Genomic DNA, 123,055 nt, shown 5'->3' on the forward strand with positions numbered 1-123,055 from the left:
CATATTGAAACTGGTCTATAAGAGTCAATATTGCCAAACTAGACAGACTGATGTGACTGAAAAGACCCTCAGTAAATAAAACTGTCAGTCAGCAGCACAAGGAAGTATCTATGAGTGAAATTTTGAAATTGTACTCATTTGGATAACTGTCATTTGCTCTTAGAAATTACATTTTAAATTAATGTTTGCTGTAGAACTTATAAATATTTGTTCAGGCTAGCACGAAATATCCCCAGGATAATTTTAGCATGTACGCATCGGATTTTCATTTCACAGCAGAGAAGACTGAGAGTAAGTCTGTTCGTCTCACAGACAATGTAGTCTTCATCCCTGTGAGACAGGTCGTACCCCTCCGTGAGACACGCCTGCCATTTGAAGGCTTCGGGGGTCTAGGCTGATACAACCGAAGACACAACTGAAACCTGCCATTGCTTTTCTACTCATTTTTCTACTCATTTCAGTGGGAGAAATGTAGAGCCAAGAGTCACTATGAGCCAGGTGTGGACAGGGTTAGAGACAGTAAGGACCTTCCACTCGCAGGATCTCCCAGGCTCTCCAAGCCAAAGCAACTGCAGACATGCCTGAGACACAGCCTCTTCCCAAATGGTGGGACAGCCTGAACTGCTTATGATGCTGTGGCAAGCGGTCCATGAGGTTCAGAGCAAAGAGAGCAAGGGATGGTTGAGAGACAAAGAGAGCAATGGTGGGAGGGCAAGCAACTCGATGATCTTCATCAGATGCCTGTCAGATTCTATAGAGAGCTTTCCCTTGACTTCAGCATGCTTGGGATCAAATATTTACCAATATCCTGCTCATCTTTCAAAACCTGTCTGTGACCACATCAACATGACGTTGGGCAGTTACTGGGGTGTGGGCGGGTGCTTTAGCATCTCTGCTGCTTTTGCAGTGCAGCCCTTCCTGAGGCAACACCGAGACCTCTGCCCCCTGCACATAAATTCTCTGGGGTTTGGGTCTTAGGTCACTTTCCCCCACTTGGTTGTCTGCAGACAAAGCACTCTGTAACTTATTACGGGCTTGATTTATAAATCCTACCATCAAGGAATGGATAAAGAACGCTTTGTATTGTTCCCCAGTGTCTGATGGACAGGAACATCCAAGCCACCAAGACCTTGATGACAGCCCCCAACTAATGATTCAGTTCAGATTTCAAAAGCCTTCCCCAGTCGTCCTTCTGCAGTGTTGGGGATTTTTTGTCCTCTTCCATGGGATGTCAGTCACCTGTAGTATCATCTGAGATACCTCACTTCAGTCTCTCCTGCTGCCCCTTTAACAGTTTGACATTGTAATGGCAGAGATTCTCTAGCTCAGTGCATTTAAGCCTTATTCTGTTTCTGTGCAGCTCCAAAACACCTACCAGTAGAGGCACAGCCCTACATAGCAGTTTAAGGCCTTGCTTTGCTAGATAGACTTATAGGCTCTTTAGTAGCAATTCACATACTCCATGACTTACTTGAACCAGTACATTAAAAGTGCCTGTGACCACTCCCTGGCACTGGAACCAGAGAGACAGGGGCACAGGACCACCTTCACCCACCCTGCTAAACCCACATAACCTCCAGAAGAGGTGGGTCACATCTTAAGGGTCTATTTGGAATAGTTCCTGTTCCATACTAACGCCAAACTGTGACTAAAATTTCTTCAGGGCTGTGCAAATTGGCCAGGTCAGGCTAATGTTTCGTACCTAAACACATGGGCAACAGAGCTCAAGATCTGGGGAAGATGCCCACAGAGTGCTTAATTTAGGGGAGCAGATTAAATCCAGGTGTCTCCCAAACGCTTGTTTGAAAATCATTGCTTTCCTAACCCTGAGTGATGGCATTCAATGAAACAGAGCTGGGGGCCAGGTCAGAGATTTGCCAGGACGGACTACACCCAATCTGAAATCACACAAAAGGAACAAGCCATGTTTAACATCTCTGATGGGTCATTGACAGCTGGAAAACCCGTTGGACTAAGCCTGGAGAAGCTTGGCCTCTGAGTCCTCGCAGCAGCTGCAGGGACTGATGAAGAGGTGAGGTGCAGAGCAAAGAGCTGGCGGGTGTCCTCTCTTGGGTGCATGATGGCCAGGAAACCAGTTACCACTTTACAAGAACAGCTCTGCACTAACTCATTGTCCAAATACAATAAAATCTGTAAGAACTGAGAATCAAGAAAGACAGAGACACAAGGCAGGTGCATCCCCACGATTAAACAGCAAGAAGGAATGCATTTGCACCCAGAGCTTTAATTTCAGGAGAAGGTCTGTAACCTTCAAAACCATGAGATGCATTGGGCTGCCCAAGATACCACCTTGGACCTCTGTTACAGCCGTTGCTCTGCAATAAATTGCTTTCTTGGCTACTCCTAAAGCACCTCATCTCCAGGTGGTTAGAAACTGGGCAGAGCCAACGCAGGCAACAGAGCTGTGCTTGCTGAGGATGCTTTATGAACAAAAGCAACTTTTTTAACTTCCTCATTCTTTGTCCCATTCTGTTGAGTCATTCCCTAGATCTGCTACTCTGACACAACAGCTCCTGTAAAAACAGTGAGTGGGTGGGTTTTCTATCCTATTTTCACCTTTCTGCATCCAGAGAGGCACCTCACAAGAAATTCATTAATGGGACATCTTCCTGTCTGCCTGCTCCACTCTCACCATGACCCAGCATTTTTTTCTCAATAGAAATGAGGCTGCCACTGCCTCCCCTCTCCACCCATCCCACCCACACACTTTGAAAAAACTGGGCAGTGCAGTTCTCATTTAAAGTTTATAACCGCTTTTGCCCGTGGGGCTCACATCCACGCTTTCAGAGGGTTATTCTGCCTCTTTGGTGCTCCCATCAGCTCTGCCTCCTGCAAGGGTTAATGCTCACCTCCCTCTCCATCTAAAGAATAAGTTGTCTATCTCACCCCCACCGTGAGATTAAGCTCGGTCACAGTCACCCTTCATCCTTACCTTGCAAAGCCTTGCCGTGCCCAGCCAGAAGCAGGGTCCGTGCCTCCTGGGTTTCTAAGTGAAATTAACAACAAAAATTTAAAAAAAAAAAAAAAAAAAATTAATAAAAAAAAAAAAATTGGAAGGGGAAAACCCCCACCCACAGACACCCAAAATCTCAGCGCCCCAGTGAAGTCCCTTGCAAAGAGGTTCGTCTCCGGAGGCGAGGAGCGAAGTTGCGGGCGGGGGTGATTGACAGCGCGCGCGGGGGCTCATCCCGCACCTGGGCCCTGATTGGCCGCCGCGGCCACCGCGGCCCCGCGCGCGCCTCGCCTGGGCTGTGCGGCCACGGGGGAGCGGGGCGAGGTGCGCTCCTGCCCGCCGCAAAGTCACCCGCACCGCACGGACTTGCCTTAACTCCTCTTTTTTTTTTTTTTTTTTTTTTTCTCCCCCCCTTTTTTTTTTTTCTTTTTTTTTCCTTTTTTTTTATTTTTTTTTTTTTTTTTCTGGAAGGAGGGGGGATTCTTCATTTTCGCACTTGATGTTTTTCTGAAAACTTCGTTAGGATTTTCCCCTTGCACCAGCCTGGACTAATGGATTACCACCTGCTCGGACTAATTTTATCTTTCCTCTTCAATGGCACAAAGGTCTTAGCTGGTTACCCAATTTGGTGGTAAGATTTCTTCCCCCCTTCCCCTCTTTTGATGGTTGATTAATTAATTAATTAATTATTAGCTATGGGATCTGTGTGTATGTGTGCCCCTTCCTTTTCACCCTTTGCCCTGCTGAGCTGGCCATGACTGCGTGTTTGATTCTAAGCATAATTTCTTCAGATTTGATGGGTAATTAATGAAAAGTTTGGGGGGTATTTTTAAAGGGCAATGTCTAGGTTTCCCTTTCCGCAAATGGAGTCTTCCCCACCACTCTTAATTTCTCCATTTTTGTCACTGTAGCAATAGGCATTTGTTTTGGATGTAAAAGGATGCATTTTTATTTTCTTGTGCAATAGCAATTTTATCTGTCGCATGACTGTGTAGCAGGTATTTTTTTCTTTTCCATCAAACTGTGATCAGTCCTTTAAAAAATATTTAATTCTATTTTCTTTCTGGCTGCTGCAGTTTTTGGACTTCTTTCTCTTCTTTTGTTGTATTCTGTCATGTGAATTTAGTCCAGCAAATAAGCTAAGAACGCAAATGGCACCTGAGAAAATATTCATTAGTAAAATTCCTCAAAGATGGATTTTGTTCTGGAAATGTCATTTATTTCCTTTCACCAACAATATAAATAATTTTTTAAAGAACTGGTTATATCTTATTGTGGCTGATAAGTAACCCAAGTTACTTATTTTAAAAATAAATACAGCAGTATAGAAATAAATGTATTAACAAAATGTAATTGGAAGCACTTTAGAACAAAAAATACAGAATAAAACATTTCAGGTCATCTGAACACAGCACACAGCGAGTTGCATAACATAATATTTCAGTTAATTTCCCTCTTTATCGTGTAGGATTTCTCATTGGAATATATCTCGTTAAGTTTCTGTATGTGCCAGGTAGGGGCTGTAAGCCTAATCATCCGTAGGGTAAAGAGGGAGATGTTGGAATTTGGTGCTACGGAGATTCTTGGGTTATTTTCACCTTTCCAGAGAAGTCTTTTTTTTTGATTATTGAATTAGATCCTTTCAGTGCCAACATGGAGATGGCAAGAAGTAGGTGGGAGTGAACTTGGAGGTGGACTGCCATGTCTGGGAATGTTTAGAAATCAGAAGGGAAAAGCCGAATTGTTTTTTTAAAATAATCCATTTATCACCGTGGACTTTGAGAATGAAAATGTGCAGTTCCAGTAGAGAAAGACTGAGCATACAATGAGAAGTCCATGCTCAGGAAGCATTTAAAAGCTACACAGGTTCATGAAATGGCTAAATCACAGCATGTTTTACTGAAGAATTAAATTATTTCCTCGCCCCGAGCACGGCTGCTCAACTTCAGGACCGAAGCCTGGGGCAGGGGAGCCTCCTGAAATATAGACAGCATCACTTTGATTCCTTATATCCCTTTTCTCCTTCAGCTGGGGAACGGTGTGTCTGAATGGGGTTGCGCGGTGGGTTGTAGAACAGGTCAAAATTACATGGCTGGATCTAAAGGCACGAATCTGCATGGGGCAGCGATACCTCGCTGTGCCATCAGCTCTCCCAGGGTCTTGCCAGCTCCTGACCTGCCTCACGCTTTGATATAAATTGGGATTTAACAGCAGAATCAAGGAGGGTTTTGACGTTCAGAGTGATGAACCAAGATGTTCTTGACAAAAAGGTCTGGTTTTTTTCCCCTGTGAGGCAAAAAAATGTCCCCGCGAGCAAAATGCCTCTCCCTGTTTTCAGGAGAAGACGCTGCAGACAGGTGTCTGCCCCATGTTCTTGCCTTCCCCAAAATCCCTACAAGTTCACCCAAAATGAACAATGCAGAGGACATGTAAGAAACACCAGGGGTATGGCAAGCAGCATCCATGGGAAAGGAGGCAGCTGAACAAGCCATACGCAGAATTTTATGCCATAGATTCACATCTTGCAGATTTGTCTGAGATTCTGGGAACACCAAAGTGCCCGAGAGCCTCTGCTGCACCACAGGGATGGGAGGAGGTACCCCACGTAGGGTCGAGGGCTATCAAAAATGGCATCAGTTTTTTCAGGGTTCTTGAAGGCTGAGTGAGCAGAAGGGCAGAAAAATCTGGGCCAGGGCTCCCTGACTGCTCAGGCAGAGACAATGCTTCCCGCAGCACACAAAATTAAATGTCTCCTTCAGTCCCCACTGAGGGCTTTGAATATCTGCTCTCTGGAGCTGAGGTCTCACGTACAGTGTGTAGCGTGATGTGATACAGACTCTTAAAGAAAAGGATGTTTTTCCAGTTGTCTTCCTGATCCTCTGACCTTTAGGCAGGCACAGGGCAGACTCTGGGGGAATGAGTCCCATTTGCAGGATCCAATGCACCCCAAAACAGAGGAAGGGAAGCAAAGATGGGCACAGCATCAGCCCAGTCCCCTGCACCCATCCAGGGCAGGCTGGACCAGAGATCATCAGTGGTTCCTCATCCTCAGGTAAACCCATCTCTCCTAGATACGAGACCTTCAGGAAGACTGGTCATCTTGCAGGACCCTGGGACTGCTGACAGAGTGCCCCATCCTCTGGTGCAACTTTTCTGGGTATTTTTCCACTGAATAGGGAATATTTTGGCAGCAAAATCAGAACAGATCATTCCTGCTTTGGGACATAAATGGGAAAAACATTTATTCCTGTGGCAGAGAGGAAGCGTCTAAATGTGCACAAGGAAAAGAACTGCAATAAGAACGGGGTCTCAGCACCTGGTAAATGGGTTTAGGGGTGACTGGAATAATCCAGCTACTCCACAGTGCAGTCAGACAATGCCGGCAAGCACTACATTGATGACAGTGCAGTGGAAGGGATAAAAGCAAAAAGATGAAGCTGCTGAGGGTTTGCACTGCATTATATTTTTTACTGAGGGGCCAGGGAAGGATGCTGCCATCTGGTTATAGTATCTAGAGAGAGCATAACTCAACAGCAGCCCTCCAGCTCACACACCATCATGTTGGGGGGGGGGGGCGGGGGGAGCGTCCTGCCCTGGGCCTCAGTGGTGAGACATTATGTGCGAGGCTGAAGCCATCGGCTCTTGGCACAGGGAGCAGCCTGGGCAGACACCACGCAAAGGGAAGGACCTTGTGGGGCAAATACAGACCTGCAGCATCCAGGCTCACAGGTGGCAGTGGAAAGGTGGAGCACTGGGCTGCAAAGCCAGGAGCGGGGTTTGCAGTCCAGCCTGGTTGATTTTTAGAAACTCCCTGATGTCACCCTGTCCCTGACCAACTAGTGTGCTCCCAGGCAATACCTGACCAAGGTCCAGGGGTAGCACGGACCATAGACATAAGCTTCAGTGAGCAGGGCTGGTATTTTGCCGTAGGTCCAACCCTTCTTCACGTGCTTCCATCCTGGTACAGCAGATGGGAAAAGGAACAAGTGAGGCACAGATGGGAAAAGGTCATCTAAATGCTGCCTGCCAGAGTGCCGACGCCAACATAAGCTTCCTCAGATAAGTGTCCAATACATGCTGTCTGGGTTACTGCTGCTAAAAGAGAGGCAAGGAAGGATGAGATGGAGAGGTGGAGTGAGGCCATGAAGACCAAGACTGCTGCTCTTCCTGACCCTTCAGGAATGGCATGGGTGGAAGCAAAGTGGGCAACAGGGTCACAGCTACCATCCCAGCCCTGCAGGCAGCAGTTGTGGGTCACACCAATAGCCTTTTTAGGTGCCATCAGAAGGGATAGTGGTGACACCGACTAAAAAAAAAAAATGACTGCAGGTGTAATCCCAAATACCCTAATGACAGCATACATAACAGAACACATCTGAATCATTGGGGTTTGGGGGCATCAAGGCATGAAAGACTGGTCAGTGCAGCATTATAGATAGTGATGGATGGCCCCAGAGCTTTCTGGTGATGTCCTGAGAGAATTTAGATGAAAATCTAGCCCGAGGCCAGAGCTGTGGCAGTGCAGGCCTACAGAGATATTGTGACCCAGGAAACAACTAAAACCATTCCCAATATACTGATACATGTGCAGAGGCTGAAGACGACAGTCAGGGAGACAACTCTACCTATGAACTGAGAAGAAACACCAAGCGCTGTCCTCTTCCATGAGCACCATTCACCAAGAAGTCTTGAAAAACTTTGGCGTGTCACTAGCCTGAAGGAAGAAGCCAGATTTGGAGTCATTGGTGTAAACAGAGTAAAATATCCAGCCCCGCTCCTCTCATCATTCCTCAAGACATAGCACTAATAGGTCCCTGCCCATAACTGTGACTCCTGTAAAGTGAGTCTTACCAGTCAGCATTCATTGGCCTCTAAGCCAAGGGCTTGGCAACTAGAAGAATGGCTTTTGTCTGTCAAAAGTTATTAAATTTTATTTCTATCCCTCAGAAATGTTTTCAGGGGAAGCTGGAGGTTTGGCAGCTGGCTGAGGATCCCAGTGGCCTTGGGCCCCCAGGGAAAGGGAGACAAACTCAAAAACATGTTCTTACTGCTCCCACAGTAGCTTCCTCATTAGAAAAAAAGACTGTATGTGAAAAACATTTACATTTAGATGCAGTCTGAAGTGACATGTGACTCGTCTCCTTTAGCTTTCAGTGTCTCCCCTTGCTGAAACAAGTGGGAGACTTCATTCTCTTGACAGTCTTGGTTTTTTTCATTCTCTGAAGGTTCAAAATATTTATATCCCACAGCCCATGTTTTGTTATAGGCTTAAAGCTTTCTTCAAAAAGAAGAAAATTGCAGAGCAGCATCACACCATGGGAGTGGATTTCCTGATGCAAATCCAGCTGCTGTAGCACCACAAAGGAAGAAAAAGACCCCACGTATAATTTTCCTACAGCTTAAAATGCAGCTGGTTCTAGGGCAAATGACTAAGATAATGATGGAGTTTGTCAGGAACGGAGCTGACTGCACTTACCGTGCAAGCCCGGAGGTGCTGCTCCAACTCCTGCTCTGGCACATGAAGCCAAGGCGCCCCACCAGCAGCCTGCGCTGGCACATGAACCTCTGAACTGGAAGAGCTGACGCCCAAACCAGAGGTCACCTTCTGCTGAGGCGGCTGGAGGGGTGCGAACACCTCAGGGTGCAAACAGGGTCGTGCCACCGGCTGCTGCCCCTAGATCCGCCACGCGGCAGGTGAGGCTCCTTGGGGACCACAGCGAGGCCAGAGGTAACGCCAAGAGGTGCTGGGGTGACACGTGCCCGCTCGTGAAAACAGCTGTCAACTGAATGGCCGCAAGCATCTTGTGGTTTTAAAGGTTTTCTTCAGCGTTCTCTGCAGCCAGGCATGGCCAGTGGGAATCCACGTCACCACCCGGCCAAACAGGATGGTTGGTCCTTGCCATGCAAGCAAGAGCTTTTCAGGCTGGAATTCAGCTTTATCAGCTGTCCCATAGAGCAAACAGCCATGGGCAGCCCTGACCATTGCCAGAGGGGAGCTTCGAGGACGAGCAGCCTTGTGGACCTCAGCATACCCCAGGCTTGGCGGTGTGCTGGCATGGCCAGGCAGCTTCTCGCGAGGGGTTTTCTTTCTCCCCTACACGGCAGAGCACAGCACAGCCCTGAGGGCAGCAACAGCTTCAAAATGCTACTAGAACAACAACAACACAGAGCAATAAGAAATGTACGCATTTCCCTAAGTATCAGGGAGCCTCATTCCCCCAAAAACTAACAACTCGCGTCTCCCGGGATGTCCCAGCCCCAGGGATCCACTCTGTCCTCCAGGGCCAGCAGCAGCCTGGGGCCAGGTGCACGCAGGGAGGAGGGCTTCAACTCACACAAAGACTTAAAAGTGTTTCTGTCCTTAAGCCAGAAATCTGTTACCATTCCCGTAACCAAATTCAGAAGTAAATGTAAGTGGTCACAAAGAGCTTTTAAGAGGCAGTTTAATTGCAAACTGATTGCTTTTCATTTGAGTCCTTCATTAAAAGCAGCAGTCGGCAAAGTGAAGCACCTGCCTAAGGGACCCCATGCAAGAGCACTGGAAATTTAGGGGGTGCTTCTGGCCACCCGGTAGTCTTAGCTGAGGGCTGGTGGTGGGGTGTTGGGGATGCAGGAGGCCACCAGCCAGTGAATCCACATGCCAGCTGTTCTGCACGCTGACTTGCTTCCCTAGCTATACGTCACCACTCACCTCCGTGTGGTCAGGTGGAAACTTCACAGCCCACCCACAGAGCTGTGGGTTTGCAGGCAGGAACCGATGGCTGCAGTTAGCAGCAGGAATATGAACTCACAGTTGTCCTCGTCTCCGACAAAATGAGCCGGGTGCTGGGCTACACTGGGAGGACTGGGGGCAGCAGATCGAGGGGGGCTGTCATCCTCTGCTTGGCATTTGCAGCACCTGTAATACCGTGTTGGGAAGTGCCCCCGGCAGCTCAAGAAGGAGCTAGACAAGCTAGATGGTGGCCAGTGGGTGCTTCCAAGGTGGCGGCAAAGATGTGGGGCACAGCTCACCAGGAAGGGTCTGGCCATGAGGCGGTGGAGGGCGGTTCAGTAGCAGCCTATGTCTTCTTGAAGGGCTCTTACAAATATGGTAGAGCCAGTCTCTTCACTGCAGTGCCAAGCTATATAACCAAGGGCAATTGTCACAGGCTGGGACTTCAAAGGTTCATGCTTGCATGAGGAGACCCACCTTGCTCCAGGGTGGTGTGGCTCCGAGCCAGGTGCTCAAGGAGGTGAGGAGGTGCTGTCCTGGGACATTTGCAGGACTCAACTGCCTGAAGCCCTGGCCACCCTGGGCCGGTGCCGGGGAGTATCCTACTCCGAGCAGGTGCTTGGCCTAGAGACCTCCCAGGATCCTCTCAGCCATCGCTTCACTGGCTGTGACACACAGCTGAGGCCAACAGTGGTGCTGCAAAAGAGGCAAGGTGTTAGACCTTTTTTAGGTCCTGGATTACTCAGTTCCCAGCATATGCCTAACATGGGGCGGGGACCTTCATTAGGACCCTGAGCACAACTGAGCACCCCTTATCCATGGGACAGCCCAAGGCTTACAATGACAACACACGGCCCAGCACACACGTGCCAAGGAGAGACCTGATGGTCACTCAGGTCACCCCTGCTATATGCTACATCTTCTGTGCCCGGGTATGACTCACTGCCGTGCCGACTAGGTCATGACAGGTCTTTAGCTAGTGCTTTCTCACCGCCTCTGTCTTGGCTGTGCTGCTCTCCAGCTCCTGTAGCACCGTCACTGCTCAACTGGGTGTGCAAGCCAAGGAGAGATGCAAGGATGCCTTCAGCCCTTCCTCCCTCTCTGCAGGCACAGCGCAGACCTGGGCAGTCCAAGCCTCCAGAGGGCACGACTCCAAGGTCACTAAATCACTTCTGACTTTTAAACTTTCATAATTTAACTGATGCTCTGAAGGCACTTTATTTCCACTGCTGTCCTGGAGGCCAAATCAACACCGCCCACATACTCACCAGGGCTGGTAACCAGGAGGTAGAACATTATCTTCCACCTGACAATGGTGATAGGGTCTCAGTGATGCTCCTCAGGCCCTTCCACTGCCAAGTCAAACAGTTCAGCCTGCACTATTGGCTGGATTTTGTAAGGAAAGGCAGGAAAACGTAGCCAGTTTTAAAGAACAAGCTTTAAATATGAAATAATAAAGATTGAAGAATTGTGCTGGGTATTGAAAAGATGCAGATATAATGCACAGCACTCTCGGTTATCTCTGTCACAGATTCAACTGAAAAATGTCTTCATCTGATGTATGCTACAGACCTCTGTTTCTAAGGCTTACCAGCAGATGGGCCAGCCATCTAGAAATACACCTTGTCTCCTGCTGAGACGTGGAAGCTTTTGGTCAATCTGCCAACAGGAATTGCAATAATATCCCTCTTGCCTTACAAGAGCCAAGCTGCTTTAATCAATGTGTGCTTAACATACAAAAATCATTAGCCAGGGTAACGATGGTATTTGTTTAGATGTGTCTTGCTGCTAACACTCTCTTAGCATGGCAGATCCGATTTGCATGACTTGTGTTGAGCTGCAGTACCACCTATGGCAAGTTGGCTCAAATTGAGCCTGTTTTAAAGTTTTTGCCAGGCCTGAGTGACACAACCTAGGCACGTCTAGTAGGAGTCTTTACAGTTGCTAGTTACCATCTTCCCACCGATTAGCGTTTGACTCATTTTAATATGTGATGGCATGTCAAATACAGAACATTTTTGAGCATTAAGACAGAATTCTGGATTCAGAGTCCAGCCATTCAGCAATGTGAACATACCTGAAGTCCCTGGTGAAAGTCAAGGCCTTTGTCCATCCAAGAAATACTTCCAAGTAACTATTACCATTTTTTCAACATTACAAAAACGAAAGACTTTTTGAAGATGAATTCATGTATCTTATTTGTGTCCTTATGGATATGATCACCTCCCAGGAAATATGGACAAACAGGGAAATAAAAATCCAGTAGGGTGGCATTCCTAATCTGCTTCTTCAGCTCCCAAAACCACCCAGTGGATCTACCAGTGATTTTCCTAAAGGTTCTGAAATGAGAAGGATTTGTTAGCAATTTGGCTGTATAATTTACATATCACATATATAGACAGTTATAGCTCATGTTCTTTAAATTACTCAAAGTTTAATTTTAGCCTGCTCTTGGCAGGTGCAATCTTACAAAATGAACCTCAGATTAAGTCAGCAAAAGTATGTACAAATGCAAGTGGTTTAATATTGCCTACAAACTTGAGTAATATTACAGTGATGCTGGATGTAATTAAGAGCTTCTGATATCAGGTGTATTATTTAAGACTGTTTAGTTGAAGTTTCCAGGATGAAGGTCATATCTGAATGGGGTTATTGGCTGAGAACCATTGTGTCACGATTGACACTTAGTGCCTTTTTAACACTATCTGGGCATTGGCTGTGGGTGATTTACAGCTCTTCCTGTGATAGGATAGGAAAAGCAAGCTTAGGACTAGGCATTCCTTGAGAGTCCCCACTTCAAGTCCAGGAGCCCTCCTTTTCCTACCATATACACTGACCAGGAGTGTAGCCAGGACTCCTTAAGCATTCCAAAATAACCCCAAAACAGAAGATATTTGCAAACCACTGGACAAGACAGCGGTGCTTTACAAAGATCTCTCTTCTCCTTTGTCTAACACGTTACCCCAGCTAGGGGGTGCCTGTTTCCACATCATACATCCAGCGTGTTTAGCTGACAGACAGACCAGTGTTGACGCAGGGTGCTCAAGAAAACTTCTACTGTCACCTAAGAGAGAAACTGCGAGTCATCCTTGGCTGGAAGGGCTTCTACTGCAGAGGCTTGAAAAAAAGGAATATTTACCCTGTAACAACAAAAATGTTGACCACCAGGACTGTTGGCGTAGTTGCTTTGCCATCTCTGAAAACACGGAAGAGCTACACTTTGATAAGCAAATTTGCTACGATAAATGAGCCAAACTTTCTAATTCCTTTTCTAAAGATAGGTTTTCTGATTTGGTAACTTGCTAATTTGTCTTTTTCACAATTCTCTGAACCTGTCTGGTTTTAATTAATCTTACACATCTAATCAAGTCTAACTGGCAACTTTCCCAGTATTTGCACCTTTCATTTCTGAATGAGAAACACTCTCCCTGAGCCCCTCTAGTATTGCATTGGCTCAGGCACCAGACGTGCTCCTCTACCTTTTCAACAAACAGACTCCCCAAGTTTAAAACAGAAGGGGTTAGCATTAGGTGATAAAATCTTGACTTTTTTATTCTGATCCCATTTCTGTGTCTCATAACGATCCAGTTTCCCTGCAGCAACTTTCTAGAAATTGTGACAAATTATAATTAAGAAATTTGCAGTGATGCTTGAGAACTGTCACAGGGGCTTTTCACAACTCCAGCAGAGCCCTGAGAAGTGCCTTCAACTCCTTACTGCTCTCCTCTCACTGGTGATACTCACCGTGCAGGTAGCCTTGTGTTCATGGGTCACCTTACTGACACCAGCATGTTGGCAGCATGACTTTTACTTGCACAGGTCTAAAAATGAGACGAGTGTTGCAGCACTATCAAAACTAGGTGGCCACAACAAGGATTTTACCATCCCACACCAGGTTAACTTCAAGAAGTAGCTCCCACACCTTGTCCCCGCACAGCCACCAATCCCCCACAAGGTTTTAAAAGTCCATCTACTGTCTGCGCTGTTTCTCCATCCTCTTCAGGCCAGTCCATCCTGCTTCTTACCTCTGCTGCATCCTGATTCTTCCTTCTCCAGGCTCCTCTTCCAGCCAGCCTCTCCTCATCCAGGCCCCCCTGCTTCCCCAAGGGCCTCCCCTACATCTGAGGCACTCTCTGTCCTCCCTCTACTTCTTCCAAGTCTCTCTTCACCCAGAGCTCCTCTTCCATACCCCTCAGAGCTGTTTAACTGCTTAGCAGGGACCAGCCACAGCTGCACGTTATCCATATCAGCCAGCCCACCGCCCCTGAAGCCAGCCCACAGCTGTACATTATCAATGTTAATTAACCTGCCTCCATTCCTCTAGAATTCCTCTACAGATGAGTGTCTATTTTGCTCCTTGGATTATGGTGGCAGACCAGGCCAACGGTCTCAGCTGACACGTCTGCAGTCCATCAGATGACTCCCATCATCTGCGTGTACAATACAGCTGGGTCCAGGCTTATCCGCAAACCAAAAAATGACTTAATTTTCTTGTAGGAGTTACTGTTTCAGCCTCCAGCCCACATTTCAGCCAATAGCACAGGAACCCCATGCCTCAGCTGTGCAATGCTCTCATTGCCGATCTATTTTTCACCTGATTTCCTAATATGTTCTTCCCATGACTGCGATATTTTCAATACTTATGGGTGCTTTTTGGTTTTTTGTTGTTGTTTCATTGTTGCAAAAGCTATTCAGTTGTCTTTTTTAATTCTGATTATTGTGTCATGTGTCCTTTGGCCTTATTATCTCTGGTAAAAACCAAATCATCTTTAATAAGTTTTTAATTAAATTAATCTGATTTCTGTTTGACAGGTAGTTTATGCAGTACACTGAGTTATGGTTATGTGTATATTTTCACTTTTCATTTCACTTTGATCATTTTTTCCTGTAAATCTCCTAAAAATAAGACCTCCTTTGTGGCTTTTGTGGGACATAGCCTGTTGCTTCTGTTGGGTTAAGTGAGAAAGCTGAAAGAGTCTGGGAGCTGATACAAGCCCTTACAAAAAGGGGACCTTTGCCTCAAACTAAGGCAACAGCAGTGCAATGTTCAGCTTCATCGTTTTGGAGACTTAAGTTCTACCAAAAGCCCCGTCTGCTGGGGCCATGTCTGCAGGCTGCCCAGTCTTACCATAGGCAGTGGTCTCACACCCTGGGGGCAACCCTTAACCCTTATCCTAAAAGATAAATGACAGGTCTGTTTGCAATCTGACCGTCACATTTCCCAAAACTGTTCTGTAAAATGAGGAAAGCACACAAACAAGGCAACAGCCACAAGGACCAGAAGGGTTGAATGCCTTCAGTTGAGGGGACAATATTTAGATTTGCAGCTTAGAGAACAATGACACAATACAGACCTTACAGATCATGAATGATGACAAGAGTGTGCGTAGGAAAAGACATTTATTTCTCGGGATTTAAGAACCTGTGTTGGGTTAGCCCAGGCTGGCAGCTAAGCACCACACAGCTGCTCACTCCCTGCCAGCAGGATGGGGAGACATGGGTTGAGGTAAAGACAATTTAATAGATAAAGCAAAACCTGCACGGACAAGCAAAGCAAAAAAAGGAATTAATTCAATACTTCCCCATCAGCAGGCAGATTTTAGCCACCTCCAGGAAAGCAGGGCTCCATCTCACATCATGGTTACTTGGAAAGACAAATGCCGTAACTCCAAACATCATCTTCCTCCTTCTTCCCCCGGCTTTTTGGTTAGTCAGTAGTTTATCACACAGTGGGGGCTCTTCAGCATGAGGCACCTCACCTGGTGATGCTCCAAAACTTCTGCCTTCTTGTCAGTCCATGATCACTTCCACGATTCCTGGGTCATCAGGGTTTCCCATTTAAGCCTGTGATCAGTGTGATCCACTTACTCCATGCAGTGTCAGTGCATGGTGTGCAGAGGAAACGTCCAGCCCAGCATGGGCAGATGAGGTTCCAGGAGGAGCTGTGCTTCAGTACCAGCTGCTTCTGAAGTGGCTCAAACGCCTACATATGCTGCTAATACCTCTTTTTTTGTTTGGAGGGTGTAAAGCATGTTTCTCACATCTTGTCCTGCCTGGACTGGCCCAAGAGCTACTGCATGAGCCGTCTCCTGTTTGATTTGTCCAGAGGTTTGTTGCTGCTCCACAGTGACATGATTGGCCCTTGGGTTTAAAATTGAGAGAAGCGTGTCATTAGATTGTGGAACTTGTTTCCAGAAAGCACTGTGGAGGCTACCTACACCATGGGGTGAGAAGTGGCTTGGAGAAAATCACTGAGAATCACCCCGCTGGTAGCCCTTCGGCATGACAATCCAGCGCTAAACTTCAGCTTGGGAAACCCACATCCCATCACTGCTGGAACCTGCGTACCCTGGGCAAAGCCATGTTCTACCCTTGCCTCGTTTCTCATGGTGTTTCCCTACATCGCTGAGATTGTTTGTGAAGGAGGCAGAACACTGGCTACCTTGACCTTTGGAGCAGACCTAGAGTCAGCCAGTTCAGTTTTTTCTGCAATATTCATGGCAGTTTGTGTCTCACATCGTTCTGGAGCCCAGCACCCCTCCACTCAGGGCTGCTTTGCTCTCCATGGAAGGAGGATAGCAGAGATGTAATTTTTCACCACAATAAACCAACAGGACTAATTCCAAATCCAGTTTCCAGAAGGTTCAATGCAGCTTCTCCATACTGTATTTGACATAAAGCACTTCAAGATCCAGTTCATCCAGCTGAGACAGAACTGTGTGCCTTAGCCTCAGCTATAGTGGCCAGGATGGGCAGGGGTGGCACCCGCCATCCCCTCCTGGGCCAGGGCACGTCACTGCTGGGGCAGCCTCAGGCTGTTTGTAGGAGCGGAATCAGCCCTGTTATCTTCAGTCCTGCCCTCAGGGCGCAGTGAAGAATACTCCAAAGAGAGGCAGCCCCAGGCACCCACCGTAGATCAGCCCCAGGTTACGGGCCGAGTGGATGGGCGTAGTAATTCTCATCCACAGCGTTCCGCGGGGTGTTCCCGTAGTACCTGAGCATTGGGCAGATGCTTTTTGGTGCCAAACATGGTGGCGCCCAATGGGTGGTTTCCAGACAGTTGGCACTAAGGATGTATTGAGGTTGGCCACCACCAAGGTCTCTCCAAAGCACCCCAGACTGGAGGCATGTGGAGAGGGCTTGGCTGCCCAGCGGGGGATGACCAGCAGCCCCCCTGGCCTGGGTGGGGAAGGGTTTTTCCTTCCCTTGATTTCTGCAATGCCCCATTCTGTGTTGAGTGTCCCGTCACCTCCTTCTCCCTGGTAGGACATTTCCCTCCATCAGCACCAGCTCTGAGGAAGGAGGCAGGAAAGGAAGGAGAATCCGAGTGGTGGGCTGTGGCCTTGCTGGGGGCACCTGGCAGGCAGGACTGGTGGTGGGAGGGGTGGCAAGGGGGCAGCAGCACTGGCAGGCGCGGGGGCCTCAATGGCAGGCGGTGTGTACAGAAACCCACAGCCCTGCCAGGGCTCGCCAATTTGGAGTGAGCAAGCCTCCAAACACATTTCAGCGTCTCTCTTTGGAGGAAAGGTTTTGCAGCGCTGACAATCTTGCTGTGTTTATTGCAGTCACAGCCTGGAAGCCTCCATTTGCATATGCAAATCATATGCATTTATGTAAATTCATGGGTGAATAATATTATCACAGTCTCTGCAGAATAGATTCTCTCCCATGGCAAATCACTCAATTGTGTTTTCTAAACTGAGAGTGACATTGCTTTGACCAGGCATTACTGAACATAACATTTATATCTGATACACGAAACAATAAAGGAGCCGGGCTCCTGGACACACACCCTTGTCAGCAACTTTATTCAGGCTGCATTCGTTAGGAAGAGAAGCAGACTCCGGCTCCCAAGCCCTGCCCCCCCACCGCCCCCCTCCCAAATCCTTCCAGCATTCGCTGGCAAATAAGTCAGGGCTGAACCGTATGGGATGCCGAGACAAAGGGGTGGAAGCAGATGCCAAATCACTTTCAAGCCCATGACAGAGCCCTGAGTCACCCAAACTGGAGCAGCTCTCCCAGAATGGGCTCATCGTACAAAAGTGCTGTTGCTGCAGCAACACTAATCCACACGCCAGTGGGCAGAGAGATAATGTAAGGGATGCAACAGCAGATTCGTTTGCTCAACGCCATGCTCAGACAAGGGGAAATGACAGTAATACAGAGGGATCTGCTTGCTCTGTTGGGAAGCCCTGTGCTGTGGGGACTCCTCAGGTTTCCGACATTAAAGGGACCCAGTCTCCGTGCAGGCGAATGGTTGGGGTCTGACCCCGCTCTCTGCTCTCTGGCTGGTTGACCCCACAAACGGAGCGAGGGGGGGATCTGACAAAGCTCCCTTCGCTGCCTGGCCGGGCAGAGGGACTCCTCTATAAGGCCGCGTCAGGCCCTGAGGGCTCAGCGGGACCGTGCATCGCACCCAGTCTGATCTGAGGAGCATTCAGTCCCCGGTCCCTCCCTAGCAGCCACCCACGTCAGCAGCAGGCTGCAAGGCCATCGGTGCTATGGCAGTGACCCCTCTGCACACCCCTGCTGTTCTGCTCCACTCCAGGGACCCTCTCCCTCCCACACGCAGTAAGGAAGGTGCTTCTAGGGCCAGCCAGGCAGTGCAGTCGCCATCACCAAAGCCTGGTGAGTGGTGTAATATGAAAACCATCTCCAAATGTGAACATCGGCTGATCGGGTCAGTTGAGGAAATACCTCAGGAAGTTACACAAGGTTTGGTATGGTCTAAGCGTGCCTCTTGCTGCCTGTTCGCTCAGCCCATGGTCAAGCTGTGGGGGGAAGCCAGCTGGGTGGCTTCTGGCTTTCACAGGGCATTGCTGTGGGTAAGGTTCCTGTGCTAGTGTGTGAGAAACATCTCTATGGCTTTTCTAATAGCATCTTGGCTTTTCCTGCTCACCTTTTCAAAAGATAACGCACCCTTCGTGGTTTGTGCTCGCAGCCTGAGGCAGCTCTGGTGGGGCTGAAAAGTCAGTTATGGCCACCTGAGACAGAGGTGTAGGCACGATGTCAAACCAAGGTCCAGGCTGCAGTCCACAGAACCTCACCCAGAGGCAAACAGGTAAAACAGGCCAGTGGATCGTGTTCTAAAAGTGCATCATTTTCTCCATTTGTTACAAAGGGAGCTTGAGTGACTAGCTTAGGTGGAGCTGGCCATAATGGGGACACCTAAAGGTTAGTTCCCTAAGCCACCCACCTTTTCAAGGTAATGTCTGTTAACTTAGAAAAAAAATCTGTAACAATGCCTATTCAAAATCCTTAGAAATGCAAGAGGTCCATGGAAGGACAGCTAAGATGTCCCTGAATATACTATGTCCAATACAGGACAATTAGTAGGAGACAAGGGAAGGCACCAAATTTACATTTTTTGAGAAGTTCAGGTTGGCCGTTAGGAAGCACTCTTTTCTCAGAGGACGTGGCACAGCCCTGGGAGAGGTTCCGCTGGAGGTGGGCTATCTTCGCCCTTGGAGGTTTACAAAATTTGGCTTGTCAAAACAATCACCAACTCTGTTTAGTGTTGGTGGTTGTCCTGCTCTGAGTCAGGTTGTCCTGCATCCACCTTTTAATATAAGAAATATTCGTATTTGTTGGTTTAACCAGACACAAGTCATAGACGCTAATGTGGAGGTATGAAAGGTTCTTAAATTGCTTTAGGACAGTCAGACTACACATTCCAATTGTTTCTTCTAGTCTGTTAATTCAGGATTTTCTGGATGTTCATGTATTCTTCTCTAGAGGTCTTTTTAAACCATTTACCAAATGCAGTTATAATCTGACAATCCTACTTTACACACAGGTACAACCTTAGAATATCTCATTGTCACCGAGAAACTGATATTCATCAATGCTGATAGCCTGAGCAGTTTTATAACCACCTTCTTCCAGCCTTGGTATGTCTTGTTTTCGTCAGTGTGTCTCCAGTCCTCCTCTCTTCTTAAGACACTGTGGTGTCCAACAGCACATTGATTCTGCCTCTAAAAAGAGCTGCTGGCAATGAGGGGCTGTCTTCTTATTATGCTGTGTGATTAAAACAGTGCATGAGTCATTTAACAGCCAGCCAGTACCTTGATCTTCCTTCTGTCTCTTCCTTCTGTGCTCGGCACAAGCATCTGAATTTCATTATTTCTTTAACTCTCAGGACTTCGAGGGTCAGCTTAGATGTCCAACCCCATCTAGTCTGTCGTGCTTCTTGGTGCCAGGCCCCTGCATGAAGCAACATGCCTTTGAAGAATTGGAGTGATATTGGTTACTGGACTAGAGAAAGTTTGCATTTGTACAATGAGAAACATTCCTGAGGATCAGGAATTAATTTTCTTTTACTTAGGACTCTGCACACTCCAAAAAAATGCACCAGGAATTTAGCACATGTTGCAGGACTCCCTGCTCAGGCTATAATTTTGCCATAGTCCTTTCTCAGTCACAGTGCCTAGTGTGCTCCATACTCTTGTGAGAAATGAATGCCTGCTTCTCTGCCAGGAGATCCAAAAAAAAAGCTTGGATCTTCCTCAGATCGACACCAGCATCCACGATGAGCTGCTGTTCTAGCACATACCGGTGCCTGGACTGCTCTTACGGGAGCCAAGGCAACTCGTAGCCACGTACTCGTGGCTCCATGCTCCGCAACAGTCCACGTGAGCTCAGAGGAGACAACCAAAGTCCTGATCTAAGAGACATCAACCTCCTGTACAAAGGGCTTTGACCACCTGGGAAAAACTTGAAAGCAGTTGTGCGAACAAGGAGTGCAGGGCAAGTGCATGCTGTATGCTGGTAGCACGCGTATAGTTCTGAAAATGCCTAACAAGGGCGCTGTCCCCAGATCAAACTATCTCTGGTAAGGATGGGGAACTGAGAGAGACAAAGGGTATGCAGGAAGCATATATCACTAATTGGTCCAGGTTTGGTCCAGGAACACTACACTTAGGGTTGCTGAAGATGCTACTGGCCCAGATTGACATGCAGGACTGCTCTGGGCCCTGTAGCAGAATTCGTGTCTGCTCTGGAGCCATCAGGACTCAAAAGCCAGCTGAGACTATGGAAAAGGTGCTAAGGCAGATACTGCAGAGCATGGGAGGGAACTAGCCAGTCACCTGGGTTGGTGGGAGCAGCTCCACTGTTTGATTTTTCAGACTGTGGATGCTTCTGCAGCATAAGATGCAAGCAGACCACTTGAAAAAAGTGTAAAGCTAATTTCTTTACAAAGCTTGTTTGCATTAGAAAGGAAAAGAGCAGATCCAGCAGAGGATGTAGGACCAAAAAAAAAAAAAATCTGCAGGGGACAGAGGAACTTTCATCAGTGGTCTTTGCACTTAAGGGCAATGCTTCAGCATCACGTGCTGTTGCACTGGGGGGGGTGACCAGCACAGCCATTTTGGTGAACCCAGTATCCTTCCTCCATCCCCCGCACTCGGGACCCTGGGATTCCTATGTGGACTGCAGTTACCATAAAGTCATTTCAAATTACTGAGTTGGCTTAAACTTATTATATCCAGTACCCCTGTGTACTTCTGTGTGTGTCACCTGATAATTTAAGGGGGTCTCACAAAATGGATGGAGGAGCTAACCTTTATTTAGAGAGGAAATGAGGAATTTTGGTTTCTCAGAATCCCCCCTTGCACTACAGCTGGATCCAAGCTCCTCCAGTGCTGCCCAAGCACATCCTCCTCCTTTTGCTGCCTCTGCAGTACAGCTGCTATCGATAGGTGCAGAGGCCCATGATGGCAGAAATCACAGCAAGACACAGAGCATATGGGCTCTCTCTCTTCATGAACCCAGAGGACAGGGAGAAAAAAATGCCTCCTTGCAAAGCCAGGCAGGGCTGTGTACTGTGACCACTGAATTTCATCCTTTTACCCCAAGGGTGAGGAATTCATTTGTATTGGCTCGAACAGTTCTTTTCAGAAAAGCACAGGCTGGATTTGAAGATACTCAGCGTTAGAGAATCTGCAACGTGTTGGACACTTGTCTTTTTCTTTGAAACTTGTGCCTTTGCATTTTGCTGGTCTGAATTCCCACTCACCAGCCATTGTCTTGCCCTCTTCTGCTGGACCGAAAGTCTTAATCTTCCCCTTCTTCTCACTGTAACTAAATAATCTCTCAGAAGTCTTTCCAATAGACTAATCAAACTGTCAACATAAGCCAGTGCCTCAGCTCGCTGCTATTGCTCTTTTGTCCCCTTTCCATGTTTAACATCCTATTTACAACCAGGAGGAGGCTTAAAAAACAGTGCAGTTTCTGCAGTAATGGCTGCAGCACCATGTGCCCTTGACCGGGTAAGACAGTACACACTTGGCCAGAACTCGATGAAGGCAACAGAAGTACAAAACCATCCTCAATACATCCAGGAGGGAAGCTGTAGGCAATCCTCAGAGCCTGGGAGCTGAGTAATCCAATTTCATAAACATGACACTGTCCTCTTTCCCCTTGGATGTCTTATTTAACTTTGCTGAATGTCAAAGGAGATGGTTGCATTCTCATGGAGATACCATTGTAGGTGGCTATGACTCACAGCCTACACAAGCTTCATTAAAGTGCTGCACGGCTGTTACGTGAGCCGTCTGCCGTTCGAGAAGTCACGTTTGTGATCAGGCTGCGACGTCCCCCGATCGCACAGTTGCGCTGCGGCCTTGGGTGGGTGCCCCTATACCCGACAGACGTATGGAAAAGGGTGGCCTTTTGTGAAAGCTGCAAGCCAGGCACCAGCTCTACCAGCAGCGCCCTGGGCTGCTGCCCATGGGTTTGCTCAGTGCCCAGGAGTTATGAAGCCTTAGAGCCCATTTCTGGCTCGCCACTCGTCCTGGAGCTGGCTGCTTCTTATCTCAGTTCCTCCTACCTCCTGCCTCTGTGCTGGGGCAGGGGAGAAGCATTGCCACGGCCAGGGGAAGGCAGAGTGCCCCAGCAGGCAGCTAGGCAGCCACGGCCAGGTGGTGACCACCAAGATCGTTCTAGAAGAACTTTATCCTTTGGCATCCTCCACTGTCTTTTTCCTTTTCAAGAGGTATTCCTGACCTTTCCATGTTCCAAATTCAACTGCTGTACCTAAGAGATGAATGCTGAAGTTCAGATTAGGTGTCCTCTTGGGAGTTTACACTTCTTCAGCCAAACTCAGCTGATTTCCACCAAGGGAGAAGGTACCCGATACAGCAAAGTCTATCTAACAGTCTCCCCCTCTCAGAAGGGGCAGGCCTACTGCTCCACCTCTCTTCCCTTTGCCAGCACCTGGTCCCCCCTGCCGAGCACCACTCCACCCATTCACTGGTGTCAGGTCTGGCATCTCTTTTGATCAAAGCCAAAAACAATTTGACTTGCTAAATCATCAGAACGCTAACTCAGCAAACCCAAAACTCTAAAGTCAGGGGCGGGGGAACACCTGGGTCTTGTGTAGGGAGGGCAGGTGAGACATCCCGTTTTGTTTTATTGCAGCCCCGTCGCAACCTGTACTGTAAAAACTGTGCAAAATAGCGGCAGAATGGATGCAGGATGTGGGTGATGGGTGGCAAGTTCATACGTAGGAGTGCAGCTCGTGCCATGCCCACAGGACAAAAGGAGGTAAGGGAGGGGAAAAAGGAATAAAACAAGAAGATTTAATTCAGTTGACATGGCAAAAATCTCACCGCAAACCTTTTGCCCTCGGTCAGACCTTGGAGGTCAGCCCTTGGTCATTCTCTCTCCTTGGCCTTCACCCAGCAAAGCCCATGCGCACTGCACTGCCTGGGACTCCAGGGCAGGTTCATGGGACCTCATCTGAGCAGTCCTTCCCTAGTTCTCCATGGAGCTCTCCCAGAGTGTGGTACCTCCATATGGACTAGATGAACTGTGCCCCATGGGTGCCTGCTTTTCCCCACCAGTTACCCAGGAAATCTTCAAGTGGCTTCAAACAGCCACTGGGAGTTTGAAGTGGAGAAGTGAACTTGTTCCCAGTGAGAGGGAGAACGGGAGGTACTGTCAATTCAGTGTCTGTCACACTCAGGTTAGGAGGAAAGTTTAAGAAATCCATGTTTTCTGAAATCCTGACTCTGGGTAACAGCACCCAGCATGTCCTGGCCCTTGCACCCATCTCATCACCCAGATCATCCAGCGTGCACGGCATCACTTCCCAAGAAGCGGCAGTAGCTCCTAGGACACAGACCACACTGAGGAGTTTGTTTGTCCTCCTCTGTCTCTGTCAGCAGATCCCAGGGGCTTGAGCCCGTGTTCTGCAGCTCAGGCTTTCCCAGCACCAGTTTTCCATTGACGTAACATCAGCAGATGACAGTCCCCACTTCACTGGTGCTTCCCTGCGATCTGACAGTTCTTCACACTTAGCAGGACCCAATCCCTCCATCTCTTGCAGAAGATATGTCATTGTTTGGACACCGGTTCCAAACAACACAGTTGATGGGGGGAGTGGGAACCTGCTCACAGCAAGCCCAGGGGCGAGGTCAGAGGGATCGGCTGCTGCAGCCTCCAGCACCAACCTGCCCACACGCTGCACGCAGCAGGAGTCACAGCGGGCTACCAGAGGGCTTTCAATTCCTTCTTGACTGAAACAGTGAACCTTGCCACACTTTGAGAGGCCCCTAAACCAGTGCCCGTTGCCACGTGTTCCTTTGGTGGTGCACCATCACTTGTGAGAATGGCTTTATTGCACCCTGCTGCCTCCTTGCCTGCAGTGATAGGTCATAGGGAAATGAGATTATCAACCCAGAATAAGCAGATGATCTGGTATCTAGCCAACACAAAAAAATATCTTTGTTTACAAAGAACAGCTTCCCCTGTGTGCAGATACGGGGCTTTTCATTTGACTTAATGCAGATTTTAGCCTTGGATGTGTTTCGATAGTTACTTCAACATCAGCATTGATTGGAAGTTAAAAGAAACAACACTAGCCTCTCCCTCTGGTTCCTCAGGCCCTAAACAGCATCCTCTTCGGTGGTTTTTTGTAGCATTCATTTTTTAGGAATACCTGAGAAATCATTCATCATTCTGATATCTCAAAAGCAAAGCTCATGCATTAATGGCCCCTCTCCCTTCAGCTGGGATTGTAGGCAGGGAACACGCTGCCCAGCCCTCGTACACGGAGTGGAGGAGCCATTCATTAACTGCTTTCTCCTTGTTTCCCTCTGGAAACACAACACTTCTCTGTGAACGGAGCAGGTTGCCAAATTTCTGACCAGCTGGTGCTATGCGCTCCCAACCCGCGCAGGCTGGCCACCTTTGCAGGTTCCTCCTGTGGTCCCCACCACTGTGGACGTCTCCCTGTCCCGTGGTGCTTGGAGGAAGGATCAAGTCCTCCTAGAAGAGGTTGCTGGAAGAGGGCTCTGCAGGTGTAGGGGACACAGCCCATGGAGGGAGGCACCACCAGGCTGCACAGGCAATAAATAAATAAAAATCACCCAGGACCGAAGGGAATTGAAATACCCTGAGCTGTCCCTCTGGGAGAGCTCTCAGGGACGCTTAACCTATTGCTAAGCAGCCGCAGGTTTGGGAGTGATTCCTAGGTGAACTTCTGCCTTTGTGAGGTTTTAGAAAGGCTTCTAGCCCTTAGGTGTGAATAAATTAAGGGAGAATCTTAACTGGGCAGAATCTGGCCTTGTGGGCTGCTGAGTTCTGTGCAGATCACACAGTTCATACATGCTATTTAATGAGGGAATTTTCAAACACACCAGCTGGGAAAAAAAAAAATGCTCTCTTGTTCAGGAGGTCACATCACACCGTTGTGTAAAGCCTGTAGACTTTCCAGGGCAGTAATACAGAAAAACCCTACGTCCACGCTCCTTCCCTTGGGACTTGCCCTTGCCTGGGGGATCAGCCTCTAATGCTTAGGCAGTTGAACCCCTTTTTTAAAAATATGACATTCCTGTCTGTTTTGCGGAGGCCACCAGTGATTGCAAGGTTTGGTGGAGAGTCTGTGGTATCGGTGGTGTCTCATAGCAGGACACAAGTGCCCGCTCTACAGAAAAGCTCACAACTCAGGACACGTTCAGTAGAGGTTAAATGGGGGGTGATTTATGAGCAAAGGCGTGGGATTCATTAAAGCTGTCCCGTTCTCTAGTAAACTGCAATGTTTCTTATTTGAATTCTGTCATCTTTTTTTTCTGTTCTCCATATTCAGTCAAGACCTGGCATTTCTCAAGCTCATATGTGCATATATATTGCATGCTTTGACTTGCAAAAATTTCCCTCTTGCTGCTCTTGATCTTCAGACAAACCCAAGTATTTGTGTCTTACCCTGTTCACAAAGAGCTGCAGTCAGCAAATTACAAGAATTAAAAGATATGAATATTATACCAGACACAATACCCCCTCAAAGGCCAGACAGCAGAACAGCGTTAGCAGCTGGAGGCACTTTGTGTCTAAGGGCACCTCTGTCAGGGCTGGGGCGAGATTCCCCATCTCTGAGCTCAAAATGAATGCCGGCCACTTGGTAACAACTCTTGGAGCGTTGCATCAGGCTGAACTAGACGGTTCAAAATGTACCGTAACAAAAGCCAGCAGGGTCTGGCTCTCCTGAAAGGTTTTATTCATCACGCACCTCTGCTTGCAGTGATTTTGCACAGCCCTTTACCTACCTGAAAAGCAAACGTGTGATGATGCCTCTGCTAAAAAGGGGGAAAGGGCAAAATTGGTGGGAGCTGGGAAGGGCTTATCCAGCACTAAATGAAGAGAAAGAGCCAGCATGAAAACTCCTGGCTCCCAATGCGCCTTTCAATGTGTCACCCCTGGGCCACTCCGCGCTGTAAAGCAGTGGTACGCCAGCCTGTACAATTGCCCATTTTAAGCACAGCGTGGCCCAGAATTGGAAAATGCCAAATATGTCTAAAAATAGTACAATAAAAAACCCTCCAGGCAGACAAAGGTTTTCTCCAAGACAGCGGGTAGCAAACAAGATCTGAACCGTGACCTGGTTTTCTCCTGCTGATTCATAGTTTTCCCAGTTCGTTACAAGAATCGCAGAGATTGATATGGGGCATTAACAAAACAGAGGGCACGGACGTCTGCCTTGTAACGTTATGCTGCAGCGACCCGAGCTGCTGTGGGAGGAAATATCATGGTTTAAAAGAACCTCATTGCTACTGGGTCCTTGGAGCCCTCAGGGAGCGTCGCTAGCCATGGCTCTCAAGGCATTGAGGATGAGTAGTTGTTATTTCATTGACGCTGAGACAAAGAGAGAAGGTGACATGCGGTGGCCCCCCAGCCATGGCAGAGCCCTGAGGAGAGCTGGCTCTTTGCACGGGTCTGCTCTGGCTCCGGGGCAGGAGGGAGCTGAAGGAACTCTGAGTGTGTGAGCGTGTGGTGCTGACTAACCTGCCTGTCCCACAGGCACAGCAGTTGCTGTGACCTGCCTCCATCGCCAGAGTCGCCACAGCCAGCAGCATCCTCCGTGCAGTGCTGCCAGCCGTGGATTTCTGCGCTGGAGGCTCCCGGGATGAAAATACAAGCTCTTTCTAACAATTTTGTCAAGGGAAATGGCACAGCAAGGTACTGGAGCTCTATAGCATCTCTACATTTGTGTGGGTGATCCCTCAGGAGAGGCAAGGGAAAGCGGCAATGCAGGGTGTGCCCAGCTCCATGGCACGAGACGCATCCATGGAGACATGCAGCTCTACAGCCAGAGCTCTCCTGCCCAGCTGCCACAGGGCTGGTGTTGTCCTCAGTATAGTGGGGAAAAAAGAAAAATTGCTTTTCAGATTCATCTGCTTTCAGTTGCTGAGTTTACAGCTAGAAAACACTCCCATAGCAGCACGTCCCAGAAGTTTTCTCCCTGCATTTCAAGTAAAAAGCTGCGATGCTGACCTCGGGCAGCGACAGCAAGCACAGATGCTGCCCCACTTTGGAGCTCATTGAAGGCTGTAGTACAGCCCTCACACAAATGACAATATTTTCCAGGGCTGAGACAGGGGAAAAAAGGGTTCCTGTCAGTCCAGCTGGGCTCCCAGGACTCACTAAAGGTGGCAACAGGCTTATGGGATTTGGGAGAAAGGGAAAGGGGTAAACACAGCAGGTTGTTTCCCAGGAAGCTGGTCCCCCCCTGGCAATTCACTTTCCTTTTTTTTTTTTTTTTTAAATCGTGAAACTGGAATGTGAAACATGTGAGCAAACCCTTTGGGTCAGCCTTCACCGTGCCCTGCACACACAGCAGAGGATGAACACATCTTGTTCCAAGAAGCTTCTTTCTTCCCAGACAGCAGCCAGGCGGGGCATCACCCCCAGCAAGGGCTTCAATCCTCCTGTTCTGCAGAAGTGGCTCACCAAGGTTTGTCTTTGGCTGGTCTGACCCAGCTCGGACAGACAGCCCGTGCAGTCCAGTCCTGAGCGCTCCAAGCGATGCAGCTTCCATTCTTCTGCAGAGAGGAAAGAAGAAATGTCCTAGCAGCTTTTGCTCCTGCCAGCAGGAAACTTTCCATAGTGCTCATCGTAAAAACTCCTTTTCATATGCTTTGGCACAGTTCTCATCTGGCCAGATCCTGCTACTTTCAAATACTGCTAGGTCTGATTTTTCTTGATACCATGTGTCTTTCTAACCCGTAGCCCAAGTAGAAGATGAGTTTGCTGGCCATCTCTGTAGGAAGAATGACATTGAGAGGGTGGGCACAGCATCTTCCATGCTGAGGCAATGGGAAGACATGAGTCAGCTCTTCAAGGATGCAAGGATATACCTGCCAGTAATTGCAGAGAGAGGATCTGCACAAGACCATTTACTCCCCGGGCTTCAAAAGCTTGTCCCACACCGATAGGAACCACAGAGTGTCAACTCGGGACTGCTGGATCCACGGCTCTGCTATGTCTAGCACTATCAGATGGGAACAAAAGGAGTCCCTGGCCTGACAGACAGTGTCGGGACTCCTGAGAGATTTAAGGGATTAAGCAGAGAAAGAGAAAAGGGATTTCCCATGCGTTTGCCATAGGCACTCATGCTCCTTGTGTTGTGCACTGCACTCGCACGCACACACACAAAAGCCTACCTTTATGTGCACATCTGTCTGCTCACACGTGTACACACAGCGATGAAAGGGAGTCTCCCAGCCCAGCAGAGCTGTCTGGCTTTTATGGCTCCTGCCCTTGAGCCTGCAAAATGTCTGGCTTGTGCGCTAATGCTGGGAAAATGCATCTGTCACCTTCTGTGGGGAAAGCTGGGGAAAGCGGAGCAGGGGTATGAAACGACTATTCCCCTTTGACGTGATGGGAGCTAGAGAAACGTAGGCTCAGGCAGCAAGGAAGGGCGCTAGCATCAAAAGCAAGACATGTAGGGTCTGTCGCTCCCACAGCTGCCAGTCTTGGAGTTGTGGATTGTGCTTTAAAAATTATCCATGTCCTCCATCTATCCCAAATTCACCCTGTGACACTTCCTTTCCTAATGTGTTTGCTTCCTCCCCATGAGCTCTTGTGGTATTTACGTTAGAGCCATGCAGAGCCAAGACGTGCCCCTGGGATCTCAGATCTGGATTTCAAATGGGTTTTGTTTCATCTTCACATCTCAGCCACTATATAGAGAAATCATCAGCCAATGGGACCCGGGAGGTTAGAGCAGAGCTGCGGCACCTTAGCCACAGTGCCCTGACCTGTGTGCCTTCCCAGGACTTCTGGGGAGATGGGGATGGTGGGCCAAGAAGAATGAGATTTTTTATGTCTGTCTAAGAAGGATCAGCAGTGGGGAAATCACAAGTTCATTGACATGAGAACAAAGATTAGGTGATGACTGGAGGGAAAGTGCTCTCAGCCATCGTCAAGGACAATTTAGAGCAGGCACTTGGGAATGATGGAGACCTTGCGAAAGAGGAAGGAAAGGAAAGGTGGGAAAGCTTGGAACAGGTCATCAGAAGCAGATGGATTCCTGTATGTGGGCAAGCGACCTCACCAGCTGGGTGCACGACCACATGCAACCAAGAGCAGCCTCCAGCCTCCCCAGGGGCCTCTCTCACGCAACAGATCACCATTCCAGCCTCAAAACGGATGGGCCAAAACTGACTGCACATCTCCCGTCAGGCCTTCCAGGCAGGGAAGTCTGTTGTGAGATGCCTCAGGAGTTTAAAGAAGGGATTTGACTGAGTCTGTGGTTGATTGGGAGGCTGGGTCCTCAGAACTTTCTACTCAGAAGCCCCAGCCCTTACTCTCGATGCACTGCTGCCTTCTGCAGGCGCCCTGAGGGGATCAAACTGCTCACCCAGATGAAAAACTGGTCCAGGTTTCACACTGGTGAGCTACAACAGAGCTAACCTGCGTGACGTGGCGTGGAGCTCATGGCCAGCGCACCAGGCCAACCCTCTACCACCACCTCTGTGAGAAACCGCTGCTGCAGGCACAGCTCCGCAAATCCTGACACTGAGTATGAACTTCCCTTCCACCGCCGTGCAAACCCGGGCAGGAGAAAGCCCCTTGCAGCGTGCCGACCCCCTGCGAGTGGCATCTGCCTGCCAGAGGGGGTGCCTGGAGAAATGCAACGTGCTGTCCTGCCTGTTCACCACGGTACTGGCCTCACTGGATGGAGAATGAAGCTAAGGTTGTTCACATCTGTTTCCTGTTTCTTGGAGCTGACCAGTCTTCCCAGCGGGGCTGAGCTCCTCACCATCAGACGGCGCTTGGTGGGAGCGGGAAGCGCGAAGCCGCTCTGGCACCTTGGCCACGAGCTAGCACACCTGCCCGACTCACAGCCGCAGCTGGAGGCTGACGTCTGTCAGGGTGGAACTGTGGTGGTTCGCTCTCTGCTGGGACCACCTGCACGTGGTAAGACAGCCTGGGGCACGTGGCGTTGACATGCCCGACCCCAGAACAGCAAACAGCGATCCCTCTGCTGATGGATTCGGCATTGGACAGGACGCTTCCCACCTTGGTCGCAATTCAGAAGCTCAGTGTCTCCTGACAGCTGAGACACCCCAGGGTATTCCCCAGCCTCCAGGCATTGCCCCCCCCCTGGACACAGCTCCCTGCAGGTCCTTTGTGAGATCGACCAGCCACCCGGGGATGTCTCGGATGCTTGGGAGTACACCGCATGGCTCCTGGTGCCTCCGCGTAGGCAGCTGAGTCCCTCTGTGCCTGCAAAGGACCAGGGAGCTTCAGATGTGAAAGCCCTTTTCCCCATCAGTGCTATTCAGTAGGAAGTCCCTTGTTTTCTTAGGAAATCCCTGCTTTTCAGTACTTTGTCTCCCTGAAATTGGTTCACCTTGGCTCATCAGATTCCCCTGGGGATGGTGATGGGGGCAGGACCATGAGGGCCAGCTGGTTCCCCAACTCTCACACTGTTCTCTGTCCCTTGCAGGTCCCTTGCGCTAGGTCAGCAGTACAGCTCCCTGGGGTCCCAGCCCATCCTCTGCGGCTCCATCCCCGGCCTTGTCCCCAAGCAGCTCCGCTTCTGCCGCAACTACATTGAGATCATGCCCAGCGTGGCCGAAGGGGTGAAACTGGGCATCCAGGAGTGCCAGCACCAGTTCCGGGGCCGCCGCTGGAACTGCACCACCATCGATGACAGCCTGGCCATCTTCGGGCCGGTCCTGGACAAAGGTAAACAGCAAAGCTGGGGAGCTGCAGGGGAACGTGTTCACCAGGGTGGGTTGAGCTGTCACATACTTGGCTTTTGGGTGCACCACGAATGTCCTACTAAGAACACACTGGGGGAAGAGCCTGATGTCCTAGCCTTCAACCCTAATTTCTCCAATTTCTTTTTTCCAGTATTTTCGGTGTGTTACATCAAAAGGGATGATGAGGGAGGGGGTCTGTGCCCGTCCCACAAGCAATCACTAAGGTCAGGTAGGATAAGGTACAGGAAGGGGAAGGTCCAGCCCCATGCATGTTCACATGTTCTGGAATCATGGGCTCCATCATCCCTGCACAGGGCACACAGCAGCGCTTCCAAACAACAAGGTCCAGCAGAAAGGACAGGGGTTGGGGTCAAATTCCTTGGGGTCAAGGCAATCCCTTTGAAGCCCACTGCCTACCCCAGGAGGCCAGTAGGAGGAAGTCTCCCCACCAGTGAGAAGCCATGGTTGAAATCCATGGTCCTGATCAGGCTTAGCTGAACATCTTTTCACAGATGAGCTCCAAAAGTCAGGGCTGGGAACAAAAAGAGGGAGAATAAATGCATTTTCTCTCCCCAAACACGCATGCGTGCTATTCTTCATACCTCCTCCTGAAAGACCACCTTCCTAGACCCACTGGCATGGATCAGGTACACTGGAAGCGCGTTGATGAGGCACAATAAAGTGGGATGTCCAGTGAGGTCACAGCCTGGGCATGACAAGGGGAAAAGGGCGATGCTGGGCCCCAAGCCAGCTGGGCGCCAGCACCACCAGCCTGCAGTCAAATATGGCCTGAAAGGAGGGTGCTGTGCAGGACTCGGGTGCCAGATAATCCCACATCTCAGATGACCAGTTAGCAAACCAAGCCCTTAGCATCCCATGAAACTGAACCAAAAGGTGGATAAAAAACTCCTGTTCTCTCCTTCCTACCCCATCCCGTGGATTTTGTTGACTCCAGGTGGAGTTTGGCACAAGGGACACCCACAGGTAACGTCTTGCTGTCACAGCCAAAACCATCTCCAAAGCCTGGCTTCATGGGCATGGGCATGCACTGAGTCTCTGCAGCCCAGGGAAGCCTGTTATTGAAAATAAATTATTCTTCCCAGTGACAGTTTGGAAACGGGAATCCTATGGTACAGCCTTTAAGAAATTGGAGAAATTAGGGCTGAAAGCCAGGACATTAGAGTATTTCCCAATAGTCTCCTAGAGTGTGCATATGTCCTGGTGAATCCTTCTTATAAAGCTATAATATTCTGCATATAAACAGTTCATGGTATTTTTTTCAAGTTTCAGCCTTCCAATAACGGTACAGTTTCCTGAAACATCCATAGTATGTGAAAATTACTCATTTGGGTTAAAGTGCAATTCTTTGCAGAAATCAGGTTTGTGAAGTCATATTAGAGATATAATAGGGTTATATATATAATATATATATAACAGAGATTATATATATATATAAAAATATATAAAATAGAGTTAATAGGGACCAAGAGAGTCAACTCGCCTCTGTTTTTGGGGTAGCTGCTCTATTTACTATCAAGTAACTTGTCATCGAGGCTTGCCACACTGTTACTTGCTCCCTAATAAAAGCATGTCCTAAACTTCATCGCTTACAAGATCAGAAAGTTTTAATTTTCTTAAAATCTATCATAAAAATTTTAAACACACCGTGAAAGAACTGTTAGAGCATTCAGGCACTGAAAATCTATCACCACCATTTCTGTCAACTTAAAAACTGGATTTGAACCATCCTCCCCATAATGAGCAAACTGAACTTTGAATTTATGAAGAATATTTTAAGATTCTTTCGGCTGCGGGGACTACAGCAAAACCTCATGTGTGGACATGCCTCAACATTTCCATGCACTCAAGCTGACAAAGTAAAATATCATCCGTAGCTCTGAAACCCTTCTGACAGATGGGGGAAAATTACCGAACACATTTGTTATACAACTTTCCCAATCAAAGCATGATGCATCAATAGTCTCCCAGACAGTACTGCCAGGCAATTATCTTGAAAAATATATTATTCCCATGTCTCACTAACCTGTAAGTAGAACAGTTAAAAATAAACAGTATCATCTGCAAACTGTGATACATCAAAGTCCAACCCATTTGATTGTGGTTATTATTTACATTTTTTAAATGTGTTAATGTCTTTTCACTGCTGCCTTGAAAATTAACGGCAGAGACGGGAGGGGACTCATCCCATCTACGCAGCAATGAGTGATGCTACGAAAGCCTTTGCGCTTCCCAGTCTGCAGCGTGAGTACTCCACCTTTCAGCCACTGCTTTCTCAGCTGAAGGAAGAGAGAACGTGGGCAACCAAAAGGCTTTTGTCCTGCCCCAGTAGATCTCGTTAGCCGTGATGAGCCCGGGGACCAACGCCGCTCATTGCCGAGGGGGCTGTGGATAGGGTTACTGGACACTTCTGTTGCCTTCATAGCATCGCCTTCTCCAGGCTGTTGTCCCACCTTCCTTAGATGCAGCAACAACAGAAATCAAAAGTTTTGAGCCCATAACCCGGAACACAGATCCACGATCAGCGTTGGCTGCATTTTTTGACATCTGGCCCAGCCCTGAGCGTCTGTGGCAGCTGTTGCTGCGTTCCCTGCTTGTTGACTTCCAGGACACATGGAGGGGTGCAGCCCCACAAACTAGGACTCAAACGAAGACGACAATCACTCTTGCAGCTTGCATTGTGCATTAGGCCAATATACATTAAACACTAAGCCCCAAATAGCCAGGATTTAAGCCAGGATAACTACCTGGATGAAGTCACCTCTTAAGTATCAAAGAGCAACATTTAGGTTAATCTCCTCTACTGCTCCCTTAGATAGATTTAAGCTATTTTGGAAAAAAACTTCAAAGGTGTAGTTCTCCCTACAATAGCACAGAAAATAATTTCTAATAGAGCCTGAAAGGAAATTGAGGATAATTTCATTTTAAAGGAGCTGCAAAAATGTTAATCACAGTTGCTTCCATTCAAGGAGAGCTTAGTCTGAAGTGCAACGCGGTGTGGGAAAACAGCGGAGCCATTTGTGGTGGTTCAGCTGGGCAGAGCCTCCCGTGGCACCCGTGTTCAAGCCTCTCCCGGTTCCTCCTGGGCACATCATCCAGGCGACAAGCACTGGTATCAGTGTGGAAGCACAGGGCATCCCTCCCTGAAACAGTCCAAGGGATTCCTGCCCCCAGGCCTTCCCACAGCCTCCCATCACATCCCCATCCCATTTCTCTTCCCCCCGTCACCATATGACTACAGTCTCTCCTTTCACAGTCTCTTGCGTGGCTTCAAATTCATGGCAAAGCGATAAACAGCGAAGGCAGCACAGCGAAAGCCCCGGGGAGCTGAAGTGCTCCTGTCGGGAGCTGCTGAACACCGACCCTGGCTGAGGCTCTGCCTCGACCGACCCAGTTTCCTCCCACGGCCTCTACTCAAAGTTCAGCCTCATGAGGTTTTTGCCATAAAACCTGTGGCAGCCGTAGCTGGCGAGGCTTTGGTTTCCTAGGGCCACTGATTATCTTCCTGTAAGTTTTCTTTTTTGCATGTCTTTTTTTTTTTAACCTGGGCTAAGAAAAAAAAACAAAAAAACCAACAACCAAAAACCAACCCCAAAACATGGGGTAAGATCATGTTTTTACAAGCAAATTCCCTGAGATGATTTATACTGCAGGTGTGCAGTCTGAGACAAGGAGGGAAGAAAAACCTGCTTTTCCCCCTCTCTCTTCTCCTTCCTTTTTCTTTTTAAAATAAGGTCAGTTCCTACTAAAAGCCAATATCTCTTCCAGCCAAGTCCTGCCCCAAAGCCAAGGCTGAGCCAACAGCCAGGTGAGTCGCTGCTGCTCCGGGAGGACGAGTGATGGCCGTTCTCTGGTTGGGGATAAAGTCCACCACTTTGGTTAAAGCACAGCACCCAGAAAGAGCGCACGAGGCAGGAAGACCCCACAGGCGTCTGCAGACCAACTCCTGGGACAGGGAAGAGGTCTCTGAGCCACAGGCAGGGCTGGATCTGCAGGAGCCTTAGCCAGCTCATACGTTTCCCCACGTCTGAGGTGGTGGGGGAACCACTCTTCCCCTGCCGCCTCCTCACACCGCAGCCGCCCTTCACTCAGTCTCCTTCTCCGGGAAGACGCCGCTGGCTCTCAGAAGGGTCCCCCTCCGCCCTGCTCGGGTCCCAGCCTCTTGCCAGCAGCACCAGCCTGCGCAGCATCTCGTGGTGCATGGCTGCCAGGAGCGTGACGGCAGCGGGGCCAGGTGCAGGACAGGCAGCTGGGCCTGGGCTGCCTTTGGGGGTCCTTGTGTGCTCGGCTAAGCCCCTGACACGAACTGTGAAAAGGCAGACCCGCACCGAGATAACCCATGGCTTTTCTCAGCCATGACACTTGCAGTCATTTGCATCTAAACAGGGGTGTGTGGGATCAGGGGCCGTCTTGATATAAACTCAGCAGCTTAAAGGGAGGGGGAGGGAAAGGAGAGAGGGAGAGAGAAAAATAAGCTTATACCGATGAGAAAGAGCTAAGCTTCCTCCCCTACTGTGAGGCAGGGCGAGCGATACCATCCCAGCGCCGCAGTCATTTCAAATCGCTGCAGCATTCACACGCCCTTTAGCCATTCTGATCCGGTGGCGGGGGGCTGGGGAGCGCCATCAATAGGGATTTCCCAGCCGGGCTGGCGGGATTGGAGGGTGACGGCAGGACAGGGGAACATTGCCCCGTTGCTACGAGGTGCTCCTGGGGAATGCCAGTGCTCTGTGCCGTGGGTACGCTGGCCGGCGGAAACATTCTGCATTATGCTGGTAATACAGTGTGACACCGCGGGAACAATGGCAAATTGAGTGTCCCAGCAGGTAACGGGCCTGGCTGGGAGACAGTCGCAGTGGTGCACTGTCAAGACGGCTCTAATCCTCCCTCGCCAGCCCCTCCCCTGGTTCTGGGAACGCTGCTCCCACATTTCATCTCTGGGAAATTCTCCCGGCTCCTCGCCCAGACCCGGGGGAGAATTTCAAGGCAAGGCGTTTGTGTGTGCAGCTCGCTGCCCCCCGCCCCGGCACCGCGCAGAGAGCGCGCTGGGCAGACATGGGGTGCTGGGGGGCAGCTGCAGAGGGGTGCAGCCCCCCCAGGGTGGCCTGCATCGTGCCTCTGCCCAGCCATAGCAGTGCCAGCCCCGGCTCAGCTCCTGCCCTGGCATCCGCGCCCTGTGCAGGGACTCACAGACCTACAGAACGTGCCACGACTCTCCACCCCGCGCCCAACGCTTTTCACCCCCTCCCCAGGACGGAAAGCAAAGGCACATCAGCAAGGAGAGTGGCTCGTGTCCTCCCCCTCTGCCCCCGAGCTGTCCTGGTCTGAGGCCAGAAGGGCTCACTAGCTCTCTAATCTGATCTGCTTTAGATCATAGGCCACCCAAATAGCCTTTGTCAGGCTGAAACACTCCAGTTGGAGCAGTGATCTTCAGCCAGTGGCTCGTAGCCCCCACTGGTCCCAGTGTAAGCTGCTGGCGAGAAGATACCCAAGGAAAACCTCTGTAGGTAGAGGCTGGATCTCTGCTGGCATATTGGAGGTGGGAAGGGCAAGGAGGGAAGAGTCTGAATTAAAAGAAAGTGAAAACCACAGCACGGTGCCACCGGCAGAGAGAGCAGCTCTGGGTCAGGATCACGTTTGGCACTTGGATCCAAGCTCCCCACGCTGCAGCAGAGGACAGATGCGCGTTTCGGCAGTTGGCACATACCCGTGAGCTGCCTCTATCATTGCCTGCATGGCCTGAAATCAGCTCAGCCTGAGATGCCCGATTTTTGGAAGCCAGGGCCCACCTCCGTGGAGGAGACTGCAGGCCAAGGAGCAAGACCTGCTGCAACGAAGGCTTCCCCAGGGCACGAGGCACGAGCAGGTGAGGGACGCATGGGGCAGCTGAGAAGACTGTTCACGGCTTCTGCTCTGGAAGAGGGGATGGTCTCCACGGTCATCGCTGGTCTGAGCCAGCAGACTCACCCACCCCTGCCCGCCCACTTCCAAAGGCGACGCCAGCAGCACCTGATCCAAAAAGTCTTCATTAAAAAATTAATAACTTTTTGCTTTTTAATGAGATGATGCTGAAGGAGGTTGGGCAGGAAAACAGAAGTGTTATGTTGACTGATAATCCCATTCTCTGTCTATTCCCAGCCACGCGAGAATCTGCCTTCGTCCACGCCATCGCGTCGGCAGGGGTGGCCTTTGCCGTAACCCGCTCCTGCGCCGAGGGCACGTCCACGATCTGCGGCTGTGACTCCCATCACAAAGGACCTCCAGGAGATGGCTGGAAATGGGGGGGATGCAGCGAGGATGCCGACTTTGGTGTGCTGGTGTCCCGCGAATTCGCAGATGCCCGAGAGAACCGGCCGGACGCCCGCTCGGCCATGAACAGACACAACAATGAGGCTGGCAGGACGGTGAGTGCCTGGTGGGTCCGGAGCCGGTCATCCACGCCTGTGTGGACAGCCCAGCGTGGCTCCCCCGAGGTAACGGGGCCCCCACAATGCCCGGGCGGGAGCTTTCTAGGATTATTTTCCAGGCCACAGCATTTCCACTCTCAACAAACAGACGGGTGGGGGTTAAGAATTGCTAAACCATGCCTTGCTTCCAGCTCAAACATCTCCCCAGGCAGCACGTACAAACCCAACCCAACCGCCCAAGCACCCAGGTCAACAGCAAAGGGGACTCTCCTCCCAAGCTCTCCTTCCTGCACGCTCCCCCTTCCAACAGTGCCCTGCCCGGTGATTTGTGGGACGAGGTGACAGTCATCGGTCCCTTCCAACTGAAATACTCTTACTCTGTTCTTGCTGCCAGCAGATACCTGGGCCACCGCCCGCTCCAGGTCATTTGCAAACCCAGCGCACTGTAACCAGGTCGCAGCAAGACCTTTCAAACAGCGCCTGAAGCAAACACCAGATGCCCCTTTTCCATACGGCAGCAGTGGAAGGGTAGAAGCTTGAACTTGTTAACAACTGACAGCCTCCTGTAAAAAAATCACCACAAACTCTAGTAACTTTAACAAAAATCAGTGATTATTTTGCTCAGGCACAGAGGAGGTTGCTGGGGAAGGGAAAGCACCATGTCCTTAGATTCACGAGTTCATTTACTTGCTAGTGCAAACGGACTTGGGCCATAAAACGGAGGGTTGTCAGCAAAGTTAGGAAGAGGGGATCAGTCTGCATCCACGTGTGGGAGACATCCTCCAACCTGCAAATTCCGTGGGCTCCGATTGCCCACACACTCAACAGGGAGGGCCCCGCTGAAGGGATCAGACCTTGGCATTAGATGAGATTGGGTTGGAAGGGTGGTTAGAGCAGCTGCCCACCTCAGTCGTGTTCTTCTGGCACTGGGTCTGGCTAGAGATGGTTCCGCCACACCCCGAAGCCCCCCTGCATTTACAACTGGCCTGCGCTTCCCAGACCAAGCTCAGATCAGACATTTACATCCAGGTAGTGAGGGCACGTGGCTGAAAGCAAGCGCTGGGCATCATAAACTGCTGCTGACCACCTCGTTCTCTCTCCCCCGGACAGACCATCCTGGACCACATGCACCTGAAGTGTAAGTGCCACGGTCTCTCGGGAAGCTGCGAGGTCAAGACCTGCTGGTGGGCCCAGCCCGATTTTCGGGCCATTGGTGACTACCTGAAGGATAAATACGACAGCGCCTCTGAGATGGTGGTTGAAAAGCACCGAGAATCTCGGGGATGGGTAGAAACTCTTAGGGCCAAGTATGCTCTTTTCAAGCCGCCAACGGAGCGGGATCTGGTCTACTATGAGAACTCCCCCAATTTTTGTGAGCCAAACCCAGAGACGGGCTCCTTTGGGACCAGGGACAGAACATGCAATGTCACCTCCCACGGGATTGACGGTTGCGATCTGCTGTGCTGCGGTCGTGGCCACAACACCAGGACTGAGAAGCGGAAGGAGAAGTGTCACTGCATCTTCCACTGGTGCTGCTATGTGAGCTGCCAGGAGTGCATACGTGTCTACGACGTCCACACTTGCAAGTAAACGCAGGTAGGTCTCCAGCTGATGGGAGGTTGCTCCAGAGTAGGGCCAAGGGGTCCATCAACCCTGTGACCAGCCCCCACGTGGTGGCCTCACGCTTCAGAGGATGGCACAAAAAAATCTGGATGCCCGTGGCCAGGGCAGACACCCTCACACAGCCAGCACCAGCGCCGCAGAGGCTTCCGGCATCCCACCCACACACGGCAGCCCGAGGCTGGACCTGGCACGGCAGACACGGCACGTCACTGACCTGCTGACTTCTCTCAGGCTGTTTGGCATGGCAGGCGGCCTGGGGAGGAGCAGGGATAGCAGGAGCCCAAGCGAGGCATGGCACACCGGTCACTGCGCTGCCAGCACAGCACGCACAGAGCTTCGGCTCTGTCCTCCTCCAGAGGTCTGGCCCATGTAGATGCTAATACAGGGGGTTGAGGTGGAAATCAATTTTACACAGTGAAAAGTGAGCAAATACAGGCTCCTCTGCCTGCTGGCATGGCCATCCTGGTCCCAGCAGCTGTGGTGAGCAGGAGCCAGCTCCCCACACCAGCCACGTTCCTTCCCTGCCGCTCCAAGGAGATGAAGTTGGAGAAACAAACCTGTTGGAGCACGCCAACGGAGCCTTACAGCCAGTCTCTCCCTTCACCTCCCCTTTGCCCTCCCCACTCCCCATAGCTCCAGATCAGCTCCTAGAATCGCCCCGAGGATGGCAGGGAAGCAGAGCCCAGGGCACCAGCGGAGCGCAGGCAGACGCAGCACTACTCCGGCAGCCTCCTCGCCGTGCAGCTGCCCAAGATTGTTACGGATCTGGGCAGATCCACCCAGTTGATGCACCTATTTACTAAGTGTTCCCTAACATGATTTATATCCCAGAGAGAGCTCAGAGCATTTCCCTGGCGACGGGTACCCGCCAAGCCAGCTGCTACAGCAGCTCTGAGCATCAGTAACAGACGGGGAGAGAAGCCACGACAAGAAGTTCCTGTTCAAGCCATCTCATCAGCCTCCCCCCATCAGACAAACGTGCTTAAACCATCCAGCGAGAGAGGCAAGGGTGGACGGGGAAGGGAAACCTTTACCCAACAGCACGATCCCAGGCAGACCTTTTCCTTCCCGTTGGATTTCTCAAGTCAGCAGCTAATCCTTCACAAAGGGCCCACATCAAGCACAGAGGCCCCGTGCCGTCAGCAGGGATTTGGGCCCCAGGTGTAGCCACACACATCCCACGACCCATCTCAGTGCAGAAGAATCAGCGTTCATCCTTCCACCTGCTCCCCAGGCCACATCCCCCTCCTTGACCACATGCCCCCTCGTTCTGGGTTCATGTTTTCAGGACACACTGACCTTTGAAATTAAAAAAATATTCTCTCCACCCTGGTGGGCTCCTCCACTGACAATGAGGACCGATAACCACGTACCAACAGCACTTCTCATGCATCAGCGATTTTACACAGAAATACATCCAAACCGGTAAAGCTGTGTCTTCTGCTGCACTCACTTTTTCGTCCATGGGAAAGAGCAGTACAGGGCACTGCAAAGAGCAATAACATGGGTGACAGGCCCCTCACGTGGAGCACAGGATACGGCCATGTCACTCGTACCTCCAGCTGGAGAGAATCTGAGCAAAATTCTCGGTCCCTCCTTTGCTGAGCATGATGAAGAGCTCCTGGGTTCGTGCAGCCCATGAGGCATCCGCTTTCTAAAATTAAAGATCACAGCAGAGCTCTAAGAAACCTCCCCGATCCAGAAATAAGCCGTCTTCTGATATGCATTCTATTTAAAAGTATATATTAAATTCTGTGTCTGGAAAGACTCCCAAGTATCTGACTTTAAAAAAAAAAATCCCTTTTTTGTTTGTTTGTTTGTTTTTTTAATCAAGAAAAGGTATTTAATATTAAATAGAACATTTATTGCCTTGTAATTATTTTACTGTAGCCAGGTATTCTAGCACTGAATGGAAGATCTTTTTCCATCAATCTGCTGTATCCAAAGTTTTGTATAAAGTTGTAGAGGTCGATTTTTTTTTTATTTTATATTCAGAAAATTTGTCTTTTTATAAGCATTATTTATTATACAATGTATATACTTGAGTTAACTAAGATTATATATTATATAAATATATATATTTGGAGAAAAATATATTTCAACTTGCATTTTTTTTGTGGTACGTCATTAAAGAGAAGGTAAAAAACCCAAAAAGATGCCCTCGCCAGCTTGTGTGGTTTGCCTCTGAAGGTCCTTGAGGTCCTGCTGAATGGCTACGGGAGCGGTGGCTCATCATTCAGCTACTTATGCACAGCCATAAGTCACACGAATGCAAGAGGACGGATGGTAAATGTAGCAAAGAGAGGAGATTTTACAGCCAAATACTAAGATTGTTATTTATAGAGCGCCAACGCACAGTGCGCATACACCACAGATTACTGAACCGAACAGGCTGTAGCCTTCACATCTGCCCCCACCAGTGCACTCGCTGTCACTGAACCACCTTCCAATGCTTTGGACAGACCCAGATGTAAATTTTCGCATATAAAAACATCTCCCGTCCACAAATAATTTCATGGGCATTTCTGCAACATCTTCCGTATGTTAACAATGCTTTGAAGCGCACAGTTTTTCACGGTACTGGCCTCAAATATAGCTATCTGAAGGGTAAAAAAACCCCAACAAGTCTCACAAAGGAGCAGCTGGGGGTGTTCAGCCCGGAGAGGAGGGGGCTCAGGGGGGACCTGATCGCTCCCTACAGCTGCCTGGCAGGGGGCTGCAGGCAGGGGGGTCGGTCTCTGCTCCCAGGTAACAAGGGACAGGACAAGAGGGAGCAGCCTCAGGTTGTGCCAGGGGAGGTTTAGATTGGGTGTCGGGAAAAATTTCTTCACCAAAAGGGTGGCCAAGCACCGGAACCGGCTGCCCAGGGAGGTGGTGGGGACACCATCCCTGCGGGTCTTTAAAAACCACATAGACGTGGTGCTTGGGGACACGGTTTAGTGATGGACTTGGCTGTGCTGGGTTAACGGTCAGACCTGGTGATCTCACAGGTCTTTTCCAACCTAAATGACACTCTGTTTCTCCACTGATCCCCAACGTGCACACAAAGCAATTACATCGGCCTTCTTGCCGAGTGCTGCCTGAAACATCGCGCTGCTTGTGCCACCTTCTACCAGAGGGCAGCAGCGACACCTCCGAAGTTACACAAGCACCCACCATCGTCGCTAACAAACCGGACGACCAAACAGTCCAGGCTCACACGGCGTTTTGAGCTGAACAGCTTCATGAGTGGAAGCTATCTCTGGCTGGCCGTCAGCCCAAGCCTCTCCCCACCGCCCTGCCCTCCATCCCCGCCAAACCCATCCCAACACTTTGAAACACGCTTTTTGGTTACTGACTCCATTTTAGACACAGTTGCATTTCTGGAAGGTTCAGAAAAAAGCTGCAGCAGGGTAAGGAAGGGGATGAAGGATTCGGCCCTTACCGTTTAAAGTAATAGCGTTCTCATTATGAAGATGCTCTTGCCCAGACAGCGCGTCGTAGAGATGTGGTGGGAAGGTGCTACCAGGAGTCATTCTCATCTGTCACCTGCAGGAAACATCTTGGATGGAGAGCTCAGAATAGGCTGGAACAAGGTGGGATGTCGCACCCAACAGTCAGCCCTGGTTTTCCAACACAGTCTCCTTCAAGTGTGACAAACCTAAACTCGCACGCACACACACACGTACATCTCTGGGGCTTCCTCAGCACTGCAAGGTCTAGAGAACTCCAGAACAGGTGGGACCAGAGGTCTTCTCAGCCAGCTCCTTCAGTACTACCTGTGGTCAAGCTATTCAGGCTGGGGATATATCCAATTCATCCACGCTTAGGTACAAACCGAGCATCCCTCTGGCCATCAGCAGCCTGCGAACAGCTTTGCTATCTTCATGCCATACATCCTCCCTCCATAGACGCACCTCTGTTCAGCTAGCACCAAAGACACAGATGTCTCCCAGATCATCACAAGTAGTTGTGCTTTTTATTGAATCCATTGAATGTGCAATTAAACCAGATATTTATTCATCAGTATAGTTCTGGACAAAGACACAGTAAAGTTTACATCATTTATTCTGAAATATAAGTTAACGTGTGCTGCTGTCACTAGGACTAGCAGAAGAAAGGAACAAATAAATTCACAAGATCATACACAAAATTAGAGGGAATAATAACCACTGGGACTCGCAATGTCATCACAATGCAACAGCACTGTCAAACGAAAAGAAACCTGAGTGGAGTGACTAAAATACCCCAACTCTGTGAGTACGCACTAAGGACTACAGTACCTTCACCTCTGGGCCTGAAAGAATGTGAAGCACCCTCTTTTCCCTGGGTTGGGTACAAGTTGCTAGCCCTTAGCAGCATGCCTGGTCAGGTTTAGGAAGCTACACTGAACTAAGATCTCATAAATGGCTTTGATTTCATGCCCCACCAAATTGAGGTATGTTCCGTGAACCTTATTAAACGTGTGGAGCCAAAGAACGAGAGGGGAGTAGCCTCATGCAGTCATTGTCGACAGCATCTCACTGACACGAGATGACTATTGGGGAAGGACCACATAGCAAAGTTTGGTACATTCCTTTATTTCAGTGCAAAAACATGGCGATACATCTCTCATGCATCTGCAGAGCTTGGCTTCCTCTCTGTTTAAGGAGGAATTTCAACCTTTGGTAACATGGCAGAAAAATGGGATATAATGAGGCTGGCTAATACCAAAGCTGCCATCTACATCACACTCATGAAGAGCTTTCAGGCTGGAATCAGCACCTCTAAAACTTCGTTGAATTAACAACAAGTTTTAACGTCTTAAATACTGGATTTGGAAGTTCCCTCTACTCTGATCAACATATTTCCCTGCCTTCTTCCAGTCCCTAATGCCATTAGCCAGTCCCTCTTCCTCAGGTGACAAAATACCTGAATGTAAGAGAAAGCAGGTATTAATTAGCATCTAGGCAGTTCTGGAGCTGCATTATTGTGGGCACTGTCTTTAGGCTATCAGCCTGGCTCAATATTCAGTGAGGCATTGGACGGCATAACAAGATACCGTTCATCAGATCAGGGTAAGACCGAGTAGTACTTTAATTTGCCTTCACCACAGACTGTCAGGTTTTACTCCTATCGTAGCAACTGGATGCTGGACACAAGTGAGCGTTAGCTTCAAGACTTACAGGACATTTCCCCCATGCTAAAATCAAATGAGAACGCAGCCTCGCCTGCACAGAGACAGAAGCACAGTGTTCTAGAAGACACTTCCACATGACATCAGTATATTAAAGACAAAGAATAAAGATACTGTATTGCACTAAACATGCAGATTTCACATTGGGTTCTTGGAAACAGGGGAGCATTTCACTTTGTCCAGTGTGTTGAACACAGAAGAGTAAAGATCCCAGTTTATATTCTCCAGGTTGGTCACTTTTCCAGCTGTTGATCTTGCACTTGGTCCACCTTCAGTCTAGGGAAGGAACTCTTGCAAAAGAAGCCAAATTCATCAAGAAAGCATGCACATGTATAAAAGCATCAAGCACACACTGGAACCCACTCACATGTAGCCAGGATAGATACTGTTGTGAGTTTCCCCAGCACAGGTACTGCCCTACATGTATTAGAAAGTCATTTTCTAGGAGATGCCACTGTCAAGACTGGGCTCAACTATTCCCTGTGACACCTACAGGGGAAAGAGTAGGACATCCTTCTCTCAGACAGGAGAAATACAAGAAACCAAAGTTCCAGATTTTAGATAAACAGCTGGATTTTAACTCTAGCAGAATCTCTTCTGATTTACTTCAGTTAAAGAAAGCTAAATTGCAGTACAATATCTCATAAAATTTTAAAGAGTCACAGGTAAATTAAGAAAAGCAGAGAGTCCAGGCATGCAGGTTCTCAAAGTCTTCAGGACCTCCCCCCTTCCCAAAACAACCAGCATATAGCTGTAAGGAGAACTGATCTGATAATACAGTCCTGTAAATACAGGAGGGGCCAACAATGAGATCAGATACACTACACTGCAGCTTCCCCTCAAAGAAATGCTTGCTCCTGAGCAGACAGGAGAGTTTTAAACAATCCTTTAAAATGAAACTACTTACGTTCCTTCTTCTTTCAGAAGAGCCAAGAATTTTTTCACCCGATACTCAGGATCCATCTAAACACGAAAAAAAACAGATCTCCATCAGCATGATGCAGTCTTCCAAGGAGCCCAAGAAGAAAATGAGGCCAAAGACAGCTGGAGGTACGTGTGTGTGTTTGCTCTGCCTGTGCCTTGGCCAGGCCAGAGATCAGCCTGCTCATCCAGAAGTCCTGCAAGCCAAGCAGTGCAGATACAGCACAGCACCAAGAGAAAAAAACGATTAGCACAGGCTTAGCGTGCTCCCATAGCTGGGAGATGAGCCAGACTGGAAACGTACACAAGGATTTCTATCAGGGACTTCTGTTTTCATGGCAATATGCACGCTAGCTTCACCCCACGCTGCCAATTCTAGTCTGGCTCTGGACAAGCCAGGTCCAGTTTGTGTCTGCTTCTATCTGCCCCTTTCCAGAGCTGGGGCAGCAGATTACAGAGTCAGGAGTAGAAGGGACTGAAGGTGTCCTCAATTTTTCCAAAATCTTCCTTACCCGTTACAGCTCCAGTAGCACAGCACCAGAGGAAAGAAGCTGCGCGTGGGGGATCAGCACACAAGGGAAAGCTGAATCGTAGCACAAGGCTTCCAGAACTTGCAGTACCAACTTCTGCTGCGGCTCCATCAACCAGGAACACCCCCTAAAGATCAGTCCTGCCTCTCCCCCACCACTGAGACAGAGACAACAGAGAAGTGGGGGCTTAGATGCCAGCTGGGGTTAAACCATGACACTGCTGGGCTCAAAAAGTTGTGTTCAGTGGCATGAAGTCCAACTGAGGACCAGTCACTAGCAGTACACCAGGCATCCGTATGGGAGCCAGTACCATTTAACCTCTTTATTAACAATCGGGATTTGGGGACAGAGCGCACCCTCAGCAAGTTTGTAAATGACACAGAATTGGGAGGTATGTTTTATGCACTTGATGCTGCTGCTGTCACTCAGAGACCCAGACCAAAACAAATCTCATGCAGTTCAACAAAGGGAAATGCAAAGTCTTCCACCTAGGCAAGAACAACTCCATGCACCAGTACAGGCTGGGGGACAACTGGCTGGAGAGTGACTTTGCAGAAAAGGACCTGAGGGCCCTGGAGGACAAGCTGAATGTGAACCAGCAATGGGCCCTTGCAACAAAGATGGCCAACAGCATCCTGGGCTTCATCAGGGGGAACGTTGCTACCAGATCAAGGGAGATTATTTTTCCCCTCTTCTCAGCGGCAACACCTGGAAGAAAGTGTCCAGTTTGAGGCTCCCCAGTACAAGAGAGACAGTGACATATCAGAGAGTCCAGCAAAGGGTCACACGGATGATTAAAGGTCTTAAGCATGTGTCATACAAAGAGAGGCTGTGAGAGGTAAGATTGGTTAGTGTGGAGTAGAGAAGACTTGGGACTGAGGAGGGAAGGGTGACTCTTAGCAATGTGTGTAATACCTGACGGGAGGGCAAAGAAGAGAGCCACCCTTCTGAGTGGTGCCCATTGACAGGGCAGGAGGTCACAGGTTCCATTCCATTGCAAGGGTCGTCACACACTGTTAGGGACTGCCCACGGATGTTATGGAATCTCCATCCTTGGAGGTAGTCAAGACCCAACTGGCTCTGAACAACCTGTTCTAGTTGATCATGCTTGGTCAGAGCAGAGGGTTGGACCAGACAAAGATTAAAAAAAAATGCTATGGGTGTAATTAGCAGAGTGTACCTGTTTAGCACCTTCCTGCTCTCCGTGACATTCACCCAAAGAGAAGGTGGTCATGAACAGTTTACCCTAGAGAACCACATATCACCTGCAGCTAGACAAAGTGCTCACTGCAAGTCCTGGACAGGAGGCTCAAAAGTGGCTGAAACCTTAAGTTACATGGACAGTCAAAGCAAGCCTGGGAACCAGAGCTGCCAAGGCCAAGCTCAAGCAAAAATAATTGCCAGTGCACTCTCTCAACAACCTTCAGGCAGCCTGTAAAAGAAAGGGATTTGAGGAAAGGGACAAAATACATTTGGTCTTTGACCATGAATAGAAAAGTACATCCGAGAGGGATTCCTGGCCTTCCCAGATAAGACACATGGCATTTTCGTAGATAGCAGCAGTAAAGATGCCTACTTCCGAAAGGACTTCTTCAGAAGAGTTACTCAAGTGTCAGCCCACCAAATTCTGAGATCTGACTTCTCATTTATGGTCCAAACTTACAGACCGATTCTCCATGTGAAAGGTCGAAGAGCTGGGCAAATGAAATGCCAAGAAGTGGACCTTGCTGGCAACAGTCTGAAACGCCAACTTCATCCATTCCTGCTGGAGCTGGAAAGGCCCGAGTCCCATCAAATGCTGATGTCAAACAGGGTGGTTGAGAAGCCTGTAAACATCTACACATACGCTTTCTAAAAGTCTGAATTGGATTAGATAATGTCCTGAGGTCCTTTCCAACAAGAATGATTCTATGATCTAAGATCTTGAGCAGTCTGCAAATCCAACAAAACAGTGAAAGGCAGCCCGACGGTTGGAGCAACAGCAACTCACTACTTAAAATACTTGCACTCCATACAGAATCACTGCTGCGGGCCAACGGCAAAATCCATACACGCATAGCTGATGTTCATGCTGCCAGGCACGCCAACACCAACAGCCTACGGCATGGAACAGTGGGTGAAGAATCAAGATGCTTTTTGCAGAGTCCACAAAACCAGGCAATTTAGTCAGTAAAGAAAGAATCCTTCACATCTCAGATTGACCCAAGGAACCATGAACACCGAAGTGGAGCAAGACATGACTTCTGGCCATTGGTGGAAAGCCCAAAGCTGCTGGAAAAGAAGGTCACACAGAACAGTCAAAGGGCCTGGCTTATTCTAAGATTACTTCCCTCACTGACTGACACAGGGAACAAGAATACTATCTACCTGCAAAGGAGATGGTCCTGTTACAAGGGCCTTGGTGAAACCTTAGGGAAGCGTGGAAGAGCATCGCAATCAGGAAATAACACACCAAAGGACCAGTCAGATAGTTCTTTTTAAAAAGCCAACATGATCCGAGATGGATAAATGCAAACAAACGTAGTTTCATTCCTAGAAAACCTGTACTAGTGCCACCAGATGAAATTCAGACTTGCTAATGCCAGGATTCTGCTCCCCAAATCCAAGATGCTGCCTCCCCACCACTTTTCACTCACACATAATAAAGTGGCCATGGTAAGACACTTTGTCCACAATCTGTACTGACAGTTTCTACACTCTTTGGGAGGAACAGCATTTATCTGCAGGTACAATATCTTGCCCAAAAGACTAAAGCAGGAAGCTGAAAGGCAACAAAGAGGCAAATTTGATCAAAAAGCGTATTAAAAAAATGCAGGCACAAAACCAGAAGTCACATCAGCCCTGAAAGGAGAAGTCTGTGTCAATACAGTGCAAAGAGGAAGCAGGTTCAGGACTCTTGAACCAACCCTCTAGTGCCCTATGAAAGGAGAAATGCTGCTGTCAAACTCGATGACAGAAGTTCTAGAACAGCGTGGAGACTGATGCTATGACACAGCTCAGACAGGTGGCAAGAAAATGATTGTTCCTTTCTAGGTAATGCAGTACCCTCAGGACACGCCTGGGAGCCCTGAGGAAAAAAGGCAGCTGAAAAGACTTCACTAATCTTCAGTTCAGAGAAGAGGAGATACTCTGCCAAGATGTGCACGCCCTTGGATAGTACCGTACTTCTGTAAACCTGTCATAAAATCCAAACTCTTAGTACGTCCAGACACAGCATTTAAAATAATATAGGCAATATTATATGATGACCTTTCAAAATAAGTTCCCATGTAAGTTAAAATACATTACAAACAGCTTAGATTACCTGAAGTTTTATTTATGCTAAGCAGAAGTTACCAAATCAGGAAATCCTGGAGGTGCAAAAAGGGCCTTTCTGGAAAGCTGCCTGGCTCATTCAGGTTCCTGCCCCAAGGAGGAGAGGCCTTGGGTTTTGGAGTGTTGCCAGCAATGTCCAAGAGCAAGACAGGCAGACAAAACAAGCAGAAGAAACCAGCCCCTAGCTGTGGAAAAAAGGCAGCTCATGTACCCAGCAGCACCCCAGGGTAGGGTCCCAGCACCAGGGCAGGGTGAAGCTAGCAGGGCACCGGTGGTCCGTGTACTGCAGCCAAGGATAACTAAACTTTTCTGGATTCATGTGGCAAATCATGAGTGTATCCATTCATCAAAGACTTCTTTTTGAACAAGAACATAACATCATTCCAGGACACTCAATGTATACAAGACAACCAAAGTATGCGACACTAAATACGAGTTCTCTGACATTAAAGAAGGCCAGAAATAGCAATAAACATAGTTTGAGGAAAATTAAGCTGCCAAAAAGCGTGGGTTTAAAAGGCTCACAAACAAGGTAACAAAGCAACCCAAGATACCAGGGCAATGCAGTGGTTCACGGTAGGCCAAGAACAGATTTTGATAGACTGGTTCAGCCTGAAACAAACTGAAAGTCATTTGAACAGCTTAAAAATACCCACATATAGCATATACTGGGTTTACTAGTGTAATAAAACAAAAAACGCAGATTCAGTAATGGCAGAGAAAGGAACAAGGTCATGTTTTTTGCAAAGAATTCATTCACCATGGGATCTAATCAGTTGAATTTTGAGAAATTTCATACATCGCTTGGAATTTTTAAGGGATTTTTAGATTCAAACCTCTTTCTAAAAAGCTATGGTCTAGCTCAGAGAAAAAGGGAACTAGCCTTAGACGTCTCATTTGGTGATATTCTGCTTTCCTGTAAAAGCTAGCCAAAACAGATATCACTGTGGTCTTTCAGTGCATTCAGAGATGAGTGTTCTCCTATTCTGTGAGAGCCTGTACTGCAGATCAGCAGACGGAGTCACGCAAACACCTCTAACCTTTTGGAACAATCTTCATATTTAGCTTCCATACACTATCGCCTATGCTATCACACAATTACCTGAATTGACCGTAATAACGTAAGTCACCTTGCTACCAACCATCCACGTACAGAAGCAATAGTGGCTTATCAATCACCTATCTCGGCAGTAGCAGCCCTTCATTGCACAGCTGTTCAATTTTTGTCAGAAATGACACAGGGTCGCAGCCCTGCCTGTCTTCTCCCAGCCTGACTGGTCATGGACTCATCTACAAAACGGTGGCCCGGTTTAAATAAATAAATAAATAAATAAAAGGCATAAGACCAGTTTGCCTGTCTGCACAGTCTAGGGCAGCATGAAGACTTCCCACCTACAGCATCGCAGGTGTGCAGCCACAGGCCAATGCTGTGAACAGGGCCAGGGTCAGCATTTCCACCCACGCTCCCCATTCAGAGCTGTCCGTAATTTACATAACCTTCACCCTTCAGGTTAGAAAAGAACACCACAAAGCAGCAAAAGAAAATATCCCGTGCCAGAAGGAGGAATCCATTGTCAAGGCTAAGTGAAATGGACTGCACCAGAGCCAGGCAGTCCCTGGAGGCCTGCACCCCTTGAACACACTTAATACATGTGAGCTATGACTTACTGACTTGCCTGTAGGTATGGAATTAAAAGCCAAGGAAGAAGAGGAAAAAGTAATCTAGATAAATGACTTTATTCCCTGAGGTGACATCCAGTCAGAGCACATCCTTAGTGCTGTGCAAGTTTTAACAGAATTGTGAATAGTGAACAGAGGGATACATGACTTATATGCTGCTAAACTACATGCCTCTTAGCTTATGCTCAGCCTCTCCTAGGAAGATCTAAGGACAGTTCACTCAGCTGCACTAAATCCATTTGATGTGAAAAGAGAGGGTGCGCGAGGGGGGGAAGGACTCAGAAGGGCGCTGAAATGTCAGCCGTGGAGGATTAGGGCTGCATGCTACACCCTCTCATTTTTAGCATGCATATACTGTCGAGCACAAGCTTGATGGCTGGCTTGCAGGCATAGATGATCGGTGCGGGGGAGGGTTAAGAGCTACATATTTCTACCCTCTGCAATTATTTTCTTTAAAGTGCTGAAAGTGGAAAATAAAGAGAAGAGCAGCTGAACAGCCTGACAGATTTATTTTCTTCAGGGAAAGAGCACATACACCTGCACAGGCACCTTCTTCTTTTAAAAAAAATTAAAAAAAATCCTAAGTGATTGCTATCTGCAATCTTAACATGCTGGGTGTAGAGACGAAATTTCATGAAAGGTAAGTTAATCCAATCCCTCCAGTTGCCAGATGCTCGTCTCTGAAGTGCAGCTCTAAACAGCCTGTAGGCACTGTGGCTTTTAAAGATCTCTGTGGACCAAGACCTGGTAACATCTTTGTTCGGAAAATGTCTTCTCACTGTCGCTCTCTTCTCAGTTAAACCGATTCAAAGGCTCCTACCACACAACTAAAGTAGCAGGTTTCAGACAATTAGGAACCTCTAAGACCACTTTATTTACCCTACCCTTCCTGAACCAGAAACATACTCACTTGTAATGACATTTCTATCAGCATCAGCAGCTTCTTGATACCAATCCAGACAGACTTCCCTTTGACATTCTGTGCAATAGTGCTGCGTTCCTTGTCTTTGAAGTTACCCAGGAGCTGGGGGGTGGGGAAATGAAAAAAAAAAAAGCCATAAAAAAATCAACAACAGGACACTGTCAGGAGGAATAATGCTACCTAACTCAGGAAATAAGGAACGAGAAGCTAGGAAGCATCTTCTAACTTAGAAAGAAAATGTGTTGCAATATATCTAGACAAAGCAAAACACTTTGATTCTTCTGTTCCATAATGGTTCTTCTTGCAGTGTCTCTAATCAAATAGTTTGCAATTCTCTTTTATAATGCATTCCAGGTTTCCTCCAGATTAGAGTCTAGAAGGTCCACAGTGGCTCAAGCCACAGAAAGTTTTCAAAACTGCTGCAAGAGTGCCTGTGTCTTTCAGGCTTTAGTGATATTATCATTGTGGCAGCTTTGCAAGTTTGCACAAAAGATTCGCCTGTTAAGTTTATTTTAACAGCCTTCAATACTCACTACAATTTCCACTATGGCATAGAATAAGAAGCCAGTAAGGGCATGAATTCATGAAGAACTTATAATCTCTTCAGCACCAAACACCTTAATTCGCTGTTGTTCCAATTCATGAGAGCTGGGCACCCTCCAGGCACATTCAGTTTAAGTGTGCCAATTATATTCATTACCCACTTCCATGCCCTTGGAATCTTTCCGTCAACGCCACAGACTCTTTCCCCAGACCTAGAGTTCTCTCATTTTGCCTTCATTTACTGTATGAAAAAGTAATTCAGTTAAGTGGGACACTGTTCCCAAATGCAAGGCTACTGCAAAACCCCTCATTTCCAGCAATTTTTGAGCTGGTTTGTCATCCTTGACCTTTTTCTCACCTCCAAAGCCTCCATCAGCTGCTCCCCTGTTGCAATGTTGGGCACATGAATTGTAGTGCTGAAAGCATTCAGCATTTCCATTTCCTGCAGGACATCTTTGCGACTGGTGGTTCCAATAATTAGAAGCTTGCGACCCTGTCCACACAATGGAATAAGTGTCAAGAAAAGCAAGAGAAGAACCAGCCTTGGGAAGTTTCACAAATGAAAAATGGCCATGTAAAAATACCTCTTAAAAAAAATAATATTAAATCTGTCATTAATTGGAGTAGTCAACATCAACCATAGAAGACTAGGATCACATTTCAGAAGTCAGAGTAATGCCACCAAGGGGGTTCAAAAATTATGGTCCACAGAAGACCCACCCACACTCTCCTACCTTCCCTTCCCTTCTAAATTCATCATTATAAATAACTGAATCCTCATTAAATTTAAAAGCATGCACAAACCCCCATTCCCAAAAGCTGAATTACAGATGACTTCGCAGGGGAACAGCCTGTCTTTAGAAATCCTGTGGGTACAGTGAATTCTCTGCCACCGTACAGACAGTTCCAGTGGTTTTACAGCTCACGCTTTAACACTGGAGGTTGCCCTAAGTTCGTAAGACTTCCCACTGCCAGTGTGGTTGTATAAAAGAATAGCACCATGTCTGGCAGCCTCCAAGTTCAAACCGACAGTGCACACACCAATTCCAAGTTGGCCTGAGCAATAACAGGGTTTATAAATAATAGAGAAATGAATGGAAAACACCAGCTGCCAATAAAAATAAACTTGTTAGTTCTTCTTGCAAATGCCATTTCAACGCTATTTGCATTTCACTATGCAGTGTTCAGACACTGATAAACGTCGGCTGATGGAAGGAGCTGTTGGGATTATCAGCTGTGATCAGTCCCTTTTCCAACCCAGTACACAAGGAGCCCATGGGCTGAGGAGAGGCCTGGCCGGCCGAGTACTCTCCTCATTCGCTGTTCAGAAGTTTACTCTTTGTCTCTGCGCATCAGCTCAAGTCCTATATTTCAACCTCGTAACAAACACTGTTCATCATCATAAAAAACCCAATCCAAACAAAAAAAAAAAACCCTAAAAACTATTCTCACAGAGCAGCCAGAATTAATTTCGTAAGTGTTTTGCATTCCTTTGACAAAGGATGAAAACATAATTAAACTTAATACATCTTTGAGGAAGATGATGCATCTTTGCAGCATTTGTTTGTTTTTCCCTGAGTGCCATTGTATTCACTTGACTTTTTGTGTTTGAACAGATTACACTCCTGCTTTGGGTGACGGACAATAAGAAAGCATCAGAACTGGTAACGAACTCAAGTGCTCACTTCAAGTTTGTTTTTAGCCTAAGACAGCACAAGGAAGTAATGCCTGGCAGGTTGAAACCAGAGCATGCCCCAGGTCACGAGCTTCACACAAAGGCTTTGTCAGGGAAACACTGTGCTAACCCTTCTGTGTATTAATCACTGTCTGCATCTCAGGAGGCACCACACTCACCAGCTCAGTCCCTGCTTTAGAGGGGGAAATCTTCAGAAAACTACTAGGCAATTTAATGGGGAAAAGCAGCCAATTCCTCAACTGACAACAGAAATGCCAGGTTTAAAACTGCGGTGGGAGTAGGGGATGCTTTATTACTAGACAAAACTGACCTGCTGGCAGCACAGAGCAAACAGAAAGAGGTCTGAGTGTCTAAAAATGTCTGTAGGTAGCCTTGAGAAGGGCATACAACATCCACAGTAAGCATAAATACAACTATCCTGTAGGCTGCTGCTTCCACGATGCTCTGCATGCCCACAGCTTTACAATCACACATTTTTTTCCTTTTTGGTGGTCATTGTGTGGGAAGGCCAGGAAAATATTGTATCATTTTAAAACTCTAAGCCAAATCTGAGCAATTCAGTAAGATCTTGCATGCAAAGATGAAAAAAAAGAACGAACTCAGTGGAGAGTAAGTGAATGGCATTTGATCCTCACTCTCACAAGGAAATCAGAAAGCCCCATCAGGTGCTCGTTTTCAGCTAAAGCACTTCATAGACCAAGAAAAATAAATTATGTTTAGCAACAGAAAAGCTTTTTTGCCCACACGAAGACAGAATTTCAGCGGTCTTCATCTTTGGAAAGGGCTAGTAAAACAGACTTTAAACACAGGCTTGGAAGCTGTGTGAAATGAGTCCCCCAAGAACACTTGGACAATTACCTGCTCATGAACCACCCAAGTGTGGTACAAACACCTCTGACATTTGCTCTGAAGTTGCCACCCAAGGACAAGGTTAAAAAGTGCCTTCAACTTGCTAAGATATACTTGGGATAGCAGCAGATGCGATGGCAGAACTGACGCATGCTTAAAATCTTGAGAATGCAAACACAGGGATTATCAGCAGATTTGATTGAGAAAATTTCACCTCTATTCTAATTGACTTTGCTTTTATGGCTGCTCTGTATTTCCTGAACACGCTATCCTCAGTGAGTTTTTCTTCAATTCATTAATAATGTATAATATCAGATATATCAGCATAAGTTTTACTGAGTTGCATCATAAGCTCTGTAAGAGAATTTCTGCTACCTTATTCAAAAAATTGTAACAAGTCATATGCATGCTGTTAGGCACCTTCAAACAGTTTTCTCGTTATACAGGTAAGGTACTAGGGTGCAAAGGAAGCCAAAGACAGACTCTTGAATAGAACCAAGACCTCCAAAACATGCACCAGCCCGCTCTTTCAAGCACAAATCCATACAATGATATACCAACAAGACCAATATGCTTTATAAGCAATAGCAATTGTTTATTACTGTATGTAACTCTCAAAATCCGGAACAGCTGAGGTTAAGGGATTGTGTTAATAAGAATTTCCCATGAACTATGAGCATTTTAGGAGGAAAAGAACCACCAAACCTGCTCAACTGCAGCCAGCAAGGCAGTATCTGTTCCCAAAATACAGCTAAAAGCATGTGCACAGTGCCTGGCACAGCAGATAAGACATCAATCAAGGGAATGACAACTGGAAGATTAACTGCTTGAAGGATGCTACCTGAGCAATTCTACAATGATGAAGTCCACACTTGACTATAATAAAAATAAGAGTCTAGTTTGGGGTTTCATCAGAGACTAAAAGGTCTCACCAGGAAAGGATGTAAGCAGCACAGAAATGTAGGTAGTTAGGTGAATTTTATCTCCTGTAACTTCAGGTGTCCACAAATGACCTCACTCTCTGCATTTCCTTCTTCGTTAATGGAGCCCAGATGACATGTACCTCCTCCAAGAAAAGCTGCCTACACTCTGGACTCATACAGCAAACTATTTCCTAAACAACTGCTTCAGTCATAGAAAACCAAACCACTGACAGCCACATTTAGTCAGATGAATCCCAAACTTGCTGTAAATCAGGCCAGCGGACAATTACTACACACACAAAAATGACTAAATGACTTATTACCATTTAGGAAAGCCACTGGAATTGGTCATTGTGGAAAGTTCTGTAAAAACACCAGCTCAGTGCTAAACCTTACTCAAAACGCAAACACTCAGACATTTTTAGAATGGAGAAGAAAAAAAAAAAAAAAAAAAAAAAAAAAAGAGTAAAACAAAAGGGATTATTCTACCATATGAATCCGTGGTGCTCTTTAAGACAATATCTAATCCTAGCCATTTCAAATAGCTGAAATTGTATTTGCAACGGGGATGGTAAAAAAAAGGGAATAAACTTCTCTAAATAGATTCTTGGTTAATTGATGGGGGGTAAACAAAGTAAACATCATAGACGGTGCAGAAGAGATGAGGGGGAAAACTGCTGTTTCTTAAAATAAAAACTAGGGAGCACTAAATGTAAGTATCAAGCATCAGTTTTAAACCGAACCAAAGGATGTTTGCTTTCATCATACAGTTCACTTGAACTCAAGGAAGCACAATACCAAGGATGGCAAAAGCTTAACAAGGTTCAAAAGCAATAGGACAAGTTAATGGATGACAGATCCATCAGCAATTTTTAGATATTTCAGTTAGGACCCATGCTCAGGACTCCAAACCACAGACAACTGAATGTTTGAAAACTCCTCAGAATAGATAGCTATTCTGCAAAGCAGTGCTTAAAATTTTTTTTTAAGAGTTCCACCCAAAACATAACCAATTTTTTTCCCTGCTTTCTTCAAAAGAAGCTATGCACTCCAACTTGCTACCTTTAAACTTGGCTCACTAGAAAACCAGTTACCTTAATACAAGCATAATCTCTGCTGTATCAATTACTAAAAGAAGTGTCAGGAGTCCCTTGTACTTTTCAAAGTTTCAGGCAACTTGCTTAGCAAACAAGTGGAAAACCTACAAGTCAGAAAAGTTTTGCCCCAGGCATTACCACAAAAGCATGAAAAGCCATCAAGCCAAATGGAAAAAGCTGTCCTCATCCAACTGCTCTGCAGTCACAACACATCAATGGATTTATTCTTGCTGTTGTGAGATGTACTGCTGAAGTGCCCTTATTTTCAGAAATATTCACATTTTTGATCCTTCATTCCTAGAGCAGCCATTGCAAAAGCTACATGCCATGTGTTCAGCCCACAGAAGATCAGGATTCAAGCTGAACTTCATAAATATAACTTCAAAATCAGGCATAACAAGAGAGTAACTACCAAGGAGGAACTTGGCTTTTCAACAGCTTAAGATCATTTGGTGTCAGACTCATTAAGAGGGCAGTTCTAGGCTGACTTTTTCCATCAACAGATTAGAAACAGGCACCTCTCAAGTCTGGATTCATTCTGCCCAGCTTTAGGCAATAAGTGTCCCAGTTCGAAGCCCAAGATCCCTCTGCACTGACAGGGGGATACCCAGCAGAGAGGTGCGTGTTTTGCCCCACTGCCCTCTAGAAGCAGGATAACCCCAGATTTCGCCTCTCTCCTACAGGGGTTTTACCTGAATAAAGCATGTAATCCTACAGAGAACTATGGGACCCAGAGATCAAAAGAGTAGTTTCAAACACCACGTTTTCAAGCATTATGAGATTGATTCTTCTAACACAGTATCCATTTCCTAATGGGCACCATATTATCGCACTGACTACCAAAGAGAAAGTAGAACATAAAAGAATTACATAGACAAGCAAATGGAGTCTCTACACATCAGTGGAGTCTCAAATTACAGAATTTTAGCAAATCTAGCCAGCCCTAGGCAAGGGGAGTTGAGAGGAACTTGAATTATGCTATAACCAAGTATTGGTGGATGTTGAAGTGACTCTGTTGGTCACCCACTAGCTGTTCACTCAACTCTGGACCCCTGTAAATTTTTATGCATGTGTTTTGGGGTATCAACAAATCTTAACATGTTATGGGAGAAAACACAGTTCCCCAGGTTTACAAGCACAAAGGTAACGTCACTCTTGATTGGAGTTGCTTCCAATTCACACCAAGTGACATGGAATCAGGAATGCATCTGGGATTATATCAAACAAGGAGATTATTCCCCCCTTTTCCCCCGTCAACTTTCATAAATCGGCAAAAGCCTCCAGTGTCCCAGAGAAGGAAAGGGGCTGGGGGCCTCTGGGAGCAGTGGAAGGGCATCCACAAGAGTGGTCGAGAGCATCTCGCTAAGCCAGACATTTCATAACACTGCACAAATTGTACGTCCAGCTTAGCGCGGGGATGCTGCAATGGTCTTTCACCCTTTGAGCCAATTGTTAGCTTTTCACAGGAACCAGCAGGGAAGCACATGTGAAACCTCTGTGGGGCTGGTGAGTGTCTCCATGCCTTGTGTGACTCTGCATGTAGATGAAGCAGCTTCGGCTTTCGGAGCTGCTGCTGCTTAGTTCTCAGAGAAGTCCTTTTCTCCCGCTTGGCTCCCTGCTGCGACAGTCCTTTTCAGTCTTTCTATCCCCCCCCAGTCTCTTCTGCTGCACAACACAGGGTAACTTGATTGAAATAAAGACCCAAGAGAACATGGTTTATTTTCTTCTCTTCAATCCATTTTAGAAAAGATTTTTAATTGGTTTAAAAAAAGATGCTAAACAAAATGCAATGTTTTTCAGTCATCTTGAACTAGGAGTAACAGATACCACTATTTAAGCATTGCTGAGTGGAACTAGCAAGCATGAGCTGTGACCAGGAATTTAAAGCAAACTCAGAGATGTTTCTTGTTTTCTTTAAAGTCTTAACATGTTTACTCTCAAAACTTCTGCAAAGTACAAACAAGCCAGAAAATCCAGAAAACCAGAAGCTTCCAGTATTTGCCCTTCCCACACCAAATCAAAACAATATAGCCTCAATAGGAAGAGAGGAGTCTGGGAGGCAGCTTTCATAAACCAATTCAACAGAGACATATACCTCAATGTATAATAAGATTTCATCCCAGAAATGCTCCTCTTGCACACACAGCCTACAGTAATTGTAGGAAGCTGCTTGCACATTAAGTATACTCTGAAAGTGATGTGACAACACCACGTGAATACATAATCTGGGCCACAAAGATGGGAGCAGCAGAGCTGTGCTGCTGAAACGTGTCCTCTGCTTCCCACTCACTCCTTGCTTACAGTTTCAAATGCTTCGTGCGTTCCTGGTTCTAAGCTTTTCAAATCAACTCTGTATTTCAAGACCCTCTGACTAGAGAAATGGTAAAGCACTTACATGATAGCAATGGAGAACAGGTAGTGCCTGCACAGCATCCTGCCAATGATTTCTCTCAGCACAGGGACATGCCCAGACACTCCATATCCCAGGACACTCCATTTTTACAAGGAATGAACCTAAATCATGATCCCAATCCTACAGAAATTCATGTTGGTTTGACCTCATGGAGCAGGTTAGAACCACTGATGCTACTCATGTACATTTAAAGCACATACCCGCATCTCAAATTACAAGAAAACCCCTGAAACCAGCCATTACTTCCAAATAAATTGCTCCCCAAGGAAGCCAGTCATCTCAGAGGGAACTTGGAAAGGCACTGATTAACCAGCAGTATTATCTCCCTCATGGGTTTCTCACTTGAGTTTAAAACCCAAGAGTCTCCATGCCCAAATTCAATCTTTTTCACAGTAGACATTCACAGCAGAAAAGGCCTCCTCCTGCATGACTCTCCATCTTATGCACTGTCTTGGTTTATTTAATGGAAAAAAAACAAACCCCACATGCTGTGACTATCACAGGGCACTCACAAGAAACACACACTAGGAAGAACTCCATCATCAGAACTGCCAAACTAGGTCAGCCAAAAGGGTCCCATCCAACCCAATGTCCTAATTTCTACAGTAGCCAACCAACAGTGGACACTTAGGGGAAAAAAAAGAAAGAAAACTACAACACATCATCAATCAAACAGTGACATTTCCTCAGAAAACTCTCTTTCTACCCTCCAACAATTTATGGCTTAAGTCACCATAATATTGGCTGTCAACCCAAAGTCTTCCAGCCTCAAGGGCATTTCAAACATTGCAAAGCACAAATCTCTAGCAACGTGCATAAACTTGGCAGATATCTGAGAGCTTCAAACCCTGCATCCTGCTTTCAGGGAGACTCAGGTGCCAACAAAAGTGCATCTAAGCAGCAAAACATATTCAGAGGATGCAGTGATTAAATGGACAATTTAGTATTTTAAGTTCCTTCAACAACTGAACAAAATCAAGTTCTATTTTCCCCTATTGATTTATGGGAACAACCATTTCCTGGTACTATGGAAATACCCAGCAAAAGGTCAATGATTACATGAGATTATGAAAACGGTTGTGCTGCTACATACAGGCAGACTTCCTGTTCCAATGTATGTGATAACAGAATCCAAGTTCTATGTTAGAGACTTCACATGGCCTAGAAAGCTCACTGGGAAAAATCTTTGTTCTCCCAGTTTGACAGTCACAAGGGGAACTTCAGGGCCTGTGGCATTACTAATTACTTCAAAGTTCTGTATTTGAAAGGTCTTTTCACCCTAACTCTCTAATGAAAACTATACTCACGCATACATTACTGTTTCCAGGATATTAAAAATGACAAAAAATTTGAGTTCATCCAGGCTGTGCTTCTCTGCTTTTTCCTGACACCAACTTTCAAGGTTTTCCTGTTAGCATGTTATTTATTCATGCAGATACTTTCACACACACAGCAGAATTCCAGTAAACAGGAAAAATGGCAAACAAGAAGAGTCTCCGTCTCACTCATTGCAAGCTTCAGAAACATCACTTGTGATGTTCTTAAATCTCATCAAGCCACAAAGTGCAAATAGACGGGATCAGCACCTGATGCAAGATCTTAAGCTTTCCTCACCCATTGTAATTAACACCTGATAATTTCAAGTTACGAACAAATTAAAACCCTGACATCCACAATCACACATTACTTAGAAATTGATTTCTGAATAAGGAGGGAGCACATGGTTGAGCCAGGGATTGATTTGGAATGAACAGACCCTTAGTTAATCAGAAAGCAGTTTGCAAGTTTAAGCTTTACACGGTGAAGGTTAAACTTGTTTCCCTAGTCAGTATTTCTAGGGCTAACTGCAGAAGATTCAGCCTTAAGTAATTAGGTAATTAAAGTTGAATTCTTTGTGGTTATCCTAGAAATGTCTAACTGAATGAACAGCAGCAGGCTTGGATTAACTTGACTGCATCAGAGACAATAGCACTAATACCACTGGCAGCACAGCAGCTATCAGCAAGACACAAAGCTCTCCACTGTCAAAATTATTACAGGAATAGCGCATCTCATCCCTCAATTACTTTCTTACCTGAGGGGGGGCCTTCTTTAGCAGTACAAGAAGGGCTTGCAACACCAGATTAGAGAACCGTGGTCCAATTGGGACATAATCTGAAACGAAAAATGCATTTCCATGCCTACTAAGCAGATCACATTTAAGTCACTTCACTGTATCAAGCACAGCTCAATGATGGCAAAGTAAATGGTTCCAGATCACTTCCACTTTGCAGTATTTCAATATTGCAAATATTTCAGTATTTCTGCACAGCAGACAACACAGCTCTCCCGTCATCCTAACTCACCTAGAAGTCTCTCAATGTCATCCACGACAACACAGCTGAGTTGGGACTTGTATGCATCATCAAAGATCTAAAAAACAGCAAAATTACTCATCTCAGCAGCAAAACTACAATAGTCATGATAGGACCTGTTGACATGTTTTTAGCTAAACACAGCAGTATTTAGAGGAATAGAGAATGAAAAAGATAAGTACCAACAGACTAGACTCTACCTGCATTTAATAAAACCATCTCAACAAATTCAGAGATCAGTTTTGTCCATTTACCCCATACACTTTGCAAAAAAGCCAGCTGCCCAGCATTTAATTGTAAAGCAATGGACAAAACAGAGCACAATTACGCTGTTTTTTGGAGCTGAGGCAATACTGATAATATAAAAATATACACAAATCCCCCACAATTGTAATGCAATTATGAAGCTTTTCTACCCAAGCTGGATATTGGTTATTTTTCATAACAGCACCCTGCAGAGAGAACAGACTCAGTACAGATCGAGCCTCCACGACACCTCTTACAGAGCAGCAAACCAGTGTTCTGCAAAGCTTTGGGTTTAAACAATAAGTAGCACTAAGGACATCAGTGGCACTGCAGGCCTACTACCTCGAGCACACTTCAAGTGAAGTCCAAAAGCCTCCTTTTTGAACCTAGATTATAAACTGGGCTTCCAGCTGTGAGCACACTGCTTCTCTTCGGAACTACGCAATCCTGCAACAACCTGATCTTACATGCTTCACTCAGTATCATTCAGGTAGAAAAGTAAGTGCTAGCTTGCTTCAGTAAATGAAATCTCTCTCCTTCCACCTGGCTACTTGGAATTATTTAAGATGTTCAACTTGTTTGCATTCCCCCTGCTCCTCAAGTTATTAAAACTCTTGTTTAACTAAACATTACCACCTCAAAACTGTTCCTAGCCTCATTCAGGCAGCATCTGTTCTTTCCAAGTGCTACCCTAAGCCCTTCCTCCCTTCATCTTTGCAGAGAGCTCCAGACTCACTCATCACAGATCAAGTGTTTTGTTCCACTGTTAGTCACAATTACATCTCAGACTCAACTGAGACAGAGCCTTGAAATTTTCCTTGAGTCACTTTGTGTCAGCGCCACAAAAACACTCATTCAACTTTATAAATAAATATACGCAGAGGAATTTAGGACCTACAGAGAGCAGAAAATGGTCACAAGAGTAATTAACTTTTCTGTCCACTGAGGAACATAGAATTGGATTGTACTCAAGCAAAACAGTAAGATGCAGAAGTACCTTCTTCATAGCTTGACACTTGGCTGTTTCAGAAAATCCAATCATTTTATCAGGAGAACAGATCTTGATAAAGGGAAAGTTTGATTCTTCTGCTATTTTTGCTGCTAAAGCAGTCTTCCCACTGTGGGGGGGACCTGAAACAAAGGACAAACATAATGAAAAAACAGGGACAAAACAGCTCTGGTAAGGCTCAGTGTGGATGATATTTTAAGCATGTTAATAATCTCATTCAGAGGTATCTGCATTTTGAAATGACCTTTTCTTCTACGTGCAGAAGGAACTAACTCCTAGTGCAATCCAATCCTCCAGATGAAGGAAACTGGTACAACTATTTGAGCACATGCACACTGATTTGCCATGAAACCAACACAAAAGAGGACATTAACACATTTTGTAGGACTGGCCACCCCACCAATATTAGCCTGTGTTTGTATTTTGGAGAAACTTCTCGAACTGCGGTTATGCTCCTTTAAGCGTGACTTCTGCAGGTACTGTGGCAAACAAGTCAACAGCATGAATGCCAGGTAAATACTGACAAAGACAGTTTGTTATTTGCTTGAATTCACACCAGAATAATTCAAACAGAGACCAAAGACACATCTTCATCTATACACCCAATACAAATCAATTTGGAGTGCAAGCAGGTGTTATATACAAGTGATATGTTGGCCACAAGCACGCGGAATTATTCAGGGGATCTATTAAAGGTTAATTTCAAAGCCACAGACCGCTGAACAATAGTGGTAATCCACGTTTTTTGACTTCAGGGAAAGAAAGAGGGAAGTGCTAAATGTCAAATTCTACTCCAATTAACACAGATATTGGAATTAGTTTCCTGGGCAGTTCATGGTTAGTAGCAGTCTAGATAGACGGCAATCCACCTCTAACAGCAGACACTGAAATGTGGCCAGACGAACTGTTGTTTGAACTCAGCTAATTACACTGATGAGCTCTCCAGTGACTTCAAAGAGAATTTAGGCAACTAACTCAGCTAGCGATGTTCACACTGTAAACTATCCATATTTAGGTTATTAACTGGGTACATTCACTTCTCTGTTGCTCCAAGAACAGGGTTTCTCTCAGGCTGGGAAGCCAATTTTAGTACCTAAAGCAATTTCACCCAAGTAAACTGAAAGAGACCAATTCTATTTTTCCTCCCACGTGTTTCTTTTACATACAGACACAGGATGTAATATGACCACTTGGGCAACTGATAGGAATAGTTTACAGTACAGAAGTAGCTTGGTTTTTTTAATAGATATTTTTTTCTTTAATTTACCTTCTAGAAGAACGCTAACCAAAGGAGTGCGGTCACTGTTCTTCGTTTGTTGAACAAGCAGCTCCCCATCATCCAACACCCTTGTTACTGGATCACCCCACTTAATAATACCATTCATGATGTAGCTTGCATAGTCTTCCTGGTTGGTTCCAAATGCCTGTATTGAGAGGGACATTTATTTTACTGAGAAATTTTGCGTCACATCAGAAAAACATGAAGCAATTACACATCACCAAAGTGACCAGGACCAAGACTCTGGAAGATGCTTCAGTGAAATGCTCCAGTACTGGAACACCCATTGGTGACAACATTTCAGTTTGAAGGACTGAACCCTGTTGGAGACCATGCACATCTGGAAACATTTTTTCATACACCCTCTATACAAATTCTAATCAGTGCAAGCTGCCAACAGGTTCTGAATCCACACCTGTTAAAGACAATTCTCAAAAATGAGGTTTACACCTACTAAAGTCCATATTAAAGCTGTCACCCATTAACTGAAGTAGCCTAAAAGGGAGAGTATACATACAAGGAGAAGAAATTCCAAGTTGCTCTCCATGTGTTCTATTCCTTTTTATGATTACTGCATGCAACAAAAGGTACAAAACAGAGCCTTAGCACTGCAGGCAGAAAGAGGCTCCCTATTTTCATTCCTACAGCACAGGACACAGTATGTCAGCCCAGGGTGCACCACTGCATGTCTGATCCCAAAAGGAAGGTGCTACTTCATGTCATTAAACATGCTGTGTGATTATTACAGGGGTTACACAGTGCCTACTTACTGGTTTGATATCATTCTCCAAAGATGCAAAAAAGTCTCCTCTTGTCACACGCAAGCTCTCTGCCTTCTCCATATCCACTTCCACTTTGTTACTGGCCTAATAAAGGCAATAAAAGACACTGAAGTACAGCAGTACTGCACACAACCCCTTATCAACCTCCATCTCCACAGATCCAACCCATAGTTGGTTTACATCAGTAAGAAAAATGCTTCTTAACAGGACGCTTGTTGGACATCAACATCCCACTGGAGCGATCATCATCTTCACAGAGCCACATCCCTATGCCAGCCCCCCAAAGTCATTAAGTAACAGCTGTTACATTTAGAGGCTGTAGAAAATATTCTTTGTTATGCCTTCTGTGGGCTAGACGGCAAGGGGGTGAGGCCTCCTTCGTTGTGGAACTGTTTTTCAGAAAGACAAATTCAGATTTGGTTTAACCCAACTCTGAGTCTACCCACACCATCTTTGGCACATAAACCAAAAATAAGAATTATTATCCACACACCTCTCTTTCAGGAGGGTTTATTTTTCTATTCAAACCATCTGCTTTCCTCTCCACACAAGAAAGTCTTTAGAGGGAACTGGTAAATATATAATTTCCCAATCATACCATAACACATTTCTCTAGTTTCCAAATAAAGTATAATTTTCATTGAAGTTACCCAAGTCTTAACAACACCACCTGCTTCTACTTGAGAGTATAATGGCCGCACATGACCTCACAGCTCAGGAAGTAAAAATTTAGGATTTCAAGGGGTTTCCCGGAAGGCACAGCAACCTCTGTTATCTTTGCCTAAGACCAGGGTGACGGATGAGTCAAACAACTTCGACCCTCAAAGATGCGTCTCAGAGATATCCTCTTACTAGGATGGTGCACTTGAGAACGGAAAGGAAAAAATGATAATAAAAACAATCACATTATGCTTGTCTTGTAGAGTAGCAAATGCAGCCTCTAAACCACCACCTCAGGAACCCAGACTGGCCACTAACACTGTGCCAAACAAACAGCTGCAACCAGAGGATGGCTGAAACAGTAAGGGTCCCTTCTCACAAAAAACACCCACCAAGCAGAAAATACAGGGTGCCCAACATACCAGCTTAGCAGATTTTTAGCACAGGTTGATCACCCTTTCACTTTGCAGAGGGAAGTGAAGGTACTTTAAAAACTATTAATATATTCCTGAAGTTGTTTGTACACTTAAAAACAAGGGGGGGCTCTTCCTTTCCTAGCCTTTAATGAGTTATAAATTTTAATTTTTAACACACACACAGTGACAGATTATCAGAGAGTTTAAATGATTCAGAAGGATAATATCCCTTGATTTTTAATTTGTGCTCTTGCTTCTCATAGGTGCTTCTGAAAACTAGGTCAGGCCTATGATGTATATTTTAAATTTTGCAGTACTCGTAGGAGAAAATAAAATACCTTAGTGCATCATTTGGCTGAAGACATCTTCAGAATAAACAGTAAAATTATCCAAAAATACTATGTCAAAGTGTTTGAAAAGAAAAAGTGTGGCTGCTTTGCATTTGGAATACACATACATATATTAAGATGTCAATCACATACCAACCTAAAGCAGGGGACTGCTCTTCTACATTTATGCATTGCCACTCTCTCTCCTCCCACTGTGACATTTTAGCACAACAGGGAATACCGCAAAACACTAATGGTCCCCAAACTCACCCAAACTTGAAGCACTGAAAAATCATCAACTATAAGCAAAATTAAAGAAAATGTTTTGCCTGCAGAGGAATAAAAATATCTCCAGAAGTGCTGATTTTTTTTTTTTTTTTTTGAGACAGAACACAAAATGTGAAACTGTTGATGTTTGTGGGGTTTTTGCTATAGGAAACTATTAATAGCTTTTTAAGTATTTTGGCTACACAAGAAATATTAGCAGAAATAGATATTTTTCCTTTAGAAAGAGTGCTCCCAAGAGATACAAATGCCTAAGCAACCAAATGATTTCTCTCACTTAAATGAAAGCGTGATTTGCCTTCCTCATATTTGAGGTTGAACAGACTTTTTACTTAAAAATATATCAGTGCCGTGGAATTATGTCAAAGGCTCTTCTCTGCAGTAATTCACACCCGTTCTTGGCCACTAGAGCTAAGGGGCTGTGCCTTTCAGCCTCCTTCTTCACTAACTAATCATCTCATATTTCAACACCATCGAATACTGTGGTTTGCATCTGGATTAATATAACCTGACATTTCACAGTCCTTAACTCCTTTCTACTTAAAGATACACTGACCTCCTGCGATCAGCAAACCTTGGGAAAGCAAGGCAATGTTTCTCTAGAACAGAGAGAGCCGAGAACATCACAAAGTCTCTGTGGACACTGAGACAATCACCAAACGAGTACTTATTTGAAATGGAAGACATTGTACAAGCCTCTTCTGAATTCAACCAAGATTTTAGCATCAGCAACATCTTGTAGCAAAGGATTCCTTCCACAGCTTAAATACTACTTCACACAAGGAACATCTTTGCTTTGATGGTGGCCCTGCTGGTATTGTTTGCTGCTCTCCGAGTTCTTGTATTAGGAAAGAGTAAACAGTCATTCCCCATTCATTGATTTCAGTACCCTCATGATTGTTCACACTTTTCATGATCCTTCACCATATTTTTTTCAGGCTGAGAAATCCCAGTCTAACCGTTCTTTCAATGAAAACCCTCCTACACCTCTGCCCTTCCCTGCTGCCTTTCCATATCCTAGTTCTACCATAACCTTCTCAAGGTGAGTGTCCCAGCATTGCACAGATTCAACCACAGCATAATCATGGCCTCAGTTTTGCTCTATACACCTCTCCTAGAAAAATCTAATGTTACGTTTGCTTTTTTCACTGGTAAGGACTGGGCTGGTATTTCAAGATCATTATAACTCCAAGAGCTTGACGTCAAGTAACGGTCAGTCAGTCCCTATCATTGCCAGTATCTTTTTGAATTTTCTTTCCCCAGTGTACACTTCGATTCACTACATCTTGTGCACTTGCATTATTGCAAATGCCTTCTGCAGTTTTCCACAGGTAGGCATTTGTCTTTATGACCACAAACCAGCTATGAGCTTGTAACCTCACTCTTCTCCCCTCTTTACAGATCATTTATGAATATATTGAGTTGCACAGGCTCCAGCAGAGATCCCTCCCATAGGACTGGCTGTCCCCCCTTTCCCCTCTTGCCTCCTGGGCCCAATCCATAAACTGAGCTCCAGACTTTCAGTTTTTATCAAAATTCACTGACAAACAATGACCTTCCACTCCCACCACACTATGCAAGAGCCACCTGGAGGTCAGGAGATGAAAGAGCTAATTCAGAACCATGTAAAACCACAGTGAAAAGGTGGTGTCCATATGAATTTCATCTCCTAAGGTATGCTGGGATGCTATTACCCATTTGGAAGTAAACATTCAAGAAAAGATTCCAAACATAATTATTTTCCCTTTCCCTTTGCCCCAGTGAGAGACGACTGGACTGACCTTAATGTGTCTGTTCATAGCAGTAGACTGAGCAGCTCGAACTAAACCTTCTAATTCAGCACCACTGAAGTTTTTAGTCTCAACTGCCAGTTCTGCAATGTCCACATCTTCAGCCAGCAGCTGGTGTTCCCGCATCCGTACTGTGTGGATATGAAGAATCTGAAATCGACCCTTCTCATCTGGCAAGCCTGAGATTTTAAACAGAACGCACGTCAATCAATGCCTCGGCACAGCAACTGCAGCAAAGCACTTCCCTCTCCATGGTCCTACTTCCAAAGGCTCTTCCTCACCATGAGCAATTCATTCTTACAAGTAGAATATGTGACAATGCTTTTTGTTTGAGAACATTCAACTACACTAATTGCCTTAGCAAATTCCGTTTGCCCTTTGTTGGCACGTTGGCAGTCCCTAATCACTTCTCTGTCTTCTATGTGTTTCAACACATCCTCCAGGAGAACCTGTTTCATGATCTTACTGGGCACTGAAATGACGCTAAGTGGTCAGTAGTTCCCACAGTGCATCTTATTACTCTTTTTTAAAATGAGTGCAATATTCCCTTTTTTCCTGTCACTGTGGACTTTGACTGACTGCCATGACTTTTCAAACATGATGGAGTGTAGCTCAGCAACTACAGCAGCCAATTCCCTGAGGACCCAGGGATGCATCTTGTTGGGTCTCATGGTCTTGCATATGTCCAGGTTCATCAGGTGGTCTCAAAACTGATGTTCTCTTACAATGAGAAGGATTTCTTTTTCCCAGTCCTTGCTTTGAGGTTCACGGACTTGAGAGATGCAGGGAAAGTGATCACCAGTGAGAACTGAGGGGAAAAATTTGTTGAATACCTCAGCCTTCTCCGTGTCAGTTGCCAATAGTTCTCCTGTCTTATCTATCGGGACAGGATGGAGGTGTACATTTTCTACATTTTCTTTAATCTTTCTTTTCTGGCCAATGCACCTTTAGAAGCCCTCCTTACTATTCTTCACATCCCTTGCCAAATTCAGCTCCAGCTGTGCCTTAGCTTTCCTGATCCCATCCGTACACATCCAGACAGTGTCCCTATATTCTTCCCAGGATACATGTCCCTGGTTCCATGCCTGTGTATTTCCTCTTACCCTTTAGTTTGACCAGGAGGCCCTTAGTGAGCCATGCTGGTCTCCTGCCTTCCTTGCCTGATTTCTTACACGTGGGAATCAAGAGCTCTGGTGCATTAAGAAAAACATCCTTATAAGAGTTGCCAGGTCTGCACCCGAGTGCAGTTTCCCAGGGGGTCCCTAATTACATAATCAAGTGAAAGTTCACTCTCCTAGAACTCAGGGTCTTGGCTTCACTCTTCACCTGTCCCATACCATTCTCATAAAATGTTCATCTTCTCTGATGGAGGTGCTAATTTCCATCTGCACCCTTAGCAAGTCCCTTCTGAAATGTATATAATGGAAGATACAGAAAAGACTTTTCTTAAAATAAAACATAACAAGTCAGATCACCATCTTGGTAAAATAATGCTATTCTTTAGCTCATTTTCCAACCTACCTTCCCAGCCTTTATTACAAGGATCTGTTAATTTGCACTGACGAGTATTTGTGCTGAGGATGTGTGAAAAGTCATTTGAAAATGTGCATAGTCCCCAGCAGTGTTCAGTCCCTATCATCTGATAATTTATTCTAGGGATGCCTTGCTCAGTCCCTGGAATTTATTTAATTTAATTAACTTTTGTCTACTAAAGATGTAGGTCTTACACCTGCAGTACAATCAATCTCACCTGTGCTTACTAGTAACAGTCGTTATCAGGCATTTGTTTTCAAGTGCGAGGCTGTTCAAAGGCAACTGTCATTACGGCTACACTTTTTCATCCCTAAAATGCTTTCTTTATTGAGTCTTTCCTTCAAATCCTTGTAGCTGTGTTATGTTTGTAAAGACTGTATCTGGCTACAGTTTTTGCCAATGCTAATATTCCCTCATTACTATTCATCAGCTTGACTTCCGATAATGCTTTATGTGCTGCTATACACTTCCTTTCCCAATTTTCCTTTTTTGTGGATTAAGCCAGGAGTAGGCACAAGTGTGTGTCTATTTTTTCCTGCATCTAACAAATGTCTTAGTCTATGGCATATTTGAAACCATCCACGCTGCCTGTGCTCCACCAGATATTTACATCCTAGCTAGTGCTCTAGTTGTACCTCTAGCCCCCACATCTTGCTGAGCTGTGTGAACAGTAATGCCCGATATGAACTTATTCCCTACAGTACTCAAGGACAGCATTAACTCTGGAGCATCAGCATAAGCTCCCGGGTTACCACTGCTGCCTCAGCAGTCATCAGCTTCACTTCCTCATTCCTCCTTTTGCCTCAGACCTTTCCTTTTCGGCTACCACCAAAACTCTTTCGTGTTTCTGGCTCTTCCAAAGAGTGACGTTACCCTTTAAGGATAAGAGAAAAAATCCCTAGCAAGCTCTTCAGATTACATTGATAGATCAGATTTCAAGAGTTCCCCTACAGTTCAGACCAGCACACACAACTGCAGTTTTGCCTGCCACTGTAGTATGGTATCATATGATTTTTTAGGGTTATATGGACATTTTCATCTAATTTTCTGCAATTGTAAGGAAACAAAACATATTAATAAACATGCCCCTGCCTATTCCTTTTTTGTGACTCTACAGTTTGAGAATTTTTACCTTGACAATAGTCAGTGCCTAGCTCAGAACATAGAAAATGTTTTGTGACGTGTATGTCTGTGGAAGGTTAGGGGAAAACGTTTTACATGCTTTTTCAAACTAGACATCTGAAACTGCATTGTTCAATCTCTAAATTAAACACAGATCTCAACCAATTTGGTGATTTGACTGCAAGACAGGATCATTAAGCTTTTTATCAGTCCCATGCTTTTCTCTGTTCAAACATTTTTCCATGAATTGTTAACCTCAGAATTGAGCATAGCCTAGTCACCCTTTAGACTCCACCATGATCTTTACTGATCAAACTTCTGATCTCAAATGCAAAGTCAAAGACTTGTTTTCACGAATCTATGATGATCTGGGCTTAATAAATCCTATATTATCAGATATTCCAATAGCTTATCAGTAGGTAAGTCTAAAATGGTATTTTTAATTGGCTGATTACATTTACATGCAATATGACGGAAAGAGCTGCATGAAGTTCAGCACCTATGCCACCCTGGTTAATTGTTCACTTTAAAATACACATTTGCTTTACTATTGTAAGTACATGTGAGCTTATGTACTGCGATATGCCAGCTTGCTTACCAATCTCCATTTTCACCTCCAGTCTCCCCGGCCTCAGCAGAGCCTCATCAATCAGGTCAGGTCTGTTGGTCATTCCTAAATTCAAAAGTTAAAAACAAAATAAGCATTATCTGAGCTTACTAAGTGGGTCTCCAACTCCTGAAGACAGCCCACAGAGGTAAGAAGATACCTCAAAGAGTCTCAAGAAAACAGACAAAAAAATACCCATCTTCAGAAATATTGCAGAAGTCATGCCCTGAAGCAGAGTCAGGGCAATAGGGATCAAACCCGTACTTGTGACTGTATCTGCAGGGCTCCCAGCACCAGGACAACCAGACAACACAGCCGGAGAAGCCCCACTCCTTCATATGCCAATACATCAATGCACATAATTCCCTGCAAGTTTTCTCAGCCTACAAAACACTTGTTATCAGAAGCTGAAGGACGAAATTGTTGAAAGCAACAGTATCAGCCAATTAGAGCACTATCTCCCTTTAAAACTGCTACTGATGCTTGTCAGATAGCAGACGTTCAGTTTGGATTAGTCCAAACAGAACCAATACCGGTAAAGATAACCTAGCTGACCTGCAATGATGAAATACCAGCAATTTTCAGCCAGACCCCTTAACAGAGAAAGTAAGCACCATCATTCATACCAATCACTAGGATGTTATTCAGCTGCTCTACTCCATCAATTTTAGACAGCAACTGGTTCACAACAGTATCATGGACTCCAGTGCTACCCGCCATGCTTCCTCTCTGCTTGCAGATTGCATCAATCTCATCAAAAATGATGATGTGCACACCGCTGTTTGCTCCAAGCTATTGGAAAGAAAAACACGTCAGGAATGACATATGTCAACACTGAAAGCAATTCAAACAAAACTAACCTCAACAAGCTCAGCCACACAGATACAGAACATTGGTACCTCCATGTGTTTTTAATATCACCTATTATATATGTATCAGGCCCCTTTCCAGAATAACATCTTGCCATCCTCCAAAATGGGGCAGTTAGTGGGCTTTGCCCAAACATAGGACTCCACAGCTGACACTGGTAAGAGAAGCAGCGTTTCAAGGAAGAGTAGACTGAACCAGAAAAGCACCAGCCTAAAGCTGGAATACACAGCTCAAAGGGTCACAGTACTCAGGATCTGGGAAAGCCCTCTGAAAGGGAGATGGAGAAGAAAGCACACCTGTGGAGGAATGTACCCAATGGGGGACATAGCCCAGCTTGTACTGAATGCAGTAAATACATGGCTTGCCAGACTATCTTTGCTCTCAATATTTTTAAAGGAGCCCATTCGTTCAATGTGATCAGGAAAAGAACCGCTTATTTCCAGGTTCACTCAAAGGTGAAGCAGTTACAGCTGGTAAGAGAACAGCATACTTTTTGTGACCGTATTATGAAGCTTTTTCCCTTCAAATTCCACCTCTAAAACATCTTTTGTGGACAGCGGAGACCACATTAACACTGGGTAAATGTGCTGTCACTGGCAATCTGCCCCAGACACAAGTCATTACAATACCAACCTTTTCGAGACCTTTTTAATCTTACAACTTGTCATCAGGACCATCCCCTCCAGCCAATATAAAGTCTATTTTAACAGGTGTGTTATTGCAAAGGAGAAGAAGCTCACAGCTTTCAGTTATATTGCAAAAAGCAGAAAGAAGGTGATTGTTTACATCAGTATGGGTTACCATGCAAAGCCGACTTACTGAGTAATCTTCTGCAGAAGAAAATTAAATGATTTCAAGCCACTAGTAAAATCTGTAGATTTTAATAGATATTTATTATATAATATAAAATATAAATATATCATTATATTATTATAAATAATATTGGATATTTATTTACTATATATTTATATAAGGCATAAATAAAATTAAGGGATACAATGTCCTCTGCTAACGTCTTCTAAAAAGACTTCCCTATATTTAACCGTGACTTGCCTGACATTGTATTTTCTTTACCAGAAAATCTATCAAAATTAAGTGGTCCACAGCAGGGAAACATTACCATAGCACACCTAAGTACTTACACCTTCAAACTAAAGACTGTACTTTTGATAGCCAGCTAAAGTAATGGATAAAAAAAAAAAAAAAACAAGTTTGGAAAAAACATTCTCTTTATCTCCACTTCCAGTTTCAAAAATTTGTACATTCTAGTTTCAAGACATTAGTCTCATCCATCAGTTTTCTGCTGAGAAAAATTAGTGATGCAGCAATTATAACACTTCAAGGATTATAATATCCTCATACTAACAAGCCTGTAACCCCAAAACCTGAAATTGTGAAAGCCTAATTTGAAATTCATCCTATGTTATGGTCCACCTGAATTTAGTAGCAAAATCCAAATAGACTAATGGTCTCTGCCACAAAAAAATAAAGAAGAAGGAACTTTGCTATCCCATTTTTAAGCACTTTTTGAGCAGGTGACACACCACATAATACAAAGCACAGCAGGATGGGCCCTACTGCGTTACTTTAGAATAACTCTGCATGGCATCTAAACAAATTGTCCATCTTCAGCATAGCCAGCTAGAAAACCAGCTACCTTTTCAGGTTCTAAGATCTTTTTTTCAACTGAGAATGTGACTCTGTAGAACGTTAATATTCAGTGACTTGCAAGGAATAACTATAATCGCAAGCTAAGCAGTGACTCAGTCTTTTAACGCAAGCAGTAATTTTCTGATTATAAACCTCCTTTCCAGCCATTCTTTAGGCACATTCATACTGACCATGCTACTTATCTATGTTTACATTACCCTTCTTTGTTCTTCTTCTGCATCAGCAAACAGCTTGCGGATATTGGCCTCAGATTCACCCACATATTTATTGAGGATTTCTGGACCATTGACCACCTTTGGTTCTCTGGCATTCAGCATCTTCCCAATCTGTCTCGCCATAAGTGTTTTACCACAGCCTGGAGGTCCATACAAGAGAATGCCTTTCACATGCTTGCAGCCTAGAACAAGAGAGAACAAGTTTAGAAAGCAGGCTTACGATGGAAACAGCAATAAAGAGGAAATTGCTGCTTACAGTAGAGGTGCTACAGGGATCTGGCAGGGATGTGCATTAGCCTTAGCTCTGCTCAGTGCCTTCCTTTATCAGTGAAATTCAAACAAAGAATTGCCAGACTGAATCAGAGTCATTACAGTGATCCAGCAAGGGTCAGGAAAAAGAACCCACAGAACAGCACAAATGCTCTCCCATGCATTAGGCATGCCAAGTTAATGGCTAAGGACTGAAAGTGTGATTTATGATTTCTGGTCAGTAATAGAAAGCAACAGGGACCACTTAGTGAACATGTGAATAAGATACTTTTCAGTTCAATAAAACCCAAGTGTAGGTCCCAGCAATACTGATGATGCCCAGATAGTGAGGGGCTGCAGATACTTTTTTTTACATCCTCATATGCCCTGAACACCAAATTTAGGACAAGCACGTACTGTATATGGTTCATCTCTCTCCTAGAGGGACACACAGTGCCTACAAAGGGAGCCTTCCTTCACAGAAGGGTTTCAACTGAGTTTAATTTTCAGGTATGTAAGGAAAATGAAGCATCAGACCGTCAGAATTACTCAGTTGACGGTGAGCTCCCCATGTAGACACAGATCAAACACCTTAATCTGGTTCTTGAAAGAGAAAACAAGGAATATCATGTAATAACGCCTAACTTTTTACTCCGGTATTGAGGCTTTAATGAGTCCCATATAATACATGGCGCTCTGATTGCAAGTTCATACAACAAATACTGAGAAAACTGAAAAAGGCTTCTAACAACCACCAGAACTGTCAGCCCCAAAAGCTTGACCTGTAATTAGAAAGACCTGAAACACTCTAATTTATTCAAAGAACACGACTTTGAACACTGGCATGAGCACTGGCATTTAAATTCTATTCTCTAGGGAAACAGAGGATACAATGGTTGCAAGCTAATGCTGGACACATCCCAGTCGGCAACAGGCACGTTTCCTCAGTGTGCACACAACTGATAGAGGTTCCCCAGAGCAAACAAGAATCATTTCCCTGAAGGACTTGTGGAATTTTGCGTATATAGCTCATGAGCCCCAGACTATTTTATCAACTTTCTTAATATCCTCATGCCTTATACTACACTAAGAGAGGTCGCAGCACCAGCATGTGTCCCTTATGAAGTTTTATTCACTTAGTGGGACTAGCAGCATACACAAAAGCACTAGCCAGACAGAAAAGATAACTGCATCAAGACAAAACCTTTTCCCTGGGAGCAATCCTAAGGGGCTGGTGCTGGAAAAAGCTGAAATAGGAGAGCCGAGATCATGTATCAGCACCAAGTTTTAAACACAGAGCATCAGACTCGGGAAAAGCCTAAAGAAGTAGAAAGTCACAGTATAGTATCATAGCTGAGGCAACTGAAAAAAAGAACAGTGAAGAAAAATAGAAGTTACCTAGAAAAGACACGGGAGCTATATACTGCCCAATTTAAAAGACATGTACAAGACAGATTCAGGATCAGAGCAAGTTTGGATATTGTCTGCTCACAGAGTGGTAAGGAAATAAAAGTAGTATGTAACTGATTTTGTCTAGCTCCTTGTACTTCCAGCAGACCTTTTTCTATTTTCCAGTGGATACTGAAGGTCAAAGAGTAAACACAAAACTACAAGTAAACAAATTTATTTTCAACATTTAGGACACAGCAGGTATTTCAGTAACTTACATCTTCCTGAGCAATTTCCAGCACAATAAAAACTATTAGGTTCCTCACTGTATCGCTTCAACTTTGCCCATGAAAAATAAAGATGTGCAGATAGCAAAATACTAAGCCTACATGGACTCAGGGTAAGTGTCCTTCTCCTTCAAGTGTTTTAGACTGCCTTGGCCACACATAACACCAACAAGCAGCCAACAGACTCCAGCATCTACTGCCCTTCCTCTAGAGGTGTAACTCATGTCACTGTCAACCTCGGCGACCAGACCAGTGAGGACATCCCAAGGAAAGGGACCCTGAGGAAGCTGTACCACTCTAGCCCATGGGAAAACAGCACATCTGGAATCTGCCTCAATAAAAATCTTGACTCTGAACACAAGTGTTTAATTACAGAAGTAGGGAATTCAGTAGCACCTTTTCCTTTTCCCTTGCTCCATCTCACTGCTGCACAAGATCCCTACACGTGCTCCAGCCAAGCGAGGGACACAAGACCACTGTATTTGAAGATAAAAAAACTCTATGTTTTATTTCAAGAAATTTTATTTAAAACCTTAGAAATCTTTAAGCATTAATTGTCTGAGGTAAAAAGCAACAAGTTAATTAGTGGAAACTGCTCCATGCTGTGAATGACACTCATAATTCATTCATTATGTACCACGTTCTTGCAGTTTGCCTTTTTTAAGGATGCGGACCATCCCACAAGAGCCCTGCAGTGCTTAAGATAGACATTAAAGGAAAATCCAAAAGCAGCACAGATGGCACAGAGCTCAGACTTAAGAGGACCCGAGTTCAGTCTCTACCATCGTCAAAAGTTTAACAAGTTTGGGCACACGGAGTTATTTGTCACCCACACAGCATGACTTCCCTTCTGGTTTCTGGCTCATCTCAGCTACGTGGTAAGCTCACCCCACACAACTGTCTCCTCACAGCTGCACAGACCTCACGGCAACATTCTGCCTTTAAAGAACAAGTACTTTGCTCCTTTATTAACTTACTGATACTCAACTGTGATTTCACTTACTCCTGAACAGTATAATGATAAAGAATTAATTTCAATCTGAATAAATTGCTCACTACAAAATAATTTGTATTATTCACATGCACTGCTCTCTCTCTTTCAGGTTGTTCATACACTGAAATGAAGTTTCAGGACAGAACACTGCTATGAGGAATGTCTGATCCCTACCAAAACCCCCAAGAGCAATAGTGCTGCACTGAGTAAGCATGGTAATAAAGCTGAAAGATTTTTCTGGGCTTCTCTGCAGATAAAAAATTTACTATAAATATCAAGAGATCTAGCTAAGAAGAATTCATTAGTCAACTTTCAGGCATCTACAAGTCAAAAAACATAAACAACATATACTGTCAGTAAAGACAAATTTCACACAGGAATGAATGAGGCATAGATAAATTAAAAGCTATTCCTGTCAAATCAATGTCACAAAAGGTATTGTTAACGTGTTTTGTGGAGGAACATGATCACCTATGTAGCCAAACAGCACAAACCAGGATTTCAATGATGAGTGATGCTTTGAAGGGAAATCCCAAGCAAACTGATGCTCAAACAGCTCCACTGCGCTCAGGCAAGAGAGGCTATCAAAAGGCTATCGGCAAGTCAGGGCACATGTACACAAACAGGCCTGGGAGCATCCTGAAAGAGGCAGGAAAATTGTGCTGTAGAGTATTTTTCTCTAGTGCACTTTCAAAAAAGAACCATGAAGAGCACTCTGCTCCTTCCCCCCTCCCCAGTTTTCCTGCAACTCATGATCTCCCTCCTAGAAGGAGGTACAACCTAGTTATATCCACTAGAAGCTTCTCTTATACAACCCAAAAAACCTGAACTTCTTTACAAGCTCAAATATTTTCCTCCTCTGTGCGAGCTAACATACAGCCTTAGCAAAGGGCCAAGGCTGTAACACACTGCACCTGAAGTCTCATTTCCCATAGTGGGAGCATATGGAAACCAAAAGGCAAACTGGCATGGTTACGGCTGGGTGACTCTGGGAAAACAAAACAAATTTGCTTAGAAAGCCTCCTAGGATTTTTGCCCTCTTCCTATTCCTCAAACTTGCCTATTATGAGAAAGCATTACTTCTTATCCGACAAATAAAAAAAAAATAAAAGACAGAAGCTGCTGCAGGAAGAAAGAAAGAAGGCTGGTCAAAGGCAGGCCACTGCTTCAGCAGCCTGCCAAAGTCCTCGGCTGTACAGTGCCATTAGCTACTCACCCCCCTAGAGCAAAAATACCAGCTCTGGGGCACAGCACGTTCCCCGAGAACCTGACAGCTACAAACCTGACCCAGACAAGCTCGGCCAGTGTTGGGCAGCCCACGTTCAGTCTTTAGCAAGTACCACCACACATGTGTTCCCCCACATCTGAGCATCAAGGACATTACTGACCATCTGCTGCAAGATTTGATTGCCACTGAATGGGCAACATTAAAAGCTGGGTCTTAATCATGTGGAAGAACATTCCTGAAACCAAAGCAATTAGTTCCTTTTCAAATAAAACTGCCACAAGCTACTCCAGTAGAGATTTCCCTGTATAGCTACATTCACCTGGCTAAAATTAAAGTTTTAAATACAAGCAGGACTTTATTAAAATAGACAGGTGATGACAAACTACAAATGTTATGTCTCAAATCACAGTGGGATGCTATGCACCACAGAGGAATTTTGATTAAGTTTATCTCCCTTTTGCTGATTTCACCAATGCAGCCCAAATGTCAATACTATTATGAGAATTTTATAAACACAAATTATTAGCAGTGCAGACATCTCTAACTCGTTAAGCTTACCATTAGGAGTCCCAATCAAAGGTCACGCCTGTAACCTGATACTTAATTATGCAATTTAATGACATACAGTTAGAGGCTGAATAAGTATGTTAGCAAGAACTAAAAAATACCCAATATGGGAAACATTCTACACAAAGCATCACGGAAAAATCATAAAACCTAGTAAGAATTGGAAACTTACTCGTGTTACCAAGAGAAGTCAAACACTATTTTGAACCAGAATGTCACTTACCCGAAGACAAGACAAAGTTTATTTGTTCAACTCTCACTATTCACTTCTTTTGAAAGATCAGAAGAAATGTTTTAGTATAATAGGGATTTTCTACTTGGGAGTGTAATTCCCCTTTTAATTAAAATCAAAGCATTCTGGTGTGATTGTATCATTCAGATGCATGTATTGGGAATCTGCATTGATAGTAAAGTACCGATCCCGAACACATCAGTGAGAGATTCTTATCTTTGCACATTAATCTTCAAGCAGGTTGGGGTAAGATTAGGGTTACCAGACTTCACACAGACAAAATTTCCCCAAAAATATAGCTGGGTGGAATTTCCCCCTCCTCTCATCCTAAGCCCAGCATTATTCCAGCCTACATCACAGCCTCCAGTTAATATTCCTGCAGGATTTACATGCTACCAACAAGCAGCAAGACTTAAGTAACTTGTTTCTGCTTCTCTATCAAAGCTGAAACAGGGAAGGGCTACACCTGAAACAGAAGGTTTTATTTTAATTGGACTCTCAATAGCCAGTTTATTTGATTTATCAATTCATTGTAAAGAGAAGACAACCAAGTCAGTAAGTTCTTCCTAGATCTTTGAAAACAGCTTTCTCATCATATCTTGTCTGGCTGTGAGAAGTTTAATGCACAGATATATATATATATAGACAATACCTAGATTTATGACAAGGGCGGGACATTTATCAATTTCTGATGGAATGTGATAAAAAATAAATCAGCTTTAGAGAAGCTTCCAACTGAACGCTTTTGGCTATACAAACAATATCATGACTCTCAAAAAAAGGGATTTTGGTAAGAGTATATACTTTAAAGACTGGTTTGTTTTGTAAGTCATCACTGTCACAAAGAGTAAATGCCTGTGCCTCTTAATAAAGGAACTACAAAAATTTAGCTAATTTAAGACAAAGATTATGCAGAGCTGTTGGATGGATTGCTGAACACAGCAGCTGATATTTACAGTCGTATCCCACCTGGATGTTAATAGCTATAAATCTCATCAGCATTTTCTACTTTTTGAAATAAACCTGGATCATTTCTGTCTACTTAGAATGTCAACATGATATAATTTGTAAATGACTTATGGAACACTTATCCACAGAGCATTACAGAGTAAATAACTATCAACATAACAGGGTCACTGGGATGTCTCAAGGCCTGGCCTTCCAGCTAGAGAAGGCCTGTGGCTGGCAAGCAGTGGTGGTGATGCCTGCTGACTAACACCACAACTGCAGCCGTATGAAGTAAGAGCAAAAGTCTTCTCAGGATCTCGTAATGACTATGGCCATCAACACAGAAACGCAAAAATTCCTTGCAGCGCATTTGCTGGGAAGTCCCTTCTCTCCCTTCCAAGCCTGCCATCCACAACCTTCACTTCAAATTTCCACATTCCTGCGTTGAAAGAACATTTTTTCTTTCCTGGCCATGCGGAATTTTGAAGCCCCCTCCCATATCACTCCCACTGGGCTCTTTCCAAGGCTGAAGATTTTCAAACCAATTTACTCTGTGTACAGAAGCTTTTCTGATCCAACCTCCTGATGCCCTCCTCTGATTTTTTTCCCGTTTTACTGCATCCTTTCCAAGACAAAGGCCAAGACCGCATCCAGCAATTCAATATGTGAACAGATTACAGATTTACACAGTGGCATACTTATGTTCTGGGGTTTTTTTGGGGGTGTGTGTGTATTTAATTCTTGTTAATAATTACCAAATTCAAGTAGGAATTGACTGACCCCTGCTGCACCTTTGAGTAATTGTTTTCATAGATCTAGTATAGCCCCAAAATTTTGCTCAAGTGGAAAATCAGCACAGCCAACATTTTACAAGTTGTGATTTTCATGCCCACCCTTTTTCACTGATCAAAGGTTTGTTTTGTTGTTTTATTGCTGAGTCACTCAGTCTTGGGAAGTCCTTCTGCAGAACCACAGAACAGTTGAGGCTGGGAGGGACCTCAGGAGATCATCTCATTCAACCCCATGGTGCAAAGCAGGTTCACCTACCGCAGGCTGCCCAGTGCATCAGCCACTTCTCACAGTTCTGTGTCATCTGCAGACTTGCTAAGGGTGCTCTGTCCCATCCTCCAGGTCACTAATGAAGAAGTTAAACACTACCGGCCCAGTATGAACACGTGGGATACACCACTAGTGACTGGCCTCCGTAAGGGCATTGTGCTGTTAATCACAGCTCTTCAAGCCTAGCAAGCCGAGCCAGTTTTCAGTCCACCATGCTGCCCACTTAGCTAGTCCATCTTCCATCGGATTTTCTACGAGGCTGTTACAGCAGTGTTGAGAGCCTTAATACATTTAAGATAAACATCCACAGCTCTCCCCTTATTCCCTGAGCTACTGATTTCATTGCAGAATGCTATCAGGTTGGTTAAACAGAATTTCTACTACAGAAAACCACGCTGACCACTCACGATCACCTCCTAGTCCTTCATTTGTCTGGAAATGGTCTCCATAATTAGTTGCTCCATCACCTTTCCAGAGACTGAGGATGAGGCAGACAGGTCTGTAGTACCTGGCTTCCCCTGCCCTTCTTGGAGATAGGAATAACATTTGCTTTCTTTCAGTCCTCAAGAACATTTCCCGATTGCAATAATCTTTCAAAGAGAATTGAGATGGCCTCACAATGATACAGGCCAGCTTCCACAGCACTCATGGATGCATCCATCAAACCCCAAATGCAATGCAGCCTTCAGTTTCGATTCATTTCAACTGTCTCCTTTCTCAAGTAATTCACAAACAAGCTAAACAGCAGAGAACTCTACAGAACGTGACTGTGACTCTTCTCCACTGTGAGTGTGGACCAGCTATTCCTACAATTGTTCTCTCAACCATGTATCCAGCCACACATGACCTCTCCTCATGTTATTAGCTTCTTCACTTCCTCCAAGTTTCTATAATATGGGGGATGCTTGGGTGGTCTGAAATCAGTCTCTATGTCAGAGACTTCTTAGCTGTCCTCCCCCAAAGAAACTGCAGAGGTGCACTAACAAGCATGTGGAGAAAGAGTTAAGTGACCAAATTCAGTCCCACCAGCCACAGGGAACCATGTACGTGGAGTGAGCAGAGCAGTTAATTTTATCATCACATTAGGAGAAGACAGGAAAGCATTGGTCCACTTCTCAATAAAGAAGAAAAGCTAACAACAGAAAATGCTGAGTTCAAACTGCTAAATGCTTTCTTTTTTTTTTTTTTTTTACACAAAGACTTCATGTGTTACGTGGCAGCTAATATTAGTATCAGTGACAAATGGGCAAGAATAGGAAAGAACAGTAGGAAAAGAAGAGACAGCCCACAACAGTATTAGATACTCGCAGATTTCCTGGACATGAACTTCACCCCAGAGCACTCAGAGTGGGTGAAATTATCTCAAAGTCACTGAGAACTGGGACAGGGTAGGGGAGACACTGGGGGGGGGAGAAAATGAAGGTCATCTATAATGTTATAACGTGAAAATGAAAAGAGCCATGGGGTTAGACTAAATCTTGAGGTGCCTTTCAATCTCAACTATTTTCTGATTGTGTGGTATAGACCCATCACTAATTTAATTCCTGGAAAATTCTGGCACAGTGTCTTTTTAAGTAGGCAGAAGAAAACAAGGATACAAGAAACAGCCAAAAGGAATTTATTAGATCAGCCTGAAATAACTTCCCTCTAGGAAAGAGCAGGAGGTCATACACAGAGGATTTGAGAACACAAATACAGCAACAGAGGGCGATTTAAAGTTTCATAAGGTATAAATAGTTCTTACACATCTTCATAAACACGTAGGAAAAACACAGGCTGAATGAAGTTAAAGGTAGATGAAAAGTAGATGGGAAAAGAAACCACAAGAAAGCACAAAGAGAAAGGATCCATCCTGAATTTACCAGTATGCAGCACTTTTATTAATAGCCTAGAAGATGGAACAGAATGCACTTACTAAATCTGCACGTTACAAAGCCAAGATCTACAAATACACTGATGGTCAGGATTAAATTCATTTAAAAACAATGTAACCTGATGCACAAGTTTCTGAATTGGGGTAGGAATAATTAACTGCATGTTGCAAAACCAAAAAAATGTCATATTGAGGATTACAAACAGGCACCAAGGCACAAACACAACCTGCCAGTTGACCTGGAATCGACCAGCACCTCAGTTACCGTGCCCCGTTTTGGTCATCACACTTCTAAGCAATGAAGAATGACCAAGGGGAGAGAAACCACAAAGATCAGTGATCTAGAGGTTATGAGAAATGGCTTAAGAATCTGAGGTCTAGCATTGAGAATACTGAAGAGAAACATGAATAGACAAGTATCTAAAAGCTGCATCCAAAAACATGAGAGAACCAATATATGATGAACTGCTGCAAGACTGAGAACAAACACTCGAAAAATTTTGACAGTAAAGATGCTCTAAACAGTGGAATGGGCTGCCTTGGGAAGTTCTGGCATTTCTATCATCTCAGTTACAGGTTAGACATGTCTGACACTAATTCTTCATTAAAATTATCCTATTTTAAGAACAGACTGGATGAGATCCTTTCCATTATTCTTGTTCTCTTACAGTATCTGAGTACTTCAAGAACATTAATATATTAATTTTTAAGACAGCTTAAAAGACAAGCCTCCACTTCACAGGCAGAATCCAAGAAAGAAAATGATCTCTCAGTATCTGCTAATCTGAACATTCATCTTGTCTTCTGTTAATACTTCACTTTTCTATAGTGAGCTGAACTTCAAAAATACAGACCACTGAAATCAATTGATCCCAAGAGGTCAGAGGACAAGTTAAGATGGTTACCATGAAATACAAATTACCTTGGAAAAGTCTGATTTAACCTACTTAATGATAGTAACAGGAGAGGATGGGGAATTTGGGCTCCATTTCAGTCTCTTAAAAGGAACGTGATCTGTAACACCAAATATTTCTGTATCTGTTATCAAACCATAACAACAAACAACACCACGTACATACAGAATCTGCTTTTTCAGTGGCCTTTACAATGACTAATGTGACACCTAAGTCATAAAAACCACTTCCCTGCTGGAAGTCAAGATTGTGTTTCAATGCATAGAGACACTAGAGTGTTCTTTAAAAAGGCCGACAAGAGTTCAGTACTAGCACTTTCTTTTCAGGTCTGAGAAAAGGTTTTTCAGTTGTGTAGAAATTTACAGCTCCAGGCACCAAATCTCAAGAACTTTAGTCCAAACAGCCAAATATCTGTTAAGTCAGAGGAGGAGGAAAAAAAAACACAAGAGAGAGAGAGAGAACAGTGTAAAAACAAGTATTCAAGCAATCATCTTAATGTTAGGCAATGACACAAACCATTGAATGAGCTGAATTTCAAGTCTCAGCAGAAAAAACCAGCATTTAACATGAATGCAAAGAAAGGGCTTATCTGCAGGAATAGTTTAGAAAAATATAGCATTTATCAAATAAAAGAAGGCACTTTAGCTTGAGCAAGAGGATGCTCTGAACTGCAACAAAGAGTAACCAAAATCAGGCTGCAGTTCACCATGAAGTTACACAGCTTCACTATGAGCTGGACATCACAGAGATCCAGAAAGGGCTTGAAAAGGAAGACAATTTCCTACAAACACGGCTTTTGTAGGGCTGTCGTTCAGAAAGAAAGTGACTGATAGCTTACCTCCATCAGTGCCCTGCAAGCGTAAAGTTCCTTTGTACGACAGTGAGGGATCATGGACTGCACTAAAAAGGAATGCCCCTTTTGTTTCAAGATACCTTCCTCAATCCTCATCCAGATAAGGATTTATTGCCATTTGGCAGTCACAAGATTATTACAAGTCAAGCATCAGGCAAAAGATAACAGCATCACCAACATTCATAATGCTAAAGAACCTCCAGTAAATGACTGTGAAACCGTAGCCTTAAAAGCAATCAGCTTAAATTGATGAAAGTCCTACTGTGGTTCAGAAGGGACCTTACCCCAGAGCCTTCCTGTAGCTATGTCCCATTAACCAACCATGGAGCTGATCTCGCTGAATGCTAACCCCTATAAATGGTTTTTATTAGCAGTAATTTTTGCTTCAAATCATATTAGCTCACTCCAGAGCCATACAAGCCCAAAACTACCACCGTAGAGGTGGTAGATGTGCATACAGGAAAAGCATGGGTAGGGAAAAGTAAATTGCCCCCTTGCAGGGCAGCAGGGAGCTATGGCAAGGTTTAATGACTAGCTAAAGTTGATCTAGAATTTCTTTTCTGGGATAAACCAAAGATTGTAGCATCACAGTAGTATTTACACCCTTGGATGATACGGTTAACTGACATTGATCTATATACTTCAAACCCAGAACATTCCTTGGAAGTTAGATAAACCACACACAAATTGCAAGTAATTTTTGAAGGGTCTATAGAGCCTCTATGTAGTTACGGGACAGAAATATTTATTACATTTGGCATGGAAGTTGCAGTCTGTGAGCACTGGGCAAAAAACAGAAACGGGTAAGTACTAGAGCACCAGATAGCAAGCAAATTCTTTCTTTTCCTTTCCCAATAAATTATATACAAAGGTGAACAGCTGTCACACTGACATTTCAGATCTGAAATATAGTTAAGAGCAAGTTATAACTAAGGCAAAGAAAATGAATGTCAAAGTTTTGTTTTTCCAAATTTCAGATAAGCTCTTTAGCCCTAGGGTTAATCAGAGAGCTAGAGAGCTCTGTTTGGAGTCTAACTTCTCACCAGAAAAATGTTTCTTTGTGCAGTATGTGTGTAAACACGCAAAAGTAAGACTATATGTATTTATATAAATCATATGGCACACCTTTAATTCATTGCCCAGGGTAATCAAAATACTAGTGGTCCTTCAGAGAATTTTCTTCCTGTATTAAGCAACACCAATTAACAAGAGGAACCATCTGAGTAGCATACCCTGCAAAGCAGCTCCACAACCTCACCCTGCAGTCAGCAAGGTTTCCGACCTTTTCCAAAGGTACCTGGTGGAGATGTAGGTCCTCGACAGAAAAGCTAGCTGCTGCACATCATTATCAAAGAGTGCCTAGCTGTCAGGTTAATTCAGCTCATGATAAAACCGAGGGAATGTAATCATTTTTTGACACACAACTGCTTAATGTGCTGCCAGATTGCATGCAGCCAGGGAAGCTGAATAGGTGAAGCTGTAGCAAAATGAAAACAAGCTCTAATTAGCACTATAGTGTACTAGCGTATTTCTCATCGCAGTCCAGTGGCACTGATGAGAATTCCTGAAGTCTAAATCTTCTACCTTCACATATGGTCACAACTAAGGACTATGCTACAGCCATGAATACACGTGATAGTTGCTTCAAAAGGTAAAAATATTTCAAGTAAGGGATGCCAGTCCATCCAAAGGCCAGTTGTCAGCAACATTCCTGAACTGGACACAACAGAGCATCTAGATAAAAGCTTTTCTTTCCATAGCCAACACCATTTCTCTCATTTCCTCTCTCCACAGAGCAGCTAAATTTTTAACAAATTTAAGCATTTGATATTCTCAAGTAGAAGCAGAGAAGTTATAACTTGCTCACAGCCGCAAAAAACAGAAGAACCAGTATCAGCCCCCAGCAGGCCTTGGCTATCACATCAATATGAGGTAAAAAGACAGGAGAGAGAGAATCATGCACTAATTGGACTTAGCCTACAAGGTTTCTTCAGTGTTCCTCCGTAACTGTTCAAACCACAAGAAAAGACCTAATGCACCTCCACAAGCACTGGAAATGGACAGACTTCACACAACCACACACAAACAGGATGTGTCTTCTGATGAAAATCTGTTTTGTAATCAAAATCTTGATTGCTTCATTGGTGGGGAGAGGGAAGGTGGATCAAGAAATATAAACATACACAGAAATCATACAGCTATGGATTCCAAGTTTAAATATTAACTCACAGAGATTATATTCAGAGAACAAGGACCAGCTATAACATCCCCTGCCACTTCATGTGACAAAATAACATCTGCAGCTGCATGCTACTTACTAAAAATCAAAACCAGGCCGATTTATCTACCTGCCAGCACATGTTTACAAGGTAATGGGACTGCCTTTCCTTCCCCCAACACCCCAAAAAAGAAGTTATATTTAGAATCCGTGTTTTTATTTCACAAACTCAAAGATGTGTCACAGCCTGCACATCCTCTCCAGCATTTCAAATCTGACCAAGCATAGGTCACACAAGATACTCTATTTATTAGGCTACCATTGTGAGAAGAAAGTTTATAGTGCAACTGCCAGGACAACAGGTTTTTATTATATAAGGCAAGATCGTTAAGACAGGATTTCCTCTGACCTATATAGACAGCCCACTGTCAGTAAGTCACGAATAGGAGTGCTCAGTCTCACCGCTAAGAATAAATAAAGCATTCAAAACAACAGGGAACATTTCGATTGCAAGAGAAAAGGATTCAGTTAAGTATCACCTCATTCATTCAGACATTTCATGTACAGGGTTGAGTACCTGTGTTGGTTTTTGTCCCCCTCCTCTAGCCAAGTAACAAGAGTATGAAATACATTTGGGAGCAAGAGGATCAGAAAAGGCTTTGTTCATCTATTAGATCACTAAGAAGCTGCCATGTTATAGCATCATAAGGTGGTTAGTTGATAACCAGTCTTTACAAACCAGAAACAGGCCTGCATCCTGCCCCCCAGCTATACTTCTTCAGATTACACTCACCCATTTGCTCTACAATTTCAGGTGGAAAAACTCGAGAAGCAAAAGCTCGCCGGAAAATGTCTGAGAATTCTTTGTCAAGGCCCCCAATGCCCATTTTCTCAAAATTCCAGTCTGGGTTGATGATTGACTGGCGATTCTCCTTGGTCTTTGATTTACCTTAAAAAAAAAAAAAAAGTTTCAAACATGTAGCACAGCAGAATTACAGCAAGTAGAAGTACAAACACCAAAACAGCTCTACCAGGTCAGACCCACGTCTAGCAAACTCAATGCTCAGTTGCAAACGTTAGCCGGGAGGATACACCAAGACAAGGATACAAGGGCAGCGTACCAAAGACTCAGCTTATTAAGTAAGCCGTTTTCCCAGCCTTCCAACCATCCAGTTCATTGATTTCTCAAGCCAGCGGTTGCTCCTAGGTATTTAAGAATCCACAGTAGATTTCTCTGCCACAAATTTACCCAGGTCCCCTTGGACCCATGTGAGCTTAGTACTCGGAGTGCCCTACAGCATCTAGCTCAGCACGTCTGCTACTGGCTGCACAACTGCACACCTCCTTTCATGTATCTCAGCCAGCTCCTACCAGCCTGTCATTTCATGTCCCCCACATCCTCTCAGTCTTCTCTATTCCTACTACATCCTTTGATGCCTGTAGACAGGCAGACTAGAACTGCATGCACTGTGGTTTGGTTGCATCTTAAATGCAGGTACAAAATCATGCTCCACTTTGTTAAAATTCCTGTATTAATAATGTGTAATAATTCTTAACAACCATGCTTAATAATTCTTAACAACAGGACTCAGGCTGCTACTGAACATAGGTCCAGCATTTCCTTGGAACTACCATACCTGGGATCTTGCACAAAACAGCAACCACTTTTGACCAGAGTTAGGAGCGTTCATCCTCCCACATATCAGTTTACGTTTATTTATACCGAACATCCTCTCCCATTTTATTTTTTAGTCACTGAAGTCCATAAAAGCAAGCTTTGTCACCTGATTCAGTCTTTTTTCCACTTTATTCCATAATTACAATGAAAAGCAAAGGCCCCAGCACAGATTCATGTTCAAGTCCACTGGCACCCAATATTTACTTCTACCATTTCATCACTCACCCACTCATGCAAGGACCTTTTCTCTTACACATCTCTGTTTAGAGCCTTTTTAAAGAAACTTTGATAAAGAACTTTGCTGGAAGAGCTTTGAAAAACAAGCAGACTGTGTCAGCCCTTATGCCCGCGCTTTTTGATGCCCATAACAAACTCCGGTAGCATCATGAGGTAGGACTGCCCTTAAAGAACACAAGCTGACCCTTCCCAGTGTACCACCTTTATACAGGTATCCACTAATTTAATTCTTTGTTGCAGTTTCTGTTGATTCTTCTGTACAGATTTCAAGTTCAAAGATCTATACTCTCCAGACCTTCTCTAGAATCCTTTTAAAAACAGACAGCACATTTGCCATCCTGCAGTCCTCAGATACCAGAGCAATTTTAAGCAAAGTCACACAAAACAGTTACAAGGTCAGCTAGCTCCTTTACAGCTCAGAAGAATAAAAGCCAAGTCCTGGCAAACCACCACGCTCCATTTTGTCTGTCTGTTCCATAACCTCTTCTAGAGCTACTTCAAGTTCAGCCAGATCCCCTAAGCACAGGTTTTGCAGTCTCCATGAGATGTTGTAACCACACTCTTTTCCTTTTTGCTGACAAACCACATGCATTTTGGTCTTGCAGAGCTCCTTACTCCCTTTTCAGAGAAGCTTTAAAGTACTCGGGGTATTTAGGAAGTAGACAATAAGCATAAATGCTCCTATAAGAATACTGCTGGGAAGCTGTCAATTCCATGTAGTCTCACCTTCAGTTTATTCAAGGGAATTTATAAACAAGCACTGACAATTATTGGTTAGATTAACATTCCCAAATGGCTTTCAGCATCATCACTTTGCTTAGCTACCAAAGAAGCCAACAATAATATAAAAATCCAGAAAGAAAGCAGAGTCTGAAGATTATCCTTAACTCATGCAGAAATTGGATGTCTTGTATTTTCTTAAGACTTACACCGTGCTTTACAGGATTTTTTGTACAGGATTTACAGGACCATTATCTCCCCTAAAAAGCCAGTCATGGCAAACTACAACTGTGCATTTTGCTCATTTGTTCTACAATCTCTTCTAGAGATACCTCAAGTTGAGCCAGATGAGTTAGCATCTAGAAGTGCAATAAGTACACTGAACAAAGGTTCTTTGTTAGCTGAATTAGACTGCTGCTAATCCTGGTCTAAAACACACCCGGAATCAATCTCTCAATTCAGAGTGCAGCAAAACAAACAAGAACATGCCTTTAACTGACACGTTAGGGACAACACAGTAGCACGTATATAACATACTGCACTAATTCATAGTACCATGCAGGGTAGCAGCGAGCATTTCATTCACCGATGACTGTGTATTTATTATCTCATTGCTCCACGACAGTGTTTAAATCCCAGCACTTGGCCAGTGATGCTCCACTTCCTGCAGAGCTTAGCCTACATCCCCCCCTTCTGGCAGCACCCAAGCACGATAAAATTCTTGGAGATTGAATTAAAACATCATCCATTGGTTTTATAACATGTAATTTTATGCTAGTTATAAGAGACAGAATTGGTTTCATTTTTTTAATTATTACAATTCTTTTCTACTGGGGGGAAAAAAAAAAAAAAGGGTCTTTATTGAAGGCGGCACTACTTCACTTTTATCTCCTCTCTCAGAATTTAATTATTCAGGACTTCACAATTCTCCAGAGACTAACAAAGCACATTAAGTAGCTCTGCCTCAGATGATTAATAAAGCACCAATATGACACAAGTAAACTGAAGCCTAAGCAACTCTTTTGTCTTGTCTGCAGACAATGTAACTGAATCACAGTGAAGGATTCCTATTTCCAATCAATCAGCTCTCCCATAGGACCACTCCTCACACCTATACATGCTAGGAGGAAGATCACAGCTCATTACATGGCTTTGACTATCAACCAAGAAAAATATCACTGCTTGCTCTGATGCAATAAATTGGATTGTTAATACTCACCTCAAAATGTCCTATCGAGACACAGTAAAAATTAAATGGGCTGTAATCATGTAATCACAGGTATGAACTAATTTGCCCATGTGAATTTCATTTTGTGCTCTTAAAATCTGTATCTTTGTTCACAAATTACAGACATCTACAATTCAGCCTACAGACCTCTGGTGAGGTTTTTTTCAGTACAGATGACTGGCTGTGCTTTCAGATAAAAAGTTCCCCGTAAGATGCAAGGTATGCAGTTACACAACAGCCTCATGTCACCCCAGTTTTGGGGGCAACTGTAGCACACGAAGCAGACAACTACAGAACATGAAGTCACAGCTCTGCATTCAAGGGAATAGGGCACTTCAGAGCAGCATCAAAACTCAGCCTCTGCCGCAAGCTCCTGCAATGCTGAGTGAGTTTAATTGTACTTTCCTAAGTGGCTAGTACCCTCATATGTTTTATTTCTGTAACAAATACCCAAAGTGCTGAGCATTCACAGTCAAGCAGAGCTCTGCTTTGAAGCCTACTGCAAAAAAGGCAAGTATTAAAACTCAACTGAATGCTCATCTCAGCTGGCCAGATTCACTGAACCCCCACACACCACAGTCTTCACCTACCACTTCTTATCTGCGGAAGAGCAGCAGCAAAAGGAGTTTCCCTAGGTCATGGGCTCTGAGAAGAGGGAACAAAATAAGGAAGGAAGGGAGGTGTGGGGGAAGCGTGTCTCTTCAAGTACAGGACTTGAATCACACCCAGAAAAGAATGCCTAGAGCCTTATTACCAGCAAGGGAGGTATATGCATCTGTACACTCACTAAGTATCATCCACTTCATAACACTGATAAGAAAAGGAACAGCCAGACTAACAGGGTGTACACCTGTTCTGTAGGACAGCCACCATGGTCCCAGGGCACACACAAAGCCAGCTGCAGGGAAGGGGCCCTCACTGCCCGCTTCGTAGTCCCAGTTCCCATCGTTCAAGCTGGTAGTTCTATGGAACACACCCAATTCCTCCCCAGCCCTACACCACTTTCTTTCTAAATGAACGCATGGAGGACATATCAATTATTCCCTGATTTCCTGTCTAATAAAGTCTGAAATTGTACATAAAGATTTGTTTTGTTGAGGTTTTAGAAACTGCCTCTTTAAAAAAAGTTCAGTTTTGTTAATAAACTTGCTGTGTAAACAGTTAGAGCAAACACACGCAAGGAACCCCCTGTGCTGTCTTTTGCAGCTGTCATCAGTTTCTGAAGAGCAGGACTTTCAGAAGTCAAGAAAACTGAAGTGCTCTTCAGAAGCTGTCCTCTCCCCCTGAAGAATCCATCTCAGAGATGGAATTTTCAGAAATAAGTTTTGCACTCACTTTGACATTTTAGCTACACATTCAAAAAAGTTCTCCATTTCCTATTTCCCTGCTCTTTTGATTAAATTTAGTTAAAGAGGTGTTGGCTTATAAGTACCCCTAAAAATACCATCTTCTGATGTTTAAAGTTAAAATATTTCAATGGTGCTGTCTTTTGTTGGATTTACTGGTCCATTGTGCCTTTATAATCCAGGCTCAGGAGTGCAAATTAACTTCACTCATCTAACTTGACTTGGTATTGCCAGAATCTCTCCAAGTCACACTCACCTCTTCTCCTCCTATCTCTGTCTCTGTATACTTTCAGATAACAACATGGTGATAGTCATAGTACAGACACACACAGACCTGCTCTAGTACACTGGTCAGTTGTGGAGCTTCATACTGGGAGGACAGTGACTTTATTATAGAGTCCCTGATTAGAAGCAGCAAAGTCTGCTGGAGGGGTGGTGTCTTCTCAGTGCAGTGGTTTTCAAGAGAGCCCTGAGCACCTACAACCTGCTTTCTAAAGGCTGTGACAGGTTCCCAAGGGATCAAACACAGTCATCTGCTAGTTTAAACAGATACCTGGGAGACATTCTGACATGCAGTTTTCAATGGATTAGGTCAACTGATGTAACCAGAAAAACAAACTTTGAGGCATAAAGTCTCTGAGGCCAGAAAAGCACCAAACTTCAAGCCTTATTTATCTCTTTGGATACAGTGGCACTTACCGATCAGATTGAGAGAGGAGTTCTCAGCTTTTTCAAAGGCAACTTGACTGTTTCCCAGAACCAAACCAACCTCAATCTGCAAAAGGGAGGGAAACAAATAATTACATTAAGCTATTAGGCTCAACTTCACATTGCTCCTTAGGTATCTCCAAGCATATCTCAGAAGGCAAGAAACAGCAGCAAAAGCTCCACTACAAAAGTCACTGGGAAGAATATGAAATACCACACCTCCTCTCAAACTAACATCATTGAATACAGAAGCTCATCAGGTATATTATATTGGATTTTTAAAGTTGTTTAGTTCAAAACCAACTATTTCATTTCAGCAAGATCTAGCAAGTAAAAAAGAAAATAAAATCATGACCTTTCTACAGAAGAAAAAAATCAACACTGGACACATCTGGAAGACAAAAAGGCTTAAGAGAGGGTGTTTCCATGAATTACTACATAAAGAACAAAAGAGGTTGCATCTTCCCCAGCTCTGCACTTCAACTCATGCAAGTCTAAGCTCCCAACCACACAAGCAGAGGAGACCATTAAACTCAAAACAATGCTCCTTATTTCTCTGAGGCAAAAGACACAGCCAGGTGAAACAAACGTGCAACTTCTCCAAATGCAAGTAACCCAAATTCCTCCTTGTAGCAAGATCTGGTCAGTACTTGAATCTCTGCAGTCCCTAAGGAACGAATGAATTCCTGTGAGCCTACCTTCTGCTTTTTGCTTGCTCCAGATTCTCCTTTGAGAATGCTGGGGTCCATAGCTTCCATGTCCTTTACCAACAGGCCAAAAAGTTTATCATTAAAGCTGAACACAAGCTGTGGAAAGAAATAACAGAAGATTTTAACTCATTGAAAAAACTAAAAAGGACTTGACAAGGCTACTAAGACATGAAAAGAAAGAGGCCTGACGCCTAAGTTTACCACCCAACAAATTCCACGTAGCTCTTAACCTGTAAAGGTCAGGTGAACTGAACAAGTGCTTTCCATGTCCCATATGTAAGCGTAACAGATTAAAAGCAGCAGAGCATGAAGTCAATTGGAAAAGAAAAAAAAAATCAAAGAAAAATTCTCCTTCCAAGAAAAGCTTCTCTTTTCCCGCTTTTTCGCCCTGGGTAAATGTTGAAACATGCTACTGAGAATTAATTAAAACTGGTGTTAATTTTGATCTTACATAGAAGGAAGACAGAAGTTGCTTCTCAAAATATTCCAGGAGCTGCCATGCTTACATCCAACCAGGCCACAATAGAGAGAGAACCCAGCTCCCTCAAGCCCTGAGATCGTCTTCACAAAGATAGGTAGATTTCTTTAGATAAGGAAAAGGTAGGTTTTAAACCACTCTCGGTGAAAGTCATGATGGTTCAACTTGTCAGAAAGAAACCATTCACAAAATAAACCACTTCTGCCCTATTAGCTGTCCTTTGCAGGCCATAGTCAGTACCTAGGTATTTTTCACTATTTTACGTCAGTGTAGTACAAGCATGCTCACGTTACTTAAGAACATTTCAGCCTTAAAAAACAAAACAGAAGCCACACCTGCTGGCCTACTGAGAAGGCCTGGCTGTTGAACTGCTGGATGAATTCAGCAGCCATCTTGTCTGTGTCATAGGGGTTGGAGTCAATGTTCTTCTTCTGCAGAAAATCTATCTCAATTGTCATTGTGCCGATACACTGCTTAGCCTTGTCAAAAGTGTATAAGGAAACTGTTAAAAGACAAAGAAACAGTGCACTTCAGAACAGCAAGGTCCCCCCACAATACATTAAACATACTGTAAGTCTGGCGGTACACGTTCTTTTATTCAGAATGGGTACTTAATAAAATTGAACATATTATTTCAATAGAGACACTTATTTCTTTTCCATCCATGTTCTACTACAAGATCAAAAACACAGCAAACATATCTCCACTGAAAATCCCTGCATTTCTCTAAAAATTCTAATAGTCTCCTTTAAAATAGCTCAAACACCATAAAAAGATTTGGAGGATGAGGACAATGAAAGCAAATTCACACGTGCTGTAGTATCACAATAGCTATATCTACATCTAAGGGTTTGGAGGACATGTCTTCAGAAAGTCCAAAAGCAAGTATTAAGAGTAGTCTTGCCCCAAAAAAATAATGGCAAGAGGTCATAATTTGATTTCTGTAGCAACAGACTGACTGACTAGCTCTTCTCCAGATTAGGTACCAGAAAGTAAGATTACCTGCAAATTCAAGTGCAGTAATACAATTTATCAGGCTTCTACAGCCCAGAAAGAGGCGTCAGCTACCCTTCCTCTCTGACACAGAGGAAACAGCCGCTACCCCAGAGGTGCACTTGAGCCTATCCTGACCTGCCCCAGGTTATGAAGGGGGAGGGGGGGGGCAGAAAGCAAGGTGGCACAGAAGGTACTTGACAGTCATTGGCAGCAGCACCTAATCCATGCAGGCCTCAAGTTTCATCATGTCAAAAGCAAGCGGCCACTTATGGTCATTGCTGCTGGAGGAAAGAGGCTAGAAAGGAAAGAGCCGCATGGCCCACAGCTTCAGGGACACTGCCTCAGCACAACTGATCAGAGGGACAGGATCTCACAAAGCAGACAGTCCTAATAATTAACAAACCAGACAGCAGCAAAGGACAGAGGCAGATGTGTCTCCAGAAGACTGAGGAACACTATAGGTTTGCTTTGAATCTAGAGAAGAAAGTCTGATCTGATACAGAAGTCACTGCTAAGGATAAAGCGGCAGGAGGTGAACAAAGGAAATGTACTTTATACATAACCGATTTCCTATCAAGCCTCTTGGCAGTACAACGGTTCCAGAACCTGCAGATTCCTGGGAAGAAGACACATCAAAACAAGCATCCAGCATGCTATGATACACAATTCATTCAAGTTAAGTGAGAAAAAGAAAGCCTGCCTGCTGCTTAAATTGTTGTCAGAAGACACACAGGTCATCACAGCATGCACATTTAACGTCCTTCCTGCTATAAGAACTGGCCACCTAGAGATGAGCTGTCAAAGAAAGATCTTTCAGAAAACAGGTATAAAGATGAAATGCTAAACCATGTCCTGAATTGAGGTATATCTACTATATCAACTAGTTCTTTCAAAAAGGGATATGGCAGCAGGGTTATCACATAAGCCATAGCTAATGAAGGAGGGACTTTGGCCCTGCAAAAGCAAAATGGGAGTTCTTCTTGCCTTACAGGTCACTTCAGGGTAGTTACTTCCTTTTACTTGCTTATTCTCAGAGGCTGGTCAAACAAAAGCTTCTGGAGTGTCAGTCCCTGGATCTGGTCACATCACAGAACTGAGGTGTTAACTGACTACAAGTAGCCCCTGCATCAAGGACTGAAAGCTGGGGCATGCCTGGTAGAGAGGGCAACAGTAATGCACCAGTGGGGATGTAGTCCAGTAAGCAATATACAGCGCCAGCTTCAGAAGCCTGTAACATCCTAGAATCAGAGAGGCTAAGAAGGTAGCAGTGACCTTCCGCTGGTGAGAACACAGCTGAAGCAGCCAGTCCCCAGCTCCAGGTGTGCATCTCCAATTGTAACACAGGAGATGATGAAGCTGAACCACACTGAAGGCAAGACAACTGCATCCACTCAAGGCACTCGACCATTAAATGCAGCGGACCGCATTTAAAACTGACATTTTAAACATAGTTTTCACATTATTAGAGGAACAAGACAAAAAGAAAGCCCTGTTAAATCACTAGTTTTGTGAATAATTCTCCCTACCTGTAGCATAGCTTCACAAATCCTTTATACTTAGCAGGGAGTCATATGACATTTAGTCACTCTGCATAAAATTACTGCATTATTTTTCTTAATACATGTTCCCACACAGTCAGTAAGTTTATAGCAAGGTCTACTACAAGTACAATCACAAATCCGCTCTAACTGCTAGTCATGCTGAATATTAGTGTTTCTTTTCCCAAATAACTTCAGTAATAAAAAGCATTTATCTAAGCCAGCTGGCACATGTTACTGATCAGCAACCAAAAAAGGGTGAGAAACTAATTTATCCGTCTCCTTCCCTCATTACAAGTTATTCTTCAGTTTAAATAACAAAACAAAATAAAGTCAGCCAGCAAAAAGACCTGGCTTCCAAGCAAGATCTGTGAGGCATCTAGTTGCGCAGAGGGACAAACAGACCCACTCTAGCTTGTCACGACAAAATCAGAGATCCACAAAGACATGCGACCACGCTCGAGTACTGGTTCATGCCCAGGGACTTGCCCAGATCAAAGGAGCTGGGAAAACAAACAGCCAAGGAGTGAGTTTCCCTAACAGTACCTCACACCCACAGCTGTACCACCTCTCAGTCTAGGTGCTCCTCACTTCTTGACACAGGATGCAGTCATCAGCTCTGCCAACAATCCTCAAATGACAGGAAAATCCCCTGGAATCAGTCAAGTAACTCAAATGGCAAAACAGTGGCCTAATGAACACTCTGCTCCACCTCAGTGACTGTAAGCCAGCCAACCACTATAACAGACTTCAACACAGCAACCTTATCAAACAAGAGGATGAGATGGCTGCCCCCAGGTAATTCCTGATGGTCAGAAGAACAGACATGATCCATTACCTTGATCTGCTGTTGCAAAGAACATGGAGACCCTCCTATAACAAGCTTCTGCTAGGAGTTTGGTCAATACTCCAGAAGTTACAGACAGATTAAAGAGCAGCAACTACAGCTGACAATGATGCCAGTCATTCACAAACCAGAGATAACAGTGACAGACAGCATGAATAAATCAAAGACAGAGCATGCAAGCCGAGACACACACATCAGTCTCTTTGAACACTGGCAAAGGCTTGTCAGGCTGAATTAAGACTCGAAATTGGAATACAACCCTTCAAGCTGCACAAACTTGAGACAGCACCTCTTTCCCTTCATCATACTGCAGAATATTCTAGTCAGTTATTGGTGAAAACATCAGTGCTACTCAAAGCTCATCACTTCAGCTATCCAGAGCGTACTGCTGGCTTTTGGCAACTCTTAGCATGAAAACTTCCACATTCACAATACTCAAATTTAGATGTCAATAATAGTCTCACTGACAACAACTGTTTTCTGTTAGCTGGTAAGTGTTCTCCAACACCACAAGAACAGACTACCCAGGACATGTCACTTCAGCATGGAAACATGAAATTCAGCTGCTATAAACATATGCCATGCCCATGCTGCTGGCTCACTTACCATCTATCTCTTGTCCAATGGAAAGTCCAGCCCATTTTCTCTGTAAAAACAAGACAAAAACTTCAGAAAGCTTGTCCTTCAGTAGAACAAATGCCCGCTCAGAGTCAGCATCCTCACTCAGAAAAGCAGGCTCCCCCATGAGAACTTTAAGTAGCAGCAAAAAAGGGAAGAATGGGACCTTACAAAGACCCCCAAATTAACAGGAAACACTTCGTGACGTCCATGCATCCATAAGGTAAATACATATTTTGCGTAACACTGGTTGCAATTATCCAAGGCTTCAGGAAATACTGGAAGTTAAAACTCAGCATCAGGAATACTCAAATAAAACATTTATCTATCAGTAGCTGTAACATTTAGTACCATAGTCCCTTTTAACAGATAAGCAACCTACCTCGTTCCTTAGCAGAAGAGCTGTCCCAGCTTTACAACAGCTACTGGAAATCTACAAAAATCAACCCTAGACCATGAATGCATCTACTTTAACCCTGTGACATGGGTATCTCCTACTGATAACTGCTTTTCAGTTTGGGCATCACAAATCATAGCTAGACATACAGTTAACATAACATCCTCTTCACCCACTCATCCAGACAAATCTGATTTTGAACAACATGTCAAAAAGCCATTTTGGTGGCTATGCCAAGACATCTGTTCAGGAAAAAAAAAAGAAGAGGCCTTGTGTTCACAGCATAGAGACTTGGCTTCTAGATCTGTTACCAGCAGGAAAACATCAAAGCATTAAATCAGTGATCACGATTGTTGCAGATTTACATTATGTGACACACTGCGTAAGCCAGTTAAAGGCTACAAGATTGATTTTTCCATTTAGAAGTTAACTGTTTTAATTATTTATTCTAACCATCTTTTAACATGTGATGGCTTAAGAAAGAGGAGACAAATTATTTAATATATTTTGTTGCACTTTTCATCTAAAAATACTAACAATGACTGACTACAGTCAATAAAACTTCTGGTAGGTCTTTAAAAGAGCAACACGGCAAAGAAAACCCTTAAAGTCAAGGGAAACCAGGGAACAAGAAAAATTCACAAGGCATAGCAGACACCACTTAGGCTTTTCTTTTTGAAATAGTTTGCTTCTGGTGGGTTTTTAAAAGGTTACAATTACACCTTTTCTAGTATCTTTATCCCACAACGAACTAAAAATAGATCTAAGCAATATCAGCAAGTGTGTTTCAGTTATAGCAAAAGTGTCCTTGAACTTTTCCTGCCAGTAATCAAATTTGCAGCATATATTTGTGCAGGCATCTCCCGCCAATTAGAAGTTATCTTCAGTCCTGACCCCAAAACAGATTTTGTTTATTCTATAGCAAAACGGTATGTCAAACCATATAGTACCTGGGGCAAGCTGAATGCGATGCTGCCAGGAACAACTGAGGAATGGGTTCTCAGCGTGAAAATGTATTTGTGGTTGGGAGAAGTCTTCACAACAACATGCCTAGAAGAGAGAACAGTATTTTATTTCGATAAATACCCAGGAGGATTTTGCATCGCTCCCAGTGCTGTGAGAATTCAAAAGAAACAAGCCAGCTTGTATCTGGTCCTATAAAGGAAAAAATAAAAAGCTTTAGACCTACACCATGATGCAGGCACACAGCAGTCTTTCACAGGAGTCCACCACCTTCAGTTATATAACATGATCTCAAAGCCCAGCTGAAAGACACTGTACTAATAATTATTATTTACATTTTTGCACCAGTAGCCTTTTACTTCAGGAATTGTACTATACAAACGTGAGAGAACCAAACCATAACCACGAAGACCAAGACTGCTGTATCTAAAAATCAACACTGGTTTCACATCTCAAGCATCTCACACCAAAGCATCAGTATTTTATCCCAATACAAGCAGTATCCCCCAGCTGTGATTTCAACAAGAAATAGATGCAAAGCCTATACAAGAATCTTAATATATTGTTTAGAAGTTTGATTGCAGAAAAAAATGGAAGGGATTTCTGTATAGAAAGTAAAATCACACAGGTGCTGAGGCTGTTCCTCCTGTTTGCTACTTGACAGATCTTGGAACTCACAGACAGTATTTGAAGACCAGGAACACTTACAAAAACAGAACAATACAGTCAGAAGCAGACACAGCAACAATTCCATGTGCCTGTCTGCCACTCTCAGAAGCTAAGCTGTCAGGAACAAAGATACTCAACAGCTGCTTACAGTTATCCCCAGACTATGCCCGATAGCTCTTAACATGGGATAGGCAGATGACTTCTTGGCATAAGAAAGCAAAACAAAAGGAAGATGAGATTTGTGTGCACTGGTGGCAGGGGCGATGGTGGAACCAGGTTTCGCTTGTCTTCCCAACTGCCTGCAGTCTGCTCACAGGGTCTGTAAGGCCACCAGCTCATGTGGTGCTTGCCCCCCCCCTCACTAACCCTCCTACCCGTTGTCAGAAACTAAGGGCTAGATGCACTATGCTAACAGCCAAGGCCCACACTCCCGGCCATCCACACTCCCTGGCAGTGGATGTATTACATGCACATATGCTCCATGTATTTTCCTTTGCATATGCACAGCAAATCCAACACCATCCAAAAGCAGATCTGCTGCACATGTATACATTGGCTACATCATGTATACATAACAGCTCAGACACATGGTAGGAAAGAACATATGGCCCTTAGACTAGAAGAAATGCATGGCCTGCGTAGCCAAAAACCACTAGACACCACTAGCTTTAGCCCAAACAGACAGGGAAGCTTGCAAAACCTTTCCCAGAACTGCTAGCACTCGATGGTATAGCAGGGTAAGAGAGCACTTTAAACGTACCACACAGTGATACATACCTCCTCTGTCAGGTGACCAGTGATCCGACTCTTCACTGGCCCTAAACCACCCATCAGCTGCCTAAAACCCCAGATATAGGGACACACACCCTTCCTTTTAACTACAAGCTGGTCAGCCTCACCTTAGTCCCTAGGAAAGTGATGGAGCAACTAATCCTGGAAGCCAAACATATTAAGGGAAAGTGACTGGGAGTAGTCAGCATGGATTTACAAAGGAATAACAAGCCTGACCAACACGATAGCTTCCTACGATAAAATGGCAAGCATGTGGAGCTGGAAAGTGACTTTGCAGAAAAAAACTGGGATCCTGATGGACAATGAGTCAAACATGAGCCGGCAATGTGCTTTTGCAGCAGAGGTGGCCAACAACATCTCTCGCTGTATTAGGAAGAGCACTGCCAGCAGGGCAGGGTAGATGGATCCTTCCCAGACTGAATTAATTTTAAAGGACTGTTTAACTTTAAACTGAGTAGTAGATAAAATAGGGAAGCTGTCCAGGAAGCCAGGATTGAAATCAGGAGATTTCCGGCACAGAGTGTATCAGCCTGAGTAATTCAAATTAGTATCAAAACAACCAGAAAGAAAGGTATCACATTGCAGTGTTAGATAAGCATGCCTGCAGGCAAAATACAAGTTCCAACTATGCTACTGCAATACCTCACCAAGAAATACACTTGATGACAAATAACACCCTACTAGAAGCAGTTCATCAGACACTAAAAGACCCAAGATTAAAGCTCCTTAAGACCGAGATGGATCCTGAGCAGTGCACCAAGTTTGGCTCGAAACACAACAGCAGCTACATACACATTCAGCATCTCTGCAGGAAGAAACAAACTCCACTACTGTTGGGTTTCACTTAAAATAAGTGAAATACAAGAAAATGAGGAAACCTGGTAAAAATACTGCGGGGGTGGGGTGGGGGCTGTATCCACAAAGATTTAATACAAATTAGAGCTAACATTTCCAGCAAACCAGAAAGACAGCAGAGCCCAACATCAGGCAAATACATGCCAGGAAGAAAAAACAAAACACGGCAAGAAAAAAAAAAAATAGCTTTCTGAAAGAAATCTCTAGCCAAGTGAGAATATTAGGAAAGGTCAAATCCTGACAGGTTCTTTGAGAAAAATCTGCAAAAGGCACAGGGACAACCATGTTTCTTCTCAAAGACAGCAGGGGCAGTTTCCAACAGGCTGTAAACAACCTAAGTATTAAGAATGTTCAAAATAAGGCAACAGCAGGAAAAACTAACTGCATTTTCCTACATTGATGTTCACTAGGAAGGAGCTTGGAGAGTTCACGGAGACACATGGGGGAAATCTTAGCCTCATTAACAGCTTCTCCTTACAAGTGAACAAAAGGAACAATGAGTCACCAGGGCCAGATATCTCCCAAGAGCTCTAACAGATGAAACTACTGCTCTAATGCATGTGTAAACCCCTGCCTTAAACTATGAGAACCATAACGTGGCTGGCATGCCAGTTCTTAAGAAGAGCTCCAGACTGGGCCCAGGAAACTGACTGTTGGCAAGTCTGCTGGCCAGGCTGACCAAACCAACAGAAATTATAATAGGTGGTTTTAACCTGTGCATCCATTAGTCTTTATGTTAGTGAAGAAAGAATATGTAAATTACTCTCTCCCTTACAAAAGCTATATCTATATAAAGGTGCCAGTAAGCATCTGAAATACATGGGCAGACATTCCTCTGGTGCATGTTTGGAAACCTGTGTAAATTATTCAGCAAGGCTCCTCAAGGGCTCTTCGGATAACTAAGCTGGCACAAGATAAGATGGTCTTCCCATATAAAAGGCAGGAATAAAAGGTAGAATAATTAGTCAGTTCTCAACATTAAACAACATTGCAATAATCTGTCCTGCCTTCCTTCCAGATTGTTGTCCCCTTAGCTGCCTCAGTGTTTTCAGCACCTGTTTCTTGAAAATACACTGGGAGTCCTCAAGATAGAAGTATGTCACAAGAAGATGGCATAACTTATCAAACCACCACAGTACCATAATAACGCACTTCATCCCATGAACTCATGCGTCACAGAATGGTGACTCATACTTGTCCAACTTACAGTATGCAGAAAATGAAGCATGAAAAGATCTATAGTAACATCCTGGGGATAAACCTTCCCAATGACACAAGGTCAAACTCCCATCTCTAAACTGTGAGCACTAAATGGAAGTCTTAAAGTCCTTTGTATAACCTACCAAAAAAATATTCTGTGCAGCCAGCCATGATTAGGATGATACAAACCAAATCTGCTGACTGTGTGCAATTACAGCAGCAGATCATAAGGATGGTCTTTCTCAGTATATCTGCAATGCAGCAAAATGACTACATCCTTCAGTAGTAGCTGAGTATCTATCTGTACTCTAGTCTTACACTTTGCAAAGCGATTTATAGCATCTGCTCACAACCAAACGTATGCTGCTTTCTCTATGAGCCCCAATTCCTAGAAATAAGCAGCCCTCTTGGGTAGAATCAGTACAGTCAGAATCATGTCCATCCTGTTTACCAGGCAAGTCTTGGGATCTTGCATCCTGCACGCTTCCATAAATGCAATGAAAGAGGGTTCTCAAAGTGAAAGGAAAGCAGCCAGCTGCTGCAGGTTTGGAAGCTGGGTCCCTCCAGGACGTTCATATTTGAGGAAATTAACATTTTTATAATGCATGAGGTACAATGCTCAGTTCAGATATTTTTGTAACTCATTTATTTTGAGAAAAAAAAAAAAATCTACCTGGAGAAAAGCACCATTTGAAGAGATCACCCTGTCCAAGAAGATACTTTTTCCTGCTTCTGACTCTAAAAGTTGTTCTTGGTTGGGCAGGGGGGGGGGGGGGGGGGGGGGGGAGAGGAGCTGTTTTGTTTTGGTATTTTATAATGAAGTTGGGCTTGTGAAATCACAGTTTAGCTAATGACTAACGGGCCAGGACAGCTCTCCAGGGTACCAGCACAGCAGACTGACAGCCCAAAAAGTGGCAAGCCTTAAACCACATAACTCCCTTGTTCCCTGCATTTCTGAGCCACTTGGCTCTCCATCCTTAGCAGAATTCATTTGGGCCAGGTATTTTATGCTAAGGCCCTAAGTGTATCATTCAGCATCTTTTTTAAACACTTTTTCCGATTTTTCAAACCCAAGCTCTTCCACCTTCTGCTGCATGTGATACTCTCTGCTGAAATTAATTACTTCTGTCTACAGTCTACATATTGAAATCTTTTTAAGAGAGCCACCATACAGTCACAGTAAAGCAAGGAAACTAATTATTTGAATTGGCTTCTTTTAATACAAAGCCCTTCTGTGTGGATTGAGCTGAAAAATTAATGTGTTTTCTACCTTTCTCACAAATGTAAAACCCAGAGTCAGCTTCTATCAGTCACCCTAGAACTGTAATTAAAGAATCCAAGTTGTTGTGCCCACTCTCTGGTTGCCTTCCACTTTTGTTCTTGTGCATGAAAAAACCCAGTACAAGAGAGAACTTCTACCGCCTCTGCTCAGCACTCCAGTATCATGAGAAAGTGAGAAGATGCCCTTAGTAACGCAACTAAATGATAAAAATCTGTTTGAAATAGATCAAATATTCTAACTATGTAACAGGAACAATAGCAAAAACAAGAAAGATCAAAAAAGGCCTGAAGTTCTTCATTAAAATAGTGATTATGATTAGTTAAGCAGATCCAGTTCCCAACGAAGAAATGCTTCAGAGAAAAATTTACCATTTTTTTAACATCTCCAGCTCTGAGAAAGAGGCACATTTGCAGTTTTGGTCTTTAAAGATGCAGAAGTTCTGTTAATTAACCTACTGTACTCACTTTCCCAAATCTGAAATTTCATTCCACCTCCATTCAGATTTTGAAAACAATTCCTTTTTGGTTAAAAGTTGAAAGAGCAACAGTGCACACTTACTGCCCAGACTGGAAGTCCTTCTCATTCACCACAGCACAGTTGGTTAACGACAGTTCATCAGTGGGACATCTTGCTGCTTGCATAGACTAGGAGAAAGAAAGAGGGAAAAACTGTCAAATAAAATTCTATTTTTCTTTTACTAAGCCAAGCCTCAAAACTCAAAAATCCACAGCACACTGACATACTCTGAGGGCACAGTCCACTGGCACTGACACGCCCCTCTTCCTCACCAAGGTTTTTCCAAATGTTCCTACATGTCACAGATATTTGTAACCAAAAGCTCTGCATTTTGTGGGTACAGGATACACTGTGCTTCCTAGCACACCTACAAAAAATACTTCAAAATTACCTAGGAAAAAAGAACTGTTAACTTGCTAGTGAACCTTGGTGTTCATGCAACTTCCCTGAACCCTGCCACAAGCCAGCAGGTAGCAAAACATTCAGTGGAAGGCATCTCTTGCCAAGAAACAAGACACTGGGATATTTCGAAAGCTGGTAAGGCACAGCAGCCTAGAGACAGACCAGTTTCACCACAACCCCAGGTAACTCTCTCTCCTAATGCTGTGCTGGGTTAGAGAGACTACGTGGGGAAAAGAGGGTGGAATGAAAATGTTACCTTTCCTCTTCCCTGACATTACTCAGAAAACTGAAATTTCAGCACATCCATTCTGGATATAAATACTTCAGACAACGTAGTACAGGGCAGCACTGAAAGTCCACAGGAAGGTATAATTTTTAGCCCACTGCTATCCAACCATGCAGAATCTCTCTATAAAACTTCTCAAAAGTATGACAACACAAATAGTATTTCCTACTCTATAGGAAACATCACGCATCAGTAACAAACAGAAGGAAATTAAGTTAAACAGTTCCAGCCTATTGCTTTTAAAAAGATTACTGCAACAAATTTTGTGGGGGTGTCGTACCTCCTCCTTTTTTTACCCTGAAGTCAAAGAAGCAATCCCATTTCAACAATATCTGTTCAGGTTTTTTCCTCTCCAATATTACTTATGAATCAGCAGCTAAAATAACCAAATACCACCACTCTCAGCCCAGGCTACCCCATCCTCACTACAAGGCAGCATGTAGCATACAGAGGGAGTGTGGCAAAAGAACCCCTGCACCATCCTACATCCCCAACCCTATTTGCTTCTACAGAATTATTCCACAAAACAATGGTTGAAAGATGAAAATCAGGCTCAAAATGCCTATTCCATCCTTTCCTCCACTTCCAGATACCATTAGCTATAGGATGAAAAAATTTAATCTGGAGAAAAGCTAAACTTCACCCCTCAGGATGTCATTTTTAGAATCAAAGCACAACTATTTTCTTCTTCAGATACAAATTTGCAGGCAGTGCAACAGAAACTATTTGTCAGTGTCACCTATTGCTAAAAGCAATTCAGAATGGATTTTCTCTTAAGACGCCCTTAAATCCCAGCAACAAGAAAAGGAAACGCACTGATCCCAACACACAGATCTAGACAATTTCCCAAGAGTTAACATCCTGCTCAGCTTTTCCTGCCCTACACCTCTGGGCCATCTGAGAAAAATATCAGAGAAAATTCATCTCCCCACGGACTGAAGCAAGCTTGCCCTATAGCTCAAATCAACTTAAGTCATAATGTAATTCTTCCAGAGTACTTGGTATTTAGAAAAGGACTAATTTTTACTAATTTTACTAATTTTTAGAAAAGGAGTTATTTTTACTGAATAATGCTCAATTGTCCTTGACATATGTAACAACAGAAAATAATTCCATTTTTAGCCTTGAAACAGATTTATCTACCTGAATCTGAAGTGCAATAAGAGCCTCAAATATTCTCGTAATAAAAAATATATGACCATCAGTGGACTTCTGAAATACCCAACCTGCCTGTTAAGGTTGACCAACTTTGGGCACTTCACACAAAAAAGCATTCACCATTTCACCACCATTTCTCCTTCCATTTGTGAGGGGACTATTTTGTGAAGGGCATGCCCTGATAAAACGCATTAGGTAGGATATTTCCGGAGAAAACTGAACACAGAGCTCCTGGATTAAGCCTTTTTACAGCACTAGTCCTCAACTGCATTTTTAATCCTTACTGACAAACTGCTTGCTACATGTTAACAGCAAGCACTTGGCAAAGTTACCATTCTTCTGTGTTACTCCTGTCTGCATTTGGGAACATGCGAGTTTTGCTTTAAGGAAATGCATAAATATAAAGGAATGCATTTCAAATCCAGCACCAAGTGCTCCCTTTGCAAGTTCCACAACACGACAGACACGTGGCAAAACATCCTTGAGCATCTGACACGTGATATAACGCAGCTGCCTCTGCAGTGGTATCAGCGCGGACTGTGCTAGCCATCTCATAGCCCGGCTTAGTCTCCTTCTGGGGCGCCTGGCAGAAGACCATTTCTCCCTTGGCAATGACCAACATTTCAGACTGCATTTATAATCTACACCGTGCTCCCAACTCTCCAGTACATGCCCTACTCAAGCTCCAAGAATTTGCAGAACTTTGATAAGTTATCAATATACAGAAGTGTTTTTAAGATAACACAGCTTGTGCTAGAAAAGGGTGTCACTCAATGGATGCAAGTTTTCGTGAGTGTACGGGGGGTAATTTGAGAAAATCTGGTCATGTAAGAGATAATGATTAGACTGGGAAGCACCCAGACAGCAATGAGGAACACACTGCACTAGTGATTCGCAGGGGCTTCGTGTTACCTCCCCTCTCCTCACCACAGTGGTCGTATCCCCAGAAGTACTGCACACAGGGCTTCTTGTCTGCCTGTCAATCAACCGAGCTGCCAAGGCAAGGACGTTGGCATTGGCTGCTCCTCCTGAGTACATTTTTCTGGCATAAATGCAGCAGTCGAGAGCTGTAACATGAGCCACCGAAGCCTAGAGGGCTCTCATATGCCAGTGGTAGCACTCTCAAGGAACGCTTTAAGGTCTTGCATTTTGGGTTCCAGCTTCCCAGGACACCTGCACAAGGACTCCCAAAAGCCTGCACCCTCTCTGCCACACAACACCCTTGCTGCCTGCCCTTGCACACCATACTTGGGGAACAGAGGAAGCAAAATCCTTAAAGAGTATTTCTAAGAAACCTTCAAGTATATTTACACAAGCTAATTTTAAGTTTACTAGTAGGTTACTGCTAGCAACTAGGCAAGGCAACATAAAGCTCAGCTCTAACAAAACACCAGAGCAGATCTTGCAGCTGACAGTGAATGCCATCTGCTGCTGTCAATACTAGTTTGAAGGTGACCCATACACATCTTCACAGGCTGCAGTTATGCCCGTGTCCACAATATAGATAGGTATATTAGGCTTAAAGTAGCAAAAGAACTCTTCCCTGCCTCCAGTTATTGTTGTGGTTAGCGGAAGGAGACTCCACATCTGAGACAGTGCCTTCATTCTAAAGCATCCCCAGCTACAGGCATCCATTGTCAGCCATGCAGTGTCCACTACCAGATCCACATCTACACAGAGGTCTAACCAATATTCCTCCTGTTTACCGAGAGAAAAAAAATGAGACCGCATGATGCGTTGATAAATCATGTGCTAAAAGACAAACGTGAAGAACCTCATCTCTGCATTTATGACAAAGCAGTGATGTTCTCTTTACTCCTCCGCTACTGAGCTGATGCTAACCATGAAAATACAGCACCAAGTGACTCAGTGGTGCTGACACACCACTTTTAAAAAGGAAAAGTTGCCCCAAAGAACAAACAGCTTCATAATATAATCAATCACCACAACAGCTGATCTTTCAGGGATTTTTTTTTTTCCAAAGCTGCAGGGATTCCAGTTTTCCTCCACAAAAATATGAAACTGAATTGTTCTTGCATTTTAGGAGAGCTCAGCCTAGAAAGAAACGCTAAGTTATCTGGATATTTTCATTCATACACAAAACACACCTTTTCTCCTTCTGAATTTCAAAACAAGCATGTGAAGCAAAAGCAAAGCACTGCTGGTTTAAAATACGACTGGGGAAAAGAATGAATAATAAAATCTCAGGAGTATTACACATAGTACACTATTATTACACAGGTGCACAGACAGTACAAAAATACAGTTAATACTTGTGAATTGTTAAGGCTTATGCAAGAGGAAGCTAAAGAAAAACATGTTTCTCATTACTCAGAGACTACAGGAGGTAAGATGGTGGTATATAACAGAAGTGCACTACCTGTCACTTGTTACTGAACAGAAGACCTAAAACATTAAATGTTAAAGGCAGAGATGCTCTTCATTTGAAACAGCTTAACTCGCTTAATTTCCTAATCCAACCCAAGAGATTATGAAACAGCTTCTAAAGCAGAGACAGATTTTGTTCTGTGCACTGTTTCTACGTGGTTTGTGTAAGACAAAGTGTTACATGTTCAAAATTTTATTTTTGTGAAAATCTTCGTGTAAAACGCAGACACAGCTATACATACAAATCTGTATATGCATATGTACATATATATAATTTCTGTCATGCAGATGCTGGCAGACAAGTGTTAGGAAATATGACAACTCTGGGTACTATACATTTGAAATTCCTCTGTAAAGCCCACTGTCAGCTACACAGAAATGGGGGTTCCCGCTCCAAAAAGCATCCAAGTTCTACTGTAACAGCTGTCAGGCACCAAAGTACCACTAAGCCCAGAGCTTTGTCACCCAAAGAGGACAATGAAGAACCTGTGCAGGAGTGATTCTTGGGAAGAATGTTCAGTCTTTATTTCCAAGGGACTGAGCAGAGGTCTGCCGGCCTGCCTGCTGGTGGTGTGGTAGCATGGCTGACTCAAAGGTGTTTGAAGTCAACACTCATTCACCACTAAAAGCCTGCAAATAAAATTAAGTTTGAACACTGAAAGGAAGAATATTGATATTAAAGGAGCTCTGAAGATAAACAGGGAACCAAGATGATGGTATGTAGACCCTACATTATCCAGGACTACGCTCCTGATGGAAAGCAGGCATGCATGAAGCATTGCCCAACACAGCCTGTATCTAAAGATCCAACGGACCAAGTGATAACAGAATCTGAGATGAACATGGAAACTGCAAAGATCAGGAGCCTGCTGCGCACAGATGACAAACGCCAGCACTAGCACGTAGAAGGATGAGCTGCAGCAAAGCTGGGTCAGCAACAGCCTGGGAGGAGACAATTCAAGCTCCCCCAGCACAGGAAAGCCTCAGGAGGATTATGACTACTTGCTCTCTACATACACCATCGAGCTGAATAATGGAGAGGAAAAACAACTCTACACTAAAGGACAGAAGAAATTTGTATAAAACAATAGCAACACTATCACAGCTACTGACTAGCAGTTAAGAACAGGTTCCTAACCACAAGAGGAATCTGGGACTGTAATTGCCTATAGTGGGAAACAGTCTTTAGACAAAACCAAAATTTCTTTAAAGGCGGCATTCAGTAATATTTATGAAAGGAATGACAACATGATCCCAACATCAGAAACAAGACCCAGCAACAGGAGATGTCCTAAATGCTGTTGTCTAAAATAAAAGTAAAAAAAAATTCAACAAGGAAGTTACTAGGTTTTTTGTTTTCTGGACACCTCAAAAAAAATACCAGAATAAAGCTTCCAGAGTTCTGCAGCTACCAGAAGAGATCAAAGACCTACAAACAACTTTCTGGAACAGTAGGCTGGCCAAGACAGGTTTCCTTTCCAGACCTACAACTGCTCAGAGAGCATCCTGCTGTGCCCAGCAGGTTAAGCATGCTGGCCCCCAGGACCGGCAGCCCTGACTGACTGCTCAGGACCAGCTTTTCCATCTGCTCCATCTGACCTCCAGCTCACTTTGCTGGAAGCTTTTATTCCCATCGGGAAGAAGCTGCATTCTCTCCCTTGATAACAAGCTCATAAATATCAATTTTATTCTATTAAGAGATGAACGCATTCGGAAAGCTAAAATCTCAGGATTAATATTCAAATGGGGACTTTGAGCAAGCCAACACCAAGGCAGCCTCAATACAGAGTCCAGACAAGAACAATGGGTAAGATGCAACCCTCCATCTCACGTCCCCCAAACAGGATGCTCCCACTGGTACGAATCGCCTCCCCGTGGGCAGCCACGAAGGCACCAAAGGAAACATGGCCACACCACATACACACCAGCTGCCGGCTGACACGGAGGCTGGAACAGCTTCAAATAGGAGAGAGGGAAGAGTTTGCATCACCACCTCCTGAATCCCCCAGGGCTGGAAACGAAACGGAACGTTCTTCCCAGCGCTGTTTCATGCCTGCACCACCAGGAAATTCCTCTTTCTCATCTGATAACAAATAGAGTTAGCTACGTAAGTAAAGGAGGTCGAGCCCAACCCGCAGTGGGGGTCAGAATACAGACCCCAATTATTCTGCACTTGCAGTTCTTTACATACACACTTAACACATTTTTCATTTTCTTTATCTAATAGCACATGTGTGCTTGCTCATGGGCCTGGGCAGTAATCTAGAAATTACTTCCGTCTTAGCACACAAAAAACACTTTATTAGCATGGAAGAGCCTATCTTCGACGTAAACAGGATACTGTTTTTTAGGGTGGTGACTGCTACTTACCCTTTGTTTGCCAAGCTTACAGCTAAATTAGTTCAGTTCTACAGTGGGAGCTTTGTTAACTCCGAACACTATTTTAGCCAGTGCAGTCGAGATGTATGTAGCTTTGGGAATTTGGCTGTACTATTTCCATTATTCTGCAATGTTACCAGAAACACAAATCACAGTTCAAAGACTGAAGGGTTTGCCTGATCCACAAAAGCAGAAGAAACAAGTGTGCTAAAGGAGAACTTTTACAGGCTACTACTATCATACAGCATCTATAATCTAATTAAACGGGTTGCTCTGCCCAAAGATGTCATTCTCCATACCAGTTCTTTACAATGTGATCAGTAAAGTGATTTCAGAAAACCTGTGCTGCTGTGCCATAACTGGGAAGCTGTTTCCTGACAGTTTAGCATTAACATCATATTCATCTTCCAATTAAGCAATAATGGCTCAGAATATGTGCGTTTGTAATTAACACATCCATTTTTGGAGTGGATGTTGCCTCACATTTCTTCCGTGAGGCAAGATGATCAACACTTTAATTACAGGGAATTGCTACTTGTTGCGTTTCATAGAAACCTCTTTTAAAAACGCTTAAAGGAATGAAACATCACACAACCATGTCTAAGATGTTAGCCTCGGATGCAAGTCACAGGATTTTGGCACACCAGCTGTGAGGACACCTAATGGATGCAAATTTCTTCCCTTTTATTTAGACAAGTTACCCAATGGCAATAGGGACAAGGTTAAAAATATCCCCTTAAACTTGGAATCTGCCTTGTGAAAGCCTGAGATGCTGCTATCCCTCCATATTTGCAACTAGCCCGCTGCTGATGGGCTGTGTCTAGCACTAAACTTCTCCAGGACACTGACTAATGTACCAAACGCTGCCCAATTATAAGAAGTTTGAGTTTAAGATGTAACACCTTGCAAATATTTGTGTATTTTCTACAGAAAAACTTGACACAACTCTAGGGTATCAATTACTCAAGAATTTTTGGTAGAACGTCATTGCTTTATTGCATCCCAGGAGACTAGAGAAACATGTCAAATCTTTTTATCCTGCAAACATTTGACCTTCCTGGACTGAGTATGTGCCATACATACACAGGCAAGAGCATACCAGTGCAGCAGCAGGGCAAGAGAGTGTCTGAAGAACTATATATTCAGCCCTGATTTAACAAGCAGTAGTCTTACCTGTTGGCCTAAACACAGAGTAATAGAACACTGTGTTGAAAGCTTTACTATTAACTGTAGCGACTGTGTTCCTTGCTTGAATTTTTCTGTTCACAGATCTTCCCTAACACACCTCTCTAGTTCCCGTAGGTTAAAAAACTTTCTGAAGATGGCCAATGCAGAAATTTAGTCACAAAACTCCAGTCTTCGTCAAGAGAACTTCCCTGATTTGAGACAGCATCTTGACAGGTATGCAAATAACTGCATCATGCGGAGACCACACTCTGAACCTCATCCTTCAAAAAGATATTGCAGTTGCTAAGCTCATTGCTATCTGTCACACCACTCAGGTCAGCTGACACTCACTGCACCAGGTCTTCCTAAAGCTTGTCCTCTCTCACACTTGTGAGTGTACTTGGACAGTATCCACCAACTCCTGGATCACAAAAAAATACTATCAAAACATGACGTAAGGACCTATATTTTAGTTTTTGGGGTGGAGGTTGTACATTTTCATGTAAAGAAAGGAATCAGTGATAATTAATTCCACTGAAAACCATGTACCCTGCCTGAAAACCATGCCTGGTGGGTAATCTAGCAAAATATAAATACCACTGTTTTCTAAGAACTGGTTTTCTGTGGACTCAAGCAGATCTGATTTTATGACAGAACTTCCTCCAAATTCATAGCTAGAGCATCTCCTAAACCACATGGTCTTATCCTGAATGACCTCTGTGCCTTATGGTACAGGACAGAGGACAGGAAGAAAGACCTTGCTGTGCTGGAGAGTGGGGGAGTAATATTTAAGAAATTCACACTTGAAATTCCTCAAAAGGATTCTTTGACTTTTACAGATTTTTCCTAATAAGAAAACTTCTTCACAAAATTTAGTCATTCTGGCCTGTTCACAATAAGAAAAGAGGTACGATATACCAGCACCCCCAAATCTGGAGATTGAGAGGCAGCACTGACATCTCCCTATTGCGTTGTCTCTTTAGACATAAGGCTCTGGACACACTGCTTCTGCAATGCTAAGCCAAGTAACAAATTAAAGTTAATAAAAGATGACAAGGGTCGGATATCTCATGCGCACAAACATTCACGTGGTTACACGGTTGTCAGAATTTTATCCTAAATAACTTAGAACGGGTTTTTACAATGCAGAAGTCCTGTAAGAAGGATACAGGTCTGTTAGCTATGATTTCATAAGACAGGTAGGCAGTTGCAGAAGCAATCTCAGAAACGGAGATTCAGATTTAGTTTTCTCCTATTTCCCTAAAACATTGCTAAAAACGTATTTCTTCATATTACATATTAGGAAACACTAAAAAAAGATAAGTGATGATAGAAGGATCAGGACCACACTGCAAGAACAAACTAAGCTGATTCACAAATTTTTCTTTAGTTGCCTGATGACGCCTGCATCTATGAAGGCTGATGCCATATGTTAGCAGAAATCAGACTTTATAGCTTTAACCCATAAACACAAAACACAATCCTTATTATTCCGAAGTTTCTACCAAACTGTCAACCTAAAACTGTCCTGGGATTGACTGCAAGGGGTACAAGAGAGCACGTGTTAGTACTGCAGTGTCTTCAGCACCACAAAACACTGAGGGACACACCCTGTCAGCACATTCCCACTACTGCTACACTCTCAATTTGACAGTTGACTTGAACAGATGTCAGCAATACATCTTCTGCTCAAGTCACAGGCTCTTCTAGAGGAGTTGTGGCACAGTTCTGCAAGGTAAACCAACATCTACTAGCACCTGAGTGAAACCAAAGTAATTTCCAACCCAATACAGATGTGAATCTCTCCTGAGAAGCAAACAGGCAAGTCTCTCCTATCACCAGGTTAATGGCAATACTGCTCCAAATGAGTCCCAAATAGCAAATAAAGAAAAATTAAGGTGTTATACCATTTGTACCACATAAAACAGACATTATTTCTGATCATCATGAACTGTTATACATTACAGCTATTACAAAACTTTAATATTCCTTAAAGAAATATATACCGGTCTCTCTGACAGGGGATCATCACCAACATCCATGCTACCAAACTAATGTTAAGCACACATGATTTCCTCTTTGAAGAGAGCTAGACCTCCTGCCAGCCTGCAAGAGTAAAGCTGCAGCCACGCAGACCTGCTTCATTTCCTACACCATTTCTCCACGTAGCTCTCCAATCTGGTACAGATGCAAGCAGAAACACAGCTTGTTCTGGATCAACAGCCTGACAATGGCTGGAACAAGGCAGAGAAATCATCTGGCCTTTCTATATCCCTTTGAGAACTAATTCCTAATGAGGTTCAAATCAATCAGTTACAGGCAGCACCAGTTAACTTCCAGAGGTCCAGACTTAGTACAAGGGATCCATAACTACAGACATGCCCTCTTCTGTAGTAGCTGCCGGCTGATGTCTTGGCAAGTCTCAGTGCTCTGCTTGCATGCCTAATGATTACCATGCAGAGAGAGATACCAAATAAATTAGAACAGAAACAGACATTATTTCTAATCATCATAAACTACTTTTCCTGTAAACTTCAATCACTGTTAATCACTGCCTCTTCCTTGTGATTGAAGAAACCCAGTGCAATTAAGGGAGTAGAGTAATATACCTGAAACAGCACCAGACAATTAGTAACATTTGGCTTATCATTTGTCTAAATTATTTAAAACATTACTGGAAGTTTAAAGGATTTTGTCTCTCCTCTACATCAGGAAAGCCATTAATTTCTCTCTGTAAAACTATACATACACAAATCAAATCACAAGTCTAATAAAAGAGATTAAGGTCTAAATTGCATTGCAGGACATTTTTTCAGGTCAGAAGTACTCACTGAAGCTTTCACTATCCATTCTTCAGGTTTAAGCACCTTTTAAAAATGCTGACAACAGAATAGCATCAATGTTCCAGTATCACTCACCTGTTGTACCTAGAGATATCACACAACTCCATCCTCCTACCTACTATTCCTTATTTACACAGGCAAGGATCACAATAGCTCCAATGTCACATCCAAAACGTATGCTGTTGCTTGCTCAACCTGACCTCCGCATCCTTTTCAGAGCTGCTGCTATCCCACATGCAAGCTGGAGGGAACAGGCAGTTCGTTTGTTAACAGCATTCAACACACTGCAAGACGGAATCAAGCTCAGAAAATTACACTTCCCCTATAAATGATTTTCATAGCATTAAATCATCTGATAATTCTGCAGCAGTTATATTTGTAGATAAATCATGAAAATGCTGAATAGTAAGAAGAAAAGATTCTTGGTAACCCAAGGAAAGCAGCACCCACTCGAATTGCCAGATCATGAGGCAATTAAGCTCCGCTCTTTCTCTTAAATTTGCATAAATGTTTCTTTTCCTCCATAAGGCTTCTAAGTTGGCCAAACACAAGCACATTTTTTCAGGTGGTTAGCAGCACAAAAGCTCACAGGAGCTGGAAAAAGTTGGGCCTGATCCCTCTTCTTCCTCCCCACATCTCCAGACACCACCTCCAGCACTCAGGCCATTCACTAAGCCTTTCCAGCAGACAAGGGCAAATGAAAAATAACTCATCAAACTACACGGATAGCTTTCTCAGTCGACTTAGCATGCTGAAAAGGCTAAGGGGAGCAAGTGAGTAGGGGCTAAGACAAGACCACTGCAGCCAGATCAGTTTAGGCTACAGGGAGTTTCAGCACCATGTTTGTTATGCCTAAAATGATCTTATCACTGATGAAAGCAAGCACTGGGCTCCTGCTTCTGGCAACAGGAAAGCTGAAAGAAAAAGCTAGTCAAAACACACAGCCTTCTCCTGGGTTAACTGCAAAGGGCAAGATGGAAGAAAAAAGGTGCAAGGAAGAAAGCGAGACCACATTATCTGCAGCGGGGACAGAAGAAAAGCTCTTGAACAAGAGAGAGACTGCAAAACATCTTTTTTTTTTTTTTAATTAATCAGCAGCGTTTTAATGGTGGCAGTCAAGTAGATCTGCTCACCTGTGACGCACAGCTTATGGCTGGGCCAAATTTCTCACCACTGCTCTACCCTCTACTGCTCTGCATCACACCACTGCACCATCTGTCACTGCATTCTCCAGACAAACCGTAATACAAAAAAATACGAGGAAACCTCTTCCCCAAGATCTCAATCACTGAATTGTTTGTCCAAGACAGAAGATTTTAGCCTGAAGCAGACATTAATGAAGAACGTGACTTTCACAAGCTGATATTCAGCAAAGCATGAGAGAGCTCACAGCAAAGAGAAGAGCAATCTTAACCGCATCTTGCACCACTTGGAGATGGACACCTGAAAACAGAGTGGTATACAAGGTACTAAAAAACAGACAAGACTGTTCCTTCACATTTTAAGGCCCTTTTGGCCACTTGCTGATGTTATCTAAGTAATCAGTGACAGGGATTTTTTTATTATTTTTTGCTAAATAAATACAGCATAAAACCACTGCTCAACCCTTAAGGTAGGTTTTAACACAATTTGGACCCACATTACATCATGGTGCCCACAGGGCAGATAAAACTCTAGGGCCTCGAAGAGCCCTACAAATCTGCCCCATACCCCACAGCACTGAGGGGTCACCAGGGCCTCACAGCACCATCAGGGGACTCCAAAACTCAGCCCCACGGGGACAGGGGTCAGCCCAGCCTCATCAAGGCCCCTCAGGGAATCCCACAATCCTGCCCCACATCCCAGAGCGCCAAGGGGTCACCCCACTCTCACAGGACCCTCAGAGAGGACTCAAAGGACCCTGGCACAACCCACGGGTAGAGGGGTCGCCTCAACCTCACAGCACTCCCAGGGCACCCTAAAATCCTGCCCTGCCCCTCATAGGGCCTGCGGGCTGCTGCAGCCGCACAGCACCCTTAGCAGAACCTAAATCCTGCTGGCAGCACCAGATCACTAGGGCTTCACAGCACGCTCTGGGGACCCCACAATCCTGCCCCACACCCCACAAGGAGAGGGGTCACCCCAGCCTCGCAGGCCTCCTGAGGGAGCCCTAGAAGCTCACCTCACAGCTCCGAGGGGTTACCACACCCTCACAGCACCCCTAGGGCACCCTAAAATCCTGCCCCGCAACCCACAGGGCCCACTGCAACCTCACAGCACCCTTAAGAGACCCTGAACCCTGCCTCACACCCACAGAGGGGCCACCCTGGCCTCACAGTGCTCTGAGCGAACCCCACAGTCCCGCCCCACAGGGAGAGGGGCCACCGCGGCCTCACAGCACTCTCAGGACCCCCCCACATCACCGGGAGGGCCACCACAGCACCCTCAGGGGAGCCCCCCCACAAGGCTCAACGACCACCCGGCAGCAGGGCTGCGAGAAGCCGCCGAACCACCCCGGCGCCCAGAGAGGAGCAGAAGCGGAGGGGGGAGGAAGTAGGTAGCGGAGGGGCCGGGCAGAGCAGGGCGGAGCGGGAAGGGTCCATCCCCGTTCCCACCCGCCCCACCACTTACCCTCCCCGCCATCTTGCCGCTGCTCCCTGCCCGCTGCACCGCCCGCCACCGCGCCGCAGCGCCGGTCCCGCCCCGCAGCCGCCAAGGGGCGGTGCAGCGCAGGCGTCGCGGCGGGGCTGGGCGGGGCCCTGAGGGACACCCCCCCCAACAGCACGGCCGGCGGCGCTAGATTGGTTGTCCCGCCCGCAGCTCCTCCCAGTACCGCCAGCCCATTGGTCAAACGGCGAGCGGGGGCGGGAGTCCTGGTGTATGTCAGAAGAGAGCGCTGCTGGGATTGGTTGGCGGGGCCGCGCGCGGGGCGGGGTGGGAGGAGCCGCCGTTTCCCTCACGGCGGGCGGGAAGGTCAGGCAGTGCGCTGAGGGAAGCGGCTGAGGAGGTCGTCGCGCTGCGGCCCTGCGGGGCAGCTGGCACTGGCTAAGCCCCACGGTGGGAGGTTGAGAGGGGCTCAGGCCTCCGGGCAGACCCCCTGCCAGCAGCAGGGTGGGCATCGCTGCGCTCAGTCAGGCCCTTGGGACTCCTTGCCCTGCTGGGCCACTGAGCATGGAATCCTACACACCGCTCAGTGCGCAGGTCCGTAGTGCTTTGTGAGGAAAAAGGGACTTTAAATCTGTCAAACTGCTCCAAACAATTAGCGCATCAATATAGCAGTTACTTTAAACGGGGTACCATGACCACCACCAACAGTACATCTGATGGCTTACCTTTTTTTCTGAAGCGGCTTTCCATTTAACAGCATCTGGCTTACACTAACGGCATGTTTTTGGGCTTTGTGCTACAAATTAAAGGTGTGTGCAAGTCTGAAATGGCAGCTTAGAGCTGTTTCTCCAGTCTCTCAGCACATATCAAAGCCTGGAGTTAACATAATTCTTTGGTAAGGAAGGCTTGGGGCTTCTAAAGCCCATTGGGAGGCCTGCACTCACAACATGGGCATCTTCTGCTCATTGCATCGCTTGCTTCTACGTGGAGCTGGCCTAGCCTGGCCCTCTTTGAGCATTTACTGAATGTCTGTAGCCAGACTTCTGGATGTGGATCCATATGGGGGCCCACTCCTGCAATTAGGTTGAAATAGTGCTTCACTCTTAAGACTACCCAATCATACTGGATAAACTGTCTCATGCTAAGAGATGAAAATAGCTTGTTCGCAGAACTGTGTCTCCCTGTATAATGTTCTGTGGGAGGATGAAACTCCTGTCTAGACTGCTTTGAGGGAGGAAGGCAGCAAACACTTGGGACTCCAAACCAAGGTTCGATACTGTCTCCAAAGCCGACCTCAACAGTCAAGAAATCAATTCAGAGAGCCAGCTTCAATGCATTAGCAACCTGTCACAACAGCTTCCTGCACAGAGCTTTGGCAACATAATAAGATAATAATATTGATTTTAACTGCCAATTTGCTGCCTTGAACAGGTAGCAATGTCAACTGTAACCCAGAGGGGAACATCAAGTGCATGGAAAACTGGGGGGGGGGGGGTGTCACTTTAACACAGTGGGCCAAGGTGGTCGATACCTCAGGCCACAGATGTGTCTCAGTGCAGAGTACAGGACTCGGTGGATAAAGACATCAGGTCGATACCTAAATCTTTTGTGGGCAGATCTAAACAGTGCAAGAATTCCATTTCCCTCAGTAAGACTGTGCTTTTCCTGCTGGCACAGCAGTTGAGCAGTTTCTCCGTCTGTGTCCCTTCCTCAACAGAAATCACCACACTGGGGAATTATCTCTGAAAAGTGGTTGTTATCTATTGCAGATAACCCCTTGGCTTCGAGCAGGTCACTGCCAGGTAGCTCTCACTGGAGGGCATCTGCTGCCCAGCCGCTGATACATGTAAAACCAGCTGAGACCAACAGGTCAAAACCTGCATCAGCTGAAACAGCATTTCCCTCTGCAGTTGGTAAAGGTGTCTGGCCTGGAGTGTCATCCCTAGAGGAGGCTGCTATACCCCCAGCAGTGAACTCTGGCTGAATTCTATAATTTTGGGGGGATTCTCACTACTCTGAGCTTCTCAAATCTCTCTGCTATGTGACCTCGAAGGAATCTCTTGCAGAGACAAACGCAGGAAATAAACCCTCTGAATTTGTAGGGAAACTGGTGAGAGGACGGTGAGGGTGGAACAACCACTCCCCCACGTTTCGCCATTTCAAAGCGAGGAAAAGCTAAGCCAAGCAAAGCTGCCCAAACCAAACACGAAGGTCAGGTCCGGCTCCTCCTCATATTTGGGACCACGGGGGAGCCCAGCCCAGCCCTGCTTGGTCCTGAGCTCCAGCCAGGACTCGTCTCCCTGGCTGACAGGGCTGCACATTGAGCACCTTTGGACACAAGGCTCTGAATCAGGCCAGCGGCCAGGGCATGTCCCAGAGCTCTGCCCCACAGCCAGCCCTTCCCCAGGGCAGGGAGCAAGGGATGAAGCTGGGGGATGGCACAGGCCACTGACCCAACCACCTTCACTGCTGACCCCTCCACGCACTGGTGATCTCCCGGAGTGAAACCTCGGCTCCCAGCAGACACAACATCTGTGTCCTGGATGCCGTGCTCCCTGGGTGGGCTTTGGAAGGCTCACTGGGCAGGATCCAGCCCCCCGGCTCACTCCACTAACCTCCCTGTGAACCTGCCCACTGGTAGCACACTGGAGGCTGGAAAGGAGAGAGAGGTATCACAACACAAATGTCTGCAATTCATAAAAATCTGTGCCTCTATCATCACGAAGTTATCTGGGTATTGCTCTTATCTGCCTGATGGAGACAGCAGCAAAAATTATGCCCCTAGATTCTGTAAAAATAACTTAAGAAAACGAAAAAGCAAAATAGCTTTAAGAAGAGAAAACAGGAGTATGGTTTGCTTTCGGGGCATTTAGGCTTTCCTCAGTCCTTTTTAGTAACAACAGCAATATTCATACACTTGGCAGAGTATCTAAACCAGCAGCAATGATGAGAAGTACAAAGGAACAAGGGCTGGCAACACAGTGATCCCGTGGCACAAACCGGGCTCCCTCTGCCATCAGGTCTCCGATGGTTTCTCGTTCCAACACACAGCCCCCGGGCCTGGAGCCCCTCAACCACTGGCTCCCCCAAGGGGGCTCAGTCCAGCAGGCCCCAGAGTGCCACTGTCACCAGTGCCGGATCATGGGGGCTTCCTCTTGCTCCAGCGGGGACACGGGGCGGCAAAAGGTGGCGCCCCCGCCCCGGGGCACCTCCCCGCCCTCACAGCCGCCGGGCGGCCCTCAGGCGGTCGGCGGGCTGTCTCCGGGCTAACACCGTCTCCGCGGCCCCTCATTGGCAGGAGGGGTAGGCGAGGTGATTTTTCATTGGCTAGCTGTTGGTGCATAGGGGCCAATAACAATAAAGCTCTGTTGGCACCGGCGGGCGGCGGGTTCTCGAGGTTTTAACAACCGCATGGAGAGGGTGGCGCGGCGCGAGGTGGCTGAGCGGCTGTCATTGGCCAGGTGGCTCGGGGGCTGCCCAATCCCCTGGAGCGCGCAGCGGGCGGCGGCTGGCGCGGCGCGAGGCGAACGGCCGCCCCTCGCCTCAGGTGGCTGCCATGGCGCCGCGCCGCCGGTAGCGCCGCAGCCGTTGTCCCGGGGCCGCCCATGGAGGTGAGGGCCGGGGCCGCGCCACCGGCTGGGGGGCCGTGGGGCCGTGCAGCTCTGCCTGTCAGAAACCCGCCGCACGGTTGGTGTTGTCCCGCGGCTCGGCTTTGGCTTGCGGGCCTGTCACCTAGCCTGGGTGTGGCGTGGCGTGGCGTCCCCTCGCAGGGTGGCCGCAGCGGTGCGGGGCCGCCTGGGCCTGGCTGTGGTAACGGCTGCTGGGAAGCTGCCCGGGGAAGTGGTGGGAAAACGCTTTTCAGTGGCCTGAAAAACTTCCCTTTGGGAAAACTGAGTGTGCATGGTTCAGTGAGGTTGGGGGTGTCACAAATCTGTACCAGCTCACTGTACTGGGACGTTTCCCTGTTCTTTGTGATCATAAATCATGGAGGTGCCAGCTGTCCTTGTGGACAAGGGGATAACTTAAGGAGAAAACATGGCATTAGTATAAGAAATGAAGCTGTGCTGCACACTAATTCTGACTCTGTGTGTTCATGTATTTGTACAATGTGTCTGAAAAAAATATGTGTTAATACTTAATTGTAACTGTGGCATAAATTGGAAGGGAGATCATGCTGTAGACCACATATGTTAGATGCAGAGATTTCATCCTCGGGTACCTATAGAAGAACATCTTTTTAGAGAAGAGCACTTACTCGGAATCCTTTCAGAATGGTAGTCCTATGAAACTTGGAACTTTTTCTGATTTTAATAAGCATTTCAAATGAGCAGCTATGGTAATATTGTAAATATTATGCAAGTAACTTCACTTTTGTATTTGTGAGCTAAAGATTTTTTAGCTAGTCAATTTTATTCAAACTTTAGATTTTCCTTATGTACCTCACCTTCTGAAGAAGGGAGGAAAAGACACCTCTTTGGTTTGGTTTGGTTTCATTCCTTATTTGCACAGCTAGTTATTTTTGAGCACTTCCAGGCTGGTGATGGGGAGAGGGGTGTGGCAGATTTCCACTGTAGCTCCCAGTGCATGTGTTACTGCAGAATTCTAGCTCCTGAAATCTGAAAAAGTACATACGTGCCTCGTGTAACATAAATGATGTAATAGGAACAGTGATGAAAGGATGAGAGGTGTCGCAATGCACGGAAGGCTGAATGACTGTGCTGTTGTTGGTGAAAGGGATGATAATTCTATTTTTGTAGTTGATGTTCTCCTGTGGTGGTTCAGGTGGTTGGAAGCTCAGCTAGTGTACATGGAGAGAATGC

General features: G+C 45.0%; 2 protein-coding genes across 6 annotated transcripts; one reads left to right on the forward strand and one right to left on the reverse strand.

Moving 5' to 3' along the window:
• The first annotated feature begins 3,524 nt into the window (after positions 1–3,524).
• Positions 3,525–39,203, forward strand: WNT3 (Wnt family member 3). Its single transcript, XM_037411204.1, has 4 exons — positions 3,525–3,605; positions 30,919–31,160; positions 37,334–37,599; positions 38,713–39,203. The coding sequence occupies exons 1-4, from the start codon at positions 3,526–3,528 to the stop codon at positions 39,190–39,192; spliced, it is 1,068 nt and encodes a 355-aa protein (XP_037267101.1). The 5' UTR covers position 3,525; the 3' UTR covers positions 39,193–39,203.
• A 3,958-nt stretch (positions 39,204–43,161) lies between these two features.
• On the reverse strand, positions 43,162–118,367 carry NSF (N-ethylmaleimide sensitive factor, vesicle fusing ATPase). 5 transcript variants are annotated; one of them, XM_037411127.1, is made up of 21 exons: positions 118,260–118,367; positions 105,069–105,154; positions 99,700–99,799; positions 98,341–98,380; positions 94,689–94,855; positions 93,864–93,971; positions 93,157–93,232; positions 88,042–88,197; positions 74,420–74,619; positions 72,308–72,473; positions 71,673–71,747; positions 68,411–68,598; positions 64,928–65,023; positions 64,146–64,302; positions 62,867–63,000; positions 61,615–61,681; positions 61,344–61,423; positions 52,650–52,784; positions 51,737–51,850; positions 45,288–45,343; positions 43,162–44,670 (listed from the first exon to the last, which is right to left on the reverse strand). In XM_037411127.1, the coding sequence occupies exons 1-21, from the start codon at positions 118,269–118,271 to the stop codon at positions 44,652–44,654; spliced, it is 2,232 nt and encodes a 743-aa protein (XP_037267024.1). In that variant the 5' UTR covers positions 118,272–118,367; the 3' UTR covers positions 43,162–44,651. The 5 variants fall into 5 exon arrangements, with proteins under 5 accessions (XP_037267024.1, XP_037267026.1, XP_037267025.1 ...); XM_037411129.1 differs by lacking the exon at positions 118,260–118,367 and adding an exon at positions 117,040–117,121; XM_037411128.1 differs by lacking the exon at positions 118,260–118,367 and adding an exon at positions 117,064–117,086.
• Between the last annotated feature and the right edge of the window lie 4,688 nt (positions 118,368–123,055).

Source organism: Falco rusticolus, chromosome 18 (assembly GCF_015220075.1).
Source record: "Falco rusticolus isolate bFalRus1 chromosome 18, bFalRus1.pri, whole genome shotgun sequence".
NCBI classification, from domain to species: domain Eukaryota; kingdom Metazoa; phylum Chordata; class Aves; order Falconiformes; family Falconidae; genus Falco; species Falco rusticolus.

What these genes read in the sequence shown, in the direction of transcription:
- WNT3 (XM_037411204.1), top strand. Translation starts at nt 3,526, where the DNA reads ATGGATTACCACCTGCTCGGACTAATTTTATCTTTCCTCTTCAATGGC. An exon ending in CGGGCCGGTCCTGGACAAAG is followed by an intron (nt 31,161 to 37,333) that starts GTAAACAGCAAA and finishes GTCTATTCCCAG; the next exon opens with CCACGCGAGAATCTGCCTTC. An exon ending in ACAATGAGGCTGGCAGGACG is followed by an intron (nt 37,600 to 38,712) that starts GTGAGTGCCTGG and finishes TCCCCCGGACAG; the next exon opens with ACCATCCTGGACCACATGCA.
- NSF (XM_037411125.1), bottom strand. Translation starts at nt 115,885, where the DNA reads ATGTGGGATAGCAGCAGCTCTGAAAAGGATGCGGAG. An exon ending in GGAGGTGAAAATGGAGATTG is followed by an intron (nt 68,599 to 71,672) that starts GTAAGCAAGCTG and finishes TTAAAATCTCAG; the next exon opens with GCTTGCCAGATGAGAAGGGT. An exon ending in TGGAGAATGATATCAAACCA is followed by an intron (nt 64,303 to 64,927) that starts GTAAGTAGGCAC and finishes CTCTCAATACAG; the next exon opens with GCATTTGGAACCAACCAGGA.